This window comes from Lipophrys pholis (assembly GCF_963383615.2).
Source record: "Lipophrys pholis genome assembly, chromosome: 1".
In the NCBI taxonomy this organism is placed as follows: Eukaryota; Metazoa; Chordata; class Actinopteri; order Blenniiformes; family Blenniidae; genus Lipophrys; species Lipophrys pholis.
Genome location: NC_137635.1, coordinates 15616916 through 15756530, shown reverse-complemented (window position 1 = coordinate 15756530; position 139615 = coordinate 15616916). Strand labels below are relative to the sequence as shown.

At 43.6% G+C, this 139615-nt stretch overlaps 5 protein-coding genes across 12 annotated transcripts; 2 read left to right on the top strand and 3 right to left on the bottom strand.

Moving 5' to 3' along the window:
- Positions 1-243: 243 nt before the first annotated feature.
- On the bottom strand, positions 244-42750 carry LOC308113436 (myosin phosphatase Rho interacting protein). 5 transcript variants are annotated; one of them, XM_080469731.1, is made up of 25 exons: positions 41883-42750; positions 35005-35082; positions 33998-34063; positions 24562-24713; positions 24391-24475; positions 24137-24308; positions 23614-24061; positions 19842-19968; positions 19290-19388; positions 17059-17115; positions 16731-16799; positions 16567-16656; positions 16133-16242; positions 15061-15598; positions 14087-14224; positions 9703-12240; positions 5698-5845; positions 5500-5617; positions 4275-4434; positions 4075-4188; positions 3876-3962; positions 3141-3303; positions 2972-3057; positions 2487-2565; positions 244-1046 (listed from the first exon to the last, which is right to left on the bottom strand). In XM_080469731.1, the coding sequence occupies exons 1-24, from the start codon at positions 42018-42020 to the stop codon at positions 2533-2535; spliced, it is 5814 nt and encodes a 1937-aa protein (XP_080325857.1). In that variant the 5' UTR covers positions 42021-42750; the 3' UTR covers positions 244-1046; positions 2487-2532. The 5 variants fall into 5 exon arrangements, with proteins under 5 accessions (XP_080325857.1, XP_080325856.1, XP_080325858.1 ...); XM_080469730.1 differs by lacking the exon at positions 2487-2565; XM_080469732.1 differs by lacking the exon at positions 2487-2565 and having other exon boundaries at positions 12181-12240.
- A 1330-nt stretch (positions 42751-44080) lies between these two features.
- Positions 44081-54118, top strand: dhrs7cb (dehydrogenase/reductase (SDR family) member 7Cb). Of its 3 annotated transcripts, XM_080486694.1 has the most exons (8): positions 44269-44434; positions 46468-46624; positions 47205-47317; positions 47981-48191; positions 48283-48375; positions 49288-49458; positions 49554-49786; positions 53932-54118. In XM_080486694.1, the coding sequence occupies exons 2-7, from the start codon at positions 46471-46473 to the stop codon at positions 49760-49762; spliced, it is 951 nt and encodes a 316-aa protein (XP_080342820.1). In that variant the 5' UTR covers positions 44269-44434; positions 46468-46470; the 3' UTR covers positions 49763-49786; positions 53932-54118. The 3 variants fall into 3 exon arrangements, with proteins under 3 accessions (XP_080342818.1, XP_080342820.1, XP_080342819.1); XM_080486692.1 differs by lacking the exon at positions 53932-54118 and having other exon boundaries at positions 44081-44434; positions 49554-50480; XM_080486693.1 differs by lacking the exon at positions 53932-54118 and having other exon boundaries at positions 44291-44465; positions 49554-50480.
- On the bottom strand, positions 52261-55557 carry LOC308112997 (uncharacterized protein). 2 transcript variants are annotated; one of them, XM_080468859.1, is made up of 3 exons: positions 55383-55557; positions 53331-53526; positions 52261-53147 (listed from the first exon to the last, which is right to left on the bottom strand). In XM_080468859.1, the coding sequence occupies exon 3, from the start codon at positions 53105-53107 to the stop codon at positions 52280-52282; it is 828 nt and encodes a 275-aa protein (XP_080324985.1). In that variant the 5' UTR covers positions 53108-53147; positions 53331-53526; positions 55383-55557; the 3' UTR covers positions 52261-52279. The 2 variants fall into 2 exon arrangements, with proteins under 2 accessions (XP_080324985.1, XP_080324986.1); XM_080468860.1 differs by having other exon boundaries at positions 53331-53403.
- A 21568-nt stretch (positions 55558-77125) lies between these two features.
- hs3st3l (heparan sulfate (glucosamine) 3-O-sulfotransferase 3-like) lies at positions 77126-95094 on the top strand. Its single transcript, XM_080470784.1, has 3 exons — positions 77126-78039; positions 92619-92848; positions 93511-95094. Exons 1-3 carry the CDS (start codon positions 77549-77551, stop codon positions 93897-93899), a joined length of 1110 nt encoding a protein of 369 aa, XP_080326910.1. The 5' UTR covers positions 77126-77548; the 3' UTR covers positions 93900-95094.
- A 2136-nt stretch (positions 95095-97230) lies between these two features.
- On the bottom strand, positions 97231-119610 carry gsg1l2b (gsg1-like 2b). Its single transcript, XM_080470772.1, has 5 exons — positions 119149-119610; positions 117556-117603; positions 113475-113627; positions 102534-102645; positions 97231-99403 (listed from the first exon to the last, which is right to left on the bottom strand). Exons 1-5 carry the CDS (start codon positions 119447-119449, stop codon positions 99103-99105), a joined length of 915 nt encoding a protein of 304 aa, XP_080326898.1. The 5' UTR covers positions 119450-119610; the 3' UTR covers positions 97231-99102.
- Between the last annotated feature and the right edge of the window lie 20005 nt (positions 119611-139615).

The window sequence follows — 139615 nt, the reverse complement described above, 5'->3', positions numbered from 1 at the left end:
ATGCGACTGTCATACAGAGTCGTCATAGGCTCAACGACTCAATCTGGGCCGGACCAGTAGAACGTCGCCGGATTAGCTCAGGATCGTTCGGAGTTAAGCAGCGACGTGTGACGTCAATTGAACAGAAAGTTCCTCCAAATGTATTACTTTAACTTCCAACACACGAACACAAATCAATAAGACAACAATTTCAAACTATGGTGCAGCTTTCGTGACTCGGGAAGTGAGAAGAAAAACCATGCGAAGGGTGCAAAAATATTTATTGCTAATAAACCTGTAGTCAGATGGTGTATATTTGCTTTATATTTACAATAATAGAGTACAGATGAATGGGAATGTGAAAGAGAAAAAAAAACAGAACAAATCCCAGCCATTTTAATAAATACAAAGGGACTGAAAAGGAACGAGACTAGAAACAAAAAGCGAGTCCGGGGACTCGAGTGCAGCCGGACCGACGATGACGAGTTTCTATATTTATAATATATATTATAGTCAGTGAATCCCGTCCAGGTGCGTTCAGCCTTTCCACAGGTTGGTTTTCTTTTCTTTCTTCGATCTACGCGGTTTTTTTTTTGTGTTTTTTTTTTCCCAAGCTGCTTTTGATCGGTTCTGGAATGTTGCGGTTCCTATGGTAACGCAGACGAGTGGCAGGCGGCGGTCGCCGCGGCAACAGTCTGGAGAGTTAAAACAGTAGCTTACACAGTCAGAGTTTTAGTGTATGCGGGACATTTAAAAACAGTATTTACAGTAAGAACAAAACAAAAAACAAAAAAAGTCACAGTTAACTGAAGTGCACGGGAATGCAGAGTCTACACATCAAACTTCATACCAAGATTTTTTTTTTCTTCTTTTTTTTCTATTTTATTTTTTTTAAACTCTTAAATGATCCGTGTGTGGTGGCCAGTGTGTGGTGGAACTAAATAAGTCGAGCTAAAATATACGTGGGCTTCTACACATGCAGCCGGCGGCGGTCGTCAGAACTCCTTAGTGTCCTTGTTGTCGAAGAGGTGGAGCCTCTGCTCAGCCGTCAGACCTTCCTTCAGACTCTGCAGGGGACACACACACACACACACACACACACACACACACACACACACACACACACACACACACACACACACACACACACACACACACACACACACACACACACACACACACACACACACACACACACACACACACACACACACACACACTTATGAAAATAAAGTCTAATCTGTAAAAAAAAAAAAGCTTGTTTTTCTTGTTTATTTCCTGAATGTTTAAATCACAACACACAGTATTTATGTAAACAAAAAAACACCAAATATTTCTGAAGCTTATCGTTATTAAAAAAAAAAAAAAAAAAAACTGGAAAAAGAGATGAATAAAGACGAGTTTCGATTTATTTATTTAGTAATTAAATATATAAACTCAACATGTGACAAAGATTAACACAGCATTAGAAAAGCTTTATCTTTGTCTATAAACACATACTAGTATATGCAGTATAAATATATTTACATATCACTACAAATAACTAAAAAGATTTGTTTTGATTTGTATGTCTAGATTTTAAGACGAAAAAAAAATTCAACAAGTACATACTTATTTCAACTTAAAACAATGATATAGATGACATTTATTTCTAAATATAAATAAAGACTATATTTAATTTTGAAAGGTGTATGCACAGTTATTGTATAACAAATGACAAAGATTCACAATGTGTTAGTTAAAGTTTTTTTCTCACTTAATACACACGTGTGTCTGTGTGTGTGAGAATGTGTACACACACACACACACACAACAAAGTTTGACTTTATAATCACTCATTAAAGTGAAGATTTCTAGAACATCTTTTCATCTATTTCTATGCACGTGTGAAACATTAAGTGTAGTTATGTGTACAAGTGCATTTGTGTATAAATACACATACATAAAATCCTCAAAAAAAAAAACCCCGACTATAAGGAGATCATTAAGATTGATAAAGATTCCTGTGTGTCATGTGAGTCAGTCATTTAGAAAGTTTTCACTTACAGGCAACATGTTGATTTTTATTTTTATATAAACACAGAAGTAATAAAGATTTCCTAAAAAATGTGTCTGTGGGACAACAGTGATCTATATGTTTTTCCAATATGTACGTACACCGTCACAGTGAAAAGATCAGAACATTCAGATTTAGGTATGTATATTTATACGCACACACATTTGTATGAAGACTTTGTCTATTGATTCTCACTTAACTGCTCGACTTCATCAAATCACAGACGAACATTAGAAACAGTTTGATTTGACAGTGTTGAAAAGACGCTCCGGTTAGTAACAGACGAATGAATGAATCTCAGCTTCACACCACCGTGTGTGTGTGTGTGTGTGTGTGTGTGTGTGTGTGTGTGTGTGTGTGTGTGTGTGTGTGTGTGTGTGTGTGTGTGTGTGTGTGTGTGTGTGTGTGTGTGTGCTGCTCTTCACAGGAGGACTCGTGGTTTTTGCGTTACCTAAAGGAGAAGGGGGGGAGGGAGGCCTACGGGTCCTGAGTGGCCCCTAACTGTCCCAGGGCATGTCCCGACTCACAGACTGAGGACAGAAGGAGGGACAGAGAGAACAGCAACACACCAGCAGGAGTGTGTGTTAGACTCACTGCAGAACACACCACGCAGCTTCTCATTGGCTCACAACATGGATGTGGTGGGGCAGGCGGGCATGCTGCTGCATGCAATACTGCCAGTGACCAGTAGATGGCACCAAATCACTTGTGTGTGTGTGTGTGTGTGTGTGTGTGTGTGTGTGTGTGTGTGTGTGTGTGTGTGTGTGTGTGTGTGTGTGTGTGTGTGTGTGTGTGTGTGTGTGTGTGTGTGTGTTGGGGGGTAACTGATGTGACTTCCGCTTGTTATGTGACTGAACAGTTGAATGAGGATCCCTGAATTCACACCACAGTGGGATGAAGCGTCGTTTCAGCTCAGAGTCCACCCGAACAACCCACCTTCGACCTCATGGTGCGCTCCGAGCGTTTGGCTGCAGCGGCCGCCATCTTCAGGATGTCGGGGTTGCTTTTGGACTTCATGATATCTGTTTCGGGGAAGTAAAGGCGCCGGTCAAACCGGAAGGAGGGAGAGTGTGACCTTGACGCGAGCGTGCTCCTGCGTCAGTACCGTATCCTCCTCGCTCCACCTCCTCCAGCGACGGCTCGCCCAGCGCCTCGTGGGCCAGCTGCAGCTGGTCCCGGAGCCGGCCCAGGTCCCGCTCCGCTTTGGCCTTCACGATGCTCAGCTCCGTGTAGATGTCCTTGTACTTGTCTGTTGCATATTTCTTGTCCTGGAAACGCAGACAAAGAGTCACCGCTTGTGTTCAGCTGAACTCATCGAGTTCCCTCTCTCAAAAAAAAAAGAAAAAAAAGAAGAAGCTGAACAGACAATGAGGATGGTGTCAAATTACAAACATGCGTTACTTGTAGTGGAAACCTAATTTTTTCCACAAGTGATGACGCACAATACTTTGACTCCAATTCCAAGATTAAGCCACAAGAGCAGATTCTGCATGAGGACGAAAAGTCCAGCTTTTGGATTAAATATCTTCAAACAGCGGTGCATGTAATTTGACACCAGCCTCATCACCTTTCCAGTTACCTTGTATGCCTAAACTGTACTGTGTCTAAAACCCGATTAGTAGAAATCAACTGAATGTAACTGAAGACTCGTCTACACAACTAAGTTTCAAGTCAAAACAGGAAACCTTCGGCGCGTTTTGGCCGTTTGCTAAAAAGACGAGCATTTCAAAACGCAGTGTCTCAGTCTCTTCCGTCTGTAAGTGAAAATCGTCTGGAATAATAATGCAAAGACGACGCTGTTTCGTGTAAGCTAGGTCTAACAATGAGAATAGTAGGTTACTCTTTGGGCAGCCTGCAGCTCGTCTTTGAGGGAGTTGATCTCCTGTTTCAGGTACTGGACTTCAGACTCTTTCACTCGCAGCATCACCTGCAAACAAGAAGGAAGAATAGATGAGCCCACTAAATAACCTGCAGATCTCCCACACTGCAGCAAGAACAAATTCAAGACCTCAAGACTAAATAATGACTTTGAGCCTTACTTCTAACTCATAGAGCTCCTTCCCCTGTATCGTCGTGTTCGTGTCCAACATTCCGTCTTCGGACGTCATCGAGCGCATCTTAGTGATTTCGGCTGCCAGACGATTATTCAGCTCCTGAAAAACGTTGCACAGAAGATGGAGCTCAGCGTGTTTTCAGGCGTTTGACTTGTTGGAAGTGAGGGTAAGACGTGTGTGTGTACCTGGTTGTGTGCGTTGAGCTCCTGGTTCTCTCTCTGACACTGCCGGAGGGCCTGCCTCTCGGCCTCCAGCGCCTGGGCCAGGTGGGCGTTCTCCAGGCACTTCTGGGAATACTGCTCCGACAGCACCTCGATCTCCCGCTGGAAGGAACACAGCTCCTCCCTGAAACACAAACACGGCTCAGAGGAGAACTAAAACGGCTCCGGCGGCCGTGGGAGCGAAATCCGGAAGGTTCTGGACTGGCGACGGCTCGGTGCCAAGAACGCCGCCTCAAAACAACCCCGGAATCCATCACCCCGGGTTCAGCCTGAGAAACTGTTCATTAATTACTCCCGTCAGATGAAGACGCCCTTCGCTTTAATGAAACTCTGCTCGCTGTACTGTCCACACCTGCACTTCCGCACACGTCGGGTGACGTCTTGCAGACAGACAGGTGAGCACAGAACGAGCAGCGGCGGGAAGCAAGTCGCAGCCTGCCGGGAGAAACACCTGCGCTGCAAAATCTACCTCACCTGGTACCGTTTAATATGCCAATTCTGCTCTTTCACTGAAATCCATTGTTATAACCACATAAATAGAGTTTAAATTCTGCATTCGCCTATTCCAGACTGCACCATCGCAGTGGATTTTGACTCAGTGGAACTGGATGAAAAACTTTTTGAAAGTCTAGACTGGTAGTAAATGCTGCGTCACCAAAGGTTTCTTACGATAAAAATGAGAGATTTTGTTAAGTATTTCAGAAAAGGCCTGAAGAAAAGGTGTAAAAAGCTCAGGGAATAGTTTACCCGACAAGGATCCCTTTGTCTGAGCTTATCTCGATTTCCTCACGCCGAGGCCTTTGTTTGTGCAAACTATGAAGTGAGGCGATTCCCTCGGGAATTAGGCGGCGGAGTCGAGGGAGCTTTGTGGCGGGAAAAGACGAGCCACCTTGTTCCCTTGTGACAGGAATATTTTAGAGTGCTGGACTGAATTTTCCTGATCGGGATGAACAAAAATGAGCCGAGTCAAGTCACAGAAAAGGTGCGACCCTTCCAATCACTGTAAATTTTTCAAGTCGAAAACCGGTGAGCGTCTCACTCATTCACTATTCTGACCATCTTCTCATCTTTATTTGAACCCACGAAGTTGCATTTCTTGGAAAACTTAGGTGACCGTCGTTTCCCCACAACCGACTGCTTGGGAATTCTAGTCTTTAATAAAACCAGTAGTGTGGCGTTGAGGACTTACTCGTGCTGTCTGCGGATCTCCTCCACGTCTGCGTTCTCCACGCTGCTGTTGGCCTTGCGGGCCTTGTCCAGCTCCTTCTCCAGCTCCGACCGGTGAGCATTCTTCATCGCCTCGATCGCTGAGATAAACGAAGGAATCTTTCAGTCGTCCGTCCGTAAATGGGAATCAACCCGGGGTTTCCTCCGTCTCCGCGCTCACCTGCAATGGTGGCCGCCGTCTCCTCCGCCAGCAGCCTCTCCTTCTCCTCCTGCAGGTTCTCCAGCTCCCTCTGGTGTTTCCTCTGCAGCTCGTCGATCACCTTCTGGTGGGACTCCTCCATGGCGGCGAAGCCCCTCTCGCAGGTGGCCTTTGACAAAAGGACGAGGAAGGTTTGAGTGGACGGCGTCACCCCGAGCTCGGACCCAGAGGTCTCTCCTCAGTCGGGAGCTCCGGGCTCACAACTTTTATATAATGTAACACACAGCAGCGGTTTATCTCTAGCAAACGACTTGCAAGCGGTCAGCCACGAGCGACTCGAGCCTGTGTGAGTGCGACGAGGGTTATCAAGAGGGAAAGGCAGGACACGACACACTGGAGACGGCGAGGGACGGGTGGTAGGAACAGGAGCCAGGCCTTTCGTGCCCACAGCACAAACTTTAGGATTGTTTGATTTGCAAAATTAAGTTTTCGCCCCCCGGGGCTTTAATCCCACCAGAGTACCGAGCGGATTGCAGGTCAAATCTAAGATTATTGAACACACCGTGAGAGGGAAAGTATTTTTGGCATTTCTAAAGTCATTTCTATCGGAAGCAAACCGGACAGAAGCGCTTCATCCCTGCGAAGTTTTCACTGGAAGGGATTTCATATGGCTCTCCCCGACCCCCCCCCCCCCCCCCCCCCCTCCCTAAAACCCAACCCCGCTTCCGCCCTCTATTCACCGCCGCTAATCTGAGCTCTCGGCTGACGGCCGCGACCCGACTCCAGCCGCACATGGGAAAAAAAAACGGAGGCCCGGCGTGTTTTCACAAGGATGACAAACCACCTCCCCCATGAGAGAGAGAGCGAGAGCGCACAGACCCGGGAACCGAGTGCCGCGCCCCTCTAACCCCACCAGCCGTCCCTGCTGAGCAAATGTAAACTTCCTGCTCTGACATCAGAGCGATCAGCCGCTCCGTTAGGAAGCGTGTCAGGTTGGAGGCTTTTGTGCGGGTGGGGGGTTGGGGGGGGTATTCTAGGCCACGGCAAGAGAAACGACACCAAACAAGGTTGGCTGTGAGACAATTCCTCTTAAAAACAACTGCGATCGTGACTGAGCGCTGAACCAACAAAGCTACCAATCTTTTTCAACAATTATCCAGCTGTTCGTCAGTTAAGACTTTCAAATCCAAAACATTGTAGCCGACATGGTTGTATTTTATGTGCAACTGAGACGTGGAACAGGAACCGCATCAAACTGGGTCAGACTGGCACGAGATGGAAAGATTGGCTGAAGATCTTTCGGAGTGGCGTGTTGCTGTCAAAATCAGGCCAAAGCGTTCCAATGGTTCTGCCAAACGGTTTCTTCTTCATATCAGAAGTTATAAAAAGTTGTTCACCTTTAAGAAATCCTGACTTACATCTGATAAGCCACTCCTTTGTAAATAATGTACCGTATTTTCTAGACTATAAGTCACCTTTCAGTTCAAATTGTATTTTTTGCAAAATGCGTCTTTAGGAAGAAGAAAAAAAAAAAAAAAAGCTGTTGCTTGTCCAGAACCTGCTGTGGATTTGTTCCTCACACACTCTGAACTTTCTTCATGCTTAATAATTTGTCTAAATTATTGCCTCCTTTGAGGCGACATCGTGCTTCTGCTGGCAGTTAAATACGGTCGTATTGGAGGTTTTTCTATTGTACTGTAGCAGTATTTTGTTGTCATACAGTGACATCTAGTGGTCAAACATGTATATTTCAGAATGCAAGACACTTCTGATTATAGTTGGTCGGAACGCTTAAGTACAAAATGTGTGACGTGTAGTCTGGAAAATACAGTAAATTTCAGAGAGCACTCTTAAACGCACCCCTAAATTAGTTCATCAAGAAAAGAAGTAAAAACATCCAAACTACCTTGATGCTCTTCTCAGTTTAAATCCTTGTTGGCTTTTTAATGTCCTAAATCTTTAACTGATTTTGGTGGAAACTACATGATTAAACGCCACACTTTGCTGAGCGATCTCAGTTGGAAACACTTTGCTGCTTCTTGGAGGAGTTTCATGTGTATATTTGTACTGTGTGTCATTATGCTGTTCTTTATTGTGGTGACTGGATATATGTCTTGTGAATTGTAGCTTTGTACCTGGCCAGGTTTCCCTGCAGAAAACCCAGAACTCAACATCTCATGGTGTCGGTTCCCCAGATTTTCCATGAGAATATCACAGAATCTCATTTCGCCTGCAGTTCGTTGGACCATTACAATCAGAAAAAAAGGCTGCGAGATCCTGGAACGACTAACCAGACGACTCGACGTGTATTAATCTGCACAGCCCAGAGGAGTTGGTTTCTTCAAAACTACAAGTCTAACTTGTGTTTACATCATCGTCGAGAACAGAGGGGTTTTGGGTTCAATACCGCAAACTAAGGGGAGTAATGAAAGTACTGACCAGACTGGGCAACGTAAAGCTGGTTCTGACAAGATCAGCTAAAAATATCCACTTCTAATTTCAAAGTTCAATCAAACCACAAAGGGGCCGGCTGTTCCAAACAACCAGACACAATTTTCCACATCCCTCTTGTTTTGTTCTGCCTCGGAGATATTTACTTTGCCGAGGTTATGAGAAAATGTACGTCAAAGAGGAACTTTGGTTTAATTTGAAACTTTCAAAAAGTCCACAGCATTCATTAGTTGGTTTCGGTAAACGTCTTGCGCTCAATCATGATTGACATTCTTTTGTTGTGTCCTTTGAATTAAATTCCTCTCGCTCGCGTCGTTGGGGAGAAAACCGCTTAAAAATGATCTGCTTGGCTGAAACAAAAGAAAAATAAATGCAAAGGCATCAAGCTGGACAAAGAAACACTTCATCACGAGGGCTTCCCAAACTTTTCCCTGATTTCTTACCGACAGAAAAATCATAGTCAGCAGCTGTTGCTTTGGTCAACATGTTGAGGCCTTTACACAGCAGGGTTGTTCGACACACACAAATGGATATTTTCACGGTCCCATGTGATGTCTAAATAAATAGTACTGCACTAAAGCTTCAGACATGTATAATACGGTACTTGTCGTTCATGTAGTACCACCAAGAAAGCGTTAAGTGATTATCGGATTCCATGTCATTTTTAAAGTGAATAGTTACAACTGTGGACTGTGTGCCTCCTTGAAAACAGCCCGGTAAATAATTAGCCACACTCGGCACGCACATGCACGTATGTTCAGGTAACTATGGCAACATCCTGTCGCTCGCTCGACATTGACCAGTTGAAGTTTAACGGCGGGTGGAGCTTTGGGGTTTTCATGCGTTATACTTGTCAACTGTCCAATCTCTGCTGGGTAAAGGCTAACGAAGACGTATTGATTCATTTTGAGGACGGCGATGGCATGCAACTGAAAGTTCAAGAAAAGGTTGGCAAGTAGACCGAGTTAGGATTACTTTGTTTAGGATAACATTAAACGGTTAGTAGGAAACTGAATGAAATCACAGAAAATCAGAGTCGACTTGAATGTTTCGCGACCTATTTAAATGAAATAAAGACCGTTTCACTTCTCAAAGGAAATTCTAAAAAGTTTCCAAAAAGTTGCAAAGCGTCGGTTCCTTGCTTGACACTTTAGATGCGACACGTTGAGATTAGTAAGCACATTGATCTACCAACAGAGGAACTCATTTCACAGGATTGCAGGATGATGTAATCTTACAGGGGCCAAGAACTTTTCATGAGTTTCCATCGTCAGTAAATAAAAATGTTAGATTTACTGACGTCGCTCCAACAAAATGGGTTCCTCCTTTCACAGCTACAGCAGCGTCACTGATCACATCGACCAAAACAAGGTTAGTTTTCATGCAACAAAGAGGAGAAGGTGGTTTACGGAACGAGGAGCGAGAGAGGGAAGGGTGAGCTAGGTTAGGGAGGGGGGTAGACGCTGGGTGGCGGAAAAGGGAGGGGAGGGGTGGGGGTGGGGGGATACTGGGAATGCCACAAAGGAAAACAAGGCATCACAGATGGAGGACGACAAGGACAAGGAGCGCTTCCACCTTCAGGTTCTCCAGGTCTTTCTCGTATTTCAGCCGGAGCGTGGTTATGTTGCCCTGCCCTTCGCGCCGCCTCAGCTCTTCCGTCATAACGGAGACTTGGGTCAGCAGCTCTTGGATGCGTTCCTTCAGGGTTGACGTTTGGGCCGAGGCGCCGCGCGATGGCGAGTCGTCCTCCGCGGCGTTCTTACTGGGAGCTTCTGGACTCATCATGCTTCTCAACTCTCCCATTTCCCGATCGAATCTCTCCACGAGGTTTGCTCTGTCCGTCTCGTGGTTCCTCTTCAGGTTCTCCATGCAGCTGGTCAGCGAGTCGATTTCTTTCACAGTCTCTTCTGAGCAGCGGCGGAGTGTCTCGCCGGCTTTCGTGATTTCCTCTCTCAACTTTTCAACTTCCAGCTCGTGTCCGTCTTTCACATCTTGTAGCTCTTTTCGGTGCCTGGCTTCCATGTCATGGAGCTCAACAGTTTGATCCCCTTCATCTAAGGGATCACGTTTGATCTGGATTGAATTCAGTTGCTTTAGAAGTTCTGTCACTTTAGACTCAAGACTGCTGGCAACTTCTCTTAATTTAGGACAATTTGGACAATCCGAGCAACCTACTTGCTCTGGTGTCTGCTTCACTTCTTTTTCCTGCTGGACATTAAATCGTATGATCATATACAATGTGAAGGCTTCTTTCAGGGAATCAAGCAGATACTTTGAAGAATTTCTCTGTTTTCTCCCGAGATCAGAACTGGCGAGAGCCAAGGAGAGCAGTCTGTCATCATGGTCTTGCGACAACCTCGAGGCAATCAGTTTCCAACTGTGCATCTTTCTCTCCAAGCTCCCAATTAGCTGCTTAAGAATGACAGCGTCTGTTTCATCGTCAAGCCAGCTGTACAGCGAGGAGAAACCTGCCAGTTCCTCGTTCTCGGCTTCAGCCGGTGGGCAAATCTTGTTAATCAAGAACATTAAGCTTTTCTGTGCCATCATCTGCTCTGCCGCCTCCCTCTCACAGCTGTGCCTGCTTTCATGGTCGTTTGCTTCAGCGATGCCCAGAAGCCAAGTCCAGAACTCTCCCTCTGACAACAAACTCATTTCGTTGCCACTGATACCCAGGGGTTCTTCTGTCAAAGAACCAAATAAAGTGCTTCTTAAATCACCGAGCATTTTCTCCACGTTAACGTCTACCTTTGCTAACATATCTACAACCTGGCCGATCGCCTCAGACCTCATCTCAAACTCTTGCACTACTTGCTTCAAGTGTCCTTTCTCATCAACTTGCTTCTCTGTTGCCTCAACACACTTCTCAACGTCGTCTTCGTCTCTATTCGTCTTGAGTTCTAACTTCTCACGGAGCATCCTTATTTCATTTTCTGCCTCCGCTAGCTTCCCTCTACTGACTTTCTCAAGTTCCTGGTTTTGTGCGATGATTTCGCGGTTCCTTGCTTCCAGTTCCAGACAGCACTGCTCTGAAGACTGAAGCCTCGCCTCCGTCTCGGCTAACTTTGCTTGCGATGCCTGAAGGAGTTCATTGAATTCTGGCTGCTTTTCCTCATCTTCGTATTCGTGGAAGCCCAGGCCTTTGAGCGTTGCGTCTTTCAGCTGAAGCTTCTTCTCGGTGTCTTTCAGGGTACTGCCGAGCTCCTCCAAGGTAACCAGAGCTTCGTGGAGCCTCATGGACTTTTCATTCAGCTCCCTCTCGTAATACTCCCTGTCGATGGCGTTGGCTTGGTTTTCCGCTAGTTCAGCCTTCAGTCTTTTGAGCTCATCCACGACGAGATGATGCTGTTTGCCGCCTTGCTGCCCGACGAGTTCTGCTTTCAGCCGGTCGATTTCGCGGTCGGCCTCGGTCAGCTGGTTCACGATCTCCTGACAGCGTTGTTTCAGCGCTTCATTCTCGCTCAATAAAAGTTCGATCCTCTGAGAGAGTATCCCAACAGTCACGTCGTTCACCTCTGAATGATTCTCCAGTTTAGACAGAGGACCGTAAGGGCTTTTAAGACTTTGCTTCTGAACTTGATCCATCATGTGCTCCATGCTCGCGAGACGCGCTTCGTATTCACGGATGCTCTCTCCTGCTTTGGCTAAACATTTTCTTATCGTTTCATTTTCTATTTCCTGCTGGTACTTCCAGGTCTCCAAGAGCTTGTGAAGCTCAATCTTTTCCGGCGATTCTTGAATGCAACTATGGAATTTTAACACTTTTGTCAGCTCCTTCAGGGTGAGAGGTTTACCCGTTATCAGGTCTTCCAGCTCTTGAATCGCCAAGGCACTGTCCTCCAGTAAGAAAGTAACAGCTTTTTGGACAGGTTCAGGGGGGGGACCCTCCAGAGTGGCTGTTTTTTGGGGTTCAGAAAAGTAAGGATCCTTGTTGGCAAGGTGAGAAAGCGAGAGGCCAAGCTGTGCCTGCATATTGCGCTTTTTCAGCTCTTGCAGCTTCAGGAGCTCTTTGGTCTCCTGGTACTTCTTTGTTAAACTCTGCGCTTGAGAACTAACCAGTTCGGGCCTCTTCGTCTGGGGCGCCACATCGGCCTCCAGACCCAATGGGTGCTCCAGCTTGGAAAAGGGGACCAGACACGTTGGTTAACACACAGCAGGGGAGACATGAAGCTTGCTAATAATTCTCAGGGTTAACTACCAATCATTTCCCTCCCATTTATAGAAATAAGTGAAATTACTAGTAGCATTGCAACATGACATTGATTCAAAAACAAACTTTAAATGCTTCTTGAGTTTAATGGAGTGCAGCGAAAGAAGAGGAAAGATTAAATGGGCAAGGTTAGTTAATCACAACAGGGCATGCACATTAAATGGTTAAAGGTTATTTCATGTGGTCAGTAATGCATCATTAGTGTCAGCTCGATGGTTTACTCAGGGATAGAAGGCATACAAAGTCCTACAAACCCATTTCTTAAGCTCTTTACACAAAACCAAATCGTTTTGGTTTTCTGGGAGTCATCTATACGTATTGTCCAACCTTAGTGTAACTCTTCTGTTTTTGCTCATTTTCTCCAAAAAGCAAGACAAAAAGTGCAATAACACGGCCCTTCTTCTATCCTAATATCTAACTTCAACATTTTCACGTTGGTACATCTGTCCACACATCAACACACAAGCAGAGTTATTCATCTCACCTTTTGGTCACGCCACATTTACATACAGTATTCCAAAAATAAAATGAATGGTTTGTACAGCAGTTAATAGAAGATGAAGATCGGACGTCCATGCAGCTCATTAGAATTCAGGCCAAGAAGATTGTTATTATTATTACACGTCGAGCTAAAGAGTCGACTACAAGGGTTGGTTTCACTCCAAATTAAACGGTTAAAAATGATGATAAAACGTAAAAAAAAGTGACGGTTTAACATCTAAAATGGATATTATGGGAAGAAATGAACCTAAACACGGGAAAAAATAAAACTTTTCAAAGATGCGAAAAATGAATGTTTGGTAAAAGATGTGTTTATATGAGGATGATGGAATACTATCGTTTGTTTTTTCTTTTTCCAGATTATATTTTCATTCTTCATTTCTTTGATTGTGGGGAAAAAAAAGCCACATTCAACCAAGTATATGAATATTTATACACCTGAACACCACTTTTGAAAATTACATACATACACACACATATATATATATATGCAGATTCATACAAAAACAATATATAGATGCCAGTAATCTTTTTCCATTATTTCATTGGAACAGTGAAATATCCATATATTTAAGATTTAATATACAAATGGGAATATTTGAAGGCTTAAAAAAAATAACTAAATCATTTTCACTTCAAACATGAAAATCAAAAATAAATAAAAACATCTTAAAATACAATAAAAAAATTCAATAAAATTAGATATTTACATTTTTTTTAACTAAAGAGTGCAATGTTATAATTTAGAAAACCGTTCAAACTTTTTTATATGCAGGAATAGCTGACATAATTCACTTTTCATTGATTTTTCAAATTTTTTGGAAAATGCATCTTTATACAATTTAGTGGCTTTTCTCATGTTTTTGTGCTTATGTTTGTGCAGGTTCAGCGATAATAATGTCTAAGCCTATCAAATTCAAGTGGTTTAATAAAGCCAGAGCTCTTTGACGGATGCTTTGCGCCGTACTGCTGCGAGCACGAGTCCACATACAGATCTCGAACACAGACAGAGAGGATTAACTAGTAGAAGCCGATGTAAAGGATCTCAATGTTTCTTCACATGCAATGAACTCATGCAAAAGAATCTGTCGCCACTTTGTTGCTTTCCAGGTCAGTTTGGTTGGATGTTTTCGTCGCGGTACAAATACGACATGCAGCGAAAGGTGTTACGACATGAGAGAGAAGAAATGCGACTGGGCCGAGGGCCGGCGGCGGGACCGGTCCCGACGCCGCTGTGCCGCAGCGACTCACCGGAGAGATGTACCCGGTCCGGACATCATGCTCCCGCTCCAGAGCCGTCCTCAGCTGGAGCTCCAGCTCCTGCTTGTGCTTGTTGGAGTCGAGGAGCTGCTGGTGGCAGCTCTCCAACTGGGCCTTCAGGTCCTCGATCTGCAGGAGGGGAGTCGGTTCATTGTCCAGGTTTCATTGGGAAAATCACATTAAGACTCCTGATCGATAAGAATTAATATAGTTTTATATCCATTTATTTTTCTAGGAATGTTTAAAAGCATCTATAGGTTCTGGTCGCCTCGACGACAAAGCTTTGTTTTTGCGTTTGCATATGTGGAGACACGCTTCTTCAATATATCAAATACTGAGTGGATCTAAACAACACAGAAAGAAAAAATGACAGGGAATTAAATGTTGTGGATTTGATCAGAATGTTGACGTCTGTACGTGCAAGTCTTCCAGCAGGTCACTCTTTTGAACAGAGCCTCAGTTTGAAACATTTTCTAAAACCCTTTTCTTATCGTTTAACGTAAGAACGGACCACATTCGCCTTAAAATACCTCTTTGATTTTTCGCTCTTTAACAATTCGAGGAGCACATTTTGCCACAAACACTAGAAAAATAATTATCAATCAAAGTTTTCAATGTAAACTATGATGACAGAAGAAAAGGAGTCACTTTCTTTTACGCAACGATCATTTTCTTGGGACAAAATCCACGAGAATGAGTAAACATCCACATGCATAATTATACATACAAAACAGAAACAATATAGTTTAATATAACAACTGTTATCCGGGTAGAAGATTCACTCACACTTGATTAATTAAGTGTAAAGGATTTCTGTTAAATGAGAAAGAAATAAGCTGCTACTGTCAGGTTTCTGCTTAAACAAATACCAGTAAATTCAGTTAAAAGACAAATTAGCACCATCCTACATGATATGAAATGAGAATCAGAGAACATGGATGATATATGATCTCTGGTGAACGTACCCCTTGCTTGTAGTTCTCCAGTAGTTGCGTCAGCTCCGCGGTCTCTCTGGACTGAGCCGTGGTGGGCAGAGGGACCCTCCTCTCCTCCCGGATGGGTGTCGTCTCCACCTGTCGCCAGTGTTCTTCAATGACCTCCTCCACTCTCTGCTGCCTCTCCAAGCCGCCGAGGCCTAACGAGTCCGAGTCCCCGCCCCCGTCGCACTCCGTCCTGCCTCCATCTTTGTGGTCCGAGTTGGCGGAGGACTCGTACCTCTTGCGCCGCTCCTCCCTCCTCCGGCTGCGCTCCACCTCGCCCGCCTCCGACTGGAGGCTCTCGGCCTCCTGCGCCCGCTGCTGAGCCAGCGCCTGGGCGATGGGCCTGAACTCGGCCCAGTCGAACGTCTTGGAGCGGCCCTCTCGCCGGCGTTCCCGCGCCCGGCTCGGCTTGGGGCCCGATTCTCTCTCCACGGACGAAGCCTCGGAGGAGGGGGAGTCTTGAGTGACGTCCGGCCTGACCAGGCCCTCCAGGGCCGAGAAGGACCCGTGGTCCTCGATCGAGCTGGGGAGCAAGGAGAAGGTTAACAACTCATAGTGTTAATAAATAGCAAACAGTTACTTTATAAAGAAACTTGCCAAGCTGATCCATCAGTGTCTGATGACCGATTCATTAAATTCATCAGTTAGTGGGAGGAAGATGCTCTATAAATCAGGATTTTATTTGAACTAATGGCAAAGAGCAGAATCAGAATGAAAATAGTTGACATAAATGCAGCCAGCTGTGAGAAAGGAAACTCACTTTTATCTAAGGCTGCTAATGGATAAATGCTAATGCCACTGCTGCTAACAGACGCACGCCATCCATGTTGCCGTCAGGAGAGCAGAGACTTACTTTAGGGTTATACGTGCAAACCTCCAGGAAACAGCACTTTAGTGAAACGCCAACTGCTTAAATAGCTCATGCTAAATGCTAACGGTGAGCTCAGTGAACAGAGCAGAGAGAGACGGCAGCTTTACAACGGTTTTCTTTTCTTATTTATTTTTTTTATAATGAATCGGTGTAACACAATTCAAAATGTCGTGACTTGTAGCGTACCTTGCTACATCGGGCGCGGTGGAGGGTCTGACGTTCTTCATGACGGCCTGGATCCAGTTCCTGCGTATGCCGGCCGTCATGGCCGAGAGAGTGTGAACTCCTTCCTGGGTCTAAACACAAGTGGAAACATCCTGTTTAATGAGAATTCCCCTGCCAAGCCTGGAGTCAAGCCAACCAGTTAGAAAGAACAATGAAAGAAATAATTAATGAAAAAGATGGGATTTTTTTATGACTACGGAGACGACACAGAATTCCAATGCAACTTCTGGAAAACTGAACACTTGAGTTCCGTCAGTCCCTTCATTTGGTCACAAACCAATGAAGCATTTCCATCAACGAATTATCTTCCTTTTAATTTTTTAGGACATCAAGTAATTAAATTGCCCACTTCCCTCACTTTAGCAGCCTTATAAGGAGCACAAACAGAAACTCACATGGATCTGGAAGCCGTAGTTGCGTTGAGCCTGGTACTCGGTTACGTTGTAGCAGGTCGACAGGTCGATCTCCCCGTCCAGGTCCGAGGCCTGAGGTTACACAAGGTTTTAGAGACACGGCGCCGTCGCAGATAAAAGATTTCAGTGCAGATCAAGGAGTTTACCTCCTCTGCGATGGAATCCTTGTAGTATCTCAGGCTGTGGTCGGTCAACACAAACCAGTACTTCTTCCACTGCGGAAGCAAGGAGAGACAAAGTTCAAGCGATCGATCAACTTTCCCGACATGGCAGCAGCTGGAGTTTCTCTGCCAGTATTAAATACAGATACATGTCAAAGCCCTCAGGCCACAACAGCGTCTGTTTAGTCCATTGAACAATGAACATCCAAGGAACTGATGACGACGAGCACCTCTGCACAACTGCTCCACAAAGTGTTTGTGCATGCACATTGCTTTATGTCCTCATGGGCAGACTGGGACCTCGTAGAAGTACCTGGCCTTGCTCGTCCAGTTTCACCATCCAACCTTTCTTGAAGTTGAGTAAATCAGGCTGAAAGAAAGAGAGAGGACATCGAAAAGTCAAAACAAGAACAGAGAAGAAGGTGCAAAAGGACCTCAGAATGACGCATCGACGAGTCGTTCTGTGTCAAATCAACAGATTTTCTGATTGAATTTGTCGGTAAATGGCTAAACGTTAGGCTTGAATTCTCTTTGGTCCCGGAAAGAATGGAGGTTGTTGGGGGGAAAAGGGTGTGGGTTCAAAGGGGCCTCGTCGTCATTACAAGTCAAAACAGTTTTATTCAAAAGTTTTACATTATAATGCAACAGAAAAAGGTTTTTTTTGAGTCGCCAGGGAAGCAGGAAGAGTTCAAAAGTCTTTTTCTGTTTTTAATCCATATGTCTTCTGTCGCTCCTGCCGCCTCCGGTATGATGATAACTGAACCCAACATGATGCGCTGGACGTCTTCTGCTGATTTCACACCAAACAACCGAGCTCCCGGACAACATCAGTTCCAGCGTCGCTGCCGTTTGACGACACATGCTCGCTCGGGCCGAGGGGAGAAGTTGACCCGACCCATTTAAACTTCAGGATTGTGATCATGAGAAATGTGGGAAGAAAAAAAAAAAAAAAACGTTAAAAAAAAATTGCGGGGCCGGGGTCAACTTCTGCCACATGCGCTCAAGTACTGCCGTCGGAACCTGCTGTGAATCCAGGCGGTGGCAGAAACGCACACACACAAGTGAAGGGTGACCACAGGAAGCAGCGTGATTCTCTCAAACACACACCGTCGCTTATTTCCAACCGACACACACACAGTGCAGAAAAACACACACACACACAGAGGGACGACGATAACCTGGAGAGGAGAGGGAGCAGGGGGGGGCTGCAGGGCCCCCTGCAGGACGGAGGCTTGTTCTATCGCAACCACACCAACGCCAAAGAAATGTCGGAAATGAAAACATGAGTCAAAAAGAGAAAAGAAAAAAAGAACTCACTGAGAGGACACAATTTCTCGTCAGATAGTTGCATTATTTTAAAGACAAATGACTTTTTTTTCCTTCTAAGTATAACGGTATTAAAACCATCAGAAAGTACTAGAAGACGTCCACCCAAAACATTTCGATCCTGTGTTACCTAACCCAGCCACCTCCTTCCCCATCAGCCCCGGACCTGGCACTGCGGCTGACCCCGGGTCCCGCCGCTCAGAACAAGGACGGGCTTTGTCTGGCGGAGAGCGCCTCCAACGTGCCGACCTCTCAATATTTCACCGCCGAGGTCGGGATAATCTGAGCAAATCTGAACCCGCTCCGTTTGGTCCGGGCTCCTCTGAGCAGTTCTGATCGCGGCGCTGAGGAATGACTACAAACCTCAAGAGAAGCGTGCAAGTGTCCGGAGTAGCATTTCCCCTGATCGAGTTACGTTATTACATAACACGGAGTCAAAGGGTTCACTTGTGGCGTCTTTAAGCTGTTTTTGTCAACAACTGCGCAGCTCTTCTCGTGATAGTTGAAACTATCGATATTTTCCACAAAAACAGCAGAAAAGCTGAAAATGGTGTAGTTTGTATGTAGAGCCACGAGTTGGCACTTCCCTTTTTTTTTTTTTTTTTAAATTAAACCACACACACACACATGCGCACAGAGAACAATAAGCTATAAACAGTTACAATGGGAGTAAACGGTCATTCTAATAGACAGACCATGAAGTGGGATTGTTTTTCCGGTGACTGTCAACTAGAAAACTACCAGGTTCCAGGAGAATACGAACTGGGAGTCATGACTCTCTACAGGCAAACATTGTTCTTGTTGTCCAGCTACTGAGCATGTGCAGAAGATATAATTACTGCGGCCGTGGTACCGATGCGCTTTCAGAGGCTCCGAGCACCGTTGTCATGTCACGACACCCAAACTTAAAACTTTCCGTTTTCACTTGGGAACGCCATGTAAACAGGGCAGGAGTCAGCGACGACAACAACCGTTTCACTTTTCACAAAATTTCGTTCCTTTTGTCATTTTTTTACTTGATACGACGATGGCATGGTTTCTTTTTAAGCGACGTCAGATGACTCTCTGAGGAAGACGGTCGAAACATGTCAGCAAGATAAAAACCACCTTTCCCTCCTAAATGTCCCTTAAAAAGAAACGATATCATGATGTCGTACGTTTCACACCTGCTCTGACAGCATCTGAATCGTTGATGTGACTGTGTGCATTTCAACTCACCGTCATGACCGACTCGGTGGTCCGCCGGTCCAGCGACTTGGCTCTCCTCAGGGGGGGGCGAGTGGAGGGGAAGTCCAGCCCCTGTCCCAGGTCCTGCCCCTACGCGACACACACGGATCAAACACACAAGACATGGCAGGTGCTTTGTCATGAATCTGCTTGTGCTTGGGTAGGCGAGGACGAGGCGACCGCATCTCAAGACCGAATCGTTCAGCAGGAGGCTCAACGTGCGACGCTGGGTGTGTGCGTTATTACCTCAGCGTGTGTTTGAGACATTTTCATGAGTGTATGACTGACAATGATCTGGGGGTTTGTTGTCTTGCTGAGATCAGCTTTGAGTGGATGTGGCTGGGATATGAGGGGCGAGTCCCGCCGCAGGATGAAAACTGGAAACACATGATGCCGACCTCTGACCTCTGAGAGAGGGAGGACAGAGGGAAACGACTTCTGTTCTGCCGTGTCCCTCTGTGTTCCTCGCTCCGTCTGTCGTAAATGGACGCACGGGGTCGGCCCTGTTGGAGCAGATCCACACAAACACGCGGCGGCGTTTACCTCTCGGTGGAAGCGCCTGTGCTCGCTCCTCCCCAGTCTGGCCCCGCTCCGCCCAGACTCCTCCACCTCCATCTTCTCCTGGTTCTCCAGCTCCAAGGCCTCCAGCTTCTCGATAACACCGGAGCGACTGCAACGCACAGACGCCACGTGGCGTTCAGTGTTTTTACAGCCACTTTTTTCTCTTATAGAGAGATTGAAAGACAAGATTTGAGCTACAAGCAGATTTCATTTTATTGTGGATTCAAGCGTTAATCTGAGCAAAAACCTTTCAACTGGATGGCAATGAACCGTTTCTCAACACCACCAAACACCTCACTGATTGGCTGGTAGGTTTTTCTTATTAAAGGCTTCCTCTCTCGTTGGGATGTTTTGTTTTCTTTGAGATCAGCTAAACAGCTCAGATTCGCTTCACACTTTATAGTATCGGTTCACCTAAAGAACAGTCTGAACCACGAGGCTTTGGTTTTCGACACATGATTCAATTCAAACTTCAGTTTTTGAATCTCGGTTTGGTAACTTAAAGTCAAAGTTTGGAAGATATTTGTGAAAAATGTCCAGACAATTTTCAAAGAATGTTACATTACTTTACTGTAAAGACATTGTGAACACAACATCAGATGAGTTGTAGTAACATAATTGCAACAGTTCACCACTTCTGTTAATCTCTGAACTCTAAACAGATGCCTCAAGAACAGTTTAGCAAATTGCTTCAGAGTTTTGGCTTTTTATGACATTACACATCAATCTGATGTCTCTGAACTGATGCTTTGATAATAACTTGTTACCAAACAGACTGCGTCTCACTCCAACCTTCTTGGTAGTTACAGTAAGGAAGCCATGAAGGCTGCCGGTTGACCCGATCTTGCTGTGACGAGGTCAGATAGTTCTTTGTGCCAACAAGATTCTCCAGTTTCTGACCGTGATGGGTCTGCTTCTTTAAGTTTTGACTTTTTAATCAGATTGTATATTTTTTATTCTAAGTAGTTAATTTTACACAACAGATTTACTGGGTGTAAACAGAAGCAGCTAAATCACGGTTGGCCTCATCGGTAACAGCTTCGGTCCCTTCTACATTGACCTGCCTTCCTCATCTGTAACTCGTCATTATGAAACGTCCCTGTTATGAAGAACCACTTCCTGCGGCGATTCCTCCCCAGGGTACGCCGAGTGCCTGACCACAGATCTGAGAATGACCGAGGCTCACCAGTGTCCATTCGCAACCTCCCCGTGACACAGGATATGGCTGCTCTGACACATTCCCACACAGGCCTTTTGTTTGGTGACCGAGGAATCTGACATACAGAGGGAAAGGGGGCGAGAGGCAGTGGGAAATATTGTATTACACTTTAGCCTAAATGCTGCCCTTATTTGGGGACTCTTGCAGCTAAAAGTGGCCGTCCTTAAAAGGGAATGAAGGCGAGGGGAGGAGGACAGGGACAGTTTGAGGCTGGACGACAAATGTCAGGCATCTTTTTTTCTCTCTCTCTATTATTCAAAATCCTATCATTTCCGAAGCAACCAGAAGTAAAGATGTCAGGTGGGCAAGACGATCTCTGATTGGGATGAATTGATGACGATGGAATTTGTTTCTTAAGTTTCTCTCGCTTGTTACATAAACGTTCCTGCTGGATTTCTTCAGACGATTAGTCTGAACGACACTTGGCACTAGATGATGTGAAGGAGGAGGTTTTTGTCTACTGGCTGACAGTCTGTGTCAACAATCAGTTCAAACTGAATTTCCACTTAAGCAGCAAGAGTGACGATCTGGTTCCCCAGAGAAAATCTGACCATAATGTCCATTTTACAGCTTGATGACAATTCTTCAAGTGGCCCTCTGGGAAAATTTGTTGCCCATGTCTGATCCAGTGCATCTAAGAATGTATCTCTGCTGATCCAAATATTGTTTGAGTAAACATTAATAAATGTACACTTTCTATCAGAGCAGAACTGTTAATTCAAGAAGCGTGAGCATCAAAAACACTCTTTTGATTTTGTCAAGTCTACTTGTGTTTTTGCAGATTAACTGAATGCAACGTTTGTGCACATGTTTGAGAAAGGTTGTGTTCCCGAGGAGACAGTGGGTGTGTAAGAGAGACTCGTCAATGATCAGTTCCCACTAAAATGTGCTGCAAGGGAGGCAAAGTGGTTGTAAATGTAAAGTTAAATCGATACTGTAGTGCCTCAAGTCATAAACAGAGTCTTGTAATTTGTGACTGACGAGTTAATCTGACAAATGTTTTGTACTACTGAGGTGGATATCTGGGGCTCGTGTGGCGATCCCCGCTTCCTCAGGCTAACCCAAACCCTGAACTGGCTCAAGTGGAGCGGGAGAGCGGTGTGTTTATGGGGCACTCCTACTACTTTCCTCTCCTCCTTTTCCTCCCGGACCCGGTATACACAAAGAGATGTGAATAGAAGCAGGAAGCCAGTTCAGGGAGGAAAAAGATGACCCCCCCGCCCCCCCACCACAAATCCCACCCTCTCCCACCTCGCCCACTGGGCTTGTTTGAAACGCTGTGACCTGCTGGTGAACAGCAGCGCTGGCCAGGAGGCAGATTACTGAATGGAAATTATAGAGTGTGTTTGTACAGTCTGCGCTCACTATGATACTGTTGATTTAGAAAGATTGACAGGAAAGAGAGATTATCAAGTAAAACACAGGAGAGGATGAGCGGTAGGGATGTTTTCTACAAATCCAGTCTTATCTCTTCCGTCCCACTGATGTCTCACTCATGTATATATGAAGTAGACTGAAAGCCTCCTGCGTCACAGGACTTTGTGTGTGTGTGTGTATGTGTGCATGCCTTTAAAAGGATAAACCAGCGGCTCAAGTATTTCCAGACCAGTGTCTGTAGCACGGGAGGTGAAATTCCAAGAAAGCCCCGCGCTAACCAGGTGCGTCAGGTTAAACCACGGGGCTAATTGGACGCTCCAACCTGCCCGCGGGACGTTACCGCGGAAACTCAATCTCTGCGCCTACAGCCTGACCTGCTTTCATAAACTCGCCACGTGGATCAGGCGAATCGAGACGCCGAAAAAGTGTTTGTTTACAAACCGCTCTCAGGGTGCAACATGGAGGCTAGTTATAACAGCTTTGACTAAACACCGTCACGCACCGGTGAGTGGTTCGGGCTTCTTCGCCAGTGTTTTCACTTCAGCGTTCAAAAGGGGGTGGAACTAAACAACAGGCAGTCATGCAGGAGTTGAATTTTAAATATTTCTCTCTATATGTGGGGGGAAAAGCAGCTTTTGTCTTCAGATTCAGACTGATTGAAGACCTGTAGATCTTAACTAAACCTATTATCTCATACTGGCCTTTTATTAGGCCTGCAATGGGTATCTCAAATTTATAGTTATTGCAGGGTTTAATTCACTTTTTTGTGAAAATTGTTTTATCAACTAATTTAAAAACTCCAATCAACTGACAGAAAAAGAGCCTCTAATTATCAAGAACAAATCTCAGGACATAAACACACCAATATCTCCAATGTAAGTGTTTTTATTTATCATTTTGTCATTGTAATACTAATCATTATTGAATACTGTGTGTTCACTTTTTGTCTTCTATAAAAGCAAAAGCCGCTCATATAGGCACGGTGGCATCAACATGACAACACAAGCACAGCAGCTACTTCCAAACTGGGCTGAAAACCTTTGTTTGCATTGACAGATGTTTGGGAGCTTTCTGTTTGAAATCAAATCCTTTTATTTGGACATCTCATGATCCGATTCTTACTGAATCACTCTGCTTAGAAAGGAACAGTTTGCTCACCTCCTCTCGGGGCTGAGGACGGCCTCCCTCTCCTGTCTGTCGGGACTCCTGAACCGACTCCTCTTCTCCGCCTTCCTGGCCTCGGCCTCCAGCCGCCGGGATCGCGTCGTGTCGTGGTGGCTGTAGGAGTGGCCGCCGGCCCTCTGGTTGGTCGGGTGGCTGTCCGTGCTGGTTACTGTGCTGCCGCTGGCGTCCGAGTCCAGGGAGCTGACGGAGCCACTGATGTGGGAGCCGTTGGAGAGCAAGGAGCTTCCGGAGGGGAAGGGATCGCTGGGGGCCGGGGACAAGCATCGGGGGACTCCACCCAGGCTGGAGCAGGAGCCGGTCGGGGAGAGCAGGTCACTAGGGGGCTGAGGTGTGGAGCCATGCAGCACTAGGACGCCACGGTCCACCTCATCACCGTTGACTGAACCTGCGTCGGAGCCTTGTCCGACGGACATGCAATCACCTAGGGACAAGAAAGAAACCATTTGATTTGTTGTCTGAATCTCATTGAACTGACTGAAGGTGGCAGCCTCCATACCTGCAGAGGGCAGCGGTGACCCAGGAGGCAGGTCGGCAGCAGCCCACACTGCCGCCCCCTCAGCCTCCCTCTGGTTCAGTTCCTCCTGCCAGATGATGGAGCTGGAGTCTGGAACCTTCTCCGCTTCGGGGATACCCGAGCCCGTCACTGCAACCTTGGCTGGACCCGGCTCCTGGATGAGGAACAAATAAAGATGTAAACTAGAAGATCATGTGACATGAAGCAACTGCCCCTTCAGCATGCGAGAACAATACCTGGGATGTTGCAGGCTCTACTTTGCGTTTCTTCTTCTGGTTCTGTTTGTTGGTCCGGGGGTACACAATCAGTTGTTCGCTCCACCTGAAATCAGTCAAAACAAGTTTTAGATGTTCATTCACCTCAAAGCATTTATTTCTAAAGGAAAAAGACAGACAGAGAGAAATTACCCATTGATGATTTCTCTATTCTCTCCTCTAATGAAGTACTCCTGGTCGGGAGTGATGATGCAGAGAGAGTTCTTCTGGCCCGTCTTGGGCTCGGCGTCAATGACGTCCGAACAAAGGTTCATGTTCACCGTGCCCTGAGGCAGCGTGCTCGGCTAGAGGAGACACAACAAGGCAGATTAGTTTGTGTTCTGGCATGTAGAATGTTCCACTTCAATGAATTCCTTTAAGGAGTTTAGGCAAAACAGAACCACTTAAAATTATATAAAAAGCAGACAGACGACCCAAAAATCTCATTTGGTCGACTTGTGCCTGGGTAGATGCATGAAAACTGGACCATCATGAAGCCACTGGCACATTTGACATCCAGAACCAAACCAGTTAACACAGGAATCTCAACAAAAACCCAATGGATTGAAAAACTACAATGACTTTTAAATGTGCCCCAAGTCATCAAATCCGTTTTTTTCCCCAAAGTGCTTGGAAGTTATATAAATCAGATCATTTAAGAAAGCCTTTGACCTTTAACAATACAACCAGTTTATTTATGAGTTGGAATTGGAACCAAATCAGAAGGTGTTCTAAAGACCATCAAGTGATGCTGCATTCGTAACAAGTTCAAACATAACTTAGTACCGACAGTGACACAAATCGACCAATTCCTCCAGTTTACTTGGCTAACTTTACCATAACAAGAGAGGTAACCAGACATAATCGTTTCACATTTATGACCACACAAAACAAATGTGACTATTTGAGATTTGTCTGCTTCAAACGTTAAGAAAATCCCAACAGAAATATCACATTAACAAAAGTATGCAAGGTCACAATGATATTGACATTTAGCTTCCAACCTTAACCAGTTCATTGGCTTTAGCTAGAGAAATCCAATCACTTCCAGTCAGATGAAACATGTGAACCAAATTTAAACAATCTTCCTTAAGCGGTCCTGAGAATACCACAAATGTTCTTGATCTGTGGCCTTTGAAACTTTATCTGGTTTTTGGACAAAAATTCCTTCAAAGTCTGAGAATAAACGTGAAAAGAACCTTTGTACAAACTAGTAGATGTGAGTCGTGAGATGTGATTGGATGGATGGATGATCCACATTAGAGCCCACTCCTGTCACCGACATTAAGGCATGAGAAAAACACAGAACAGGGATGTTTGAAACACTGCTGCGTTTCCTCGTTGGGTGGCTGCCCCACCGACCAAACACTGATATCATGGATATCACATTTTAAACACTCCAGAACCCAAACAGGGGAAAGCAGGCCTCGGTGGACTGGGCTCGGCAGGTTTCAAACAAAGTCTCCACCAAGCTTTCTTCTTCGTCAAGCTATGCTGGGTCCCTACAGTACGAACCTGTTAACACCAGATCACCATGGCAACCGTGCACATCCCTTTGACTGTAGAGCGGGCCGATTGAATGGAGGAGATGACAGGAATGGGACGCCGAACTAAAGCAGCTTTGTGCGTGTTCCCGGTGAAGGACACGCGGCTGTATGAGCTTTGTGAAGCCAACTACAGTCTCGGTGAAAGAAATCATGATGTCACTTCCTTGGATGGTCTACTGGTGGTATTTTGGAGCTTCTTAACATCAGAGCGAAGACGTTCCCCTGCACTTCCTCTCCGGCCCTGCGCCGCTCTGTTATCAGGCTTCGCTGGGCTGCAGATGTAAAACAGGTGCTGGCTCTCCTTCCAGCTCCTTTTAAGGCCACTGAACACAGATCCAGCTTTATTAAGATCTGCCTGTAAAAATCCTCGGGGGCTGCCAAATATGGCAATTACGCGGCGTCGTACTTCAGACCTCAGACGCTGTGGAAGAATTTCCTCCACTCGAGAGAAAAGGACAGAGTGTGAGAAGAAGTGGCAGCGGCTGACAGATATGTGAAACCCCTCAGAGCGGTGAAACTAACGCCACTTTAATCGGCCTGCTGGATTTGCTACGGTGACAAAACCGATTGTGCTGAGAATTATGCTCTCTAGGCATCTGTTAACTAACAGGATCTCTTTGACTGCTCCAGGAACTACAAAGCGGCAGACACTTATCATGACTGCAACCAAAATGAATAGTCTTTGCTATTATGAAGGCTGGGAAATACTGAAATCACACAGATTATCAAACTCCACATTGAATCAATGACTTTTTAACATACAACAACTTCCTTTTAGTTCCCGACATACCGATCATGCCGATACAGCAGACGCAACAAACCTCATGTGTGAAAAGCATTTAAGAACGGTAGCAGGCGAATGGACGTGATGAGGAAACAGACGAAAACCCGTTGCTTGGATGGAAGGTTTTGGTTTAAAACAAACTGCGGGATTGAAGCGTTGATAAGAGCCAAGGCTGTGTGCAAAATATGCAACAAAGAATTTACATACCACAAAAGAGATTCAAGTCGTGGGTATGACATAAAATGCTAAACATGTAGCCGCGAGCAAGGTAAGGTAAAAAAAACAACAACCAAAAAACATTGTCAATAATTCAACCTATAATGAATGACTGATTAGAATTACCCAGTTCAAATAATTATCAGGTAATCAGTTCCCGTCACTAATACTATTTCAGTATTTATTGTCCATTGTTCCTCTCTTATAAGCTTGGGAAAAAAAGAATGTGTTGACTTCCTGTCAGTCTTTAAAACCAATGGTGTTCTCCAATATATTCCTCCACTGTTCCTTTATCCAGAAGCCAATCAGGAAGCGGTAACTGTCAACAAGTCAAGACGGTTAAATACAACGTGAACAAGAGTCACGGTAGTAGCTTGCCAGTTTCAGCCGTGAATTGGCGAAGCGGATTAAAAAAAAAAAAACCCAGCAAAGGCCAAGAGAAGATAAGATAGTCAGATTAAGCCTGTTCAATAACTAAGACCAATGAGAGTGATAAGGCCAGTTGTAAGGCAAAGTTTTCAAATGAAAACGAAAAACTTTCGTTGTGTTTTGGGGTCTCGCTGCTCTGAGTCACTGAAAACACCTTCCAATGTTGCACTCTTGGAAAAAATCCGACTCCGTCTCCACGTAAGCGCAACTTCCTGCAAACACCCGACTGTCTCCACAAAAGCGCAACTTTTCAAAAATGTCAACTCTGTCTCCACTTAAGTGTAACTTCTCAAAAATGCTCAGACTGCGCTTCCGTGTACCCAGATGAAAACGCAACTTTTCTGAATTGCTGCTAGTGCACACCACGGCTATAGTAAATAGTTCTGCACAAATACATGGACAAGAAGACCAATGGCAGCCTCCAGAGTGTCATGACTCCCCGTCCACATTCTCTTGGTAGTTTTACAGCAGAGTGTCAGTTGCAATATCATGGCGAATTGTTCTGTGCAAGCATGGTTTCATTACAAAAACAACCAACGGCACAACATAAGTAGGCAGAGGCACAAACAAGCCTACATATAAAGGAGAAAGACAAATCAATGCAATAGGCATGACTGCACAGAAATCCCAGGCAGATGGAAAAAAAAAGAAAACGTTTCATGGGGTAAATATACGCAATGCAATTACTCTGAGTGTTTTCAATGAGATTGGAGTTGACTTAATATAAGCAGTAACACCATATATGTAACGCTTTCTTTATTTTTCCAGCATAACCGCCACAGCTTTTCACATTTCCACAAAACTGAACTTGTCAGCACTTCCTGACATTGTCCCCCCCCACCCCCCCTTAAAGGGTCTGTACTACAAAAACAAAGGTTACCAGCCGTTCTATTCTTCAACAGAACCAATAACAAGACTGTAAAATGTCATACTGACCAAAGAGCTCAACAGCAGAACTCTTGTAAAGAGACTTCAACAAACGGAGGCTTATTAAAAGCGGATTTGCCGTAATAAAACATGCGGGGTTTGATCGGACGACTTTGAGGAAGCAGAAAGGAGCGCAACGCGGATTCTCCGTTACTCGCTGCTGTTGAGTGGAGCCTGGACGACTACGGTCCAGTTGCTCTCCGCGCCGACAGCACAAGAGCAACTTGTTGCTTAGAGACTTGCCCTCTGCTACTGGCACCAAAACAAAAGACATAGATCTTGCCAAGGCTACCATTCAAAGGCAAATGTATTATCCTGGGTTTGATTCCGACACGACTGCGCCAATTCTATATCCTCCAATTGTGTCTGGCCTTCCATGGGGGCGGACTAATTTTAACTTCGCTTGTGGGATATTATTAAAAGCAACAGCTTTTCTCACACACTCTTGAGATCTGTGGCTGAGGGGAAAAAGAGGGGGTGGGGGGCATGAAAAGACGGCTGGGCCAGCTTTTAGAATGAAGTGGGGTACACCCAGTCCATAAATGAAAAGTCCTCCAGGAGGTTTTTTTTTAACAGGCCTGAGCCAAAGGCAAGTCCGTCACAGCGGGCTCCGAGGAGGAGACCGCTGTTTAATAAGGTGCTTGTTCCTCGACACAGTCCGCGCCGGGTCGGCCGTGAAGGAAAAGCCTCCACACTGTGGATTTAAGTGGAAAACGTGCTACGACCACAAGCTCCAGCAACCAAGGGCTACAGTGCACAAGTTCAAACCTGGTATATTCGTTAATGTCGGCCATTTTCGTTGCGTTTTGAGGCGTCTATTTATACGACAGCGATGATGGGAGTGACTGAAATGATGACTTTTTGAAAGCGGCTCGCAAGGTGGAACTTTTTGAAAACGCACAGACTCGGTGTAAATGTAATGATTGATGGAACTTTTCAAAAAACTGACGACGACGACGACGTGGAATGAGCCCGAAGCAGAAGCAGCTCCAGGTTACAGCACTGCTGGTCACTGACCCCGTGACCTCAGAGCTTTCAGGGTGGTCTCGCTCCGTTTCCACTCCTCTGGGGGGGCGGGGGGGACTTTGCCTTTCTCATTCTCACTTTCGAGAGACGCTGCCCTCCGTCTGAGGCCTGAGCTGAGCCTGGTGCGTGCCGTGGCAGAACGTGTGCGAGGAATGTCTGGGGCATATCTTGATGTTTTCCTCAGAGGATTTTTTTTTTTTTTTTTAGGGCCTAGCGCTCCATTTTTCTCTGGCGCTCTGTGGTCTCAGGAGCTGGGAGTTTGCTGCAGTTCACCAAATAAGGGCATTGGAGGACTGGAAGAGGAATGCCGCTGGAGACGAGAGAGCATCTTTCCCCGTTTCTTTGTGGTGGAAATAGCTCGGCTTCGGGGGGCTACTGCTTCAGAGAGACCGCCGTCTGCTTGGCAGAAAATAACCAGTGACGTCGCGGCTCCTTGAATTGACCAAATGTTGAGAGGACCTTCTGTTTGTAGAAAATGCTTAAGTCATCCTGGTTATATCGAATGTAGATTTGTAAAAGCCAAGCGTCACAAGTGAAGACGAGTCACTCTGGTGCCAGTTTTGATGCTTTGTTATTGATTTGTAGTTGCCAAGAGCATTTCTTTATTTATCCCACAGTGGTGATAGTCCAGTGGATTAATCCAGTAATGGAAGATTAATATAAGCAGTAACACGAAGTAAAGATGAAATAATGTCCATGAGACGCAATAGATAAGGAACATTGTAGAATATACAAAATATCATGGTCAACCATATTTACTGTGAATAGATGTACTATAAGAATACATGAAAATTATAATTTTAATGTAATTTCCATAATTAAATTTATTTTAACAAACTATATGGTAAATTCTCCAGATTACGTTATCAGCTTTGCTTTTGAATTCAACTAATAGTCCTCTTCATCAAAAAAAAACCCAAAAACATTAACACTCTGGAGATATTGGCGGGCCAGATTGGAGCTCCTCGTGTCCCGGTTTTGGCCCACGGGCCTTATGTTTGACACCCGTTCTCTACAGTATCACAACGGGGAAGACGAGTTACACTCTTCTGCTCCTGTTATCTGTCGCTGTCATGTCACCGGCTCATATTTGTACAAGACACACCATCATTCCAAGACACAAACGTAAGAACCAAAACACAAATAATCCATCACTCGAATACTGGAAAACATCCTCAACGTGTGTCAGAATCAAACAGCGGGGGAGGATTCCCAGCCAGCACAGCGGGACGGACGGCAAACAACTGGATTGTTGTTCCACACCATCAATGGCGCATTCCTCAGATTTAGGTTTAAAGGTCTTAAAGGAGAACCGTGCTAATTCTGCTCCTCGAAATTGTGCAACGTCGTCTGTGGCGATGACACAAAGAGCACGCAGGCCCCCCTCCTGGTGAAACAAATCCGCTTTGTATCTGGTCAGAGTCCGTGGCTGAGCCGCCGGCATGCAAACCGATTCCTCGCATGCACTCGAGTGACCGTGTTAGATTTGGCTGTTTCCACTAAGCTCATTTCATAACGTCTACGCAGCGGGGTTCAGAGCCGCTTGTCTTTTCTTCTGGGCAATAGGGATTTCTCTTTCTATGGAAACAAAGCTGAAATTGTGAAAAATCCGCTTTTTTTTTTTTTTTTTAAACACGAACACGGTTTCAAGTGAAAATTTTGTTGCGCTTTGTCACGAAAACGGTACTCGGAGCCAGAACTTTTTGAAAACGGCTCCCAAGGTGGAACTTTTTGAAAACGCTTCGACATTGGTCTCCATTTTTGACTCGGACTCGTGTCCTCATGTAGACCGCGGACAAGCTGCGACTGTGCATTCGCACCACGACGTATATGTCTGACATTAATTCACTGTGAAGTTGTGCAAAAAAAAGTCTGAATCTTTGAAGATTTGGGCTTTGAGTTTTGAATGTGGCAGCCAAGTACCGATTGAACCTCGGTGCGGTAAGTTTCAACCCCTACGTTTAGACAGTCAAAGCACACGTCCTTTTTCATACTGTGTGTTTAATATTTGGAAACATTTTCAAGCAGATCCGCCATTTACGCTCCTGCTTCTACAAGAACAAAGAACTAGGAATAGATGCATTTTCTGTTCAGTTTTGATGATGGTCACAGTAATAATTACGTAATGGTAACGGTACGTTTGGAATCCACTTTCAGTGACTCCCAATGCCGTTGTGCTGGAAACTTAACAGCCAAAACACAATGAAAGTTTTCCGTTTTCACTTGAAAACCTTATGTAAACAAGTTTTCCTCTCCTCCTCTCTCAAAAAAGATTGCTGTACATTCCTTCGACCATGAATATTCCATCAATAGGTACTTCAAAAAGTCCAAAGGTTCAGAAGCTGAAAGCTGCAAACCGTCCATTACAGGTGGGTGTGTTGATCAGTGGAATTAAAGCAGATAGAATAAGCTGTAAATAGTAAGAAACCAAAACAAAAGCATGGATGGGTGTGGCTGGTGCAGAGCGCCATGATCTCAATGGGCCGACTGGAAACCTCCACCTGCCTCCGCACACGCCGGGGGAAACGACGAGATCGGGGGTCGTTATCGGCTCCGAGGTTTTCTGGAAAACGCCACTTCCCTGACCCACTTTTTCTGCCCGGCGGAGCAGATGAAACGGAGGCGGGAACAATGAGGCAGACAGTTTTGGAATCGCCACGACAATGAGAGGAAGAGAGCAGTGCGCAGGGGCTGGGGCGGGTGTCGCTGGAAACACATTACACAGTGGAAAGCCGCACAACGCAGCCTCGCCGCTTTCCTCCCATTGTCATCGCCGGCTGACGGATCCACCACATGTGACTTCAAACGGACTCATCCGGCCTCCGCGCACACAAACACACCTGCTGACAGGCCCCGCCCCTTTTGGAGGGAAACAGTGTGAGCTGCCTGGTGGTGTGGGGCCTTCGCTGTTTACACACAAGCAGAGTAATCTGCAGCCTGATCGGCTGGATGGGGTTGGTCACCCGTGTCTGTCTCTCTTGTGCGCGTGCACATCCGCGCGCGTGCACACACACACACACACACACACACACACACACACACACACACACGGGCAGAGGTGACTTCCCAGCCTTTTCCTCTTGGCAGGTCTCAAGGTTTTCAAGTGAAAACGGAAAGCTTGTGTTGCTCGAAGCCACTGAAGACACAACTTTTCAAAAACATCTCGCAAGGCGGAACCTTTTGAAAATGCTCCAAATCTGTCTCCATGGAAATGACAGCAAACACCTTTGGGAAGGTTTCCAACAAAGCTCTCAGTTGTAATTGCACTTGTCCAGTGAAATTGAAGGATTTGACTTCTAAATACAAACTTAATCGTTCCTGTTGCTTTAGGCCTGTGATAATATTGTTGATTGGCATGAATGATATGATTTGTGCTAAATACAAACACTTAACAAGACGATTCTATATCTTGGTGCTTAGGTGACAATTGTCACTCTTTTCTAGCTATGAATTAATCCTAAATTTATGCAGGAAAACAAATAGATCAGTTCAATCTTTTTTGATAAGTACAGCACATTGCACATGATGTCATCATATTAAGTTTGCAATATATTGAGTCGATATCCAAAGAGGTATAAGATATATATACAACAAAGTACGAGGTACGAGCAAATTCCCAAAACACTGAGCACTGAGGCAATGTTTATAAAACCACTATTTCTTTGTGTGTCATTGCTTCTCTACAAACTTAGTTCTCAGGTCACGAGACTTTTAGGTTTACGATTGATTGATTCATCTGGACACTACGAATTTGTTACGGAAGTATTTCCACGAGCAAAAACATAGCTTGCCTATTCTGCAGAAGTTTTGGTGTTTTCACTCGCCTGCTCGCAGTGAACAAATGATTAAAAAAGTCAAATCTATTTTGTATATCATCATCCTGTGGATCAGATTTCAGCCTCTCGCGGGCCCGTTCTTGTCCACTCCCAGTGTTTATGAACGGAACTGCAGCTCACTTGTCTCTCTGCAATTTGTTTTTGTCTAAATGGATACTGGCAAACTCAACTCCGATTTACTGCCAAGAATCCTGAATGTTCTGAATCAACATGTGAAATACAAATATCGGAAAAAAACTGCATGAACTTTGATGAACTGTTTTCACACCCTGCTGACTCAAAATGACAACTGTTTCACTACAACGAAAAAGTGTGATTCAACGCACAATTACAACTCATTTGAATGGAATCGACAACCCAAACTAGTTAATACTTGGTGGCCGCAGAAGTACAAAAATCTTTTCAAGCCAGAATCGAGTTATTTCCTCGGATAACTAGTCACACTTTATTCATGATCACTGGCCAATGAACTAACCTACTGACCGCAATGGAAAAGAAATTACTGGTGCTCTTCATATGTATCTTGCTGTTGATTCAAAGGCCGTACCAAGAGTGCTAGAAAGGATCCAGCAACACAAGACATATCCCGAGTAGGGTTCAGGATATCCAACAAAACATTCATCAAAGCAATATTTAGCTTTTTGGTCCCAGGGACATTCATAAGACAGGATGTATTCAACGATATAAGTGATTCAGCCTCCCTCAAACAGGCAATGATGAAACATTCGTGAAACTTAAAGACAAACAGTTTCTTCCATAAAGGGAGATCAAGAGATTCCCCCGCATTCAGCCACTGAGTGGCAGCGTTGTGAGGTACTACTCACCGATTCGTCCAGAGCGAAGCGTAGACAGCCGTGTTCGTACAGCACAAAGAACCGCCGCTGCCATTTCTGTCAGGAGAGAAAAGAGGTTTGTTTAAAAAAAATAAATAATAAAATACGATTTTCGGGATATAAATCATAAAGCTCTAGGGGGGGGGGGGGGGGGGGGGAGTGTATTGATCAAAATTTGCTCAAATGTGAAGGGGGAGGTTAAAAAAGTACTTTCATTCTATGTTAAAAGTCAAATCGCTTTACCTACTATGTGTCATAAGGGCACTATATGTAGTGAATAATATACATATATGTAACAGTCATCAGATCGCACTTAAACATTTGTTGCTGTTGGGCAACTCTTGTTACAGTAGACACAACAATTTGTTAGTTGTCTTTCACAAATTGTGCAGAAACGGCAAATGCTCCAACAAGTTGGATTCAAATGAGATTTTTTCCAATTCTGTTTGGTGCATTTAGTTATATATATTTCATAAATATGACCAAAACAGCTAAAATTGCCAATATGGTGAAAAGCATGACAAAAATACAAATATGGTTAAAGCCATTTAGAAAAACTGTTAAAAATGCTAATATGGCTAAAGGCACTAGAACAGCTAAAAAGGACAACAATCAAAAACAGATAAAATGCTAATGTGGCTAAAACCAAAACAAAAACTAAAAAGGAAATAAAACAGCTAAAAATGCCCATATGGCTAAAGCCACTCGAAAATGACAACATTTGAAAGTTTTTCTGAAACTTAACCTAAGTTACAGTTTTAGCATATATATAGCGGAAACTATAGAACTTTATGAACTGTGTAATCGTTATTTTAATGTCTGTTTTGCTTCTCCTGGTGAATTATGTCGAGTGAAAAGTGTTAAAAATAGCTCTTTTGGTCATAAAGGTTGCAGTTACAAGTAATTTACAGGTTTCTGACACCCGACTGGGCTCAGTTGTGGATGGTTTTTAACCGAACACGTTCGACCCGCCATCAGCGGGCCGCAGACACTCTTACCCGGGATCTCTGCATGGGATTGTCGAAGTCGGTTCCCTCGGGGGCCAGGCACAGCCATCCGCCATAAATAGGTTTAGCCTGTGGAAACAAACGTCCGTTTAGGTAAATCATTAAAACTGCAGAAGGTGAGCTGAGAGGAGGGAGGGGGAGGGGGTTGTGGAGATCCAGATGTGGAGGTTTGAGAGGGAAGTTACGGAGCGCGGAGCCACCGGCCGCTCTTTGCCCTCATTGAACGCCATGAACGTTAACCATCAGCTCCTTCCTCGAATGTAAACGGCGTGCGCTGGAAGCTGTAGGGATCCAATTATTCGAGCGGTGTCACTGCATGCCTGCCATACATCCACACATGCCTGGCTGAGCCTGTGGAGACGTGCCCAAGGAGACGCTTTCGATGTGATGATCCCGGGTTAAAAATGTTTTTTTTTTTTTTTTTAAAAAAAGGTGGACGAGATCAATCAAACTGGTATGACTCGCATCTGCAAACCATCTGAATTGTTCATGTAGTCACGCATGTGAAGAAGCAGCGTTTCAGAAAAGTTCGGTTTTCAGTAAACAGACACCCGAAATGCAGGGAAACTTTTTCCATTTTCACTTGAAACCGTGGGGCCTTAAAGAAAATCCGACTTCCAGGTTTTCACGAGTCACCAGGATGCTAAAGTGACGACTGACGCTGGCGTCAAATTACAAGCAGTCAAAGCTGCAAAGGGTTTCTCAAAACTCCTTTGGACATGTATCGCTCGTTAACAAGACAACAATGTCAAATTACAAGTTTCCAACTGTCACAAGATGTCACAGATTCAACCCAGGGACCAAAAAAAAAACATGAGAAAAGATGAAGAAGCTGGTGTCAAGTTACATGCACTCCATGGTATTCTTCAGGTTGCCCTAGGAACTCAGTTTGGACGGCTCAAACAGACTGAGAAAAAACCTCCTTCAAAAGGACATCTACTCAAAGCACATCAATTGATATCACAAAGAGGCTGGTGTCAAATTACAAATGTGTAACGCTGCAAACTTTCAATTAGTAGATTTAAACCTGCTAATTGGGCTTGAACTGGATGTAAACACTCAGAACTGAATCTCATTATAACTGCCTGAAAAGGCCGTCTGCTCAAAACCGTCCACAAGAATCAACAAGGCAAAGAGGCTGTTGTATTAGGACAAAATGGTCTTCCACTCAGGTTGGGCCTTAAAAGAACAGAAGTCACGGTTCACAGAGTTTTAGCTGAAAAGTAGAAAACAATGAAACCCATTTAAAAACGGGACAGTAATGTGTCTTGTCTTTTTTTAATCTCGATAAACATGTAGGCAAAAAAAAAATTCCCATATTCAGTGAGACCGCGTCGACTCCAAGTCATGCTAAAACTCCTTCCTGGGCACTTCTTCAGTCGGTACTTTAACTGTGCCTAAACACTTGGCAGTGTAAACATAATTACACCCGCGGCTGCACGGGGTTGTGTGACGGGTTTTCGCTGACATGTCAAGTAGATGCTGGCGTCTTCATGCTGCCGTTCCGTGGGGGATCTCGATCACGGGGAAAACCGTGTCGGTGTCCTCAAAAACCTGTCTTTCAAGACATTTTTCCCGGGCCAATACTTCCCAAGAACGGAGCTTTCCCAGGAGGCGAGGAAATAAAAGGTCATCTGGGTTGAACCCCAGAGGACCTGACGAATTCAACCCTCCGCATGTTATCATCTGTAACAAAGCCTGGCTTCTGTCAATGATGGAATGACTCGGAATGCTCCCTTCTCTAGGACGGTCAGCAATGAACTTTGACCTACAGTCATCTGCTGGGACAACTTCAGGGGAACCTGTGATCAAGTTTTTAAATATTGCGAGAAATACAAGTACTACTACTATATATATATATATATATATATATATATATATATATATAAGCTTAGTATCTTACTGTTATCTTTAATTGGTTAATCAGATCATTTGTGAACTAATGTCCATCTATTACACTTTTATTACATATTTTGTCAAAGAAAATCTAAATTATTGCAGTTCAGTCTTATTTTGATTTATATATCAGATGTTTATCTCAATAACAATAAAATTACTGTACATTATGCAATCTAGTTTGATGGCTTTAACAAATATGCGTCTCATTGCGATAGTGGTTAAAGACTTCAAATGGCTCCTAAGACACAATTTATAGTGTTTTAAACATGGTCCCATATTTTAAGTGTTTCTCCCATCTTAATTAAAAATTTGTTTAGCTGACAGAGAACTCAGCCGCCTGGAACACCCCCAGGTTTTATTGATTCACCGAGTCAAGCAGTGATCCGGTGGACACGATTCTCTCTGGTAAAGTACAAACGACGGGAGCTTCGGTGGTTAAAATCTCAGCTGTTCGCTCATGACCGACAGTTTGAGAAACGTAAACTCCTGCTGCCCCCTTGCCTCACCCCGTCCTCCCCCTCCTCTCACGTTCAAACCTTATCCTGTCTGAACCCCTCTCCCTGTCTCTCCCGGGACGGCCTGATGACTTTCCCGTAGCGTCGCGGTGCTGACCTGCGCTAAGCGACCGAGTTAAAGCAGCAGCAGCAGACGGTGGAATTTGTGGGGCTCTTGAAAAGACGGCAGTCCTCTTGGAGCACACCGACTGTAATAAAAGACTCCAGCAGCTGCCCCTCCCCCCACGAGCCCACCTTTTCTCCTCAACTGTTTGTATTGGACACCGTCTTTTAAATGCCTGGCTCTCTTCCCTCTCAACAACTTTTCAATAAGGGCTGTTATGAAGCCAAACTTCCAACCAGAAGCTCCCTTCTAGAAATATCTCAGACTTAATGTGAGACGACTTGAATCACCGATTTGTGGGCCCGACCGGGTGTTGAGGTGACCGAGTTCATGTCCTCTCAAAGCCATCGTCACCCTCACCCGGGACCTGCTGAATAAGGCTCAGACGTTTAACACTGTTTACGTGACGTTACGTAACGCAGCTTTTGGTCTCCGGTAATGGCAGCGGCGCGAACCAGGCCAACGGTAAATCCTTACAAAACCTCACTTGTGCAATCGAGCTCCCCGCGAGGTGTTTGGACGGCGGACAGCCCGAGGACGCATTTTTTCAAAAGCCCATGAGGCAACCAGGACGACGACGAGGCAGACTGGGGGGGGGGGTCTTTCTTTCAGGAAGTAAGCCCCTCTGGCTCCGAGTGTCGTCACACCAGGAGACCCGAGAGAGAGAGCGTGGGCCGGGTCAGAGGGAGGATTAGAGGAAGTGATGTAACCACTGACATCTGAAGGGTTAACTCAGCACAGAAAGCAATACACACTCCTGAACAGGACAGCCCCCCCCCCCCGCCAACCCTCCACACACACACACACACACACACACCAAGAGGAGGATGCTGACGTTGTCGTTTGGCTCCTGGGCTGCGTTCAAGGGCCCATCTGGGCCTCATCATCTGGGATCAATTACGGGATACAACAGAGACTAAACTAATGATCTAAGAGAGAGCGAGGGGGAGTAGAAAAAGACGTGTTCGATCCCACACAGCTGACTGCAGCTTCACTTTTTTTTTTTTAACCGATCTTCATTCAGGTCCTCATCAACGTAGTAGTTTAAAGTGTGTAAACCTCTTAAGCGCACACAAATCAATCCCAGAATCCTGGCTGACATTGAAACCAACGATTGTATTAAAAAGCAGATTTGAGACTCTTGTGACCCCAAATAATCGACGGTTACACTTTTTTTGGAATTCGACAGAAATAACCAGTTGCGTTCAAAGAAAAGGAAAAGGGCCTTTCTTGGCCACTAGGTGGAAGTGTTGTCATCCACCCCCAATCATTTCTACCAGCGAAGAAGTAGGACAGGAGATCAAGCCAAACCTTCTCATAAACTATAAACTACGGAGACAAATCAAACTGTCAATCTGGATATGTGAGAAGTATTTTTGAGAATCAACATAGAAAAGTCGCAAACATAATAATGTAGTATTGAACAGGAAATTTTAGTTAAATCGCTGCCCGCCTGGAAACAGTTAAAAAATTTATTTTAAACATACATTTTCTAAACCAGTTTTCACTACTATATAGAGCAATAAAAAAAATGTTGATTAAAATGTAAAAAATGAACATAAATACTGAACTAAATTCATAGAGATTGTGAAACTAACGGTTATATGAACAGGAACAGTACTATATATGCTTTAATAGTAATCATTATAAAATGTTGTACGGTAATTATTTCTAACTTGATAATACATGTGGTAGGGAGAGTTGTATGCATTTTTACGTTTGTTTATTGTACATTTTGTTGTAGGGACAATATGAACAAATTAAACATTTGAAAAATTTCAAAATATTAATAAAGGGATGATCATCGTTGTTTCTTTACGAAATATCTGCACATTTAGTTTGAGAATGACCAATTTATGGTAATACAACACACAGAAACGTGAACATTACATCGCTTGCATCCTATCTTGAGACTAAATACTCGATAATATTCATGGCTTGCAAACTTAACATAATAATGTTATAATAACATTGATACCATCTACAGACATGCTACTGAATTCTTTGATGCCATTTTCAGTTTTTTCTGTGATCACATTTGTATTAACTTAATCACAAACAAGATCAAAGACGTGTTTACGATCTTTTCAAGTGAAAACGGTGAACCATGGTTCCGTTTCGGCTCTTTGTTTACGCGACAAATGTGATTTGATCCCCAGAAAACTGCTTCAATGTTTTTGAAACGATTCAGTTAACCATTTTTGTCATGATTATGTGACAGAAAACACAACGATTCCGTCTCCAGCAGATTGTTCATGTAAACGGGACCGAAGTCAACGTGAAGCGCCACTACCAGAGCTTGACATATAAAACAATCCAAAACAAAAATGGAAGTACGACCGTGGTACCCTACATGTCTATGCAGTAGAAAGCGTTATCGGCCAATACTGATGACCTGCCAATGCTAATGGCACGCTGATCGTCAGTAAGGATGCTGATGATTCGTCCAATGAAAAATTAACTCAACTTCGTAGAAAGAGGCAGATCTTGTGACGTCATTGTGACAGCAGGGTCGGAGCGCCTCTGGGTAAACAATGGAAACGTGGCCCGAGCTTGGCTAGTTAACACTGCTAACAGAAGCAGTTTGACTATTTAGACGACAGTGTGCAGATATTTCCTGCATCCCTCCATCACTATACCGTAAACTAAAGCCTAATGTTTACTCCATACGTACCTTCAACACTTTCTAAACGCATACGTCGAGCATATCAACAGAATATTCCTGTTACACAAGCCTACTATAGGAAAACAATACTTCTGAGGGTTTTGAGATAAAAATAAATAGATAAATAAAAAAGACAGACAGAAGTGACCGAGGCTCCTGATGAGAGACGGAAGGTGTCTTGAGATCGAGCCAAAATAAACACCCAGATAATCTGGCACTGATTGCATCACTTTAATCACATCCGGCCGGTCACTACAACTCCCCAGAAGCTCTGCAATTATTTAAAGTACAGCAAGAGGATGTGGCTAAGTGTAAAAACCTCAAAGAAACTTGATTTTTTTTTTTTTCTAAGTAACCGATTCTTCTGCTTTATTCATTGATTATTTCCCTTTTTTTGTACGAGTAGTAGTAGTAGTATAGAATAGGAACATTTCTTTTTTCTGCAATTACCCATCCTAATTCCAGAATGCGGTGGGGCGGCCACATTGGGACACCGATAGTGGTCAAAGGTCGTGCTCAGGGACCTACAGTGATGACCTGTCGGCAGTGGGAATCCAACTTACAAACTTCCCATCCCAGATCCACTTCTCTAGCCTCGAGGCCTCCATCCTCCCAATCTGTTGCTTGTGAAGTAGCACAATGGGAGGGTGGATTTGTTTAAACACCCATTCTGGAAGCTTTAAAACGTCTGATGTGCCACCAAATTGAGAGAGAAGGTTAGAAAGTGTGAAAGTTCAAGTCTTCACACCAAAAAGCATTGTTAAAAAAATGGCATGTACTTGTGAAATATAATTGAGTTGTGGCTGTTCATAAATTATCATGCTGTTATTTTTACTGGCCTGTTGTTCTTGAATGCGTTTAGTTGGTTGGTTTAAAACAGGGGCGTCAAACACATTCAGGGGCCACAGAACAAACTGTTTTTTCTGTCTTTGCAAAACCAAACAAATGGTATTGAAAATACTGACAGCGTGGCTATCGTTCATGGTAGCATCACCAATGTCTCAGCTCCGGTCTCAGTGTTACAACACTTAAAATCTTCTTTGTTGTGGCACAGAGTTTAAGTAAAAAAAAGTCTGTTTTCCCAAAACAAAACCAATAGTACCAAAAATTGGTACAATTTCAACAGCTGAAAAAAGTGTCTCAGAATAACCACTGCATTTGGGAGGGATTTTTCATGGATTTATCACTGAGATTTCAGCTCTGGTTTCAGTGTTTTGTGTACACTAGCCTCAAGAAATGTTTTTTTTTTTTTCCTACAAATCAACATTATTGTTGACATTTATACAATTTGCCGGGTGGTTTGGGCAGATTGGAATCTCTTCGAGCCTTGTTGGACACCCTGATGTAAATTACTACAATCTCAACATAAAGTCCATTTTAATGAAACTTTCTATCGCAAAACGCAGTAAAATCGCCCAAAAACTTTGGCGGTAGCTCGTTTTCATGGCTGATGTCAGAGTTTAAAAGTAGATGAATTCTTTGCCTCTTGCCGGCCAGTTTTGGCCCACAAGCCTTATGTTTGACTCCCTTGATTAATATGCCTTCACTTTACATGCTCCTCATCCTCAGCAATGATTTTTTTTTTCTTCCCCTTTCTCTTTCTAGGGTTTGCCATCAGTTCCCAGGAGGATCCTCTCAGCTGACAGCCTGTAAGAACCTTTAAACACAGTGTGACGGTCCCCCTCACCTGGGTCAGGTCCTGATCCGTCAGGAGGTGCAGCTCCCGGGGCTTGAAGCAGTTCTGACATTTACTCTTGTTGAAGAAGTTCGCCTGGAATTTCCTACAGGGATTCTCTTTGGCGGTAGACATTATTTTATATTTCATGCACTTTGTGGACTCTCAGTGAGGAGGGGGGGAAGGTGGGCTGCAGTTTGGGGTTTTTTTTTTTCCCCCCTTCTTTCTCCTGTCTTATCCCAACTTGCACAAAGCTCCAGCACTCCGAGCCATCTTCGAGTGAAACACTTGATTAGAGTAGTGAGTCCGGCCCGGATCAGAGGCGGTGGTCCCGGATCGGGTGTTTCCAGGGGGGGGAGAGAGCCAGCCTGGCCATGGCTCGGTGGGTGATCAATGCTCTCTGCAGTCCGTGGCCTAGCCCAGGTGGCTAATATCCTGTTAGCACTCCCGTAGAAACGGTCCGTGGGAGGTACGACGCCCGGCTACACCCTCCCGGCTCCGGGACGTAAGGTGACCGCGGGGCTCCCGGTGCCCCCGGTCCGAAAGGAAGAGCTTGGCAGGCGGCTTATCCCCCAAGTAGCAGCCGCTCCATGCAAACTTCATCCAGGGTTAGGATAGCCGCCGTTAGCTGCCCGGGCTAGCTGGAGGAATCCTCCCACAAGCCTGCAACTTTTCTCTTAAAAAAATAAATAAATAAACAAAGATAGAAAACAAAAGAGTCGGGTGTGTGTGGAGAATCCTGGGAAGTGTTTTTCCTTCCAGGCACAGTCACGGTCCGCGGGGCTCCGGGCGTGGAGGACTCGGTCAGGAGGAGGATCCGGGACTCGGGTCCATAACTAGCCTGTTAGCAGCCCGACGTTTATTTTCTTCTTTCCCAGCGGAGCGGAGGGAGGGAGGGAGGGAGAGAGGGAGGGGGAACGGCGGGGGGCGGAGCCTATGGCGAAGGAGGAGGGAGGACCCGAGGGTAGAGGGAAGGGCAGAGGGCGGGGGAGGGCGGGGCGGAGGAGAAAAAGAGGAGGGAGGGCGGAACCGAGGAGGGAAGGCGGCGGCCAGAGCTGAGGGAAAAGCCTGGGAAAGAGTGGATGGTGGGAGGAGGGAGGAGCAGGGAGGAGGAGGAGGGAGGAGGAGGAGGGAATCACGCAGCTCAGGGAAGAGTCTTGGAAAGGGTGGATGGGGGAGGAGGAGGGAAGGGCGGAGGGGATGGAAGAGCCTCCAGAGGAGCAGATGGAAAGGAGGCATGAGCATGGGGCATTGCTGGAAGAAGAGGAGGGGAGGGCAGACCTGAGGGAAGAGCTGATGGGGATGTGGAATGAATGGGGGAGGAAGGAAAAGCAGGGGACGTTGCTGAGGGAAGAGTCACCAGAAGGGTGGATGGAGAGGAGGATGGAGAGGATGGAAAAGAGGGGGTTATTGGAGAGCGTTGGGGGGAGGGGGGTATTTGGGTGGAGTTTTCAACCTGAATCTCACCACTCTCACTGTCGCCCTCTACAGCAAGAACACACTCATTGCAGCTGGGTTGGTGGGTTAGCAGTTTACGCTTCCTCTCATATTGAAATAAATAAATCTGATTGCCTTTCCAAACTTTGAACATGTTTTGTTTTTTTAATATCCAACAGAAATCAACAACAACAAAAATCATAATTAGACCAATAATAAAGCTTTTTTTCCCCGCAAACTGCTACACCGTCTCTCTCTCTTATATCACGTATTTTAATTTTGAGAGAATTCAACATTTTTAGCTTTAAACGGAAAACCAGCCAAAAGTTTTCAATTGAAATCACTTTCATTGTTTTTAACATCACTACTTCACAGTTTTGTTACCTCAATCAATAAATACGCTGTAGAGTTGCATTTCAAATGGCTCCGACCTTCACACCTCTATGCAAGTTACCGTCACAGATTCACCTCAAATGCCTGTTTGGAGCCTTGATTAAAACCAACATACCTGCAGAAAACCTGTTCATGCACAGAGATAACATGCAAACTCCCGCAGGGCTAGTGTGCTAACCACTGCAGTGCGGCATGACGAAATTAACCTGCTCGATTAAAAAAAAAAAAAAAAAAAAACCAGCCGGATTGTGTGTCAGAAAGTGTTTAGTCTCTCTTTAACGAGGCTGTTCCCGAGTCCAGTTTTTATTAGCGACGGAGTACATGATCGGTCAGCCGGCATTCCTGAGTGGCTTTAAAACAGCAGCGCAACACAAACACTTCCCCTCCGACACAAAGCAGAGCCGACACTCTCACTTCGCTCAACAAGGGGAAGAGCCTGGGATACTATGCGCTGCATATGTGTTTATTAATGGCTGACTTGTGGGGGGGGGGGGGGGGGGGGGGGGGGGGGGGGGGGGGGGGGGGGGGGGGGGCTATTATAAGTATCGGGTTCCAGTGGACAGCAGCCGGGTGGACACACACACTCAAACACACACACAGAGAAGAGATCAGGGCTGTGTGAATGGACGAGGGACATAAAGGGAGGAGAAGGGCCTCTGTTACTTAACTAAACCTGGAAAAAAAAAAACCCTCAAGAGCCAGTCCTGCTGACGGATTAGCCCCTCATCCCTGCTGTAAGTGAACCAAGAATAACGCAGATTACAGGTGTGTGTGGTTGTGTGTGTATATCGTCGCTATAGATGTCCACTAACCCTAATCAGTCCAGGCTAAGCAGGCGGACCTGGATCCCAAGAGTCGCCACGACTTTTAATGTGGATTAGAGCCTATCTTAATGTGTTTGCACCTAAGTGAAGGAGGACAGCTAAGGTCAGCCGCCGCTTTTAAGTGTAAGCTTCCCCCGTTGCCCCACTCGGGGTGTCTTATGACAACATCCTGGAGATGACATAGCACAAGACATTCTGCGGCAGAATATATTTAGAAGCTCTATTCGTGCTTGCTTTACATGGTAAGTGTGTTAGCAAGAGCAACCGTCGCCAAATCTGACCTCAAATTCAGCTAAATACAGTCCGTGTACTAGAGTTCAAGGAAACTACCAATGCAAATGTTTTTTGGGGGTTTTTTTACATATAAATGCTACAAATGGCTTTCAAATGTATGAAAGTGACGTTTAAAAGCAGATGACTGAAGTGTTTTGCCCCAACACCCGTAGAGTCATATTAGCCTAGCGTAGCTTCGCTATAAAAAGTTGCACAATCCACCAATTACTTTACTCACACGTCAACTAATACAAAAATTTTGCGTTTTCAGTGATTTCCGAGCACAATTGTCGCGTAAACGGACACCCAAGACACAACGACAGTTTTCCTTTTTCACTTGAAAAAGTTGTTGTGTAAACAGAGTCTAAGGTTAGTGGCAGTGGAAAGCGTTTTAATGCGAAGCTAACTAATCTTTATCTTGGTTTGTCAGTTGTTTCTATTTGTATTGCGGGTTTTTTTGTGGTCTTTGGCTATATTTTTCCATATTTTAGTCACTATAAGACCTTGAGCCACCTGCACCTTTGCCACTTTATCAAACCCTGACACGGCTCTGAAAGGTGCTCACTTAAATCACTTCAATTCGTCGACTTTCAAAGGCCACGTCATGTCATTCCAGTGACTTCCACCACAAACATCCAAGTTTCCTCGTTCCCTCTGAGAGCATTCATCCTGCAAGAAACCACATCCCGAAGCATCTGCATTCATTGTTCCTGCAATCAATTATCATACTTCTTCTCATTTATCATCTATCCACAATCTTTCTTCTGAGTAAACTCTTGGCAGGAAGGCAATGAAAACGCGCCGTCCGATATATTGTTCAGCTGCTAATAAACACACATGCAGGTTGACCTATTTTATTTATTTTTTGCTCTGATTTCAGCCCTCCCAGTGAGGAAAACACTGACACATGATCCAGAGAGCTGTTTCGTAGCCCGAGGTGTCCGCCTCTGCTATTGTGCTCATTTAGTGAAGTCTTTAATGGGTGACTATGACAGATGATGCATATTGAACTGAGACAAAATTAGGGATTGTTACTGATCCATCCACACAAGACAAAATTATCTTGTTTTCTCCTTGTCATTCTTAAAAAGTCTCCCGTCTTGTCCACACACCATCTGTTCAGGGAATATTTGTGTCCAAGACACCATAAAAAAGACTCAGAATGATGTAGTGCCTGGCCCATAGGTGGCGCTGTGATTCATAGCGCCACAGAAATACAACAAAAACGTAAAAGAAGACAAGCAACGACATCATTGTTTTCAACAAATGTGCATCCAGCCCGTCCGCACGTCAAGGCGGCGTTTTCTAAGTTCTCCACTCTGGAACCCTTTCTGAAAACACCAGACTGTTTTAAAAAACTGTTTCATTTACACAAACACGTGCAAAAACCTTGTTAAGAGCTACTATGAGGATGGCAAACCTATAGGTGGCAGAGTCACAAGAAACATATTGCCAGTCAATCAGAATCTTGTTGATGAAAACTGTTGCCCAAACGCATTGCAACATCATAGTTTGTTCCAGGTGTAAACGGGCCCTCAATGTGACAGGGGTTCTGCGTCCTTCAATCAAATGACAGTTCTGGTAGAGTCCAGAATGTGATCTGAGTGGTCCAGGTCATTGGATCCACACACGTTCCCCAACACGTGACCACTCTTCTTTCTCCTCCGCAGAAGATGGGGCTCCCCTCGGTGATGGTGTTGCCTATGCTGATCGTCGTGGCAGCGGGGATCTACTACATCTACAACGAGGTCATGACGTTCATGTCCAAGTCTTTGGTGAAAAACAAGGTGGTGGTGATCACCGATGCCGTCTCCGGGGTGGGAACTGGTAAATGATCCCGCTTGTGTTTTGAATATTTAACCTCACACTGATAGCCGTGGAGGTTTGGTTTCTCTCCGTCTTTTGTTGGCCTCAGGACACAGTCACACAGAAGTTTCCACGATAAGGGACAACTTAAGTGGAGGTCTAATTACTTGATGTGAGGATTGATTTTTTTTTTAAAGCAATGATTGGCAGTCTTTTTACAATAGTTTGTATCCGAAGAGGAATGACACTTGAGCTCCTCAAATGTGAGGCCAAAACATCTGCTTTAACCCTTGCCAGCAACTTTTGGGTTTACGCGGTGCTAAATGCTAACATGCTAGCAGGGGGCTAACTAGAAACTCAAGGTGTGACTCAGAAATGGGTTTTCAAAAAACTGTTTTCTCACATTATTGTATAAATGATATTTCTTGTATTATTTTCATGTTTTGACTGTTTGGATTTGCTGCATTTCAAGTTAAGCTAAGCTAATTAGCGGCTCACTGTAGTGTTCATTTGTGGTCTGGTAACAATCTTCTGGAGTTTTTAGTAAAATAACACATGATTTCAACATAGTACTTAACGTTGTTTGATTCTTTATGTCCAGAGTGTGCCCAGCTCTTCCATAATGGTGGTGCCAGGCTGATTCTCTGTGGAAGCAGTTGGGATAAACTGGAGTCTTTGTATGATTCCCTGACTAAAGACGCGGACCCCAGAGAGGTGAGAACATCAAATGAGTGGTGCCTGCTGACATTTGTTTTAGTTTTTAAGCGTCACATTGCGTGCCAAATCCTGAGTAAACCCCTCCAAACTAATATCATTACTCTGTTTTTTTGTGGTGCTGAGTCACCTTTTTGGCAAACCGCGTTGCCGACCAGCAGATCCCTCTCCATGGCTGCTCCAGTAAACACTATCTCATGGCTATTAATATATGAGGGAAACTTTGAAAGTGTGCTGACAGTTCTTGAGAGAGCGCAAAGAAAAAAAAATCGCGAGAATCCCTCAGTTTGTGAACGGGATATAACATTTGGGAATATCATGTTCTGTCTTTGTTTTTTATCATAATCCTGTTCTGTCGCCACCTCCCTCATCACCGCTTCCTCTGGTCAACACAATAGCAGGACATCCTGTTCGACGACACACTGTCCCCCGGTGTCTTCTACACACAGGACACGTGTCAACTGAACACACAAAGCCGACCATTTCGGTGGTAAATTCTTTTAAGCTGAAGTCATTTACATTTCTTGACTTGCTTAAACTAAGCTAAATGTATTTATCTAATATTATAGTACTAATATTCTTGGCCATGGTAAAATTTGTGGTTGAACCAAACACACCAGTCGGATATTTGATGCTGACACAGTCCTCAATGGTGCCCTGCAGACTTTCGCCCCGAAGCTGGTGATCCTGGACTTCAGCGACATGGACAGCATGGAGGATGTGGTGTCCGAGGTGATGGACTGTTACGGCTGCGTGGACGTGCTGATCTGCAACAGCAGCATGAAGCTGAAGGCCCCGGTGCACAGCGTCTCCCTGGAAGTGGACAGAAACATCATGGACATCAACTACTTCGGGCCCAGCACCCTGGCTAAAGGTGGGCCGGACTCACCAGATAGACTAATAGTTCTCGGTAGAGTTTGTTCCAAAAGCATCCGATTGTTGACATATTTGAACCGATGTCTCAGGTGTACTTCCGTCCATGATGTCCAGAAGATGCGGTCACATCATACTGGTGAACAGCATCCAGGGACGACTGGCGGTCCCCTTCAGGAGCTCATGTGAGTATCCAGAAGGACTTTCAACGGAAGGTTTCATCTACCATGCTGAAGGCCATATGAGGGCCCCATTTACACAACAACGTTTTCAAGTGAAAACTCAAAACTGTCATATAACTTTGGGTGTCCGTTAACGCAACGATACTCAAAGCCACTGAAAATGCATCTTTTTGAAAACGGCTCCGCACATTTTGTGGCTTAAATAAAGATACTAAGTGGACCAAAACAATTTATTTATTTATTTATTCATTTCCGAACATGTAAAGAAAACAAAAAACAAACAAACAATAAAAAAAAGATGAACATCCAAATGAGTAGTCTAGTGTTCACATGGCACACGGCACACGCCCCAATTTTACAATATGTGTGTTACATGTTCAAAAAAGGGGTAGGAAGAAGTATAACAATGAAGAAAAACTGTTTAAATGAGCTAGAATGTTTACAACGTACTGTTCTCTCTGTGAACGCATAGGTGCTTTTATTATATAAAAACAGCTCCCACTAGTGGCCGTACAAGAAAATCATATCATTTTCAGTATTTCTGCCATTTCCGCCGTTTCTGAAACGAAGACGCAAAAATGAGGCATTTTTCACTTTAAACGTTGTTGTGTGAACGGGCCCTAATAAGGACTGCAGACCACCTCTCTGATCTCTGATTAGCTACAAAAGTTACAGTGAAGATAAACTCTGATGGACACGCCCACTTTCACCAACACAACAGAGCAGGAACCTTCAAAATAAAAGTGTCTTTACCAGGGGTGTCCCAGGTTCTATGTAACTGTAGGGTTGGTGTCAATGAAGGATTGGTGTGTGTGTGTGTGTGTGTGTGTGTGTGTGTGTGTGTGTGTGTGTGTGTGTGTGTGTGTGTGTGTGTGTGTGTGTGTGTGTGTGTGTGTGTGTGTGTGTGTCGGTCAGTCGCGGCCTCCAAGCACGCGGCCCAGGCCTTCTTCGACTGCCTGCGGGCCGAGGTGGAGGAGTACGGGATCTCCGTCAGCACCATCAGCCACACCTTTATCAACGCCTCGGAGCCGCCGCCCCCGCCCCATGTGACTGACCCCGCCCCCAAGACCAACGCCCTGGCTGAGTGTAAGAGGACCGGCTGATGTGAGCTCACACATCTCGGAAGTTCCTTGACCTTGAGTGAAGTCTCTCTCTCTCTCTCCCCCCCCCCCTCTCTGCAGTCATCGCCAGTCAGCTGACCCACGGCGTGCGGCCGTCCGTGCTGGCCAGTGAGATCGTGCAGACGGTGAACAGGAAGAGGAAGGAGGTGGTGCTGGCCCACCCAATTCCCCGGGTGGCCCTGTACCTCCGCACGCTCCTGCCTCCCATCCTCTTCGCCGTGCTGGCGGCGGGAGTGAAGGATTCGGCGCTGGCCGAGCAGCTGCTGTAGGAGGAAGAACGATAACCAGATCAGGTGGAAATGTAGCGCGTACGTGCGTCTTGTGAAGGCTAAAGGCTGGTGTGCAATAACAATAAAAGGAAAGGGATCCGACGTGTGCGAGGCAAAACAATACAGGATAACAGGATATGGCTAACTCAATAGCAATAGCAGCATTCACAATTAATATTCTAATGAATTCCTGTAACGTCTATTTGCTCTGTTGACTCATCGAGGTGCTATGTATGCTAGCAAGCTAGCAAAGTGTGCTTTAAACTAAAGTTTTTCCGATGGTGGACTCACAAAAACATTATTTTCAAGTATAAATGGATCATGTCCTTGAAGAACAAAACTGAGCCGTGAAAGTAAATAAAGTATATTCATCTGTTGAGAATTCAGTCATTTGTTTCATAAAATGCTAATTTGTGGTGTTTGTTGCAGAGACGTGAAACGTGACCAGTTTTCCCATTTTTCTCCATTTCTCATCTCTCCATTGTTTGTTTTTGGTCCGTCGGCTGTACAGAACTCAATTTTTAAGGAGCAGGATGAAACATTTCTGTCTGCTTCGTGAGTCAGTTTGTCCTCCAGCTCTGGAAATACTTAATCACCAAGTGTTTTTTTCCCCCCTTCATTAAGAATACATTTGCAGACCATTTGACGATATAAGTTTAATGTTGAATAAATATTGTTTGCAACATTCTGAATACAAATGTTCAAACTAATAATACTATAAAACTGGCATCACTTGAATTATTACTGTAGTGTTACAACAACAAAGTCATCAAAAATGTAATTATTTTATTTTATTTATATATCAAAGAAATAATTCTTAAAAAAAAACGGAACTCACCTTTCATTTGAATATTATTGTGTAAACATTTACAATTTAAATAATTTATGTTAAATGTTATTTACCATTTTATTTTTTGCCACTTGTGAAAAAGAAAAAAGTGTTTTTTATTTTATTTATTTATTTATTTTACTGGTGAAGAAATGTGAATGCAAAATGATAGATAGATAGATAGATAGATAGATAGATAGATAGATAGATAGATAGACAAACATGGTAATAATAATTAGGATAATTATTACTATTGATGTTGGTTATTCACATCATCATTGCTGTTGATTTTGACTGGTGGTAAAAACAAAAATCGTAAATAACATTTAGTTTGAATATTTTTAGATGTCACATAAAAATTGAATATAACGCACACACACACGCACAAATACACACACACACACACACACACACACACACACACACACACACACACGTAGTAAACACACATTAGGTTTACTATACTGTAAGGATTTCTAAATATCATTCCGGGTGTATGCTGTTGGGATATCGCATTGTTGTTTGTTTCTACCTTTTGTCATGCACGTTGCAAAGCAAAATTTAAATTAATGAATTACTTAATTAATTAATACTGATATAGTACAGTCAGAACATGTTTCTGATAGTTTTGATCTTTTATAAATGAACTACAAGTGTTCTGTGCATATACTGCTGTTGTTTTATGGTTTTCAATTATCTCAAGTACTTTTTCTAATATTGATATCAGTGACTGTTTAAAATAATATGGTTCATTATTTGAGATGAATATAGTGAAGAAATAGATTCATTTACACATTTCATATCTGTGAATTGTCCAAAAAAAGCATGTTTTGCACTGAAATATGGCCGTAAGTCATAGGAGGCTCAGGAATTCTGTATCCATTACTGCAATTGTATAAGACTCCTCTTTTACATTTATTCATTTATATTTAACCTTAAACAATAGAAAGAAATAATTTGACCTTCCTCTTATTAATGACATGGCCAGACTTTCTTCTGAAAATGTCAAGTTAAGGAGGCTTGCAGGGAAGTCCTGTAACCTGTCCCAGGTCGGATATGAGGCCCAGCGAACAATGATTCTTTTCATAGGATGTTTATATACACATAAATGTATATACAAATGCACAAAAAGTATTATTGAATTCCATGTCACTAAATGTTTTCTCATTTGAAAATATTAAAGCCAGACGTCTTCGTACAATGACGAAGCAACATTTCAAACTGAAGTTGTTAGAATGTGTGAAATAAGAGATTTATTCTAGGAAATATCAGCTCTAAGAGGATGTTTAACAAGCTAGATTAATTTAAAAGTTATCAAAGGTTGAGCACAATAAAAATGAACTGTGGCAGTTTCTCTGTCTGAATGTTGAGTAATGAAAGACTGTTTCGTCCCTAATTCTCCTGGAGGTTGAATTATTGCTGAACTTCTCTTTAAAAGTTGAGTGGATGTTGAATTCAGGCCACAACACCAAAGTGACTTCATGGTTCTCTACTAGTGTTGGTAAAATCTTAAAACACTGACATGCAGCTGCACTGAGCTGCAATGGAACCTTAAAGACAATAAACATCATACAGAGCAGACAGGATTTAAAATGATTGTCGAGTTAAATTAAGAGATTAGATTAATACATTGATGAATAAAGGAGAGACACAAGAGGGAGATTGTTTTGTCGTCCTCATCCTGGCTTTTATTGTCTGCTTTTCGGATCTGGATCTTCCTTCTCCTGCTTTTGAAGGCGACCTAATACAGACTGACGCCTCTGGATTGGAACCTTGATGTCTTGTGTGGTCTGCCTGGAGTCCTTGAGCAGCTGATGTCTCTCCCAGAAGCTCTCATCCTTCCGTCCTTCCAGCTGCTCTGCCAGTGGCTGGTTGTTCTGCCAGTCAGCCGTCTGTGGAGCCTCGTTCTTTTCTTGACAGATTGTGTGCTCCTCCAACACCGCCACCGACTTTCCGTTGTCTTCTGTTGTTATTTGCTCCCCCACAGATTTCAGGGTGTCAGTTTCCAAGATGAGCTTGTTGACGTCCTCCTCCTGTCTTTTGCAGAGAGACTGTTTTTCCGCAGCCATTGCCCTCTCTCTGCTCTCCCACCTCTGGCTCCAGCGGTCGTTACTGTCTGCAAGCATTTTGTCTGCCACGACCTTCATGGATTTGACTTGCTTAGCTTTCTTGGACAACTGAGCCTGACAGTCTTTGGACTCAGTCTCCTTGCTCTGCAGAGACTTTTTGAGCACGTTGATCTGCTCATCTTTCTCCTGCAGCTTGGACTCCATGAGCTCTTGTCTGGCCTCCAAAGTCCTCAGCCGGCTTTCCTTGTCTTCAAGCTGCTTTTGTGTTTCTTCTTGCAGCTTGAGGAAGCTCAGTGTCAGTGCCACGTACTCTTTAATCGGCATCATGCTGACATTGCAGTAATAACTGAGTGCCTTCCTCAGAGACCGAACCCTTAAGAAGTCACTCCCTTGGAGATCCTCTGCATTTTCTGGCAGCCCCTTTTTCGTTGATTGATTCTTCATCATTGCACAAGACAACAAATCTGTGGAGTAACTGGACTTGGACCTGAAATTCAACACGACAATCACAAATTAGCTTAGTGCCATCTGAAAAACATTGCAAGAAATATAGAATGTGTGAAAAATATTCATCTTTACAATTCATTCTTCTTTTTAATGCCTTTTAGTTTGAATGTATTTCCATTGTTTCCTTGTAAAGCACTGTGTCTGAATGGTGCAATATATTTACCTTGCCTTGCCTTTAATAGAAGTGGACGTGATAAAACTCTTGTCGAAATTTTCCTAGCTCGATCCGTGACTTTCTGGAACAGAGGTCAACAAACAATGCAATGTCTTTGACGGTCAGTTGAGTATACACCTTTTTCTCCTGGCAACACTTTGTGACATCATCATCTTCAGGAGGCCGATGCCGGAATAACTTCTATCTGTGATAAACCAGAACAGTTGAAAAAAATCATGTTTCTTCAAAGTATCACAGACTTTGAGGTCCAGGAAGCAATAAGTAATCATTTGAAATGATCAGCAGAATAAGACAGAACTTCAGTCCTGAATGCATCTCAGAGATAATTGTGTGATGTGCTGCTGCTGTATTTACCAGAATCAGCAAGTGTTACCAATTTGCTTCCACCCGCTTAGGTGGACACACACACACACACACACACACACACACACACACACACACACACACACACACACACACACACACACACACACACACACACACACACACACACACACACACACACACACACACACACACACACACACACACACACACACACACACACACACACACACACACAAATAAACTGAATGTATTTTCTTTGCAGGTCCTGTAGGTGGCAGCATCCTACAGTGGTTTATGAAGCCATCTGGCCTGTGAAGAGCCTGCAGACCTTCATTCACTGGGTTTTGTGGTTTTATGTTTCAGTATTTACTTTGCCTAAAGACTGAAATACATTCATTACCTGCCATGAAACTGAAGATAAAAACTATAAAGACTTCCCACTTTCAGACAGTTTTTTCCTAACATGTTCCTTCTTTGTCATTGTCTCACTTGTCTGGATTTTTCTCCATCATCTGTCAGATGTTTGTGCCATTAAGAAAAAGAAAAGAAATGAAAAAAATCCAAACAAGCAACAATAAAGAAATCAAAGTTTGTTTTCCTCCCAAACAAATAGTGAATCCCAAAGAGCGTCCTCAGGCTGCTGCCATGTTTACACAGATGCAATACGTCCAATTACATGTCACTCACAGATTTATTGCTCTCATCGTTTCAGGGCTGGAGGAGAGGAGCTGCTGCCAGACAGGTGGGATCAATGATCCTCCATGTGGTCCCAGCGTGATCTATACCCCCTGTCTGTGGCACTTTTGGCTTCTTGCAGCAGGAATAACATGTCACCGAGCGGGTCGAGCTCTTTTTACAATTCCTGGCATGAAAATGACGGCGAATCTCCCCCAATAGTGTGAATCCGTGCTTTTGTTTTAGCTGCTGTGTGGGGTTTGAAGGATGGGGATAGTCCACAACTGTGGGGTCCAAGGCCACAACATGTCACTGCTCTATTTCACTTTCAGTTGCTTATGTCCTATTCAAGTTAAAGTTAGGTGAATGTGGGAGTTAAACACTTTGTTGTGATGGTTGAAACCAGGGAGGGTGGGTCAGAAATTATGCCGTTTATACAAAAAGGAAATCATCAAAAATCAACGGAAAACAGAAAACTTTTCTTATGTTTTGAGTGTCCGGTTACACAACAATGGCGCTCGGAGCCACTTTTTGATAACAGCTCCTATAGCGGAACTTTTCAAAAACACACGGCCGTCATGTAAACGGACAAAACGCAACTTTGTGGAAATGTTCGGGCTCTACCTCCATGTAGAAGATGGAAACACTGCTACTGCACATGTGCACCGTGGCCGTAGTTAATAGTTCTGCACATGCGAGAGTCAACAGAGTTTGCCTCCAGAGTGTCATGACTCCCAGCTGGTAGTTTTATAGTTGACAGTCACCTGTAATAACAATCAAACATGGCCTCCTGTCCACACGAATGTCCGTGTACTCCCATTGTTATTGTTTGTAGCCTAAGGCAGTGGTCCCCAACCTTTTTATCACCACGGACCGGTCAACGCTTGATAATTTTACCGCGGCCCGGAGGGGGGGGGGGTTGCCAGTTTGAACCGTCAGCCGAACACTCGCTGACTCTGGTCGCTATGTTAACGTTTCCAAATCTGATACAGATACACCACAAAAACGAACATAGAGTGAAAGAAAATTTTAACTCACCATAACGCCAAATCTCGAACAGTGGATCATCGCACAAAGAACGAGTGGGAGAAGCGTTTCGACGGTCACCATTCGACTAAAAGCAATAACGCTAGCAGAAGAAATGAAAATTGAACATTTCCGCTGGACATCGGTGTGAACCGGCCGTTCAAAGTAAGGTTAAACTTTGGCGCTCAAGTGACTGAGACGTAACCGAGAGAATCCGGTCATTTTTCAAAATAAAAGATCGTTTAGACACAGATGATACGTAAAACGGAAGTACTTATTTATTTCTTGTGCGGCCCGGTACCAACTGATCCACGGACCGGTACCGGTCCGCGGCCCGGGGGTTGGGGACCACTGGCCTAAGGAATGGGTTACGTTAAAGTTAGGTAGCCTGGAAGCATGTGTGGTGAAAACAATAAGAGGCCCAACATAAAACCTTGTGGAACGCCACACAGTAATTTGTGGTTATTGGAAAAATGCGCAGCGATGGCCAAGTACTGACAAAATACAGTCTCTCTTTAAGATAGGAATATAGGAATCGAGTCTTTGTAAAACATTTGCAGACGACTTTTAAGGTAGTCTAAAAGAAACTCTATTGTCACCAACATGAACTCTTCCTACAGGGTTTCTGTGTGTGTGTGTGTGTGTGTGTGTGTGTGTGTGTGTGTGTGTGTGTGTGTGTGTGTGTGTGTGTGTGTGTGTGTGTGTGTGTGTGTGTGTGTGTGTGTGTGTCTCAGGTCCAGCTGGTATGCGTGAGCGTGTCCTCCAGGTCACTCTCCTCTGGGGAGTTCCAGGTCTTTTGTCTCCCTCCGGACAGGAATGCGCCTCGCAGTGCTTGCATGAATAAATGCAGCTCTGTGACATTTCCACATGTCAGACGGCATGGAAAGATTTCTCCAGAACACTCAGCTGGACTCCCCCCCCCCCAAATTGGCCCTGTGATCGGACCCATTTCCATACGTCACGCCCCCAATCGCGCTCGTTGAGCACCAGCTTAACGTCGCGGTGAGACTGTCAGGTCGGTTCCCGCTCGGTGGTGAATCAAACAGGAACGCAGCGAGGTGTGCAGCGATATCTGTTGAACGATCCCCGCCTAATAGTTTCCCTCAATAACGGGCGGGAGCTCTCTGGTGAGCGGTATGTTGATAAGGCCCAAACACGTCGGGGACGATTGCCCCCGGGGCGAAATCCGGCGCGATGCATCCCCGAAGTTGAAGCATGACTCCTAAATGAGAATCACCTCACGGCGACGTCGGCTGCTCGGAGATGGCCTTTCCATGAGCGAGGTGATCACCCTTATCAATTTTTAAAACCCGAGTTATTGACACTAACCTGACATATGGAGGTTATGCAGAGGCCATGGTAATGATTCCCTAAGCTTCCACACACTGCACCACAGGGGCTGGGCCCTTATTTTGAAATATTGGACGGTGGCGGACTTTACTGCTCCAGTGAGTATTACTGTAACGTCTTCTTCGTCCATCTGTTGGCGCTCGGGATGTATGCACACTTGCCCCGTGATGTATAGACTGACTTCTTGAAACGTATGTGAGTCGTATTCCTTCTAACAGGTCTCCAACTCCTCGAACAGATTTGATTTTAACACTTTGCTCACTATTTGTTTACATTCACAACTTTTTTTTTTAGAGAAAACGCAAAACTTGTCTTTTTCCGTTTCCGTGTAAATAGACATTGTTTTCAAAATGTTGAGGTGTAAATGCAAAACTAAAGGCGAAAATCCTGCATCTTCACTTGAAATGTTGTGTAAACAGCCTAAGTTTCTACCCCACAATTAAAATAAAAACTAAACAAAAGTGGCTTGGTTGACTAAGATCCTGCACATCCTGCAAGTGACATTCGTTTATTACATTTTGATGTAGTTATTATTAATAATCATAGCTGCATTTTGTTCATTTTGTCGATTCTCACTTTATAATGTTTTGGAACATCATTTCTTTTAGTTGCTTGAAAAGAAACAATATCCTGAAAAACGAATCTTAAATAATACCGTTTTACTACTTTTAAAAGTGTCCATTTTGAATCAAAGACTGCAGGAACAAAGAAGAATTTCATTCCAAACGTCAAGAGTAGCAATATGACGGAACAAAATTACATGATGTCATCAGCATAAAGACACACAATCACTCAGGTTTCTTTATTTTCATGATCATTATTGAGTTACTGATAATTACACTTTTTTTTAGGTTAGTTATTCCTTTCATTTAGTTTTTGACAGACATTACTATTCCAGCAACAATTTTTTTCTTTTCTCTATTAACTTAGTTTTGGTTTCCGTTTTTGTTTGATTGTTATACATGTTTAAAGTAAACATTCATTCATCCATCTGATAATAATTGATGACGTTTCTGATGAAGATAGCATTGGAACATGTCAGAGGTATGTCTTAAAAAAGTATTTTTTTATTATAGAGTCTTTATAATTGGTTTTAGATGTATTTATTGGTTTAGCTTGTTTTATATCGTTGTCCAGATTGTTCTAGTGTTGTATTTCTTTAACAGAAATGTAGCATTCCTTTGACTTTCTTCTCAAGTTTGAGATATTTTTGACCTTTTCTTTAATGGATTTATCAGCAATACCCATCAAATAGTGACTTGACCTCAAAACGGGTATGTATGATATAAACACTGGATTTCACCAAGCGGAGTCACCGTGTGAAGTTCAGTTCTCGGACTGATTTCACATCATCTGCTGCATCGCAGTCAGATCTAACTTTCAGACGCTGTTTCTGGACAAAAAAAAAAAAGCCAGATTTGGTTCTCAGCCGCTCCGGTCTGGGAACGTTTCTTAAAACTGCTGCCACTGCACACTGGAGTATGAGAATCAGCACTCCCAACTCTTCTCTCAAGGTATAATCTCAGCATGTCATCTTGAGAAGGGATTTTTTTATTTTATTTTATTTTTTCTTCGTCACGTCGTCCTTCATAATCCCTCGGTCCTGTTTGGTTTAAAGATTACACATGTTTAATCTTGAAGGGGAAAGTTTTGCCTTAATCCCTGATAAATCCCCGGCTCCAGAAACACTTTCTCACAGGCAAACAGCGGCGTCAGTTACAGATTAGAGACTTTTAATGTTTAATCCCTCAGTTCTCCTGCTTTTGGGAACGTGATAATGTTTCTCATGACTCTCAAATCAAGAGGCTGATAGAATTATGCGATGACAGAGATTTAAATTTGCATTACAGTTGACTGGGAAATCCTTACAGACGTAACAAAGAGCCAAATTGAAGCGCCGACCCTCGAGTGTGATGAAAATAGCATTGGATTAATTTAAGTAGAGAGATGAGAGCAAGTTTCTTCTTCAGAGTTGGATTGAGGACATAAGCGACACTCTCTGCTATCTGTATTTAGCGTTTTCTTGTTGTTTTGACCATTGAAGTCTCTCTTGTTGAGCAATTTTAGCTGTTTTAAAATTTTTTCACCACTCTTTGTTGTTTTCCCAACTAATTCAAATGAGTTTTTCCCTGTTTTAACTTTTTAAGTCATTTCTAAGCATTCTTAGCTCTTTAGTGATTTGAGCTATTTCACAGTTGAGGTTTTTGTTTTCTGTTTTTACAGTTTTAAAGTTTCAGATTTTAAAGTTGAGCAATATTAACCACTTTTTAGTGGCTCTTTGACTTTTCCTTCTTTATTTTTATTGATTTAACTGTTTTTAAATATTTTTTTTTAGCAACATTAGCTGCTATACCTCCTTTACAAATTTTTTTTTTAAGCAATTTTAGCTGTTGTGATTGTTTTTAACCATTTTTACCAACTCTTTTTTTTTTTTTTTAATTGCCTTACCTATTTCAGTGTTATACATATTTTTTTATCAAGAAGTTTTAGCTCTTCAACATTGTTTCATATTTTGTTTTATTTACTGTAAGTAAAGTTTGGCTGTTTTGACTCCTTTTATAACTTCTTTCATTGCTTTCTTTTTTACCAATTTAAAATAATTTTTCTACAGTTTTAACCAGTTCAGCAATTTCCTCTTTCTGTGTTTTTTTTTAAATCATGCTCAGTTAATGTTGGGGTTTTAGCTATTTTTATAATCACTCTTTTGCTAATTTGATGTTTTTTTTCTTTTTGCCTTTTCTTTTTAAGTAGTTACAGTTTGTTATCATTTTTTTAGCCACTGTTCTAAATGCTTGGAAATTTTTTCCATCTTTAGCTTTTTCACTGTTTTAGCTGTTTTAGCTTTTTCAGCCATTTTTAAGCAATTTAGTCTATTTAGCGTTCTTATTAGGTTCAATTTGTTTACAGTCTTGAGAAATTTCAGCAGTTTCATCTATTCTGTTGACCTTTTTCAGTCTTATTTTAGCCACTCTATTAATGGCTTTGACAGTTTTTCCTCAGACGAGCGGCCATTAGTAACGTCCCTCTGTTTGGATGTCAGATGCTCCATTGATTTAACTCAGTCCAACTGGAGACGTTAATAAAGTTTGAGTGTCTTTATTGACCGGCTGCCTATTATCAGCCGATGTATCGGGCGCTAACTCAATGTTCACTGTCAGGCTGCTGTGAGGACTTTATTTCAGTCGTTGTAAATAACCGAGTCTTCCTTTCGATCTTCTGGTGAGACAAACTTTATGTGCGACTTAACGATCAACCGTGAAAAACGCTTGCAGTAAGAGCATATGATTATTATTGCTGATGAAAATGGATGGATGGATGGAATATATGAAATATATCAGTGAAAGACAAATAAAAACAAAATATGTAAAAACCTTACGATTGCCGATCGCCCCTTTAAACCAGGTGACCGTCTTCATGTTAAACAATAACATGATATCTTTAAATTTGACGAAGTCAATAATGTAGTAATGTAGTTGTATTAACCTGTATTAAGCTTGTTTTGAGCATTTTTTTAAGCCAGATTTGAGCTTGTTTCGAGCTTGTTTTGAACCTGCTCGGAGCTGTTTTGAGGCTTTTTGGGAGCATCTTAAGACACTGTTTTGAATCTGTTCTGAGCATTCAATGTGAATAAATTCATAATTCACTGATTTATTTATTTATTTTTTGGTACTGAAACGAAGAAAAAGACATTCGGGTTTTTGGAATTCATGCTACTGCTAATCCCAAACGATGAGAGGGAAGCAGAGACATTCAGAGAAGCTACACTTCAAGAAAGCACTTTAATTTGATAGAGGCGCCGGACATTTTCATGGAAGCTGAATGAATCGAACGCAGTGACGTCTTGAAACGTGACACCGGGGTTGAGGCGCCTGCGCCAACGAGCCGAGCTGCGGTGGATTGAGTTCTGATGATCCATCCATCTCTGTGCATATTATATGAGAGCTATGGGAATCTAAATGCAACAATATTGACACTTTGCAATTAGAGCGGGGTCATTAGGTCTGCTGCCTTTTCGCTGGGAGAGAGTTTCATCACAGGAATGCGCGCGCACGCGCACACACACACACACACACACACACACACACACACACACACACACACACACACACACACACACACACACACACACACACACACACACACACACACACACGCACACATCATTCTTCTTAACACTATCCCCACCCCCACACATGCTCCCACCCTCTCGCCCCTCCTCGAAATTAGAGTGTGTGGCGATAATGGGAGGAGGGGGGGGGGGGGGGCGGCTAATGAAACAGAAGGGGCACCGGGCAGGCGGGGATTTCTCTGAAGCCGGGTGGAGCCGGGTGCCTGACCTCCCGACTCAGCTCGTCACCTCCTCGGCCTCCGTCCGCCGCCACACCGTGACCCCCGCAGAGCCTCAAGAAGCTCCTCAAAGGAGCTGATTGGATTTTTTTTTTTCTTTCTTCAAGAAAATCCACGCAGGCGACGACGCCTCTTAGGACCTCGAGTCACAATCCAGGAGAGGATAGCTGTGTGTGCCGCGGCATAACTTTCCTGTTCTGGTGGGTCGTATGTCGCTGCGAGGCTCAAATAATAACCTCTCAGAAGTCGTGTAACGACGGAAAACACACTTGTGCACACACATGCTCATTGAAATAAAGCCTGTATTGTTCACTCATACATCATAAATCTACTCTGATTCCATTCAATCACCATTTCTAGAAGTGATCCTTAATATGTCACGGTAATCACTGTAACACAACAATTACCGTATTTTTCAGAAGGCATACTTTTTAAAATATTGTTGGCCTGCTCATGCAATTTCAATTTACATCACAAAATACACCGCTGTGTAGGATCTGGGACCACTAGATGCCGATATATGACAACAGAAAGCTGCTCCATCACCTCAGGAAAAAGAATGTCCATTTCTACCGTATTTCATTGAGAGAGCGAGAAAAGTGTCACCAAAAAGAAAAGGGGTCAGAGTGTTTGAGAAAAAAGTTTGTTTAATTTCATTTTTGCAAAACGGAAACAAGGAAAGCAAACTGTGAATAAACATGTCTAAACGGCACCTTCCAGAGCCAGAAAACAGACCGCAGAGTTTGAGGACCTCTAGTGGTCAAGCTCATTTTGACGGTAGCAGCGTGCGGAGCGAGGAGATGAAGGGTGGTTTTGGGCGGAGTGAGACTTCTCCAAGTACGTGCTTAACATGGCACAACATCAATCTATTCAAATAGTTTGTGTGATATGTCATTTGGCATTTAGGACATCTACCCTGTTCCAGAGGCCTAACGATTGTTTGGCAACGAAGAGGCAACTAATGAGGAATCTGAACCACAGACACCCGTCAACTGCCCCATCTGGAGGAAGAACATAGGATTTATGAGGGCTTCCTATGGAGGTTCTCAGATGGAGTGAGGAGAATGAAAACCCAATGCTCGAGGGTTTCAGGGTCATAGAAAAAAAGTTAGAGACTTTGCTTCCTTTCTTACTCCTTTTCCTTCCTTCCTCGTAGTTAATATTTGTGTTTGACTGTGAATGTTTAACCTCTCGTTCACTCAAAAACACTGCACATTGACTGACTTTCTAGCTCTAGATCCGGCGCAATACATTCATAAAGTGGTTAAATATAATCACAATTACCTCTAGATAATGCTTTCCATATCATGACAGTTTCAGATAAGAAGTTTTATATTTTAATTGAGAATAACTATGATCGATATGTCGGTAGCTGTTTGTCTTCTGGTCACTTTCCAGCTTTTCTTCTTGTGATTTCTGAAGAAATAAATATGAATGAAAATAAATAATATGGAAAAGGTGAAACAAATGTAGATTAATAGTTTCATTAATAATCCATAGACGTAAAACCACAGAGTGTTGTAAATAATATATAAAATCTAATCGCTTCTGTCAAATATATCACCTCTCAATAGCGCATGTTGTTTTATGGATTTTAATAAACTGCTCTATAATTAAGTTCAGTAGACAATCAGTATTGTTTTCACCTTTTACAAATCATTCCCGCCGTCTTGTCTGATATACGCTTCGTGAAGACGTCACTTGTTCGCTTTCCCCGGTCTGTAGATTTCCAGGTTTTGCATTGCTTGGTAAAGCTTGGCAATGATGTTAACTGCACATCTGCAAAGGATTCAGCAGAAGAGGATTAAAAAAAACAAAAACAACCAACATTTGGGAACTTAAACACAACAATCATGATTCACAAACTAGATCCCCCCCCACAACAAAGAGTGATTCACATTTCCCTTTGCTTTAAATGCACACCAGACACACAAATATTAACCAGGAGACAAACTACACAAAACACACAATTTGTCGAGTCTGTCAGTAACAGACCCCCCCCCCCCCCCCCCCCCCCCCCCCCCCGCCCCCCTTCACACCGTTCCCTCCCCGATGAGCTCTGTGGAGTGAAACACAACAGCTTAGTGTTACCAGGGGAAGCATTAAGGCAAAATTGCATCTGTAAAACAAGTCTTCACCAGGACGCCTCGTCACAACAGAAGGTGAAACGGGCTTTATGGCGTAGCAGATTGCCTGTCATGCAGAATTTACACACTGTGGGGACGCTCCGATTCCGAGTTTAAGCGAAGCCCCGAGTGCCGCCCGCAGTCACGTCGCTCCACTTTGCTCAAACTGCTCCTGCTTCTCCCCTCCGTGGCTTTTCGGTGCTGGCAGGGGCTGACAGCCCTGAAAAAAACCCAGGCCCAAAGGAGGCTCAGTTTTTAAGAGGGGTGCAGTGGGAATACAGGGGAGGCGTGGATGTAGAGGAGAACAGAAGCAGGAATCCTAATTGTCTGCTGAGAAGACTTTTGTTCTCCTGACAGCATTTTTCTTTATGTACCCGCTAAAAGGTCCTGCATGTGTGTCTCTGAGTTTGTGTATGCGTCTTTGACACGGCCACTAACAGGTCTCGGATCACTGGTCATGAAAAGAGCGGCTGGTCGCCGTTGTGTCTCTGCCGGGGGAACTCCGGGGCTCCGATTGGCTGGACCGAGATGTGCTGCCGCTGCAGGCACGGACGGCTATTTTGGATTTGTGAATGGAAGCCATGTCGGCTGTTGGGTAATCTTTGAGTTGCAATGAGTTAGGGGGTACCGGTGTCTAACAGAGCAATAGGATGGCACTCAACCGGTGAGGATGTTTATGGCAACAGAAGACGTTTGAAAACAGTTTTAACAAACGTTTTCGAAACCCCACCAACATGTTGCCTGAACATCTTAAAAATAACACAATACCCCAAGAACACCGTCAGTTTTAAAAACTTCCTTGCCTGAAAAGATGAAAGTAACATACCCATGAAATAATTTCACCCCATGAGGAATAATAAAGTATCCTTTATTTTCTTGTACGTTTTCTAGCTGGCAAATGTAGAAGGTGGAAGACTTCGATGTCATACACACTTAAAATGGGGAAAACCCATTTCAATTAATGTCCCAGGTCTTATTAGGTCTTATAGGGCTTCCACGTCTTCCATGTTTCTGTCTAAACTACTAGGTACACCTCATCAGTACATCACGCTTTGAAACGGCCTTCATTCCCTAAGAGATTCTATTTGGTATAAAGACTCCAGATGGATCGAGTGCAGCCGGAGTTCGAGTTCAGTTCTTGTGTTACATAACAAAGGTGTAATTATCTTCGCCCACAACACGGCACATGCCTCAATCTAGCCAAAGAGTTACATATCATGAAGTTTAATGAAGGATTTTTTGGTGTTTAAACCATCCATCTTGGTACTCATGTAGATGTTTCGGTTTCTTGTAAGTTCATTCATCTTGTTCTGTTGAACCTGGATTTGCTCCAAGGCAAATCCAAGGGAATATTCTTCCCCAGCAGGCCTCTGGGTCGACCTCAGGGCCCTGCGCCAATTGGCCTGTGACCGGCCTGCCCCAATCAGGAGGCCACAAGGGGCAACTGATCGGGAGTCCGAATGCCCGGCTCAGTTCGGTGTAGATGGGTAACCGTTCGGGCGATCATATTTGTTCGGTCAATGACCCAAAGTTCACGAGTGAAGGGATGAAGAACAAACTTGAACAAAAACCAGGGCGAACCATCTCCCTCTTCACCAGAACTTTCAGTCCTGATCCAAAGTTCATGATCGGAGTCGAGGGTAGACATGTCGACTGACCACTGAACAAAAAGCTTTAGTGAGCCACTGACGCCTGAACCCGTTTGTCAGACTACCTTCTGTGTTGTTTTGGTTTAAGCACATGCTGGACCGACATAGGAAGCTTGATACACACTATATATTCTCTTGGGAGTCACTGTACACTACCCTATTTTGGTTTGACCATGTGCGGCTTGAGAAATTTGCAATTTTATATCCTCTAACAGGTCGAGAAGTCAGATCCAGCTCTTCCCTCCCCAGTGATTAAATGAGTAGTTACCGAGCCTGAGCCTTGTGAGGAAACACTGTGAGTGACACAGCAGCAGCATATTACTGTTTGATGAATCTGGGATTGTTATCAGTTCTGATGGAGGCTCTGTTGTTGTGGTCACCACAGGGACGCCGGTGGAAGCAGTGCTGGACTCCGGGGACTCGCAGATCGATGGAGGGACGGCTGGCTGTGATCTCCTCTGCTTGGCTGGAATAATGGCAAACGGCTCAGGTCTCTCAGGGAGTATTAGAGTATGTAGATAATGGCAGGGCTGTCTTTGAGCGGCTTAAATGTGCTTTATAAACGGCGAGGCCCATAGCATGGGACCACTCAGAAAAACAAGTCAACGTATTCACAGAGCCTCGATAGCATGTACTGTACTTGCACTATTACGTATGATTAGGAAAGATGAGGTAGTTTCGCACATTAACAATGGCGAGGACGGGGACATTTGTATGGACAGACAAGGACGTTGGATCGCTATTCCAGGTGATTCTGGACTATAAAACTATCAAGTCCCAGGAGAATATGGACAGGAAGTCATGACACTCTGGAGGAAACGTTGTTGTTATTGTCCATCTACTCGCACATGTGCGGAAGAACTATTTACTTTTCATCACACACACGCCGCACAGGGCCCCTTGTTTTGCACTGAGGGCCTCAGTTCATCACAGAGCAGTAACATTTGTTCATCATCATCCTCCTCCTCCTCTGTTTTAATTAGGATTCCACCACATTATTGACTTTTTTCCCTCAACATGAAACAAAGCAAACATTTCCAGATTTGGGGATTTTGGCTCTACAAACATTCCTCTGGGGCAGAATCTGCTTTACAGAAACAAATATTATCAGTTTCCTATATAACCGATGAAAAAAATAACAAAACTGACAGAGATGTGCAGATGATGGAAAACTGTCAATTCTGACTGCAGATATGTGAGGATGAAAAAAAAAGCAATTTCCAAGTTGACTAAATATCTGCAGGAGTCAAAATCACCAAACCTGAGATCAAGGCGTGTGTGTGTGTGTGTGTGTGTGTGTGTGTGTGTGTGTGTGTGTGTGTGTGTGTGTGTGTGTGTGTGTGTGTGTGTGTGTGTGTGTGTGTGTGTGTGTGTGTGTGTGAGCATTAGGTGAGAGCAGCATATGTCAGAGCTTAGTCAGATGGGCTTCAGTCTCAGCGGGAATAAAAACAATATAGATAATATGGCATTCACAGGGGAGGGACACACACACACACACACACACACACACACACACACACACACACACACACACACACACACACACACACACACACACATACGTTAATCTGTCCTTTATCCCTAACCTGGTTACATTATGGGATTATATTTACAGTATAATGAGCATATGTGGGGTTCGGGGTGAAATTAGGGCATTTTATCAACAAAATAAGAGTTCATGTGTCTCGACAATGTTCTTGTTCTGTACGAGACCTTGTTCTGCAACAGGAGTTTGGCTGATTTGTCTTTCTCTTATGTTGTTAAGCCTGTAAAATATAGTTGTGAAAAAGAGTTCTCGACAACAGTTACTCATCAATGGGCAACTTTTTAAATTACATTGAGAATACTCATTTAGAGTAAAATTTGATATTAATCAAATATTCTGAAAATATTCCCAAAACATGTGAGAGGCTTGTAACTGCAGCTAAAATAAATGAAAAGATATAACATTTATATAGTTGTTGTTTGTCTGTAAAGAAATGTGTCATACCTCCTTATCAATGATCCACGTGTATAAAATGAATCCCCATTATTGGTTACAGAGACGTGTAACAAGTGATAGTTCTGTAATTTTTTAAAAATATTCCAGTTACAAAAATATGTTTTACTTTCCGTTTTGATTGTTTATTTTTTCCTTCACATTTCTTTTAATTTTGTAACTTAAAATTTCTAACTCTTCTTGTTCATTAAAGTTTAAATTTTTTTTATTTTTATGTTTTGACCAATTGTAAGAAATTCAAAAAAGAAATTTCCTTATATCTCAGTTTATATTTGATGTGTTTTTGTATTTGAATGTGAGCATAGTATTAATCCAATATGTTTATTCAAAATAGAATTTAATATTAATATTGTATAAGTGATATTAATATTTTATAAGTAGTTTTAGAAAATAAAATAAGTTGTTTTAAATAACTGATCATAGTTTGATAGTATTTTTATATGTTATAATTGTATAGAATTATTGATCATAACTAATAGTTCTAATAATGAGATATTTTCTATGATACTTTGAGTTTAGAACCAGCTGGTGGTCGAGCAGAGTTTTAAAGACGTCAACATGAAGCTGAATTTAGAGAATTAAGGGAATTAAGGTAGAAGAAGCCTCCGGTAGCCAGTAAACTTAAAATGTTTCATTGACTTTACTCAGTTTGCAGTAAACTACGATCCATCATGTTAATAAAGGTTCAAATGTTTCCAATTTCAAACACTGTCCATTTTTTTTTTTTATCAATGTCAAAGTAGAGTCCCTAAAGCGATGTCCAGAAAGAAGCTTCTCAGTGTAAACCAACGTGCTGCTGCCAGTGTGATCACGCCTGTGTCTCCATATGTGTGTGTGCTATTAGGGGCTAATGAGACTCCGGCCCCTGGGGGTCTGATAAATGAACAGGGTGATCAGTCTCTGACTGCTTGGTGCTGTCAGCACCAGAGCCATGGGGGGGGGGGGGGGGATGTGAGCAATATTTGGGTTGAATTGTGGACATGGGGATGACATTGAAAAGCCACTATTGAGTATTGAACAGCGCCTGGAGCTGCAATAACATCTGAGTGTCTAGACAATAAACTCAGGAATCCCACATGAGGAAACAGTTGAGAAAATGAAGCGGAAACCCAATCCAGATTTAAAGATTTATTCAATTCAATTACATTTTATTTATATTGCGAGAAATACAATATCATCATTTCAAGGCACTTTGACAGAGAAAAATAAAGAAAAAATTCCACATGAAACGGAAAAATCTGCAGAACCAGACTGAGAATAGGAGACTTAAAAAAAACAAAAAACGATATGTGATTCCTCCTGCATCAACACTTGGATGATCAAAGGTGAGTAAATACGTTACAGATGTAATCCTGTTTGAGACCAGGGGTCAGCGGGAGGTCTGCTCATGATAGAAACTTAATCTCTAGTTTATCCATGCATGATTGTTTTCTACTTAATGCATCCCTCCTCTGTGATCATGAATGTGGCCTAGAATACAACATTCTCCACGCCAAAGAAAAAACATAGTCAGATGGACAGTTAGTGGGTCGCGTGACAGAATAATAAGGGTAAAAGATCCCTTTGTTAAAAATTGACAATCTGAACAGTCCTTGCACACAGATTAACTCTAATTGGGTCGTGGCTTCAATAGAGGGACTATAATGTTCCTGTTATTTTGCACCTAAATCCAGGAGATCTTGAGATGTAATCTCTCCACTGGGTTCAAGTTAACCTGGGGCAGGGGGGTCTCATCTGTCTGCTCAGTCCCAACTGTCCTCAGAGTAGGTTGCCTTCTATTCTCATCTAGGATGGATGGATGGATGGACCTGCAATGTCCCTCCTTCAGGCACTTGGAATGTAGGAGTCGGTTGTTGAAGGAGCTCTCCAGCGTTCTCCGGCTGTCTTTCATGGGGTAGGGAGTCGTTGTCCATGAGAGAAGGCAACTTATCCATCACTCTCCTCTCCCGCCATCTCCACTGGGTTGAGGGGACTATCATGATACTCAACTGTTATCCCGCTACTCAGCGTTATCGCAATACCCAACAATGCTTTCACAATACTCGGTGTGATCACAATACTCTACAATGTTGCTGTAATCACTTTGTGGAGTATTGTGACTGTTCTCTCCACACATGTCTGTGTGGTTTCATTGCAAAAAAATGACCAACAGTCAATTGAATATGTCTGAAGCTGATTATCCTGGCATGTGGGAATTCTTCACAAAACATCTCAAGTGGTCCATTATTCCTTAAAAGTAAGTCATGGAATGAGAAAACTGAAGTGGTCTGGTAACATTAAAGCACTCACGCATGTTGACTTGCAAAACACACTCTTATGTGGAGACGTCCATCTTTCTATGACAGCAGGTTTTTATAAAAGGTGAAACAGGAAGCTGGATGGGATTACGCCCATATTGCTATACTCTCCCTCTATCTTTAATCCTCTTGTGGATAGTATCCCAGCACAAACCCTGGATAACAGATTTATCTGGGATAAAATCCATGTCGTTACATAGTCTCTCTTCCTCTCAGAGGCCAAGGGGAGCAATAATCCGTCCCTCTTTACAACAGGGATGTTAAACAATGCTAGCAGATGTGTCTGGAAGCCAGCGGAAATGAGGACAGGCTTTCCAGCAGGTAATCTTAATCTCTTCTTTCTCCCCTGATTTGCCTCTCTCTCTCTCTCTCTTCCATGTACTTTTTATCTCTGTACTTTGTGAGTGCCAGGACATTAACCTGTTGTCTCCAGCGGTCCCGCGGTAAGGCCGATTCAACCTCGGACATGGCCGCTTCCTGTGACTGAATAGGATTTTTGCATCATAGAAATTGCCAAGAAAATGGCATCACGTTGCTGCTTTTTTTCCCCTCGTAAAAGTCAAATCAATACAGAATGCGAGGTGTTCATGCTTCAGCTAACTGCAGACGGGTCAATACCCCCCCCCCCCCAAAAAAAATGCACCGAAACCCGGAGAGAGGCTTTTTGCAATTACAATTCATTATTATTCCATTAGGATCCATAGAAGAACATGCTTGTCGATACAGGAGGGGGAGCTGCACGGCACCCGCGGGCTGGTTCCTGCTCCTGAACCAACTGTAAGAGTTGTCTATCCTTCCGTGTGGAAAAACACCTTCACTCCCCCTTTAACTGTGTTAATCTTGTGACTTAAAGGGAGTTAAAAGGTGTGGCTCTGCTGATTAGCTGGACTCTGCAACACTCTGTGGAGCAGACCAAGCAGCCATGCTGATAGTTGTTTTGGCACCTGCAGTAGGGCATTAGGGCATATTAGGGTCGGCTTAGCAGGCTCTTTGACCCCCCCTTTGGACAAACTGCTTTAGAGGAGGCAGAACACACCACAATCACTAACCAAGACGTTGGAGAGACAAGACACATAACACCACTTTAAAACTGTTATTAGCATGTGATCCCAATCCATCTAATCCCAAGCTGTTAACAGTTGTTTCAAGACAAGAAGTACCCTTTTAGCCATCTTAACACAGATAAAACTGTCAATCACTGTAAAGTAGTTGGACAAATACAAACATATTTCCACGATTCAGGCTTTCACATTCTTGCTGTTTCCCCGCCCAATTTTTTTTTTACATCAAGCTTTGAAGAACTAGAGACCGTTTTGGAAAGTTGCAATTTCATTTGTGGCCACAAATTTAGAGGGACCAAAAGTCAAACTAATAAAAAAAAAAAAATATCCAGATATAATCCAGCTGTAATCTATTTTAATCCATATCTTTATGTTGAAAGTTAACCAAGACAGAGCTAGCAACCATCGCTAGTTCCCATTCTCGAAAACATAGTGAGAGACTCACATTAGTACAACTTTCTAAACCTAAATAGTAGAACCTGTTAGATGTTTGCCAGCTCTGGTTAGCTAATAAATATTCAGCATATCAAAAACTTGAGTGAAGTCACCGTGAAAATACTTTATTATACAATATAGCATCTAGTTAGCGCCGACTGTTATCATCTATGCAAACCTCACATCATAAAAACGATTAGCATATGTTAGCTCGTGACAAATGATAACTTGACGGGTTTTTGTCACTTTTGAATATTTTGGTGAGTCAAGATAGCTCGGTGAATATAACATGATGATTTGTGATCAAATTGTGGCAAAAATCATTTGACGCATGCTTGCCAAAAAATTTTTTTTTTTCTTGTCACTCACACTAATTTATCTGAAGAAAAATAACTAACATGCGTTGTGATTAATTAATGTTTAAGAGCCAGTGTGAAAAGGAGTATTAAACCAACCCAGAACCGGTTTAAGAACCAGACCCAAACACCAGTTTCAGACCAGTTCAAAACTCAAGCGTAACCATCTTTAAACCAATTTAATTAAGTGAGAAACCAGTCATGAAGTGTCCAACCACTCCAGATCCGGTCTCAAAGACCAAGCTAAACCAGCTTTATACCAGTCTAAGTTAATATGTCTGGTAAGAGAACAGTTAACATGAGTCAAAGAGTTTGCAGTGTTAGTGGGGGATGTTGAGTGGCCCAACGTTATTACACGAACTTGCTAATCATCGGTCATAATTTCGTGTTATTTTTGTAATTTCACATCAGCCTCATTCTCCTGCCGGCCGCTGTAGGTTTAAGAAACTCAGAAGCCCACAGTTCCACGTCACGGTTTCAGACTTCATTCATTAGAACCATTCAAGCCTTTAAGGTTACAAATTGTAAAACATAAGCCCTGTTTATGGTCTGATTGGATTTGTGAGAAGTACCAGCTTCAGGCATTTCGTTGTGCCCTTTCATGTCGACCGGATTTCACCCTGACTTTGAACCGACTCCTTCCACATTGGAACTATGTGAAAAGGCCGGCATGAAACATTAAATTACAGTAGTTCAAAATGATCAAACTGAGTTAAAAGTGCTATCTCTGTCTCAAAAAAAGTAATTACAAGCGCCTTTCTTCCGATTTCGTTCCCGGAATGTTTTGACTAATCAGCCAGCTATTTTCAGATATTTAATACGACGCAGCGGTTTAGCCACATTCACATCGCATATTTCCGAGGGAGAAATTGAGGTAGTGATTCATCGAAGGTTTGAAAAGCTCATGAACACAACCTGGCCACAACCCAGCGACTTACTTAATTGAAAGAGCTCAGTGGATCGGTGGACCGTGACCTGTATTCTGTAACTGCACAATAACCTCGTCACCGCTACGACATGGAGGGGGTCAAAGAAGAACCGTCCTCATTAAAACCTAAACCATATACACATGAGGAGGCCGGGGTGGGGTGGGGTGGGGTGGGGTGGGGGGTGGGGGGGGGGGGGGGCATACACATGCACACAAAAGGCCCTCCCCAAAGCAGCATAAGTAGAGCTTATCCTTTCTTGGAAAGCTCTGATCAGATCTGGCACCTTCTTCTGATCCCCCATCACCCCGTGGGTCAGTCAGACCAACACTGACGCACAAACGCTCTCCGCCGGCTCGCCGAGTGGCTTGTTGGCCGGCGTGCAGATGAATGACAGGTGGACAGGGTGCTGGGTGAGCAGGAGGTGCAGGCCTCTGATCTGGGTGGGGCTCTGGCAGCACTCGATGACCCCGCAGGTTTTCCAATTCAGTGACACAGGCAGGATATCAGGGCTCTTCGAAGGAGCTCGAGACCTGCGTCTGGACATGACCAGATAGACTAAATCTTTTGTGAAGTCACCCATGAAAATATCTTGGAATCTGACCTTATTGTGGAATTTGGGTTATTGCATATATTGAAACCTGCAGCCTGGCATGGCTATTACTTTGACTGAGTGGCTCTCAAACTTTTTACAGTGAACCCTTAAAGTCTTTGTCTTGGTATGCTCTCGTCTTGGACCCTTAATGTCTTGGTATTGGACCCTCAGCTCTTAATCTTGACTCGATCTTGGATTAGGCAATTTGACTACAACACTAATGGAAGCTAACCTGATATAACCAGACACAGTTCAAATAGTTTCCTTCCAATCGGAGGATTATTCATCATCCGAACAAGGTTCAGCAGCTGTTTATCACTTAGAAACGACAGCAAGCCACAACGTGGAGAATAACAGCTGTTTTCCATCTGATAATGTGAATTTCATGTTCCAGTGGGGGCTCGTGTACCAGTGATGGTGCTTTGCTTTTATGACAGATCATCTTCCATATCGTATTTTAAATTTTTTTTGCCAAATTTAGTTTTATATACTGTAACAAGACGATATGTTTGATAACTTCTCCTCCAACACGTCGAGCTCCCTGGTGTCACATTTCTACCAGACCTAATGCACACAAAACCCTCATTTGAATAAACCAGTTTGTACATTAGGCCAATCATTGTGTTATTCTTTGCTGAATACGTGCTAAATATACTGAAGTGTAATATATTTTCATCTGTGATTCAGGCCCCGGTTACAAGTCTAAAACCTTATTAGAACGGCGCCCGTGGTGGAACTTGTTTACAGTGTATTGTTGTCTCCTTGCATGTGTGTGGTCTCATTACAAAAAAATAAATAAAAGAACAGCATCCACTTGTGGCTCAACATAAAAATGAATTCCTTTTCAGCGTAGACATAATTTGCAAAACATTGCCGTGTAAACTTTTCTGAAATGAAAAAGCAAAATCAATGTGTTTTCTCTTGAAACGCCACGTAAACGAGGCTTCAGTCCCACGAAGCTCAATAACGCCGCCATATTGTGGTAGTTCGGCTGTGTTGGTTATTAAATGTGTGAAGGATGTTAATGCGTTGGAAATGGATGGCGGGGTCAGCGGTCAGCGAGTTCGGTTCATTAGTTTGCGGCTGTGATAGACTCGTAGGTACAAGGCCCCTCATGGGTGACTTATGGCTGTAATTTAACCTTGATTACATATACCATTACTTTAACTCTGATTATATTGTCACTCAGGACAGACATGACAGATACCGTCAGACTAGCTGGGAAGGGATTAATGCAAGGTGAGCAGAGAAGCTCAGAAAAACGATGTCCACTAAACATAAAGTCACAGAAATCTGTTTTTTTTTCTCCAATAATGGCCTTTTAAGCCTCTGCATTTCATACATTGTGGCGCACAACCGTTTTAATCATTTCTCACCTTCCCCCGCGCCGGCTAATGAATGAGCGCCCGGACTGCGGCCCTGACCCCGGGGGGTCACGCTTTTATAGACGACCACTTCATCAGGGAACAATCTGCTGGGCGGCTGCAGACAAAAGACACACAGCCTCACCTGATGACCTTGCTTCATGATCCGTGGACGGAGGCCAGGAGGGAAAAAAAAACAAACAAACAGGAAATAACAGTTCGTCACCTCAGAGGCAGCGCGGAGTGTATTTGACTTCAAGGCCGTCCTGTAAATGTTCCCCAGGATGGAACAGAAGGAACTCTTTGGGATGACTTTGGTGATAAGTATTATGCAATTGGATAGCCAATGATTTTCTGATTTCAGGGTCAGTTGAGCAGTGTGGAACCATTTTACTGCCCTAATTCGTAAGAGCTGGATGGGTTCATACATTCATTAACATGGGCGTGAGTTTTATAGTCTCATGCGGAAGGAAAACAGAAAGTCTTTTTTGTCATTGACAAGAATAAAAAACTCATTCGACTTATTCATTGGATGTTTTTAAAGGGTATGTTGAGGATGTTTGCCAAGATTTCAAACAAGCTTTTTGAAAGATTTGAGGGCGGTTGCCTTTTTCCTACACCTGTTCTTAAAAATCTTTATTTAGGCACCATTTATGAGACAACATTTGAAGTGAAAAGACGTTTTTACATTTTCGTTCCAGAAAAGTTTCACAGCTGCTTTAAAAGTTGCATTTTCAGTGACTGAGCACCCTTGTTATCTAAACGGACGCCAAAAAAAAAAACCCTGAAGTTTTCCCTTTTCATTTGAAAACATTGTGTTGTTTCGAAACCTTGAGATTTATAATTTCATCAATCATTTCTAGACTGATCTGCTGTCCCACAGACGTTCTCTCACATTGACATATTAATTATTTATTCCCACACCCAATTACGGATGCAAACATTAATTAGCATGTCGTGAGACAGTGACAGAGAATACCTTCATGCCAAACAATCAACCAGGAAACAATCTGCTGTTGCATTGTGTCCAATCTGGTGAAAATAAGAAAAAAATACATGAAAATAATCTGCAAAAACATTGAAGAAACATCATCAATCACACTTATGTTACTTCTCAAGGGTCTAGACCTCCAGTACAAACGACTCCCAAAGAGATTCAAGTCACCAGACTTCAGTTTTATCTTAAACACCTCAACTTTACTTCCCTGTATCCCTCGACGTTCACAGGATTTTAAACAGCCTTGGAGGAATTAATTTGGCCCGCCTGATAGCAGCTGATCAATAGAGTGTAAATGAGACGGGGAACAGCGTAACGACAGCGGCTCTATTAGTGCCTCATAATATCAGACGACAATAGATCGCTTTCCTCTCGCATCGTCGCAAAACAACGTGAGAAAGCAACATGTCATATTGAGCTGCTGACGCGTGGACGCGGCAAATAACACAAAGTTTTATCTTTTTGAAAACGGAAAGAGGATCTTTTAAGTCATCGCGGGACAATGCAGTGGTTTTATGGCGCGGGTCACATCTGCTGCGGGATAATGACGGGGGTAAGCCAAATGGAACATGAGGTATGTGCGTATTTGTGTGCTAGTTAATGTGTGTGCGTGTGTGTTCGCGCACGGGCAGTTGGGAGGGGGAACTAATGAGTCTCCTATGAGCTATTATCCCGTACCTTAGCTTCGCACTCTGCAATAATAAAAGCCAACATTGCAGAGGTCCGCGGCGGGAGACTGCAACACAACACACACTCCTGCTAATGCAAAAGCCATAAAGCTTCCGCTCACGGTGTGGAAACCTCAACTTGGACCAAAGTCATTGATCTGAATGATTATCGCTTTAATAACGTTTATGTTTGAGATTTATTTGAAGGGGACCCATAATATGAGAATTTCTACCACACATAGAACGTTACAATGAGTTGATGTCCTTATTAGGCCATTGAATCCAAGCAAGGTGGTGAAGCTGATGTCAAATTACACGTGCAATCAATGCTACATGTCTAACTCCAACTTATATCAGATAGATGGTGACCTGAGAGGCTGACGAAAGGGCCAAACTGGTGAATCATGACAAAGTGCTCGAGTGGAGTTTTAGAACATCTTCTTGATTTGGATGGAAAACAAGTTATTTTGAACCAGTGATCACAACGAGGCAAGACACTTTAGCTGATCTCAGGGTTGTAAGATTTGATTTTTACTTTCCATTTTACATTGAGTTTTTGGCAAGACTGCAATGTTTTAGCAATTAAAAGTTTGGAAACAGGGTCAGAAGTCTTTCTTTAGAGGGTCATTTTTCGAAAAAAAGGTTGGAAAACTGAAAAAAGACCTGATAATCCCCCTGACATGCCTTTCAAATGAAAAAAATCTTGCAACAGTGTCTCTCACTCCACAGGAAGCCTGGAGATGTTTCTGAATGACTACTGACTATCCATGCAAGGTGTCATTCTAGGTCAGGATTAGCCGACTATTGGCAGATGCTCCAGATAGCCCAGTACTGTCTGACCACTAAGCCAATTATGCCGCAGGTATTTGAGTGCAAAGGGCCGGCTGAGCAGGATAAAGCCAAATCCGACTGGCACCAACACTTGTTTACCTCCAGTATTCGCACCAGCACAGGCTGGAACCAATGCGAATAAGGGGTCTGTTGACAATTTTCTTGGAAAAAAATTATAATTATACTCCTAATATATCTATAGCGAAACACTAGAATCTTTGAGGATTGATTCTCCTTAAGGTCTGTTGACGTGGCCACGATTTGAAGTAAAAAGGCAAATGTTTTGTTGCGTTTTGGTTGTCGGTTTGCATGGCACGAAGTGCTAGAAGTCATTGAAAATTTGGATTTGGGGCCCACATATGTTGCATTGCATACTGCATGTGTCAGGCCAGCTCTGGAAACAGACATCACTTTCAGAACATTGCTGTGTAAATGCAAAACTTGTCTGAAACGGCAAGCAAAAACTACACGTTTTCACTGGGTCTTATTGTCTCGCCCCCAATCCCACATATCTGCTATGGATTTCTGCCCTGGGCTTTGTTCAATAGGCACAAAGTTACAGAGCATTCAGCCAGAAATGAGGCGAGATCCAAATCAGAAGGTGATAAAGGCACATGTGTTCATTCAATCCCAGGTTCCCCCAGTAAATAAGAGTGGAATTAAATGTGCCTCAGGCCATGACCCTCCAATCAAAGGTATGCGTGTGTGGAGAGAGAGAGAGAGAGAGAGAGAGAGAGAGAGAGAGAGAGAGAGAGAGAGAGAGAGAGAGAGAGAGAGAGAGAGAGAGCGCGAGCGAGAGAGACGTGCTGTAGAGGCTTAGTAATCCCGCGGAGTGCACAGACAGACAGAGCGCACGAATTGGATATTATAGCTTTATTCTTCACCCCACGTTGCCAGGGTGGGCGTTAAGTGGGCGCACCCGCTGGATGTCACGCAAAAAAAAAAAAAAAAAAAAAACTAGTTCCTGCTGATTAATTGAGTCTCTCTCTGCTCTGTGGTTTCTCTCTGTGTGGGGGGGTTCGACGCGCTCCGGACGCGCATCATGAAGAAAGAGGATGAGAGAAGCGGCGCGCACTGATGAGAGACTCCGGCAAGAGTTGGCGGCATGTTCACGGCGTTAGGATGTGAGCGGAACTTGTGGTAGAATGGCCACTCATCTGGCAGGGATCTCTGAGGGATGGCAGTTCTTCACCACTACAATCACCACCACCACCATCATCACCACCACTATCCGAGCGCGGACCTGCGGCGCCTCTTCCACCGGCTCACCATCGCGTCCTCTCTGAGCATCCTCTGCTTCTCCTTAGTTTACCTCCTCACCGGATGCTGCGAGTCGGAGCTGACGGAAAACTCCGAGATCAAGTCCCCCCTGCGCGAATTCTTGGCAGCCAGATCGGGATGGCCCCGCGAGAGAAACGGAACCGGCGTCCCGAAGGAGGGCGAAGGAGTGGGCGCGCTCGGCGGCGGTCACTCCGGGCCGGAGGGCAACAGCTCGGGGAAGGAGTGGACAGCCACTCGCAGGCTGCCCCAGGCTCTGATCATAGGGGTTAAAAAGGGGGGCACCAGGGCTCTGCTGGAGTTTCTAAGGCTCCATCCGGACATCCGAGCCCTGGGTTCCGAGCCGCACTTCTTCGACCGGCATTACGCACGTGGACTGGACTGGTACAGGTACGCACACGTTACGCACGGGTTTCATCCCAACAGAGCCAGAGATTCTACATCTGAATGGCGTGGAAAGAGATGCCCTTTTCTTTTTCTAACAATTTCCTTAACTTTAATAACTTTATTCGACGCTGCAGGCGTCTTATTGACGCAGATTTGGGCTTGAAATCGTAAAAACTCCGCGTCTGAAACACGAACAAACAGGCTTCTTTTGAACAAACTTGTGCTCTAAGAAAGTTTTTTTGTTAATTTAAATTATTTAAATCACATCCGAGTGCCAATTAGGAGCCCCCAGCTTCCTCTCTGTGAAGCGCATTTCTTTGTGTTGTTTGCATACCCCAACATATCCACAGCTATTCCATAGAGGGTTAGGTGACAGTCAAAGAGACTTTGCCATCTGGCTATGCCAATCTGTGCATGCGTACATGTGTGTGTGTGTGTGTGTGTGTGTGTGTGTGTGTGTGTGTGTGTACAGTATGGGGAGAGAGGGGAGGAGAGGGAGGCCTCACAGGATGAGTTCTCACAGAGCAGCAGAGTAATCATCTCTGGAGCGGGAGCCAGATGTTACTGTTGTCATGTGGCTCTGTTCTCGGCCTGTTCCCTCAAAACTTGGAAATACTTCGAAGGCGCCACGAATGAAGGAGGCTGCAGGGGAAAGGAAGGCCTCTCTGATTCCAACTGGAGGGTTTTTTTCCCCCCAGTCTGTGTTCACCAGGGAGGGGCAACTTTGATCATTGTGAGGGCCACAAACATCTTATCCTCACCACCATCAGGAAACCTGTGACATCTAACGTTATTTTACAGAGACAATATCATGTAAAGGATGGATTGCATGCTTCTGATTTCAAAAAATAAGATATATTTATTTCTACCTTGAAATAAATGCAATAATACAGTAATTTAAGTCATTTCTGATACCTGCTGCAAATATATTTAAAATGAGCATCATCTTACCAGAACCCATGACTCCTGTAAATCATTAAATTGGATAAAATTGAAACGATGTACTATGAACTGCGTTTGGTCCACATGGTGAACTCACTGGGTGATTGTAGAGCAGAGATGTCAAACAAATTAAATTTCAGAGGCCACATGCAGTCCAGTTTCATTTTGAGTGGGCCGGACTGGTAAAATAGTGCCATAATAACCTTTAGATTTAAACTTTAAAGTTTCTCTTTTGCTGTGGCGTCGAGTATGATTATTGAAATTCAGAAACAGTCTATGTTATTGCTAAAGTTTTGGAATTAGTACCAAAAATGTACTGTAATCGCAACATACAGTAAAATGTCCATAAAACTTCTGTTATTGCTGTTGAGTTATGGTTTTATTTTTTTACGAACTCACCCTGACAGCATGGCTTTTAGGCTAATGCTTTGTTTTCTTTCCTGGCAGCATCACCGATATCTCAGCTTGGGTCTCCATGTTTTGTTGTGTCAGCTACTCTTAAAAAAAATGTGTTAAAAAGTTGATGATTTCTTTGAAATGTTTATCATTTTCTTGGCTGTTTAGTGGCCGGATTGGAGCCTCTTGTAGACCGGTTATGGCCCTCAGGCCTTATGTTTGACTCCCCGGTTGTAGAGGCTGAAAGATCTGGGTCCCAACGTCTGGGAGATTCATGGGAGGGGGTCGTGGTACCCCCAAATGACATGAAGAATAAACATGAGTGGAATACATTCTTTTTTATATTTAAAAGAATACTCCATTTCCCACGGTTCGTGTCAATATTACAGTTAATATTAACCCTCTTACATTGATGCCAATAGAATCTGAAGAGTTGAAAATCAAGAACAATAGTATTTCAACCTTGTGGTCACAAAGAGAAACACCTTGTTTCACCTCTGACAGTGAGCAGTGCGACTGGATTAGAGGGCCCATTCACATCTGGCGTTAACGCCTGTTTCAGGTGATCAGATCAAGAGTGGTGAGCCGTCAAGACGAGCGTGAACAGGCACCAGACTACTTCCTGAGGTGGTCAGGAACGCATCTGACCACATAGGCTTTGTAGTGTGAACAGTCATGCGTCGCGAAAGCGTCCCGGGTCAGTGGCATTCAAGGAAAGTACATTGCGCTGGTCTGAGTTATAAAGTCTTTCCAACGTTTCAAAAAAAACTGTGTAAAAGAACGAGGAGGTCCATGCCTGGGCGTGCCTTATAGCGGCCTGGACAGAGGACAATATCCATAACTCATAACTGGGAAAGCAAGGTTTTAGTTTCTCTGCTTGGAACACCCTCCAAATAGAAACCAAAGTGTCCCAATTGGTTTCTTTCAATCACTTTCATTCTATATTTTGCATCCAAGAGCGAGCGTCAATCAGTCAAACTGTTGCACTTTAATCTGTTTTACATAATCATCAGGTTTTCAATTTAACTTATATATTGTCAAATGTGTTAGAACTCTTGGCCAGATCACCCTCGTCAAAGAGATCTTGTTCTCAATGTGTTTTAAATAAAAAAAAAAACTGCGTGCCGTGACATTTGGTGATGTAGAGGTAGAAACACAATTCAAGCTGAATTGGTCACCCCAAAACACACGATGCACATAAGAGCCAACAGTCTGTGTCAGGACTCATCACATGTGCTCTGATCACGAGAAACACACGTTAACGTCAGGTGTGAACGGGCCCAGTGTGAAATGACCACCCCTCCGAGCAATAGTGAGACAACACAACTTCTTATTTTGCTCAGCAGCATCAGCACACAAATCAACAACTGGCAGCGTCTTGCGGGCTTCGCAAAGACAAAAGAAACTCCTTCCCAAACAGTTGCTCATTGTCCTTTTATTCCGTGGGCTTCTGATTGACTGGCCAATCAGAGGCAGAGCTCTGTGTTCATCTCGCAGGTGATCTCAATCTCAATTCAGTGGCGCTGATGAAGACTCACCTGGCAAACAGAAACAAGCAAAGACATTACCCAGCATGCAAAGCCCGAAGAGCATTTTGAGCGTCCGTTTACACGACAATGATGCTCGGAGCCACTGAAAATACGACTTTTCAAAAATGCTCTGACTTTGTCTCCACGGCAACCGGGAAAAAAACTACTTTTCTGAAACGCTGCTGCTGCTCCTACGCATCACTGCTGTTCTTCTGCACATGTGCAAGTCTGTCCATACGAATGTACTGGCCATTGTTAATGTGTATAGCATATTGTTGTCTGCATGCATACATTGCATTTTATTACTTAAAAACAGCCCCAACTAGTGGCCTGGCATGCTAACTGCATAGCTTTCAGTGTTTCTGTCATTTCTGTGTGAACTAAAATGCAAGAAAATCTACTTTCACTTGAAACGTCATGTAAAAGATGCTTCAGTTGATATTGGGCTGCACGTGGTACCTGAACTAAAATGAGTTTGACACCACTGATCTAAACTGACCCTGCTCTTCACCCGGTGTGAACTGGCTCTGCTCCGGCCCCCGTTTTAGCTCGTACGTAGATCCCTCCTCACACTGCTCCCAATAAAAGAGATTAAAAATGTATCCAGATCTGGATTGTGTGGCGCTGCTCTAACCAGCTTACTGTATATTACCGCGGATCAATGGTTGTATTAGCTGAGTTTTGGGATCCGGTTTGGCACAGCAATGATGGAGATCAAGTGAAAGGATCAGACTCTGATTATTTTTTCTTTCTTTTTTTTCTTTTTATTGACACGCTCAGATAGAAAATCCTAAACAGAGCCAGAATTCAGGAAATGTTCTGGGAAAACTGCCGCGTCGTCGTCTGTCTGCCAGCATGTCTGCTGTCTGTGTGTGTGTGTGTGTGTGTCTGTGTGTGGGTCGCACCAGGTGATGTGTGTGTGTGTGTGTGACACCAGATTGTCATTTCCCCCCCCCCAGGCCAGATGGGCCTCGCTGCACGTTGAGCCACTTGACATCACTGTCAGCTCTGTCAATTGACCTCTGACCCCAGGTCACTTTACGCTGGGAGTTAATGATGTGTTCACACCACTTCATAACAAACAGCGCACGCAAGCACACACACACAAGCGCGGGATGTTTTGTTCCATGACTTGAAAAAAAACAAAAAAACTTTGTCCGTCTGAGATTAAATCTGAATAAAAACAAGTAGGTGGACAGTTGTCACAACTAATAACATCATGCCTGCCAATAATGTAAGAACTTTGGCCTTTTTATACAGAATAAAACCAATAATGGAATAAATTTGGCCTTTTTAAATGTGATGAAGACAATAAAATAACAATTTTATCTATTGTAAACATAATAAAGCCAATTAATGCAATGATTTCAGCCATTTCAAATGTAATACAATCAGTAACAACTTATCTAAAAAGGTAGGGAGAAGTAGCGAGAGAGAGCAAAATGTTTGTGACATCTAATAGTGCAACATGTAGAGTGAGAAAGGGAAGAAGCTCAGTGCAGTGAAAGTCTCTCAGCAGTCTAAACCTACAGCAGCTTCACTAGAAAATGGTCCAAGGTCTCTTGAAGCAGCTCTAACTGTAAGTCTTGAGTCCAACCTTAAAAGTAAACACTGTGTCAGCCTCCCTGGCTGAAACTGGGTCTGGTCTAGGGGTGGTAAAAGGGTCCAGACACATCTGACCGACCTTCAGACATGAGGGGAACTTTAGGATTAGGCAAATGCTTGAGAATTATATCAACTATTGCAACAACAATTTAACTTGTAATCAATACAAACACTTATGTAAACAATGTGAATGTCGTAGTACTTTCATATTTGTTTCTTCCAAATAACAGTGCTCTTTCTCTTGCCCCTTGATTTGCACCAACTGTGACCGGGTTGTTGTTTTTGTTCAATTTATTTCCTTTTTTTGCTGTTGACAGACAGAAAATAACCAGAGCTGTCAATCCTTATTTTTCAAGCTTTTTTGGGGGGAAAGTAATCACGATTAATTTATTTTCTTCCATATTTAAAGGTAAAAATGACGTGAGCATGAATGCACCAGTGTAATTCAGTCTTCTGAGATCCATTTTTTTTTTTTTTTTGTGCGTCATCAGTTTTACGGTGCAATAAAACCACAGCTGGATCGAAATGTACTACAGACTCTAACCACTGATTAATTGTAAGACGACGAAAGAAAACAACGCCTAAATCGTAGTATCTAGACTCAGTTGTTATCAGACCACATCGGCTGTAGCTCTCACAGACCTCGTTATTCCTCTGCAGGTACTTTTTTATTCCGAACTCCATCAGATAAAGCGGATAAGCTACGGTGTATCTTCCTCATCTCTTATTCTATTTGAGAGAGGAGTAACATTTAGCTTCGACGGGGCAATTGAGATACACCCCCCCCACCCTGACAAAGATGCACTAATGGTGTCTGGAGCGGAGATTGGATCTGGAAAAGCTCAGCGATGAGCCCCGAGATGGACTGGAAGTTTCCTCCCGGCCGCGCTCGCCCGGGATCGATAGCGCTATCTCCTAGCGCTGACCTTGGGTTGACTCCAGCATTAGAGCGGTTAGCTCTGGTCAGCTCGGCTTCTGTTACAATTAGCAGGAAGCTTTATCCTACGCAAGGATAACACCACCCTCCCTCCTCCTCCTCACTCTTTCCTTCCTTCATCGCTCCCTCTCTTAGGCTCACTGGGGTCACGTTACACGCTGCTTTTTCTTTTTTCTGCCCTCTCTGGAGGAATCCATTAAAATTGCTCAGCTGGAAATTCACATCTCACTCGTGATGGTTTCAGAGTGTAAGGAAACGTGACAGAGACACGATGGAGGGGAGGAGGAAAGATGAAAACAGGCGGAGGAGAGATAAGGACGGAGGGTGAGCGGCGGGTTAAAGGTGAAGACGGTGTTACCGCAACCTCACACATCGCCGCTGACCTTTGCTTCAACCCGGGGGACGTCTGTCAGAGCTGTGTGTGTGTGTGTGTGTGTGTGTGTGTGTGTGTGTGTTTCATTCTCTGCCACAGTCCCCGACAACTCGACTGCCTCTGTTTTTTTTCTTCATGTCGTTTTTCTCTGTAAAGTGAGCTTTATCGATACGATATCGACTCTGATTTACCGGCACAGCTTTGACCTGTGAGGCTGCAATGTCACTTGTATTTCTGTCTGAGATGTCACATTTGAAAAGGAAAAGAAATGAGAGCAAGAAGAAGAAGAAGAAGAAGCAGTCAGGAGCTTTGTGTTTTCTGAGGTTAGCTCAAGGTTAGCATTGAGCTAACATGTAGCTTCATTCTTACTTGCTCTACAGATCGTTGTTTTATTTAAAATTTTCATGACATCGATGTGACTCTTTTGACTTTCTTTGGTCAAAAACACTTTTTGCTATAACTGATGGCATCCGCAAGCTAACATGCTAATATGCGCACCTCTGTTGTTTGGTTGGTAATGGGGAAGATTATATAAACGAGTTCTGTTTTACTTATTCGGCGCAAAACACATAATCAGTCCTTCGTAACATCTAGAGAACGAGCGACTGGCGTTTACACCCAATAAACAACAAAACAATTTACATTAGACCCAAAACCCCACCTTTTACAGATTCTTACAGTTCAATCCTGAAAATATTTTCCATGCCAATCAGAGGCATTTTGTTTTAAATATAATCTGTACAAACAAAACATAAAACGTACTTTAAGGGTGCTTACAATATATTTGATTAGATTTATAAATTGCTTCTTAATATAAGTCCCATGACCAGCCAAACAACAACAAAAAAATTATGATTTATAGTCTGGTAATATGATATCATTAAAAACTATTGTCATATATATTTTTCATGACATGGCCTCTGTTTGGACTGAAGCAAAACATTATTAGAGAAGTTTTACATTACTTTGGAAGAAGGCTAAACTGTCTGTAGGGAAGATACAGACTCATCTGCAGTGACTTTGAGGAGGATTTGCTTACATAGTAAAAACAAAAAGATTATGTCCTGAAGTGCAAGGTGTTATAAAAGCCTCAAATTGAGTGCCGGTGGTTTCAAAGTGTAATCCAGATTTAGGTTCAAAAGACTTTACAACTTTGCCGCACCTCTTTAATTTGGAAGCAGCTTTGGCCTCAGGACATGAGAAAGAAGGCCGAGATGATTCGGTCCTGTTGGAGTCATCTGCTCCAAGCATCATTTGCAATTCATATTGAACTCGTTAAGCAAGCCTTTTAAATTCATACCCATACATTGACGGCTTTGTCCCGCGATGACACAGCACATGGTGCTACTTGTGTTTCTGTGTCTGCACAATGGAATATAATTGCCATGCAAATCGTGGAAGAATGGCTGCCAAAACATTTGATGTTCAGCGGGATTCAGTGGGCGGGAATTAGCGTTGAACACGAAAGGCGGATTTTTTTTCTTCTTCTATGAACTGGGTTTTGGGGTTTTTTTGCAGGAGGGGCGCTGGATTAACGGTTTTATTTGTTTATTGGCATTTCCCACATGTTTGTGTGGATCAAAGTTGGAGGGAAAAAAAAGGTGTATGGGCTTTGACGTTATGGTTGTTTGTGTGTTTAAATGGGGTTCAGGTGGGGTCTGTCCTGTTCCTGTACTGTACCGGAGGTGATCACCATACGGCCCAGACGGGCGGGGCGATCTGGCCCTCATTAGGCTCCTCCCTTGGGGCCTACAGGCAAATGTGGGAGGGGGGTCCCAGGGCCCCCTGATGATGGATGTCTCCTGGAAGTGGACAGGGCACAACCACAATGGGCCGACCCTTTAATGGTTCCCCCATACCGAGGAAATGGATGAGTGGTCCCCCAATAACACACTCATGCATGCGTACATCACCACTCACGCACACACACCTCATATTTGACTCATAAATAAGCAGTCAGGTGTGTATAATGAACACGGTCAATATGCTGCCGCTGTGATTGGCGATTGTTTCTTCTCTGGATCAAACTTCAAACGATAAACACAAAAGATTTCAACATCTTTGATCCAACAAATCCTCACAATTCTCTGCTGCTAGACGTGTGAGGAACGTAACAACTGCTACACACACACACACACACACACACACACACACACACACACACACACACACACACACACACACACACACACACACACACACGACACAGCATGCTCCTGATGGGGCTCCAGAGGGTCCAGACTCCCCCTTTCCCGTGTCCACCTGCCACTCTCAGTCCCAGCTGAGGCTCAGTGCTGCATTACCATTCCCTCTTTACGTTTCCACCGCCACACACTCATCCCACACTGCATCCTTACTGTTCCACACCCACATACATGTATTTAGCCGGAGTCCCCTCAGGATCAATAGCCACTGGCCTTGGTTGTCCTGATCTCACCAGGGACGCGTGCAGAAATATTGGTAAAACGCACGACAAAGGCGAGCGTCGTCAAAGGCAAACAGAGGCTTATTATAAGCTGCCGGATAATCCCGGTGTTCATCGTGCTGGACGTTTGATCCCGCACTCAGTCGTAAATGAGCAGTGTAAGGATGGAGCTAAAACAGAGGGCTTAAACTGCCAATTAATTGGGCCGTCATTATTGGGGGGGATTTCCTCTGTGACACATGGTGCCTTCCAGCCGCTTCTATTCACCTGCCAGTGTTTGGCTGGAAGGCATCGGAGGTTAATACCTCCCACCCCCGCCCCCCTCCGCTGCACCGACAGGGCCAGACCTGGCACCGGCAGCACCTCACTCCAACATCTTCATGAGGAAAGGTGTGCAAAGCGTGACCGAGGAGGAATTTGGCTTTGATTTGAGGAGTCGTTTTTGCATCTTGCGTACAAGAACTGCACTTCAATTCTCATATTTTTAGAAATCAGGTAAAACCGACTCAGGCAGACAGTTTCCTTTGAGCTGCCCACACCAGGTGGTGTTTGATTTTCAATTCATATATCAAATGTTTGAAGGAGATAAAAACAAGAGGAATATTGTTAATAAGATCACATTATAATTTATTCATACTAGTCAACAAATCAAAGTTTCTGAAAGAGAAGTGTTAAAGTCCAAAGGACCAGATTCCATGTCCGTATTTCTCTATTAGTTTATTGTTTTTCAATGCAACATATGAAATGTTCATTTTGTTGAAATGATATCTTCCATTGGAAAGCTGCACATTTCTCTCAGGGACATTCTCTGCAGAGACGAAGAAGGAACTAAAGGGAGAGCCTTTGTGAAAAAGGACAAAACAAAAATCCATGGAGGACGTTTATCTTCTCTACCTTTCTGTAAAGCTTGTGTTGATGAGTGAATGGTGGTGTTGTGATGCCATACTGTGTGTTCTGAGATCTCAGTGTCCTTGAACTTTGACCTGCACAGTTATATCAGTTCGGTCTTGAGCACACATGGCCATATTGGGTAACGTAGACGATAACCAATGAGGACATTCAGGTGATGTTGCAGACATGAGACATAAATAAAGCGAATGGTCTCTCCTAAGCCTGTGACGATTTCCTTCAGTTACTCTAACTTTCGCACACGATTCGACGACCTGTCCATGTGGTAAAGTGACGACGCACAATTAGCCTTCAAAACGGTGTTTTTCTTCTGCACTGCGTCTCAAGGTCGTTCTCACCATTCTCACCAGGATATTCCCAGATGAGGCAGAATCAGAGGAATGTGGGGGTGGGGGGGGTTTCGGAATTTCATTACTACAGTCTCTATTGTTCTTCAAAGTCGCTTAAATACAAACACGACTCAAACATTTTTTTCAGACAGCTCCAATACAGCTCAGATGAGGTTGTATGGGACTGTAAGATTTTAGTAAATGCTTTTTGACTCTCGGGACGGCACTATGTATCTTGTACTCAAAATATGACAATATATCTCCGGCATTGACACACTTTTGGATTCTGAGTACACTTTGCGTATCTCGATCTCCTTAATTCATGAGTCAAATGTAGTTGGAAGTCATGGATGTCCTCTCAGGATCCCAAAGCTTCGCCGTGCCAAAAGCACCAATGGTCGGATTTACTTATCAGAGAAACTAACAGCCAGTTTGTCCATCAATTAGTGCGTCTGTGCAAACCTTGTGGCAGAAGCATATTTCTAATACATCTGTTCTTGTGATGGTGCTCTTACGGGTGGTAATTAGCTCTTTGTGTTTAGGTAATGGTATGGGACTCTTGGCTCGGAGGCTATTCACAGACAGATTGCTAATGGAGGCGCGTTTCTATCCACTCCCATCATTCCTTCATCGGTCACCCACCCCTTTCATTTGAGACACTCAAGCAAACGCTCCAAGACACACACACACACACACACACGCACACGCACACACACACACACACACACACACACGTCTTTAAAGAAAATCTGGTACGCCCACCCTTTGTGTCTTCAGAGTGTTTGTGTGCATTTGTGTGTAATTTTTGTCTTTAAATATGTCTTCCGTGTGTGTGTGTGTGTGTGTGTGTGTTAGAATGAAAAATTGGTCCACTGGGAGACCAGAAGCATCACAGCAAATGCTCGGCTAATGAGTGAATAATGAGTGTGTGTTTGTGTTTTTGCAGCAGTCTGTGTCATTGTGCACGAACCTTCGTGTGTGTAGGTGTGTGTGTGTGTCTGTAGCAGACTGAGCGGCTCCTCCTGCTCAGGGTATTGGAGTTAAAAGGGAAGTCTTCAGGCTAAGTGGTGGCAAGCGCTGCCTCACACTGATCAGATCAAATGAAATCACTCCGTGTGTGTGCGTGTGCGTGTGTATGTGTGTGTGTGTGTGTGTGTGAGGATGGCGGGGGTATTGACAGGGGGTCATGTTGCAGGAGCTTTGGAAACCCGAGCCGACACCAGAGGACAGTCAGAGCTTCCTGTCCTCACTTTCATCAGCTGTGTCGCCGCCACTGATTCTCTGTTGACTCTCTGTTCCTCCATCTTTCCTCATTTTTAACTTTAGACATCAGTTATTAGCTCAGTCAGTTCAGGGAGGAATTATTTAATACTGCTCACACAAAAAGGAATTATTTGTTGTTGTTACGAGAGTATAGGCAATTGTGTCAGTTTCAAGATCGAAGTAAAATTCCTTATGTTCGGCTCCCGATAGCTAATGTTGTTACATTTGTGACGTCGAACTTCTAAAAATAGCAACTGTTGGCAGTTGTTGGTTTTCCGAGTTCATTTTTATTCAGGAAAACACATGTTTTACTTTTGGTTATTTTTGTTCTTCTCTCTTCTTTGTATCACGTGTCCAATCTACTGAAGGGAGTCATAATTATTACAACCACTAGAGGTCTCCATAAATCTAAGGTGCAGGATATCATTTCAAGTAAAAAGTCATGGTTTTTGCATTTTCTTTTGAGAAATGTTTACACAGGAACGTTTTGAAAACAATGTTTGTTTACAGATCGGAAAAAGATGTATTTTCCATGTTGGGCCACAAGTGAGTGCTGTTGTTTACTGAAACCACACACACACACACACACACACACACACACACACACACACACACACACACACACACACACACACACACACACACACGCACACACACACGCACACGCACACGCACACGCACACGCACACGCACACGCACACACAGAAAACAACACGCTGTAAATTTGTATGGGCCGAAAACCAAGTTGGATAGTTATGATGGGTGACCAAAACTATCAAATCCAAGGAGAATATGAACTGGGAGTCATGACACAACAAACGTTTTACATTTTCACTTGAAAACACTGTCGTGTAAACGGGGCCGTCGTGAGCAATCTCTTGTTTTGCAATGACTTAAGCTGGAACTTGTCTTTACGGATGAATTTAAATTTTTCTCCTTAAATATGCAAACTATTATTTGTTTGCAAAAAGCTCCAAATGGGTAGCCGTTTTCTCCTACTAGCAACCTATTTTATCTCAATATATGATTGGTGAGAAATGAAAGAAGACCATTGATGCGACTCTATCACTGAAATCGTACAGATGAGATGCTGATTCAGAGCTGTGACCATGTTTTGGTCAGTCGGTCAGGTGCGTTGGCAGGTGTGTTGGCAGATGTCCCAGAGTCCCCAGCCGGTCCTGCGGGGCCTCTGGAGTCATTTATCTCTAAATGAGTCCCATCTGCTGGTCTTCTGGCGTGGAGGTGAACAGAGCGAGACACTGCCTGTGTTTGTGTTACCTGCCTGTTTGTGTGCATCGCTGGAGATCTACCAAGCAGACTCTTAACATGTCAGGGGTTGATGTGTGTGTCACAGTGACTGATGGGGTGTGGGCTCTCACTATGGAAAATGTGTGTCTGTGTGTGTTTGAGAGATGAGAGGTTATCCGGGCGTTTTGCAGTTGTTTTTTTTACAAGAGAGGTTTTTCACTTGCTGAACAGATTTAACTCTGAATCACCGATAATTAAATATACAAATCTGAAGCTCAGCTAATAGCGCATTCACATTCACGCCGGTAATAAGACGAGAAGATTGACACCACACTTGTATATGTTTGTTGAATATTAGCTTGTTAGCAGTGCAATAGCTAGGTTAGCTTAGCATATTGACTCAGAACAGCTAGTTCAGGGGTCGGCAACTCATTTTCCAAAAACACCATGTGAAAAATTAACACTAATCTTGAGAGTCAAGACATAAATTCACTTAAATTTTGCTTAAAAGCTTTTTTCAAATGCAATTTGTATGAGCTACTGTTTTTTTGTCTTCTCCAGTCCTTGTCTGAAATTGTGATTACAGTTTTAAAAATGGCAACTTCAGTCAATAAGTAAATTAAATTGATATTTTTTCATTAACATTGTTTTTCCCCCCTGTGAAATACCAATTTTGTGATTTATCGATTGCTGGTGCTGCGAGATTACCCTGAGGAAAATAAATCTGAGAACTTAATTTCACTTAAATGAATCTGTGAAATCCACAATAAGAATTGAAGTTGGTATCTTTACACAAATACATCTAGTGTTGGAGTCAAAAAACAAAGAATGATCCTTGTTCCATTCAGGATTTTAAAACACCCTATACTACAATACCCTTAAGCCATCAGCGTTTAAAGCGTCACAGACTGATAGAATGAAGATAAACAAAGACAAAATCAAGTTCACTTTACTTGAATTTTTTTTTTCATGTAAAAAAAAAAGTATGTATTTTAAACAAAGCACGATCTTGCTTGATCGACAAATATGTTCTGCAAAAAGTTGTTTTTTTTGTTAAGTAAAGCTTGTAGAATAATTCTTTACCAGTGAAGGTGCTGGACACAACAAATGATGTAATAATGGCAAATAATGTGAAATATTTTACCATTTTCTAGGTAAAAAAAAGAAATGCAACTTGCATCATATACAGTCATTTTCATTAGATAGCGACTCCCTGGGGGCAGCAGAGCTTATGATGCGCAGGTCTGAGCTCGGTCGAGGTTTTTTTTTTAAAAGTGTGAGGCATATTTTACCCTCGAAGGACCAGCAGCAGGAATAATGTTGGAGTCAGAGAAATGTCGATTTGATGATGATGGTGATGACAAATGATGACAAACGCTTCAAAACAAGACTTATTAAGAGTTATGGGGTGTGTTGCATTTCATCCGATAACTGTCACGGGTGGTGGAGGGACTCTAGATGCCGACAGGGCAGATTGTAAGTCAAGCGTTCATTTAGTCAGCGACACAAGGGAACAGAGGGAATCCAACATCCAAATAAGTGGAACACGGTGACCACTCGGAGAAAAACCAGAGAATCACTGAGAGCACAGGCAAAACAACCCAGAGACGCAGACGAACTGGCATCAGGACGCGGGAACTGAAGCCCAACTTATAGTGCAGCCACCAGGTGCAGATGATCACACACTCAGACACAGGTGTAACACATCAGGGCCGCAATCAGCCACCAGCAGGGGAAGACGGAAAATGTGAATTGTGACGCAAACATGAGAAACAACAGGAGAAAATGTATTTGACTTGATCGACCAGATAGAATATGTTAATCAATAAGTTTATGGGTTGCAGCTGCACATATTAAAGATAATTAACTTTTGCACCTGGTTCTTTAAAGATGTCATTCATATCGTCTGTGAAGATGTTAATCTTCCGTGGTTTGAATTATATTTTTTATGGAAATAAGTACATTTATATAACTATAATTAAACACAACTACACTATATGGAAATTGCCATTTTTACTTTACCAATATTTTATCTTCAACAGAGAAAATAACTTATTTATAATTGCATTCGATTACGAATACAAATAGCAGTGGTGTAAAGTTTTTGTAATATATATATATTTTTTTTATTTTGAGGGGGGGGGGGGGGGGGGGGGGGGGTTTGGACTTAAATATTCTTAGCAGGTAAAATACATTCGATGGCTGCTGCTGAGATAGAAAATAAAAGAAAAAAGTAACTCACACTTCGAGTAATTTTCAAGAAAAACACAGTAAAATTTTAGCAATGTAACAATAATTCATATCATTCATATCTTTAGTCCAAATATAAATGTTTTTATTGCTGATATAGAGTCTTCATGAGGAAAATGTCAAAAAAAAGCTTGTTAAAAACTCAGATATTGACCTGCTGTAAGAAGAACAGCATGTTTCTGAAAGGTTTTGCAATAGATCATGTGCAAAGAGAAGGTGTATAAGCTGTTTTATGATCAGCCTTTTACATCTATATTTAATGTTGCCGACCTTCTGTATCAGCTTTATAACTGATGAAGATTTAAGATGCCGGTGCGCTGCAGCCCATCTTCATAAAAATCGACAAACGAACGCGTTTATTTTAATGTACCTCCAGGAGTATGATGCCCAAAGCCCTGGACGGCCAGATCGTGATGGAGAAGACGCCTCGATACTTCGTCACCGTGGAGACGCCGGCGCGAGTCCACGCCATGTCGCAGGACGTGAAGCTGATCGTGGTCGTGCGGGATCCAGTGACCCGAGCCATATCTGACTACACGCAGATCATCTCCAAGACTCCCGACATTCCTTCCTTCGAGAGCCTGGCCTTCAAGAACCGAACCACAGGTACGGCTGACGGGTCTGGATATAGAATCTATGAAGGACTATTAGTCTGGAGCTCTTGTTGAATGTTCTTGCAACGGCCAGAATCTGTCAAAAGTTGTCCAAGGAAAGGAAAGCGAGGACAGTCATTGGTAGCCAGAACTCATTGTTCCATAGATACTTCCGGAATCTAAAGTCACTAACATCTTGGTGTCGGTTTCCTCAACACACCTTGTGAGGACAACCAGAGTCCTCACCCTGAAAGGTCTGGTTCTCTTTGTTGTACAAAATAGATACTCACACATCGTCAGGCAGATGGTCATAATGTAATGGCTGATTGACGTTTGGCTTCAAACTAAAGGGACAAGACTGGAGTATCAGTGCAGAACCTTTCCAGTCTTTTTTTTTTTTTGGAATGTTTTTTTAGAGGATTTTTTTTGGAACTCTTTAATGTCCAAGAAAACTGGAATGGAACAATTATCTGTCAAACCTGAAACAAACTCATTATAACAGACCCAAACTACCTAATCTAGACCAAAACCCATGGAAGCAGGGCCTGACTCACCCAGATCTGAAGATAAAGTTCCGTTTCAAGATAAATATTAAACATTAATCATGTTGTATTGACAGTCGTGATCATTCAAGAGGACGTCTAAATCACGAGCCTTCCCTGTCTTTGTCTCCAGGTCAGATCGACCCCGTGTGGAGCCCCCTGTGGATCGGTCTCTACGCCCAGCACATGGAGCGCTGGCTGGCCTGGTTCCCCAGGACTCAGATCCATCTGGTCAGCGGCGAGCGGCTCATTTCGGACCCGGCCGGAGAACTGGGCAAAGTCCAGGACTTTCTGGGCCTCCAGAGGATCGTCACGGACAAGCACTTCTACTTCAACAAAACGAAAGGCTTCCCCTGCCTGAAGAAGCCGGAGGGCAGCAGCAAACCTCACTGCCTGGGGAAGACGAAAGGGAGGACGCACGCGTCCATCGACCCCGACGTGATGCAGAAACTGAGAGATTTCTACAAGCCTCACAACCAGCGCTTCTATCAGATGGCGGGACAGGACTTTGGATGGCAGTGACCCTTTAACTGCGTGGATCGGGAGGCCGCTTCCCTGTCGGCTCTGCTTCGGGCAGAAGCCTGCGCAAATGCTCAGTCTGATTGAGACAGATGCAGCGGCTCGGCGTGCACAAATGAGAGCCGATCATCTGCTTTCGGACCGACCGAGCAGCATCCCAGAGACTTCGTAATGAAACTCCGGTGTCAATACATTCGACTCCAACCATCAATCAACTCGTTAAAAATGTCTGAAAGACAGTTGTGTCTTTTTGTGTGTCATAGATGTTCAGTCCAGGTGGGTGAATAAACCGTCTCTGTGCAAAAGGTGCTCTTAAGTACGTGGTTCGCTGTAGGTCGCAGCTGTGTAGCTTTTAGTGTGTGTGTGGTCCACAGTTTGATCCCGACACTCAGTAGTGGCACGAGGAACTCAAGAAACATATTTGTCCGGCGCTTTTTGGGCGATAGCGCCAATTGGCAATCGGCCAATTGCGCAAATCTTCCAAAAGCGCCGTACATATTCACGCCCTCAGATTTCCATGACTTCCCCTTCGCTCTCCTTACTAAGTGGTTAAGAATTTAAGGGCAATCAACGGCATACATATTGAGCGCCGTGCAGGAAGAGAACGGGCAGATGAATCTTTTATGCGGAGAGCAGCCGAGGGGCGAGCGGGCAAATCTTTGTACGAGCTCAGATTTGACTGAGTGGTTTTGTATTCCTGAATAATGAATGTGGATAAATGGATGTAGGGGGAACTGGCGTGGATCGCTGCCGAGCCGACCCGCTGCAGGGGAACCGCTGCAGGACGAGGTGAGATCAATGCGGAGGGGGGCGGCGGCGGCGGCGAGGTTTCCAACTATCAAAGGCCATTTCTGTGGATGAATGAAGCTTCTGCTGCTTCTGCTTACAGGGTCGTCTTATTTCAGTTTGCATGTATTTGCACTAGTTCATCAAAAAGCAATTCTTTCCTTCAGTTTCTTTTTGCTCGACGTTTGCTGTTGCTCAAAGCTCTCGCTGAGCCTCGATGAGAAAAGGCCGGCTTTATGTCGAATGTGAGCACATTAGTGCAATTGCTTTTGGCAAATCTGTTTACGTGAGAGCTGCAGGGGCGTGCCGATGCAAAGGACCTGTGATAATGTGAATATTGACTTTCACGTCATGGCATTCTTGCGTTTTGGTTATTTTGTTGAAAATGATGATCCAATAAAACATTCCCTGTATGTGTGTGTTGGATTAGTCATTCAAAAATATCTAGTCAAGACTGCCATCTGGTGGACAACAAGAGGAACTGCAAAAGGAAAACGCTTAACAGACAAGGTACAAAGAAAATTATTTATTATGGTATATTCCCTTTAAATGAAATATTCTCTTAGAAATGTTTCAATAATATACTATTTTACAAGTAATTTTTCACAAAAATGTAACTGAGGAACACTACGTTAAAAGTGCCACAGACATACAGACGTTACAATCCATGCTTCGGCGGATACTCCAACCCAGGGTCATTAAACTGAAATGAAACTAGGAAGATTAAAGCAGAAGGTTGTGAACATTACATGTCACCTTGAACTCAACATATAAATAAAATACACACAGATGTTTTGAAATGCACTTAAATAACGACAATCCTGGTCTCCGTTTGTCTCCCCTCAGACCCGGAAGAGCACAAAGAGGAGTTCTTTTCCCGGCCGATGGATTTGGGCAGTTTGCACAGACAGCTACGGGCGTTTGTTCCTAAAAGCAGTTATTATCAGGACAAAACACTGTTGCCCTGGTTTCAAATGTGGTGAGCATGCTGTGTGATCCGAGGCATGCCGCTGGTGGTAAAGGCACTCAGTGTGGCCGATCGGCTTCCTCCACCCGAGAAACAATCCTCTGAATCTGATCCGGGTGAAGGAGCAAAGTTCTCAGGTCCACCGCGTGTCGCTACAATCCTTCTATTCGGGGTCTGCTGACCACCTTCTCACTAAAGCATTCATTTCTGTTGTGGCACAACAAAAACAGCCGGTCGGTGAAGATGAGTCCGGCACAATTTTTCACATCGACTGACCATTATTTACGCTCAAGGCCCAGATATGTTCGGTTTATGCAGGTAATTCTGCATTTCAAACTTTGCCATGGTTGTTAATCAGTCCATCCAGTAGAGGGCAGTGCAGGTTGTTGGCGTCATCTGTAACATTTCTAATTGAGACATCAACGGAACGCGTTCAAACCAGCTATAATATAAATTTGCATCCCTATTGGAACTTTACGTTTATGAAGGACTGAGGTAACGTAGACATGTTCGTATAATCGAGTCTTTCTCGAAGGTATCGTCATTTCCATTGTCTTCTTTCTTTTTTCTAGTCCTACATGAGCTACACCACCCCCACAGGTCATCAATGGTATTACTCTTTTTGCTACACATCGGTTAGCTCCCTGCCAACGAAGCAAATGACAAATGTAATGGAGGCAGAAGACTTCATATCCGTCTGCATACAGGATGCAGCGTTGAGTATATCGACGCCTTCAGTCCAAAATGGTGTCATGGCGGCGATATAGAGCAAAGCAACCTGAACATCTCTGTTCCCCTAAATCAACACAGTTGGTCTGAAGGGCATGAAGATCAAGCGAACTTCTTGACTACCTGGCAAACTCTGTAGGTTTGGACAACCTTTAATGTTTGGCGACCGGATGGTTGAACCACCTCAACTGGCTCCTTTGACTCTCTTGTAGATGGATCAGCAACTCTTTGTCAATATTGACAGTATCGGTAGTATGCCACCATCAGTTTGTGGGATCATTTCTTTAGTTTGTCTCCAACGTTCAGCTTCAGCGTCCGTGTCCATCGTCATTACCGAGAAGAACATTTTCTCTTGTGTCTTGACGGAGGCGCCATCGTCTTCTTCCCTCCTCCTCTTCACAGTCTCTGGACACTTCAAATGGAACCCAGAGGCTCTCAGAGGTATACTGTATGTTTACGCCTGCGCCATGTGGTTCAACGGATGATTGCATTTACATGGATCCATACAGCCTTCGTGCAGGTGCACACGACTTATCATTTCATTAAATGTTCTAAACCAGACCAACCGAAACCTGGAGGAATCGCGTGCATGACACATCAACTGGATCAGGGGTCCCATACTCCCAGCCCGCAGGCCAACGTTTAAATAATCATTGATTTGGCAATTCAAACAAAGAAAAACAACTTAAGTATCATTTCCAAAAGTTGGGAAGGGGGTCTTACTTTCGTGAAAGGTTTCAATTACACTCATAAGAATGAAGAAATAAAATTGTGCCTACTGCTTGTGTATCATTACACAATATTTGCAATCGTAGTATTTTAAGAAATTATTCTGTCTTTTTTTTTTTTTTTGTCCTATAGAACCCTGAAGTGGCTCCTGCAGCTGAATTCAGTTTGAGACCCCTGGTCTAGATACTGCAAACAACCGAGACCACCGCTGGGAACGCTGTGGAACTTATACAACTAGAAGTTTTTTAAGTTCCCTCTTAATAAAACTATTTGCACAAGATCCTGTAAACACTTCCAAAACATCTGCAACTCATTGTTTGGACTCTAAAAGGTCAAAAACAGAAAGTCATAGAAATTGCGTGTCCTCTAAAAAGAAAGAAAGAAAGAAAGAAAAAAAAAAAAAAAGCTTCCTTGTTTTGGTTTCTTGGGAATTTGGAGGTTAAGTGAACACCTTGAACTCCTTGTCGTTTCCCTCAAAACATTGCTAAAGTTCCTACATTGTGTCCTGCTCAATGAGGCCATGACCATCAGGGGAAAACTGCGACCATGGAATAAATAGTCTGCAGACGCCAGATTTCCCAGCAGAGGGCTTCTGTCGCGCCGCCTGCAGGACTTGATGACTTTCTGTGGTGCGTCTGGAGTAAAACTCCATCCAGCCACTGGAATCCCCACAAACCCTGCACTTCAGTTTGATAACGCTAATGTCTCTACACATTTCAATTTCTCTTCTTCCGACACCTAAACTCAAAGAGCTGGTCATTTACTTACAGTCTGGTGTGTCTCCCTTTTTGATAGTTTCCAAGAAAAGGAAGCCACTTTGATTAAAAGGGGAAACTTTGATCGGACTAGTTCAAAATGGAAGAGAGTTAAAGCTACCAATTTAATGAAAAGGGAAACAAATTGAATCAAAATGCATGCTTTTGATAATTTCCACCTTAAAATGTATTTTAATAAATGAATGTGATGTCTGGCAGGCCACAAAGAAGGCAGACGGAGGCTACGTAAGGCCTGCAGGCCGCCAGTCGGCCGTCTGTGCTCAGTCATACGAGTGAAAAGCAGTTGAAATACTTAAGGTGTAAAAATAAATATAAAAAAAAACCCCTTTAATGGAATAAAACAAAAAGTCTAAAATGGAATCTCAAAACCAAGGGTTCTTTCAAAAAGAAAGAAAAAAAAAAAAAGAAAAGACTAAAAGGTTAAGGCCCCGTTACCACGACAACGTTCTTGAAATGAAAAGATAGAACTTCTGTTTCGTTTTGCGTCACAAGATGCAGTGACAGCAGTGCTCCGATTCACAAAAAACACAACTTTTTGAAAACGACACGACTCCATCGGGGTGAAAACGGCAGCGTCCAGAGTGTCATGACGCCCAGTCCATATTGTCCCGGGACTTGGTAGTTTCATAGTTGACAGTCGCCTGGAACGGCAATCCAACTTCTGTCCATACGAATGTCTGCGTTCTCGCCATTGTCGATGTTTACACTACAAACCAAAACAACAGCGCCGACCCTTGGCCTGGCACGCTAACTACATTTTCAGTGCTTCTGTCACAGGTTTTGCAGCGTTTTGAAAACGTTCTGAAAACTTATTGAAATAGCCAAAACAAGTATTCACATGAAGTGTTGTCGTGGCAACGGGGGCTAAAACAGGACCAGAATTCATGATCAGAAATTCTACCTATTGCGCGCAACTAAAGATGATAAGTTAAAAAATTTTTGTAGCACTCAATTTTCTTTAAGTATAAAGTAAAACCTTTCTGGATGCTTGGTAATGACCACAATAAAGAAAAAACAACAACTACGCCTTTCCTCTAAATCAACAGTAAGTTTGGTCTCGAGATCGTAAACGTTGATTTTGAGGCGAGTGTGTTGGCCAAATTAATTTGATGTTTGTGGGTTTTCATTGCCGGACGTCACAGCAGTGGTCTCACGTCGCTCAGTATTCGCACCACGTTGGCAGTGACGCCCGGACTCTCCGAAGCCCCGCCCTCCCCCCCTAACAGTACTCCTCCCCCTGCGGGTCGGGCAGGTCGTTGAGGTCCAGGAAGATGGAGGCGTTGGAGAGCTTGCGGCCATTGGACGACAGGTCCAGCAGCTCCTCGGCCGTGCTGGGCACCGAGCTGATGTACATGTCCCACACCTGCTCCGGAGAGTCCAGCTCCAGCAGCTTCTGCTTGATCTTCAGGTTCTTCTCAATGTTCCTGCGCTTGTGCTTAAACTCCAGGATGGTCTTGGTGTAGCGGTTGATGGTGGTGACCGACGACGCCATGCAGGCTGTGAAGGAGCTCCACGCCAAGCTGAAGGGCGGAGACACAAAGACTCTGTTACTCAAGCCAACATGGACTTTTGAAAACGGGGTTAGTTCCCATGGAAACGGAAAACATTGTTCTTATTGTCCACCGACTGAGCATGTGCAGAAGAACTATTTACTCCGGCCATGGTGAGCATGCGAAGTAGCACCGTTTCAGCAAAGTTACATTATCCCCCGTTTCCATGGAGACGGAGTTGAAGCATTTTTGAAAATTGGCACCTTGGGAGCAGTTTTCAAATAGATGTGTTTTCAGTGACTCCAAGCACCGTTGTGTAAACGGGGCCAAAACTTTGCATTTTTTTTGTCTGCAGATGTTCCAATGAGTCAATAATGTAACGTTTTGCCAATATTTATTAAAATTTTTTTAAAAGTTGCATCGTTATTGGCTGCTTGTTACATTATTGAAGTAGCTTTGGAATTTTTTTGGGGGGGGGGGAATGTAATAACGGCATTAAATAATTACAAATACATTTTGTGTAGTTTTGGTTAATTTCATTGGGAAAATGATGAGCACAGTGGATGGTGTAGAACCAGCGACCCTGCACAGGATAAAGTGGTGTAAAAGATAGATGGATGGAAATTTTAAAACTATTTTATTATTATTGTATTCAATGCATTTCAAATGACAAATATTTTATATTATTGGGGACTAAAATTCTGATAAAGATTGTAGAGTTTGTTTGCTTATTTATTGAGTTGTAAATACCATTTTTGGGGTCTTTTTAGGGGAAATTCATAATGTGCAAATCTTAAAATGTTCTTGTTTTTCTGCAGTTTTTTTCCCCTCAATATCGGTGCAAAGGTGAGCTGCTCTGAGACGGTTCAATCCTCCAATGCAAGATGAATAAAGTCTGATCTTGTTTCGCCTTCGTTTGATCCGACAGCTTCAGTCTTTGGACGACTTGCGCAACAAACGTCTCCATAAAAATATACGGGACGTCTAAATCTGAGGACCGACAAGGTTGTGATGAATTGTTTGGTATGAATCCCACAACTGAATGTGACCAATGTTACAGAACCAAATCAGAACCAGAGTGTTGAATGAAGCTGATGAGGTGAAGAAATCCGGCGGCACATTAACAGAGAAGTGTTAAAGGAGATAAAAGCCTTTGGTTTGGCTGCACAGACCTTTCATCTCGTGACAGCTCTGGTCGTTGGAAGTGTTTTACCAGACCTTCAAAGCCGTCCGTGTTTGTTAACAGAATCTTCTGAGCTCCGGTAGATCAAACGAACCCGGCAGGTTCTGGATCAGCTGACCAGGTCAGTGATAACAGCTGTGGGAGCCTGAGGCAGGATTACCTTCTTCATCTTCCACCGACATCTACTAATCACTCTCGTTATGTCAGGACCTTTCATTCTCATGCGTTCACCAATTTCATCATTCAGAAAATATTCAACGAGACGACAATCTTTTCTGTTATTGTCGACGGTAGAGTGAGAAGATGGTCGAGCTACGACTTGCCAAAAACTGATAAACACGTTCCATTAAAGCACTTGAAATGACGAGTGTTAAGCACTTTTACACCCAACGCAGCATGAAAGTCCCTGGTTTGAGTCTTTGTTTACATGTTCTTCCTGTGGCGGGGTTTCTCCAGCTCATTCAGTTACTTTTCTCTACTCAGAAAGATTCATTTAAAGTTGAGACGACAGTGAAATGGCGGCAGTGCAACTTTATGAATGCAAACTGCCATTAAGTCTTGAAGAAGAATAAGAGGGAGAGGAAGAGAAAGAAAGGCTGTGAATTGACTGACGATCTCAGTGTGTGTCGTCTTTCTGTCGCATGATATCCCGCAAATTTATAATTATCGCAATATCAACACTGCGTCGCAAAACGTCGACTGAACTGTGACAATTTATGGTCCCGCGCACTGTGCCACAGGTTTAAATATGAAAGAAAAGCACGATTGCTCATGATTAATTGGCCAAAAGTTGCAGCGACGCTACTATTTGAAAGGATAAATGTCACAACACAAAGACATTTGTACCATTTACTAATTATCATCAAGATACTCAACCGCATAATCGCACGTTGTACAGCCAAACCTACGACCCGTGATGGATGGATCACAAACAAACTACAATAAATATATATAATGACGACACCATGGGTAGAAAGGTGTCAAACAATTGTCCAGGTTGTACCTTGATCTTATCCACCAGTAGTTTTGAAGACAGACAGATGGATGGATTGATGAAACACCACAGTCAGGGCCGATTTGATTGGTAGAGAAAGTTTATGCGAACCTGAAGTTCACTTCTGAGGGAAAACACGGGAGACTTTGAACAGAATATTGCTGCACTGGGTCTTTTTGTGTTGCCAGGATGAAAGTGAGACTGAAGGGATTTTTTATTTATTTTTTGTACCAGACGATGGGAGCGCTTACATTTCTGACTTCACCCCGCTGTTCTGTCAATAAAAGACGGGCGAGTCAGCGGTTTCTGTTTCTACTCCTCATCCGTCCATAAAATAGTGATTTGGAGAGTTTCGGGGGCCTCGCCTTTGAGATTTGAGGAGAATTCAAACAGAGCCGATAACAGGTTTGAGTTGTGCTGTTTACATCTCTCTTCTATATCAACGCCTAGAGAGGAAAGTTACCTTGATTTTTTTTATTTTTTTATCATCTGAGCTTATGAAACAGGCCACGACGTGAAGTTTCCTGCAATGGATTTTGACCCAAGTCCTTCAGTCCTTTTGCCTCCCTCGCCAAGACAGGAAACCTCACCTTAAATAACCACAGTGCCACTCCGTGGTCAAACCCGCTTTCCCATATTTGGCTTCTACAATGCCATAAACATGAAACATAAGAATAAATAGACTAGATTAGAATAGACTAGACTACAATAGAATAGAACAGAAACATGAACTTGTGGCTCGGGAAAGCGCGGCCGACTTGGGATGGTCTTTTTGCAAAGGGAGCCCGAAATAAGTTCTGTTATGGTTTTTCATTTTCCAACACACTACATGTAAACGTAACAAACAGGTCGCAGCAGGGGTCCCCGTCACCGTCTGGATTTGATCGCACGTTGTCTTTGGTCACCATGACCGTCCTTGAACCGGTCGCCGTATTTATACTGCCACAATTCTCCCACGACTGCCGTCTTTAGGTGTGACTCACATGTAGGACCAGCTGTAGTCCCAGGTCTGAGGTTTCCAGTCCTCCGGGCCGAGGCTGACGGTCAGCTGGAAGGCTGTGGTGAACATCATGTGGGCCACCATGCCCAGCAGACCTGCAGGCACAGAGAAGAGAAAGCAGGCTACTCTCAGGTGCAGGTCCTGTCAGACACCACCGGGTGGCAGTGTGGCTTAAGGTGAAGCTGCGGGGAGTCAGCATCAGTGTGGAGCCTGAGACAGTGAAAGTGAAATCCATCATCTCCGTTCGGTGTCAGACTAAAGATGTTCACGAGTCGTTCCAGCCCGAGGTCATTTACAGCTCGTCTCGCTGCTTGACGGTCTCAAATCTCTGAAATGAATTAAATAAGATAACCAGTCCAAATAAAACCCTCCTCGCATATCAGCGACTCTGAATTTGATCTTGTTCCCCTTTGATGACTAAAGATTTATCTCTCAGTCCTCTGTGAAGGATTCTAACTCCAGGTTGGAGAAAAAGGTAAAGTTTTTATGATGTTGCTTTCATATTCAGCATATCTGACTGACCATAGTGAGGATACAATTAATTCCGTCTTTTTCAGGATGCTGAAGTCCTAATCCATGCTTTCATGGTATAGAGTACGTCATCTATCGATCACAAGGTTGCAGGTTTAACCCCGGAATTCCTCCGGTCGGTCCATATGTAGAAGTGAACTTGACCAAAAGCACTGACACCCCCATGGCAGCTGCCACCATTTGAAAGGATGAACGTGACAAACAATCAGTGGAAAAGCACATTTACTGCTGGTCAGGTTTGTTAAAAAGAAACCTGGATTTCTGCAGATGTAAACATGATCACAGTGACTTTGCTTCCCGACGAGACGCAAAACAGCATCGTCTTATCTGGATGATCTTTTAAAACCACCTGTGTCTTCTGGTATTATACATTCTGTGTGTTTGTTAAACGTCGTCTTCATTTTAACGACATGCCTGTGGACATCCGGCTGGAATTCTCAACAGATCTAGGGTTTAAGGCCCCGTTCACACGACAATGGTGCTCGGAGCCAACAGAAGAAATGTAACGGAAGAAGATTTCTAAGATATTGTACTACTTGTTGTAAACTGATGTGCATAGTTTATACATTTGGTTTAATATGAAGAAAATATGAGCCTTAAATGCTGCCGCGTGTTTTAAACCACATTCACAAGACAACGGTGGTCGGAGTCACTGAAAACGCAACATTTTGAAAACTGCTCCCAAGGTGGAACTTTTAGATAATGCCCGTCTCCGTCTACGAAACAGGGGCAAACACAACTTTTCTGAAACGCTGCTACTGCACACCGCTGTCCCAGTAAATACCTCTTCTGCATGTGTGAGAAGAGGACAACAACAACAATGGCGGCCTCCAGAGTGGCATGCCTCCCCGTCCATATTCTCCTGGGACTTGGTGGTTTTCTAGACAAGATTCACTTGTAAGAGCAATCCAACTTGGTCGTCTGTCTATAGAAATATCTGTTGTTTCTTTACAAAAGCAAACTGCAGAAAAGCTGAGAATGGTGTAGTTATCATGCCAGGCCACTAGTAGGTGCTGTTTTTTTGGGTTTTTTTTTATGTGTAAACGGACATCATTTTCAAAACATTTCCATGTAAACGTGAAACTTTTCCGAGGCTCAAAAATGATGCGATTTCTCTTGAAATGCCGTCTTGTAAACGGGACCTTAAACTATGAAGTGTGAAGCAGATTTCACTGCTGGACCGTCGGTACTAAAGCTAAATGAAGCTCTCTAATCACATTCATTGAAGGAGATAGTCACAGATAAACATGAAGCTTCACATATTTTGCAAATCCTTCTTGATATCCGAGGGGAAAACTGTGAAATCACAGACTATGTGTGTTTTCTGATCACTGTTGAACTGTTGGGGGAAATTTACTCGTTAACGAAGACATTCCCAACCAGCGTTTTCTTGAGGTGAGTCAGTAACACTGCGGAATCTAAAAGGAGCTGGAAAGCGTATCCCCATGCTCAAATTGTTTTGGCCACGTCCGACCCGACAACTCGGCTGCAAACGGCGCCATTAAAAATGTCTCCGATTCAAAGTGCGACGTAAAACAAGTGCAATCTGCCGGTTTGGAAGCAGACACAGTCCACACTCATCCGTGTCGACATCACTCAACCAGGACATTTACTGAAACTCTGGCCACGTGTAGTTTTTTTTTTTTTTTATTTATTTTGTATTTATTTATTTATTTATTTCCGGTTGATGAGATTGGAGGAATTAATCTTGCAGTGAAATTTCAGCTCGTGTAGGAGTCATTGAGAAGCACATGAATCACAGGCCTCTGCTCCGGACTCGCAAAATGGGATCAACTGGCACGCCGAACGACACATAAATATGGCAGACGCGTCCAATCTCAGAGTGTTGGCGTTTGGCAGGTGAAGACAAAAACAGTCAATGACAGAACGGGGGGTGGGGGGGAGAGAGAGAGAAAGTACTGCGCGTCCTTTTTAACCGCCGTCGCGTCTCGTAGCTAAATAATGGAAGCGGGGTTTTCGGTGCGTCACTTTGACGTCGCTAATGATGAAACCTTGGAGGAGCTTTACAGAAAATGTAAATGAAACTGGCTCGTTTCACTGGTTTAAATAAGGATGATGATGTTTGGTGACAGCATTGTATATATATGTGTGTGTGTGTTGTATGTGTGGATCGCTGAATGTTAAGAAATAGAATAGATTAGGCCTGCTGGGTAAAGCCAACTGACAAGTGCTGGGAGAAACAAAAAGACACATGAACCAATGCATAGCGGAGCAAAAAGAACAGATGTCTTGTGTGAACGGTGTGTGGAGGAAATGGATCCACCCATATTCACTTCTATAGACCCTCGATTCCTCATCGATAAGGACGCAAAAGATTCCAAAATACACGGTACAAAAGAGCGATTAAAACTTTATTGAAGTTCAATGAAATAACGTAGGGGAGTCAGAGTGTTTATTCATATAATTTTGGGGGTATTTTTGTTTCGATTTTTTTTGTTGGGTGAATATAACTGACGCAAGTGAGCTATGTAAGCCGCTCGAACTTCATGGCAATTCTGTTTAACATTTGCTGTTCATTTTCAAAGGGAAGAATGAATTGAGATGAAGGGGCAGAGTATACACTATAAGTTTTTTCTTTTTACAATGGATGAAGTAAGTAAACATCAATACAAAATTGATCATTTCATACCGACACAAGGCGATATTGACTGGTGGACAAATACACATTTAATATTAAGCCAGAGTTTGATTGCAATAATTCTTTAAAAAATTCAAAATTCAGCTATGATTGTGATGATGAGATTTTGTGAATTTTAAAGACGCTGTTTTGTTTATTTATTTTTTAATTGATCAGCTATCCCAGAGTTTTTTTTAAACGTAGCATAGAGGTTGAAATCGATATTTGCAGTGTTTCATTTACTGGCAAAACTGTCCAGTGTTTGATTACATTGGTTTTAACAACATAGCAGTATAACGAATCACTCGGCAGGTCAACTAGCGCAATAGGTTCCCTTAAATACATAGTAAAACCAGCGATTTCTCATCATTTCCTGATTGAACAAGTCGGTACAAGAAGAACGGAACGACTGGGCCTCGCAAAGCCAAGATCCTCCACAATCTTCTTCCACTCCTCTTCTCCTTCTGCACATCATCTATATTTTGTCTTGCGTTTTTAATCACTTACGTGTCTGACTTTTTCAGGTCAAGAATCCTCAGCTGCACCTCACATCGGACTCCTCATCGCTCACAAAATACAACAGGAATATGAAAGGGGAAAAAATATTTGGACACGAACCAATTGGATTACTACATAAGCCCCCCTCCGCCCCAAAACGCTTCAAATCCTCAGATTGAATATGACTGCACCGGATCCAGCAGGAAACACCTAAAAGTCCTATCTCATCCCTATCAATGCTCATGTTTATTCTTAAAAATGTCCCAGTGGGGCATTATCATAATGCTATGCAGATCAGAGGCGGCTTTGTGTCGGGACAAGCCGAACAAATCTCAGTTTCCCCGCACGTTCCGTCATGTGGAAACGCGGCGTGTTCTCCCCACACAAGGTTGGATTATTCCACACAAAGTCAATAAATGTCAATGCGACCCTTCGATTTCCTGCGCCGCAACACTCAGCAGGGACACGCAAGAAGCTGGAGTTAGCGTCAACACAGCAGTGGTGACCGCCGGCCACTAGGGGGCAGCAGGATTAACCAAACTCGATGGAATAGCATGTGATCGAGCCTCATTTCACAACAAACAATTACCGTACTGGAAGAACAAAGAACAGAGAAGCTTGGTCCCGAGGAGAGTAATTACACCACACATAGACCCTGTTTACAACATTTTTAAGCCTAAACACAAGAATTTTGATGCATTTTGGGTGTATATTTACATGACAATGGTGCAGGGAGTCACTGAAAATTTCGGAAAACTGCTCAAGGTGGAACTTTTTGAAAACGCTTCGACTCGCTCTCTGTGGAAACGCAACTTTTCTGAAACGCTGCTACGGCCATAGTAAATAGCTCTTCTGCACATGCGCGAGTCGATGGACAACAACAACGTTTGCCTCCAGAGTGTCACGTCTCCATATTCTCCTGGGACTTGGTAGTTTTGTAGTCGACAGTCACCATAATAACAAGGCAACTTCATAATCTGTCCATATGAATGTCCGTATACTCGCCATTGTTAATGTTTATAGCGTTTTGTTCTCTGCATGCGCGTGTGTGCGTGTGCGTCTTCATTACAGAAACAAACAGCAGCGACTCGTGGCCTCTAATACCAACGACATCGTTTTTCAGCATTTCTGAAATTTACATGTAAAGAGACATTGTTTTGAAAACGCTGCTGTGTAAACGCAAAATGAGAAAGCCAAAACGGGGCATTTTTAACTTGAAATGTTGTGTAAATGAGGCCTATGACTCATTGCAAAGCAAATAACAATTACAGACTGGAAGGAAAAACTAAGTTGGGTCCTGAGGAGAGTGACGACCAAAGTAAGGTTTGGGATCTTCCAAGGTATGGATGTCAAACACATGGCTCAAGAGGGTTCAATCCAATCTGGAAAAGATCATTAGTCTATCATTTCAGTCTAGATATTGTCGAAAGTTTGTTCAATATTAACGATGTGACAACGTACTCAAGGTTTTGCAGTGGAACTGAGGAAAAACTGCGAACAAGTTTCTGGTAAACTCTTGACAGGGTGTAGCGATTGTCTCGTGGTTATTTGGTTACGAAAGGTTGTTTTTTTTCCCCCAACAAAATTAGGAAATGTTAGTCACGACTTTTTAATTTCTTTCTGTAGACAGACCCACTGGACGACCTTTTCTATCACTCTTCATCTCTTTTAAATGGTGTGACTGTAGCTTCTCATTGCAAAGGATATTGATTATTCTGTTGACTTGATTTCTAAAAATGATTAAAAGTTTCATTCTGATTTTAGCTGGTTTAGATCCATCAATGGACTTTTTCCATAATTATATCTGCACCAACAACACTTTTCATTACAGCATGTACAAAGGTTGCTTATTTCAATAGGCATTGTAAAAACCATGGCCAGGGGGTTTGTTTGCCTATAAAAGCATCACTTTGTTTTCCTGAAGACATACGGTCCGTCCTGAAGTCTCCGTCTCTCCGACACGCACTCGTCTCGCTACGCACATCCTCTTCATAAATTCTCATCATCCGCCGCTTGATTGACAGCTGTAATAAAAGGTTAATCTGGTTCCTCATTGTTCCTCTGGACCTCATTACCGAGGCGGCTCTCAATCTGTTCACCCCATTAAAAAGAAGAAACAACTTTTAAACGCCTTTTGTCATTGGAACATTGACGCCGTGGTGATCTCGCAGGCGAGAAGGACAAAAAGAAAAGAGAAAACTGAGATCGAAGTGACATTTTTATGTGAACTCTGGAAGCTTCACCTCCTCCAGACAGACGAGCGGCGTATAAATAAACACGCAGGCGAGTTCAAGAGGTTCGAAAGTGAAGACCGTGTCGACGCGACTGAGGCGATGGTGGAGGAGGCTTCAGCGGCAGGAGGGTTCGACATCCGTCGGCTCGCAAAGGAAAGACGAGAACACTCCAGGCTGACAGATGATCAACGGATCCTTCAAAGGGCCTTCACAAAAATCCTGCACGTTAATGATTTATATGTTAAAAACAGCTGTAAAAATCCGACATGCTGATGTCAGCTCCGGATTGAAGCGGCATCCTTCATCTTCTATACCACTGATTCCAAACCTGAAACCCACGGGGCGATTCCGAAGATTAATGGGGGGGGGGGGTCAAAAAGCCCACTTGGTTTTAAAGGGTACAGAGGTAGAACCTCTGGCGAGGGAACCCCATAACATAAGACACCGTGTACCGAGTGGATGAATCGGCGTGCGACGGAGGGGTTGTTAACCAATTACACACCTAAATGAGCAGATGACAAGCCATGGTGGCAAATTTCAAGCCGAGCCGACACAAACAGCCAAAATACTACAAGTTTCAATGTCCGTCTTTCTGATGTCCGCCATCTTGGAAAAACGAAGATTAAAACTGGCTTCATGTCGAGATTGAAGTAATTTTCCGGAGCAATTATTACCTTCGCCAAAAAAACTTGGGGCTAAAGTAATGTTTTTGTCCATGTGTATTTATTTAATGGTTTGTATGTATGTATGTATGTATGTATAGATTTTTACCAACCTATTGCAAAAGCTACAGACCCAAATTGCATGAACTCTTCAGGGATGAATTTGTCTGTCATTCTTATTCTTTTCTCTCCTCTATCCCCTCAATCTAGCTGGAATAGCAGAAAGCCGCCTGGTTCTGTAAAGTTTTTTTCCTTTCCACATTTGTTTTCTCATGTGGATTTATTGGGTTTCTCTCTGTTAAAAGGACCAAGAAATGACTGTGTTGTATTTAGTGCTATATAGATAAACTTTGTCATCATTGAAGGGCCAATGGATTAGATTTTGGGATGGAACAGCTCCTGGAGAGGTGAGATATTTCCATTGTTGTGGAAGCTGCTGCTAGCTGCCTGCTAGCACACTGCTAACTCCGCTACGGAGCTCGCAGTTAACATCTCGGTACGGCATGTATCCAGAAACAGCGGTCTGAGTGCATTCTGGCAGTGGTTTATCCGTTCGCCCCCTCTCAGTGATGTTGCTGCCCGACAGGGTAGTTAGCTTCGATATGAGCTAACAGCTACCATGCTGGCGATGCTAACTCGGTTTCACAAAGAAATGTGGAGATAAATAAGGTATATGCTCAACTGAGTAGACGTTCTAGTTTGACTTTGGAAACATAGACATTTTAATCATGTATACGCTGCCACAAAGAAAACTTTAAGGTTAAAAGTTTAGGGCTATTATGGCACTATTTTACATGTCCACTCCACTAAAATGTGCTAAAGCCTGGATTTGAACCCATGACATTCCCAGTATAATTTACCAGTGCTGACCACTGCACCATACGCCGAGCGTTTTTCAGCTCTTGTCTCCCGTTTCCAGATGAACTCTTTTAATCCAGTGTGAGAACCAAGGGAGACTCTCCAGATCTCTCTCTGCAGAATCATCTGTTCGCTAAATCAAGGAAATTAGTTCTTTTAGAACCTGCTGATGCCTGCCAAAAGCCCGCAGCTTGTAAAACCAGCTAACATCTTTGTCTTTACGACATGCTTTTTAATGCCGCTGTAAACTAGAAGAACACAGTCTGGCCTCCAGCTCGCACTGCAAAGACGACATTCAGCGACTGTAACTGTAGAGAATCAGCGGAAGGATTTACACGGTCCGTGATATGTGCGAATTGAAAAGCCACCTGGCCGTTGCTGAGAAATTCCCAATAAAAGCAGGTGCAGCGCAACATGTAACTAACTTTCGACATCAAAGAAGTGTGGCTGAAGTGAGGCTGTGGCGACGGCACACAGGGGCTTCCATTCATCCTGCACACGCTTCCTCGAAAAATGCTCCGAGTCCCGAGCGTGTCGCCGCCGATTCACTGCAGCGAGCGGCGGTGGTCAAGATCACTTTCACGGAGTGGATTAGAGGGAAGGTCACCGTTAACTCCTCCGCCGAGAGAGGCGGGCAGACAGCAAACTGGCTGGGAAGCTTGTCGGGGGCCGAGAGGCTGCGACTGGCCCGGATTTGTTCCTGGATGGACGCCAGAGTGGGAGCACAGCAGAAGACTCAATTGTTTGAAAAATAATTAAATAAATCAGCACCCGCATAGTGTTGGTCAGTACTTAGCTGAGAGTAGAGTTGGGGGAAGTGGTGGCCTAGATCACGGGTCCCAAACCTTTTTCTTAAGGGACAAAAATATTTTCCATTGTAAACCGCAGAAACCCCCCCGACACAACTTCAAACATTAAAAAAAATAATAATAATGAAGGAACCTCATAACACACTATATGTGAAATAGAGTTTTTGTTATATTCCATAACGATGAATTCCTTCTCTCTGGGTTTACACAATGTGTCAGCCATTTTTTTTTTAACCAGAAAAGATGCATTCAGCTCTAATTCTGTCCATTGCTTCTACGAAGCAATAGTCTATGTAACTTATTGGTGCTTCAAGATTCATTGAGCTGCTGACTTCTGTTCCGATTAAAGCCTCCAGTCGATTAAATATACAGTATATACAATTGCCTTGTATATACTGTGTACTTGCATTATTGACACTGGTCTACTTATATTTATCCATTTATCTTTTGTGTGCCTTCATTTTCTTTATTCTTGTTAATATTGTCATATAGTGTGCTATTTTCATTATTGTGTGTTCTAAAGTTTTATTCTTCTATCATATAAAAGCTGTTGTTTCTGTGCGGAACATGTACTGTAAGCATTTCACTGCATATTATCCTGTGTATAATTGTTGTGTGTGATAAATTAGGAGTTCACTTGTTACATACCAACATAGGCCAAGACTTCAGGGTGTCACTGTGAGGCCTTTATCTAACGGGAAACGAGCACAATGAAAAAACTGCCAGTGACTCAGCGGAAGTTCAGAATACAGTAAAGTTAGCAAGTAAATTTAACTAGGGACAAAACTGAGTATCAACATCTTTATTTAGCTCGTTGTGACTCGTTTCTGCTTGAATTCTCCTGTACTGTAGAATAAAAGTCATTTGATGTGCAAACACTTTTCTTATATAAGTGTGTCTCTTTTAAGTAACGTCAAAATGAGAGAAATCAAACTTTTTTCTTCTTCTGATCCAATCTGAAGTAAAACAGAAGCTGGTATTACCAATACTGATGCAACACTGATTCAAAGTCTGACTCTGATTGCAGTCGGGGAAAGGGCTCCGAAAAGAATCACAACTTTTTTCTGGTTAGGATAATGACTGAAAGATACAGACGGCCAATGATTAGATCAAATGGAGTAAAATAGAACAAGATTTATCATTGTTTACACACAGCAAAGAGAAAAAAACCCTTATTTCAAGACACCTCGCAGCAGAGCGGCGCCTCGCTGTACAACGGCTTTGCAAAACATTGCACGTTGCTTTGCGGTGTTCTGAGCGTAAAATACGTCCAAACAGCGACATGTCATTGAAAGTTGGATAGCACAGTGCTGCTACGTTAGCCTGCTAGCTGGCCGCAAACTGTGGGATGGATTTCTCGACTCATTACTCCGCGTCTCATTGAGACCCGCCTCCCTTCAGGAAATCCAGTCCACAGTTTGCGGCCAGCACCCAGAGCAGCCAGCAGGGAAACGCTTGTGGAGTCATTTCAGCAGTAAAGCACAGACGAGGCTTCACGGATCAGAAATCTGCGCAGGTTAGATCGGAAATTTCCGATTCGGGAATTACATTGGTATCGGAACCCGATGCCGATACTGGATCGGATCCGCCCCATTGGTAGATCTTTTATACTAAAAAACTTTAACATATTAAAAGGAATGGTTTTGTTAGCCTCAGATCAATACACGGCTCTCTAGAATGCTCTTCACCTTAACTCTACCCGACGAGACATCCTCATCCAATATGGCGGCAATGGCCAATATGTTTACACAGAATTAGACAGTAAATTGTAAGATTTCAATTATAGCACTTTTCCACCAATTATCACCTCACAAAGCACTTAACATTGTTAATCACACTGACACAACAATAGAAGCGACTGCCGTGCAAGATGCTTGATCCATTCATTGGGAGTAGTTTGGGTTTTGCTCACGTGCACTTCAACACGTGGACACATGGGGGGGAATCCAACCTGCAACCTGCCAATATAGACAACCTCATGTGCTGAACAACCACCTCAGGTGGCAGCCATGATTTGAAAGAAAAGTTATGGCCAATTTAACAATTAAGAGCATGAATCTCCAATGTCTGACTGCATGGAACGCAGCACGAGATAACGCCAGGGCGGCAAGACTCCGATTTGTTTGGAACGTGTGATTATATTCCACACACACACACACACACACACACACACACACACACACACACACACACACACACACACACACACACACACACACACACACACACACACACACACACACACACACACACACACACACACACACACACACACACACACACACACACACACACACACACACACACACACACACACACACACACACACACACACACACGTCTGCCATATGTTGCCACCTCATAATTACTTTTCGTGATCTGCCCCTGGATGACATGCTCTACCGCCCGACCCATAGCCACCAGAATCTGAACGGTCATGTCAACATGGTTCCATCGCAGCGACCATTCAGCATTTTGGACTCATTTTCAAAGAAACTCTACTCACACCTTCTACTCGGCAAACCACGATCAGTCTGACACAAGAAGCTGCCTGTCAGCGTAGCTACGACCACGCGTTCATAAACTCGTCACACTAATCGTACATTTGGCTTCTTTGACATCATTTATCAGGAATCCTAAATAAGGCCACGGCACTGTGAAGTACAATGATTATAGAAAGACAACGAATCTGACCTGAGAGCACCGTGAATATGGCAGCGAAGGCATTGAGCTTGAGGCCGTCGATGACGTTGCCGATGTGACACACTTCCATGGACATGAGGATGCCCCCGGTGGACAGCAGGAGGATGTACAGGCACTCCGCAACAATGCACAGCCACAGGACTCCTGTGGGAGACAGTCTGGTTATGGTGGAGGAATAGCAAATAGGACGGAGGGGAGACAAGGCAGAGACTTATTCATGTTATGCAGAAGAGGACGGACATGGTCAAGTGCATGATGGAAGGCTGGCCGGTGGTTAGAGGGGGATGGGGAAGTGAAGGAGAGTCCGGGCAAGCAGAAATAAAGGCAGGAATGAGAAAGGGTACGACGGAGGAAGGGTACTTGATCCGTCAGGGGGACTCAACACCCCCGATCTCAGGTGGACGCACGTGGTCAGCCCAAATATCACCGGATTAAAAAATAAATAAAAAAAAGAAGCAGAATAATTCCCCGTACATCACCCAAGGGCACGCAGTTATTGTGTGGTTAATTAATCACAAGGTGTGTGCTAAAACTAATGCGCCGGTTACCCAAAATATCCCCCGTATGAATTATGAATAGAGTTACATCCATCAGCGAAGGAAAAAAAGCTCACTTAATTGAATTTTACACTTCAGTGCAGGTTTCTCCAATGAAATTAAGAGCAGACAGTTGGAAATGGATTAGAAAATGTTATCGGAGGGCATTTAAGGCCTTTAAAGTGTCTGCAATTAAGCTCATTTCATAGGGCTCATCGTTCTCACGAGTGGCTTGCAGCTGAAACTGGAGGCGAGGACGCTCTTGAAACTGATCGCGAAGCAGCATCGAAAGCGTCAGCAGTTTTGTTTTATCAGTGTTTTTTTCTTGTACCCTCTTTGACGAGAGGCAGACGTGGAGTTGACTCATCTCCAAATTGCTGCCCACATTTTGGATTAATTTACATATGCACATCATCAATTGTTTGGTTGGGGAAACAGTGGTGTGTAGGCAGGATTAACGGATAAGGATTTTTTTTTTTTTTCCTCCTCATTGCCTTTCCTTTCAGAGATAAATCCCATGGTAAAGGGTGAAATCAAGCAACGCGTTGTTTCGGCACTAAGTGCTGCCTGAGGCACTCAGCTCCAGGTAAACTGGCTCTAATCTTTAAAAGCAAATGTACAGGTACATTTACACACTTAAGAGTGACGAACAAGAAATGGTGCATTGGTTGAGGTCTATTTTGGGCTGCAGATTAAACCGTGTTTGAGGCTCAAGTAGGTATTTCTGACAGCTGGTGGGGGTCGGATTGGGTCAAAATTAACAGCACCACATGCGTTAGTGGTTAAACACCAAAAAAAAAAAAGAGAAAAGGTTTATAGCAAAAACAAAATTTAGGTTTTGAAAAATAACTTCTTTATTTGCTTTATTTTAGAAGCTAATTTATTCTCACTTAGACTGTTACTTTATAAACGGTGATACATTTTAATTTAAACCAGTAAAATTGATCAAAACAGTCAATCGAACTGCTATTGGTTCATAAGAATCCAATCCGCTACTTCATAGTGTGTTTAAGATTTTTTACAGCAAAATGTATAATTGTTTGAGTTTTATAGCCAATAAACTGTACCTTTGTTGTCATGGTAACCAACAATGACACCAAGCAGGAGTACAAAACGAGCCCTACTCGTATCCTACCACAGTGACGATAGGGAACATTGTCAAAGAGTTGTTGTTTGGTTATGTTTTGGCAAAACCAGTGGCGTTTCAATTCGTTGGACTCCGGGCCCGAATGACGTCGCAGTGCCGTGGTGACGTCTTTCACCGGCGCAGCCAGCAGGAAACATGGCGCCCAACACGACGCCAACAGGGCAACCTGCCATACTTGCAGAGTGGATATTTCTTCAAAGGGAGAAAATACGACCAATATGCAGAAACCGTCGCTCATTCGCCAATAAGCAGGACTTTTTCATTAGCAGGCTGCAGCGAGCGGCAGGTAGCCGGGCAGGACGAGGCCCGGGGGAGCGGATTAGGTGGGATGAGACTATATTGAGTGATTGATTCACAAGAACTCTACTTTACTTATTGCCTCGCGGTGCGGGTGATTAGTTCATCCGCCGCCCTGTAGCGTCACCAACCCGCCAACGATTTCTTGCTAAAATGTGTTAATTACACTACAAAGAGAAACATTTATTCGCCTGAGGGAGGGAACCTGAGCTTTCTATTGACTCTATTAACTTGAAGGCTGATTTGAACGCAGGGTCTGGTGGCTAAACGATGTTTTAATGTCTAACGAGAAACTGGGTGGAAAGAAGGGACTGGATTGGTGGTTTAGCTGAGTATGAGAGTACCCTGCTGACGGTTCATTTTGGTTGGAGGAGGTGGTGGATGAAGGGGGTAAAACAGGACATTTTCTCAAAATCCCTTTAAACCACACTGATACGCCATGAAAACGATGAGTTCAGGGTGTCAAACATTTAAATTCATTGTCCACTTACAGCCCAATTTCATCTTGAGCGGGCTGGTCCGGTAAAATGTCGACATAATAACCTTTAACTTTAAATCTTTTTGTGTATACATGATGAAAAGGTCTATATTTTCACAAAAACAAAACAATTCCGATGGAAAATGACAACAACCTCAACATAAAGCCAATTTTAATGACACATTCTGGTGTGGAATACAGTGAAATACTACAGCTGTTGTATTCTGATGACTTTGCATAACTTTGAGCCTAGTTTGGTAGCAACAAGGTCGCCCACTTAAAAAGGTCCCATTTTATGTGAAATTCAATTTATAATTGGTTTTCTAACAGCAATATGTGAAGAAAGTCCATTTCTCTCACTTGCTTGCTAACGAAGGTGTGCTCATAAGGGCCGATTTTGTCCCTTCATGATGTCATGAGGGGAAATAGCCACTCCCTCTGGCAGTGGATACTCACTTACCACAGGTAATTAGCTCTGCCCTCTAAAATTACAAGCAGACGCCATTTTTTTATCCTTGAAAATGCTGCCGGAAAACAGACACGGAGTAGGCGTGGACAGACACAGCTCATGAGCATTTAAAGGTACAGACACAGAAACAGAAACAGAAACAGCCTGTTCTCAGTAGAGCTCAGGAGAGGAACTTCTAGACTGGCTGAGATTCACGACCAAGGCTGGGTTTGGGGAAATACACTTTGAATATAATGTTGTTGGACCTGACAACTATGGGAAATTGTTGAAAAACTCTATGATATGAGACATTTAAAAAGGCTGCAAGGCTGGACAACACAAGTCAGTCAACAAGTCTGTATCTATCCCGATACCGCCTGCTGTATTTTTAATAGCTTCTCAAAGGTTTTCATTTATTTGTCCATGTGTTTTGTCAGGCATGTACACTCCGTCTTGTGTTTCATTGGCTGCGTAACCAATTGACCCCTGGGGTATTATTAACATTATTAACCGATTTTAATTAAAAGATTGACATTATAGAGACACAACACACATGTTTGATTAGTTATTTGGACCGAATTTACAATGTTTTCCTCAATCGAGTCAGACAATCTATGTCTATGATGAAACGTTTACATTTGTTACAGTTACCATGGTAACACAGGACCTGTGGTGGTTTAAATTTAAAAGGTTTAACATTCCACGTGTTTGAGTGAACATAATGCCAAGGAATTCTGGTCACGTCCCATTGATCATATGGTCGTATTTGAAGTGAGGAACAACTTAATCTTGTTGGTTTTCCTTCCAGATTGTAATCGGAGGGCAGACACGATTGACCTTGGGCGGCAAGAGTGTTGACGAGTATTTCGTCACACTGTGGGACGATCTTAATTTCCTTCTCTGAAATGTCACTTGAGGATAAGGAGATTATCTAGAGCAAACAACAGACAGTCCAAATGTTGAGTGAGGACGGAGGATATCCAGCTCTCGGACGAGAAAATAGCGGCATTTACGGGCCCCTGCAGTCCACCATGTTATATTTTAGTCTTGTGGATTCTTCTTTGTCTATATTAGTTTTGGAGATTAAATGTAAAAAATATCGGACTTCCTTAAGGTGAAATGGAAAAAACACAAACTTACTGTCTGGATTGCGTGCGGGAACTTACCTCTTTCATTCGACGGTGCAACGTAAATGAAGTTTCTGCATTTCTCACCTGCGAGAGAATATAAATGAGACATTTTAATTGACACTGGGTGACGGAAGCCGGCACTGCAACCTGCTGATAAAGGGTTTGTGTGCGTGTGTGTGTGTGTGTGTGTGTGTGTGTGTGTGTGTGTGTGTGTGTGTGTGTGTGTGTGCTCATCTGCATTCCATCATATTTCACAGGTAGACTTTGTGACCTGCGATAATGCTGTGATTTAAAAAAGAAAAAGATGATTTGATCCAATCTGTAAAGGGATTTCCTTTGCTGGGTTCAGTCAGTAGCGAGCTCTGCCCCCCTCCTCTTCCTCATCCTCCCTTCATCATATCATCATGTGAGCCCAGAAATCCCTGTCAACTGGAAAACGATGCCTTTCATGGGACCCAGACGAGTGTCTCCAGAGCCGGATCCATTCACTGTAGCAGGGTGACCGCTGCTGTTCTGGATCTGCCCCAGAAACCTGACCGTCGTTGAAGGACGCAGGTAGAAACAGCCACTTGGAAGCAGGTGCAACATGACTGTAATCCCTCTCATTTTTCCATATTTTATGGAGGCATTACAATTCTGCCAGAAAGGATTACGGTAATCCCCATAATATGTATAACACAGATTGTTTTCCAGGCTGGTGGGAATGAAAAAATAAATAAAAAATCACATATTTGAATAATTATTTAGACATTTTGCATCATTCTTTGTCAAAGTTTTTCATGTTTAAACAATCAAGGATCAAAAAGAAACATTTCTAATATAATATGAAAGATAAATCAGACGATAGCATGAATAATAGGATAAGTTTATCCCAAATAATGGCAGAACATTTTTTTATAGTAATTTTTTTTTTAATTAATGATAATATTCGACATTTAAATACTTTTTACATAAATCAAAATATAATGAATTGTACAATTCATTTACATATAGACCAAAATAATTGCAATGAAAATGGTGAGAATATTCACCATAGTCATTTTATATAATCTGAGATTTGCAGATTTAAAATTGTTGGTGAATAAAAATGTATTTGAATTGAGCGTAATAAAAAATATGAGTAATTAAATAAATATAGAGTTGAACCTGCAGTAAATCAATCTTTAGAAATTCTAAAAATAAAATTTTGAAAAAATTGAGTTGAAATAAATCAGTCATATAGATTCTGAAATTCTATTTGTAATGAGAAAAATATAACATTTCAAATAAAATCACAATTATATTGCAGTTTAAGGTCTTATAGTGAAAATATAAGTTAAACGAATCAAAACAAAGTCATTTACTATTTTACGCGTCATTTAATATGCGAGTCTACAAAAAAAGTGTGAAATCACTGATAAAACCGTGGAATTCTTACAAATCGTAATGATTCCATGAGATTAAAGACTAAATCCGTCATGTGTTGTGGTAAAGTTGGGTTGGGTTCCTCACGGCACGGTTGCGCGTCTTTCCGTGACGCACGTCTGTGCGCTCTGCTGCGCTCCAGTCCGGTCCGGTGCCACCGGCAGCAGCAGCCCGGTGCCTCCTCCGTCCAGGAGAAATGAGGGGAAAATAATGCCTCAAACTCACCGGTCATGTTGATGTTCTGCTCGCAGGAGAACCAGATCCCGGTGTGAAACTTCCTCATCACGTACTTGTCCTCGCCGGTCTCCCAGATGTACTGCACCAGGCGCGTGTCGTTGATGTTGGAGCTGTTGAACCTGATGCAGAACGACTGCCTGGTGGTCCCCGGGCCGGTGCAGAACGGCTTCACCACCTTCCGGGTGCCCTCGCACCAGTAGCTGGTGGTGAGCGCCGACACGGCCAGGAACAGGGCGAGGAAGTTCAAGGTGAGAGCCAGAGACGCTCTCCGCCGCCGGTCGATCCCCATGACGGCGGCACCGGAGGGAGGCGAGCTACGGCTCAACTTGCAGGGAATGATGATTTACCCCGTTTCAAATCCTCATGATCCGATAATTCCCCCCCTCCCCGTTAACGTATCCGCAGCTAATTAACGCTGCGCGTCCGGATCCCAGTGCGCGTCTCGCGTCTGTTGCTCCGGTGCAGCCCGCTCTTATTTTGTAGGTTCCCCCTCCCACCTGACCCACTCCTCCTCCTCCCACAAACGCACCTCCCCTTATGGAAGAGAGTGTGCGCGCACAACATCAGCATGTCTGTCTAAACATGCAGATCATCGCACACACAAAAAATAAAGATATCAGCTCCCATTGTTCTAATTAAAAACAACCTGTTGTTCCTTATGTTGGGTTCTGAATGATTTGAGTCAAAATAAAAGACATAACATGACTCCAGGTTCAAATACCATCCCAGTCTTGCTGTATGGAGTTTGCATGTTCTCCCTGTGTATGCAGGGGTTTCTTTCCACATTCCGAAAACATCCATGAGGCTCGTTGGTGACGAAGTCAATATCCACACTACAAGCCAGTTTCATTTAACAGTTGTTGCGGAATTTTTTATTAATTTTTTCCTGTAGAAGTGCCCTGAAATGTATTTGGCAATAAATGTACTGAATTGAAAATCTATAAAAGGCAGAAACTCCACCCACATGATGCCTTCATGACCAAACCCCATCATATCGTGGCTTTGTCCCCATCAGGAGAACCGTCACAGCGACTGAATAAGACTATTAGGGTTGTTACTTCTCACTCTGCCTGGAGGTTGTTTTCCTTCTCATGCACAACTGCTTTTCAGCTTCAAAAGCCAAAAGAACTGATTCAGCATTTACCTTTGTGTATTCTGAGGCTTTTGTTTGGGCTTGAAAACAAAATAAAAAAAAATAAAAATAAAAAAAGTCATCCGGCTTCTTTTGTTGGAAGTACTGAAAATCAGCACTTTGTCATCGCCTTGGCATTTGGTGTAATTTTGTTTAATTTGTGAACATTTAAAGTTTAATTTGTCAAATACCACTTTTTGTTGATACTGTTACCACATCATTTCTACACTCATCTGAATCTTTAAGGTCTGTTACTTTAACATGGGTGTTGATAAGATTTTATAGCCATTTCAGTTTTCTTCATGTCCTCTTGAATCAGTTTCAGAGGTCACACATTTCTGTATTCTGGTCTCAGGTCATTAGGGTTACAAAACACCCATTTAGAAAATGCACCACTTCAGTCCAATTAGCATCATCGCAGATTGCTTGGGTTTCCAAACCCAATTAAGATTCCATATTGTGAATTATGTATAAATACCAGTAACAGAGACACTGTCTGGCTTAGCTCAAACATTTCTTGGTTATATAAAAGCTTTTCATACAGCATCCTCCATTGCTCAGGTTCTGCCTCCCACAGTGAGTAATTAAGGACGACGGCAGCATTTTGAAACATTTCCAGCATGTTGACCAATTTGCCCCTTTTTGTTCACCTGCTCAGCCTGTTGCCGTTGTTTTGAACTCCATAGAAGATAATCAGGTTTTACAACTTGAATTTATATCTTTCCTACACTTCAATGTCACATTGCCAATTTCTGTCAGAGAAGCAACCTGTACCCCGACTTTAGTTTCGTATGTGAAGAAATACCCCCTCCATCAAGGGCATCTTACAACTTGACTTTAGGTTTATTAGGCCAGCCTTGTGCCGAGAAAGTCCTGAATAAAGCAACCAACCATCTTCAGTATTCACAATTAGTAAATTTCTTTTAATGTCAATTCTTCCAACTTCCTTTACAAAACATCCTACACATTCAGGGCGAACATTTTATTTAGTAGTTTAAGGGCGATCAAGTTCCTGGTTGTTTGACCAGATCTTCTCACCACCACCTGCAGGAGAAACAGAGTTAGTTGTAAGCAGTTGAGCGAAGCACCCCCCCCCCCCCCCCGTTAAAACTGCTCCTTACCTTTATACACCTATTGGCCTTTGATTGGGAATTCATCGTCATCTTCAGAAGGGACAGACAACACGTCCCAGTCATCAGGGGAGTACTTGGAGTGGGACAGAACCGATCGGGCGCGCTGGTAGCCGTTGCTGGTCTGGACGATGTGGGACGAAGGCGGCACAAGAGGCGCGTCCACCGATCCCAGCGGCTCGTCGTTGGTGTCCCAGGGGCTATCGAGGAACTCCGGCAGCGTCAGGCCGTTCAGGTTGAAGACCTGAGGGACCACCTGAAACTTGTGGCCCCATGGAAAGCCCTCGAATAGTGGGAAACCAGGGCCATCATCGTCTGAGTCAGATCCTGCACCTCCAGAACCCCTGGAAATGCCCGAGGCACCTTTACCGCCTCTTCCAGCAGAGCCATATCCAGCTCCACCTGTGCCATAGAAGACACTGGGGCCTCCACCATAGTAGGTACCCAATACAGAGTCTCCACCGCCAGTGGAGCCTCCACCCGTACCTGTTTGAACTGAAGCGAGACGAGGTCAGTTTGCGCGTCGAGTTAGAGGCTTGAAGTTGTTCGGACAGCCAGTTACTAAACGCTTGTGTAAGCTCACCATTTGTCGGGAAGGGGTAACCGAAGCCGGCGCTGCAGAGCAGCAGGCAAATCCAGGAAAGTCTGGGGAGGAAACTGGGCCCAGTTAACGGCACCTAATCCAGCAGAAGAGTGAAGATTCACAGAGGTAGACTCACCTGAGAAGCACCTTCGTCGCCATGTTGGACTCTCACACAGAGAAACAAAGCAGCACAATTCTGCTACGGGACGCTAAAGTGCAGCAGATTTGTTCGCAGCTGTAGATAGACAGTTGACACTGTGTGTGCTCTGGCTGCTCTGGTCTTCTTATACTGCAGCTGCAGCTCAGCCTGCTGCCTCCTCCGTCAGCCTCATTGAGCTCAGCTGCTGCAGCTTCGCCACAAACACCAGAGGAGGCACCGAAAGAAAAGAGGCACCTGGAAAAGTAACTTTGGCACAACTGAATGTAGTGTGCAATGTGCCAGAAGTTTAGTGTCCTTTATCAGCTTTCCTTTTCTTTTTAATTGTAACTTTAATAAGACGAGGCCACAACAATTATTCAATTCCAATGATAATTTAAAAGTAAGGAACACGGGAGAGAAAGCGGCTGTGCAGACCCCCGATCCATCATAAGGAGATAAAAAATGTTTTTATTACACTTCACTTCACCTGCAGATCTGACAAAACACACGACAAATGGATTTCACATTTAGGATTATGCTGTTTGTGTCCTCCTGTTGGAAGGTCACAGGTTTGAGTCCCAATCTCCACTGTCCACATGTTCAACTGTCCTTGAGCAAAACAATGAATGTCAAACTGCTCCCACTGGATGGAGCGAGCACCTCACTGGCAGTGGTGCAGTGGTGGTTTAGGGGTCGGAGCAGCGGCCTTGGGATTGGCTGTTTGGTGGTTCAAATCCCACAGCTGATGTGTCACCACTGTGGATCCCCGAGGAAGATTCTTGACCCCATCAGCTTCCTGACGCTGCACCTGGAGATAAGAAGGGTCAATGCAGAAAGGGTAGAATAAAGTATGACTAGTTTAGTTTCCTCCCACAGTCCAAAAACACACATGTGAAGGTGGTTTGGCTCTATGTGTGTTTTCTCTGTGATGGACTGGAGATCTGTTCAGGGTGTATCCTGCCCTCGGCTGTATAGATGATGGATGGATGCTCGTGATGGATTTTACTTTGAAAATGTAAGTAAGGCGGGTAAATTAATTTCACTTAGTAGCGCTTGTCCGCTGCTTGAGCAGCTCCTAAAATGTAAAGCACCATTTTACATGCAAGGCACCTAGTCCATCCATTGGGAGCAATTTGGGGTTCAGTTTTCTTGCTCAAGGACACTTGGACAGGCAGATATGGGAATTGAACTTGCAACTTTCCAATTGGGAGACCACCACTGTACTAACTGAGCCACAGCCACACAGTTGGTCTTTAAATCAAGGCCACTGTTACACTTCAAGTTTTGCACAACTTCAATTTGTCTTCCTTACATCTTCACAACATTCTTTACTGAAAAGTGTTTTTGTTTTTAATCCATTGCTCTTCTTTTCACAATTTCTTGGCAAAAACGAGACGATATAAATGTTTGGAATAGATGATAACCTTCACCATCCCCCTCTGCTTTCTTCACCCTGTGGATATACTATTATCTAAATCAATAACTATCTCTCTTCTCAGGGATTTTATTTTTTCGATTCTGCAATGTGAAGCCAAACTGCTGCAAAAAAAACTCCTGCATGAAAACGTGATGTGCGACCTCTGAAGCAGCTTCCTCCGTGAAGGCAGAGGAGAGACGTCACCGGTGACAGATAAACTTTATCAGGCCACAAACGGACAGATAATGCCGCCACGCAATCACCACCTGGGGGGGGGGGGGGGGGGGGGGATTTTAGTGCTGATGGTGGACTGAGGTGGACAGAACAGCTTCCAATCACCAAGGGGGGGGGCGGAGCCTGCAAGGCTGTGTGTGTGTGTGTGTGTGTGTGTGTGTGTGTGTGTGGGGGGGGGGGGGGGGGGGCATGAAGTACCGCCATCGAGACGAAAACGTTCCAACACGCAACACGCTGTATCTGTGATTGTGTTTTCTTGCTTGCAGGTAATCTTCTCGGCCGTTAGGCCTCGGATACCAGGGAGGAAAATTGGTACGTGTGAAGAAGGCCGTCAAAGAACTGCTACACGTTTGTCCTGCCAGATTAAAAGTCATCACTCTTCCCTCTGACCTACACCACCCCATCACGCGCGCCTGCGCGCACACACACACACACACACACAGAAAACGGTGCAGCAGTTTCTTGCCTCTGTCCCCTCGGACATGATACAATGTGGCCATTCGATTTCAGCCTGCTTCACTCCCACTGTGATCATCATAATTAATATGAATGATGTATGCGCTGCCTCGGCCTTCGATTGCAACCAACTGTGTGTGTGTGTGTGTGTGTGTGTGTGTGTGTGTGTGTGTGTGTGTGTGTGTGTGTGTGTGTGTGTGTGTGTGTGTGTGTGTGTGTGTGTGTGTGTGTGTGTGTGTGTGTCCCACTGGGGGCTGGACAGGATCAATAGTGAGCTGCTGTGTGCACAGTGCATGGATGTGACACACACTGTTTGATCTCTCCTCCGCAGGCCTGCTCTCCAGGCTGTAGCGCTCTGTCACCTTCAGGTTGATCTACACTGCCACAGTAGGAGATGGAGCTGGGGGGGGGGGGGGGGGGCACGTTTGGAGAGTTGGGGTCAGCCGCCGCCGCCGTAGCCCCTGCTCCTACCGACTGGTTAATTTTCTAAAAGAAACCTCAGCAAGGACGAGCGGAGTAGGCAAAGCTGCGTCACATCCAACGACCTTGTAAGGTCGCCCGATAAAAGATCTTGCTCAGCGTTGATAAATATGTTAAGATGGACACGCGGGGGCAGGGAGATAAACACTGGAGATGCTTCATCCATCAGATCGGTTGAGCGAGAGGGAAGAGTGAGGTGACATCAAATCGAACGGCGACATTCTATCGTTTTGTTTACGTTTGAACTGTCGCGTGTGAAGAAAGAAGCAAGAATGAGCCACGAACCGGGCAACGGAATTTATTGGCCAACTCAAATGTCATGATGCAAATTAACGACCCCGTAGGTGGAGGATATTACGGACAAAAGCATATATTATATATTATATTGTCCTTCAAGGCTGATGTGTTAGAAATGGAAGAAAAAAATGGACTGAGATGACATTTCTGAATGACTTTGACCTGATGGTCAGAACATCTCCATAACTGCATGACGGACGACAATCCAGCAGATGAGTGCTGGTTGTTTGGCTGAATAGCCATACATCAGTAATGGTGACTTCTGTTCACCACGAAAAACACTAACAACAATGAGCATCATAAGCGTGAATTGTTATACGCCAATATCTTTGTATGACGTATTTGATTGTTAGAAGTCGTGGATCACATTGGGATTTTTTAGAATACAATTATTAACAAAAGTGTCTCAGTCTTTTTAGTGAGCTGCCCAATAAAATAGACCACTGAACTCACCTGATAACACTCCTCCCAGCCTGCTTCACACTTTGCCACCCACAGCTGTACAGATGTAAGTCTGTGTATTCGGCACTTTCACCAAATCGACAAGCTGCTTCACTTCAATTGAAAATACGAGTGACGCGGCCTCTGTAGCGCTCCGCCTCATATCCTTCAGATCGCAGCTCGCAGGTCAGCTGGTTAATGGGGCGCGCAGGTAACCACGCCTCGCTCTAATTCAATTTCATCCACCTTCACATCTACCCCTCCCCCCCCGTTTCCCCGACGGCCTCCATCCTCGCCTCCGACCTTCGTTCCATCATTAAGCTTGTCCCCAGCTACAAACGACTCACTCTGTGAGAAAAATCGAATTCCAAAGGTTGTGAGACGACTAAAACCACTAATTAAAGATTTCCAATGCTGCGGACAGTGTGAATAAAACACTAAAGACGTGTTGAGTTTGAAACCTTTAAGCCACTTGGAGCTTTAAGTCACATTTTTCTCATTTTTCATATTTTATAAACCGTTTACCTAATTAAATTGATTTCTGTCTTGTATCATATCTAGAAATTACCATGTTCGTGGCACTTTTTCAGTGACAGCAAGAAACTAGGAACGTGTCATCCTTATGGAGCATTAATATGAAGAATGATTCAATGATTCAATATTTTTAAAGCCAGTATTATCTCTAGAAGTTGCCTCTGCATATAATGAAATATTCGTTTTTTTCTGTAGCAAGCCAGCTAACTAAGCTAACACCATCCCGTTTTCTCTACTGGAATTTCATTCGCAACGAGCATCTTTAGTGTTTCATCTGTTCATGTCTAATTAGAAAAACCTCCAGCTTACGCCTCGAATAAAACTGGAATAATCAAACTTTTTTTTTTTTAACCGGGTAAGTGTGTACTCACCATTTTGAATGATTACAGCACATTGTTCACTGTGTGGTTTCATTATAAAAACAAACAACAGCGCCCACTAGTGGTTCAACGTACTGACTACATTGTTTTCAAAATGTTTCTGGGTAAATGTAAACCTTTTCCGAAATAAAAACGCAAAAACGGTACGTGAGAAGTTGACAACGCTGCTGTGTAAAAAGGTTCCACTAAATTCACTTACAGTAACGGGCATTTCTCCCGTAGTGAAGTTAATCACAACAAAATGAGACACAGAAATAGTAACACGCCAAGAGAACTTGTTCATGTCTGCCGGCATCGGGCCCCCCGAGACGGAGCGGCGAATCGGGATTTGGAAGCACAAAGAGTCACATAATCATAATAACCTGATTTTATTTGGTGGCTAATTACAATTTTTATAGCCTGCTTTCACTGCGATACCAGATTCTGCCCCACGTCATAATTGAAGCAGCTCGATTTACATGATGGAGATAATAAGACGGAGAGTAATAAGGCTTTATGGTCGTGGGAATCGCAATATTCCGGGCACATTGTCACTCAATTATCCAACAGGCTCATTTGAATAAAGACGCAGAGTTTGTGGCAAACCTTTGAGTGCATTTAGCTGATTGGCTTTCACATTCATTGCTCATTTATCTGCATGCGGGATGGCACTTTGATCTCCTCTGGAAATAAAGAGAGGTCCGCTGCTTTTGTTTTTTTATTTTGATTAAAAAAGCCTGACGGTGAAATATGTCTCGGAGAGCGATGGTAAGCCACTTCCATTCCTCACTTCCTCCTTCCTCGCTTCCTCCTTCCTCACCTCCTCTTCACCGCCTCCCTCCATCACTCGTTGTCTCTGTTGATTCATGTCTGTGCTGTGACAAATGCAGGCGACGTCCCTCCTCGGCCATTTACATAATTACTCGCGTGTCGCGTGTGCAACGCCTCACGTGTGCGCACGGTTCACAAAGCAAACTGAGGGAGTTCATGTGGCTCACGCTGATGTGTGTGTCACACCTATGAAAATGTGTCGGACCTAACAATCTCGCAAAATGATGACGCCATCAACAGAATATTAAAATATAGATGGTTAATTGCAGTAAGCCAACTACCAACTTTCCTTCCAATAGGATAGATATAAAGGGGTCACATTATGCAAGATTCAGCAGTTTTCAGCAGTTTTCCTGCAGTAATATGCGTTCTCATACCTGAGAATGATGCCTCAGAGAAAATCTGTCATCTCTCTCTATGGCTTGTTTAAAAAAAAAAAAAAAGAGTGTGCTGCAACAAGCGAATCAGAAATCAAACCCTATATAGTATCATCTGGGGTTTAACCAATCCCAATCAAGATAGGCCCTCCCTCTGACCCTCCCACAATCTGGCACATGGCACCACGAGAGGAAGTACTTTCTCCACTTCCCAAGATATACATGTGTGGGCGGAGTCAGTCCAGCTCAAACAGACACAGCAGATTCTGAATGGCGCTCATATGATCCTATATTCAAATGGATGGAAATCGAAGAAAAGCTGGATTTGGGGCAATACATTTTTTATACAATGTTTTTTGGACCGATGAGACCCATGTGAAAGTGTTGAAAAGCAGGATAATATGATGCCTTCACAGATCGAGAATGTTTTGAAGTAAGAATGAGTTCAACCAGATTTTTGACAATGTCATCACAGGTTCACGTGAGTCTTTGCTTCTTTATAAGATTTAAATGAACTATTATCTAACGTTTAACTTCACATAGGTGTTGTATACTACTATATGCACCGTGTAGCAACAATTCAATTCAAGCATAAAAGTCCTTTCTTAAACAGACAAGTGAGTCATGTCTCGTAGCCTCCTCGCTCCTCTTTTCCTTTGTGAGAACAATTTTCTTACTTTACAGGGGACATATTATGTTACAAGTAGTTTTTGGAGGATTACACATGAATGTAGAAATTTTGCTTACCTCTGTGGTCCTAAGCTTTGACAATATATATCGCAACTAGTATTTGGGGAGCTGCCTTGAAAGAGTTCTTTGTATTTTTACACTTGTCAAGCATTTTCATGAAGGAGACATCCACTCAAAACCAGTTAAACTGATCCCTTTTGGTCCCAAACATTCAACGAACATTTCAAGAGGATCTCTGGGACACCAATGCCTGTTCATCTTTTAATGTTATTTCACGGTTTGAATGGTTCTAATATTTCTGCAGATTAAAAGAAGTCAATGAATGCCAATATCCACGACCTTGTAACAGCTATTACGTTCTATTCACTAGTTTTAAAGCTTGTCACAGCCAATTGTTCGATAATGAATGGCTGTACGTCTAAAGTGCCAACTGTAATATGGCTTGTCAAATCTGTCAATGTTGGAAAGTGTCGTGTGCAGGATTATTCAGGTACGTATGGAGAAAATGCTATGTAATTTTCAGAAATATGTTTCACCTCAAACTGACAGTCATCAGTGACCTTCATGTGGCGTATATGGAGCGGAGCGGTTCAAAGAATCCCACATCCAAGTATTGGCATGAAACTGACACTTTCTGTAGAACCAGACTCGAGGGATTCAAACCCTGGTTCAGGTAGGGGGGGGGGAGTAGAGATTCCCTATTCAATTCTAAAGCTTGAAATACTACAAAGCACCCAGCGATGTTCAGATTTTAAAGAAGTCATCACCGAGAAATCACATTTTTCCTTGTTAAAACATGTATACTGGTTTTGGACTTCAGTTGAAACTTGCCTGAAAATCTGACGCTTGTAAACGGTGGTGAGTTGTTTTCGTTTGGGCTCTTTGTTCAAGCCAGAACCACCCACAAGGGGGCGCACCCCAAAACTGGAAATTTTGATAGTGCTCCTGTGATGTTGTCAACACAGGAAGCTAATATCGCAAACCCATCTGTTAAATTTAGCCGCTAGTCATTAGCCACGAACCGCTAACGGGATGAGTATAAACTTTGAATCTCTTGTGATTTAGAAGTGACCCTGTATTTCAATTTAAATCTCAGGGGTGCGTTGCTCTGCTGCGTGTATGTTTGTAGACGGCTTCATGCTTGTTTTTCATTTTTCATTTTCCTGTGAGCAAAGGACTGTTATGCTATCGCTGTGCTATCGCTGTGCTATTGCTACGATTGACAGTTCCTGCGGCCAAGCAACGCGCGCCTAACATCTGTACCAGTCAAAATCTCTCATGAACACTCGTGAGAGGAAGTTCTGGTGTGGAAAAGGGTCAGAATCTTAGATTTGTTTTTTCCTAATACATTTTAAGAATTGATTTAAAGACAATTTATGTGATAATAACAGGTGATTACATCTTTAGGAATAGTTTTAGAGCATTACGAAGGCACACAAACAAATCCACAAATGCAAATCCACCCAACGACCCTCTGTTCCTGCTGTCCAGCTCATTGAAAATGAAACAGTTCATCACATCTTGTCCTGTTTCACCACTTCAGCTGCATCTATAACATCGGTTGACCGAGTTCTCGCCATCCCTACCGTCAAGACCCTCATTATCTCATCATCACCTCCCAGTTTTGGTCTCACCCCGACTGCCGATGATGTCTCCTCTCCCCGCCTGATTATCTGCACCTGTAATGACTCTCCATGTGTCTCATTTGCGGGGAAATGGACAATCGTTTTCAAGGTTGAGAGGATGCGTTTCTAGCGGAGGCTTGTTTGTCAGTATGCGATGGAATCAGTGCGTGTGTGTGTGTGTCTGTTCCCTTCATAAATGTCAACACGTTTGTACATGTTGTAACAGGGTAGCCTCCCTGGCTCTTCATGACAGCCTCTCCCTCCATCACTGCTCAATGTCACAGCTCCTCTCCCTAATAACCTAATCCCACCTGAGGTAGAAGCTCATCCTCTCCTAAATGTGATTTACCGCTGCCAATAAAGTCCAAAGTGCATCACTGACTCGTTACCTCGGCGGATAATGGGGACGCCTAATGCCGTCTTCCTCTGAGTCAGTTTGTGGGAATCATTACTCTGTTCACCCCGGCTCGGGCTCTTCAAGACTGTGGTTCAACACGTACCATTAATCAATCCTAAACGTGTTGTGTTTACCGCTCCAGCAGCCTGTCACTGCGACTGGTGGACGACTGCAGAAATCAACACCCATTTGATGAGTTTATTCACTCTGGAAATGGCCCTTGTATTGTTCCCCTGAGGCAAACTAATAACACACACACAACCTGCAATTCCCAACTTTGCATATAATTACTGCCGCGAGTAACAGACTCTTAGAAATGAAACTCTCACAGTGGCAAGAACAGACGGTTGAACCCTCTAGTATAATCTTAGACCCAGTTTACACGGCAACATGACAATGCATTGTGTTGTGGACGCTCACGCTCCAACCCTACACACATGTTTTCACGCCTCACACTTTAACCAACACTGACACATTTTTTGGCAAATTCATTTTAACACCATATCCAAAGTTTGTTCAAGAATTATTGGGATTGCACCACACAATTATGTTTTCTAAAGAATTGGAAGTAATAGTGTTTACCTCCTTAATTGCTAAATGCCACCTCCTTCAAACACATGTTGGATTAGTGAGGTTATGTACTTTTTAAGAGTTCAACAATGTAGAGATTCAAAAATGGGAAACGAGAACAAATTCGACAATAAAGGGCAACCATTTATGGATTTGTTTGTAACCACGTAACCTCTGTCTTTTTTGTTTATTATGTAGATGTATTTTTTTATTTATTTTTTAGGTATTTTATTTATTTATTTATTTATTTATTTATTTATTTATTTATTTATTTATTTATTTATTTCAATGTTTTGTCTATTCAGTTCGATTTTTTTTTGGTCATCATGATCTGTTCTTAAAGAATATACGATCTAAATCTGATGATGTTCACAAACATGTTTAATGCTGACATCAATGTGCCCTCTTCTCGTATATACTTCAATAAAAAACATGAAACAAAACGCATTTATTTTTACGTTTTTGTTACAGAAAGGTTTACGCTGCGCTTTCGCCCACTTCCACGGAGTCGTAGTGTTTTCAAAGAGGTACACTTTCAGGGGCATTTTCATGTTTACTTGAAAACGCCACATTAGAACACACCTGGGAAACGGTGGGGCATGGGGGTTTTGCTCCGGGACCCACAGTGGTAACCTCTCCAGTGTGGGAATCGAACCTACAAAAACTCCCAATCCAAAGTTTGCTTCTCTAGCCTCGAGAGCTCCACCGCCCACCTGTTGCAGCTCAGGATCGTCCTCACAGCTAAATTCACAACATGACTTCATTACATTCTTTACATTAATATCAACCTTATGGAGTTGATTGAAAAGAAGCTAAAACAAAAACAGACAAACGAACTTATTGGATTTCGGCCGCCGTCACGGCAGTGGCAGCCGGCTGCGTGGCCTACTTTTCAACAAGCTGATTTACCAGCCAAAGAATCTCATCCCTCTCCCTTCAGTGGCTTTGTCTTTTGGAGGGGAGGTTAAAGGGAGTCTCAGGTGGTGGGCCACACGCACCAATTACACAGCAGATAGAAGTGTAACATCGAGGCTGGGACAGTCGCACGACAGCGAGGGGGGAGAATCAAAGCCGGGCTGTTACAGGGAATAGAGGCCAAAGCCTGATGGAAGAGACGGAGATTACACCGGAGAGGTTTTACCAGCAATATACACCTCCACAATGATCCCGGCAGGTGGATCCCTCACATGATCGGAACACCTGCTCCGCTGCCTAATCAAAATAATCAGCCAGGTTGTCAGGAGTCAAACGACAGACAGCGGAATAAATGATTGTGTCGCAGTATATTAGAGACGAGCGGGTTTTGATTGTTTACTTGCAGGGCTTTCATTGTTCGAGCTGAAAACTCATTCCTTACGGGGATCAGAGCAGGAGGACTGGTTTCAGTGTTTTGTGCAGGGCCAGATATCTGGGCTCTGAGCAGGATGAGTTTCAAGGTCTCCACTTTTCAAATAGACTGTTGACAATACACTCAAACAGCTTGCAATAATAAACATTATGGCTTAACTCTATCAACACGACGGACCACAGTTTACTGCTCACTGAGCTCAAGCGCGACTGTTTTGGCCTGTCTTACCTTTAATATGTAGGAATTCGGTAAAAGGTATCTTGACAATTTGAGATCATATATTCCTAACCCATTTAAAATGTGGCAAGTGGGCTGCGTCGGCATCTTTCGGTGTATTCCATCAACATCTGATATGCTGACGGCCTCGCTTTCCAATTGAATTTACCGGTTTACACATTCATTAAGCAGCCGCTCATAATGGCGGCGATAAAACGTGATCGCCAATCTGAGTTGAATATTTTAATGAAATCCACTCGTGAATGTAATCATTCAGAAGTGTCAGCTCCATAAGCCTCATCAGGACCTGATGTACGATTCTGATGATTGAATTCGACGATGGGGTTTGAGCATCAATAAAAGGGAAGCGCATGTGAACACAGTCTGGCTGAGTGGTGGAGGTCGGGGTAGGAATGTTCTTCCCTATGTGTTATATTTACAGATGTTAGGAAAGAATTCTGGCTGTTTTGCATGATGATAACAACAATCCTCTCAATGTGGAGCAGTAACGGCTCGACTTCGAGTCGCTCCCGTGTTGCTGGACTTCTCACTCTATGATGTAGATGATCCAAAGTTCTTTGCTGTACAACTCTGGTCCCTCTTTACCACATCACCACGGGGCAGTGACTGCAGTACTGCAGCCGCCTGTCCCGATCTGTGGTCGATCTCACGATCCCGGGATGTCGGGAACCAAAAGGCCACATGTGGCCCGTGTGACTCCCCTATGACGAATAACTCATTTCTCTGTATGATCTACCTCCACATTCTGCTTTTATGCACTCCATCCTTCATGCTGCTCCATTTAGCCGCCGTCATGCAGCACATGAACTATTATCCAATATGGAAACTATACAGGGTCAATAAGCTCTTTAGTTTCGGTTCACTTAGACGCTGGCACAGTTTAAGATCTATGTCCAAGCAACAGGGGGATTCCGGCATCAATCTGAGCGCTGCTAGGTATTCGCCTGATTCAATTAAAGCTGCGTTTCCCTTTTGGGGAGGAGCTGATGAGAATAATGAATGCTTCCACTCCATTGGAATTGCTAATGGTGGTATTTGGCTGCGATTGTTTTGGGAGGAAATTTAACGAGATTCAATCAGCCCTGAAGGAGAGTTGATGAATATCAGTTGACATGTCGTTCAAGGTTAATCAGCTGATGGTTTATAACGTAAACAATCAGACAGAAATGATAGGACGTGTCACTGTGGATGCAGAGCGACACTTTATCCAAACAGGTTTTTGTTTCTGGACCAGACGCGTTCCGAACGTTAGACCACCGACTTAATGCTGTTCAATGTGCATCACATGCATTTCTAAAGGAACAAACACCTAAATTATTGGCATTTAGAATCCATCCATCCATCCATCCACCCATCCACCCATCCACCCATCCACCCATCCATCCATCCATCCATCCATCCATCCATCCATCCATCGATATACGCGTTAACCAATCCAATCAGTGAATGCAGGGAGTACAAGCCAATCAGAGGCAGACCAGGATGGATCATGACTTCTTCATCCTAGGAAAGAAAAGCTGCTCAATGGTGCAGAGTTGGAAGTGGTTGTGAACATTGTTGACTGAAAAACAACCGTATTTACCCTGAACTACACGTCTGATTGTTACACAATTAACTCAACACAGTTTTTTTTTCTGTTGTGTGAAGAAGCTAAATTAAAGTGATCCGTCCTTCCATTAGCACAAGTCATTGTGACACTATTTCACATCTGTGTCAATCCAAAAATAAAATACACTATTCAACTATTTTCAGACGGATCTCACGCAATAAATCCGCGATTTTTGATCGTGTGGTGTTGAAACCGTTTCCTTTAACATGGAAATCGTGACGGTACCCAGTGTGTGAACGAGCACGGATGATTAAACACGTTCATCGGAGAAGTGAAAGCGTGAACTGAAATTATGGGACGAGAGGAAAAGGTCAAAGGAAAATGTCACCTCGTCGAAATCAATAGCCCCCCCCTCAGGGAGCGTGTGTGTGCTGTGAAAAGATCATGCCAACGTGAACGCTGGCTAACTGCTGTGGAGAGATAACCAAACCAAGGCAGCCAGTCTTTTTCTAAGTTTCTTTCCCACACAGGTCATCACTTTCCCACTCCTCCACCTCCTCTGAGCTCCTTCGTACTCCAACCGAGTGCACGGTAAGCTACTCCACGCTGCTTTTATCCTGGAGCTTTTGACTTGTTCGCGTGACAGACGGATCGCCTCGTCTCAGTCAACGCCGTGCTTTTCCTACCAGCAGCAAAAAAAAAAAAAAAAAAAAAAAAATGCAAGCGTCAGCACATTAAATCACGGAGGCCCTCGAGTACGAGGAGCTTTTATACTCCTCCTCTTCCCTCCCGGAGCAGCGACTCAGCATAGACGACGTGCTGATCGCTCCCGCGTGTTTACTGCCAGTAAAATGGTTTGCACCGTGTTGACTTTATTCACCATGAAGGATCACGTAACGTTTAGAGAATCCAAATGTGAACTGCCTGAAAATATATTGAGTGAAGTTCATTAAGCTCCCGTCGTTTCCCCTATGGGACAAATCCAAACACAGACCGTCGTGTTTATGTGTTGACTGAGCCTGCATGTACAGATTGCTTACTGTGTGGAGAGTGTTTAGTTTGCATTATAAAAGGCTCACGCTGACAATGAAGTGGACAAATTTCAGGTTTCATGTAGTGGAAGATCTAAATCAAATAGCTTCTATGACATACCTGGATGACCTTCACTGCATATACCAACCATTATGAGTCCTGACAGGCAGTAACCTCAGCTACAGCTTCGTTCGTGGAACTGTGACTGCCATTAAATCCTCTCAAGGTGAGTACTCACCCTCCAGTTTGTAACAAGCTGAGAAAGCACAGGTGACTTATGGCACCATCACGTTTACTTTCTTTTTCAGATCTGCAAGGCTGCTCAACGAGCCAAAGAAGATACTCGACAGATGTTTGTGGAGAATCGTTGCAGGTGATGGGTTGCATGCTGGTTTAGAGAGCCAGTTGTGTTTCAGGCCCTGTTTACACGACAACGTTTCACGTGACAACACCTAATCCGCTAAAAAAAAGTGGGGGCGTTTACACTGCAGCAGCGGACACAGAGACAAAGATGTAGTTAGTATGCCGGGCCACTGGAGGGCGCAGTTGCTTGATTTTGTAATGAAACTACACAGGTGTGTGCAGAGAACAAAACACTATAAACGTGAAGAAAATGTAGAAAACCTGACATCCGCGTGGACTGATGACACATCGGATGATATCAGGGGTGAGTCTCAACTATTAAACTACTGATCTGGACGATAAAACTAGAATATGCACCCGCGGGTCGTACCACTACGCGGCCGCCATGTTTGTTTAAAAACTGAATGAGCAGGAGGGAGGGGCAGAGATGTGCATGCGCAGTAACAGGCTCTGTAGCTTCCTGCAGTCTCCGCAGGAGGAATTTGCGCCGTGAAAGAATCTTTCCACTCTGGGAGCCGGATTAAAACCTTTGCAGTGCATCCGCAAACTGGTGCCGTGTAAACGGACCCCCCAAAAGTGAAGAAAGTTTTGCGGATACACTCGAATTCGTTGTCGTGTAAACGGGGCCTCAGTCGCCATGTTGCAGGTTTGATCGCCCAATTCCCCCTGACTTTGAGCAAAGCACTGAACACCAAATTGCTCCCAATGGATGGGTTGAGCACCTTGCAAGGCGACTGCCACCATCAATGTGCAACTGCATGAACGTGACGACAATTTACAACAGGGCTCCTGCCACTGATAACGCAATGTTTTGAAAACCCTTGCACTTTATTGCCATGTAAGACAGGCAAAAACAACCAACCTCAGGATGATACCATAGATACGTATGAAACACAAGACTCTCATTTGGTGCACCTATCCATCTTGTACCAAACTTTAAGAAATCCACATTATAACTGTGAAAACCTAAACACATGCCTGACCAACGGCAGGGTCTCACCACCTCTTGGCATATGCTCAACAACCTTCCCCTTTATTTGCACATATATCTCATCGTCTATCCCTGACACTTCCTAATTACACCCACATTTCTGGATGCTGTCACACAAGGGCTGAGGAAAGTGTCTCACAGGGTCGTGTCCTTCACGAAGACTTCATGTCTCACCTGGAAATAAACAAAGTGGTGAGGCGGGGGCGAGAGGAACCGACGAGGATAAGAAAATCAAGACAGAGGTGTGGAAAGGCATGAGTGATTGGGAGCCAAGGAAAGTGATGGGGACTGGAGGAGACACTTGAGGGATGAAGGGTGAGCTCTCGACAGAGCTGGAAAAGGCGAAAAGAGCAGCTTGTGACAAGGGGAACACATCAGCGGTGAGCTCCTCTCCAGCTCTGAAAGAATAATGAAGACACGCTGATTTTTCTTTTGAGGACAGAACACGGTGCCGAGGTGCACGAGGGCTCAGGAAAACAAAAAGTACCTGGCATAGAAAAGTGCCATACTTGTCAAGTGAAGCTGCTAACCTGAAGAGAATAACTATAAAATAAGATGTTCCCCTAAACCATGCAAGCAGACACGCCATGTGGGCCACATGCGACACAAGCAACACAAGGGATTCTTCTCCTGCTGGTGGCTTTAATTATTTTCTATAATTAATTTCTGCTTGTTGTACATCTGGTTTGAAAGGCTTGTGATCCATTACCGATGAGTAGATAACAACAGCCTACAGAATAAATTAGAAAGTCCCCATCGCATTAACTGAAAAACTTTGTCTTTGATGTAAAAATGAGCCTTAGCATGAGTGTTTCCCAACCAGCGACCTCCTTGGAGGCTACGTCTTCTTGGAGCGTGGAGAAATGAGATGCTATAGAAATCTAAAACAAGACATTCTGAAATCAAAATGTTGAAAGAGTGTTAGGCAGGACCTAACATCCTTGGCATAGTTGTCATTATGCTCTATGTGTGCATGAAACCAGATAAATGTGCTTCATCCATCCAATCCCAGCTGCCTCACACCCTGGACAGGTCACCAGTCGTTCAGAGAACTGAGAACACACACTTAGGCCCTATGACGTTTTCAAGTGAATACGCAAAACGTGTTTCAAGGAGTCACTGAAAATGCACATTTTAGAAAACGGCTCCCAAGGTGGAACTTTTTGAAAATGCTCCGTCTCGGTGTAGAAAGTAAAAAACGCTGCAACAGCGCATGCACACCACGGTAGTAAATAATTCTTCTGCATGTGCGGGAGTAGATTGGACTATAACAAACATGGCCGCCTTCAGAGTGTCATGACTCCCAGTCCATATTGTCCTGGGACTTGGTAGTTTTAGAGTTGACAGTCACCCGTAGCAACAGTCCAACTTCATCATCCGTCCATAAAAAGGTTTTTCTCTGTGTGCATGTGTGTGTGGTTTCATTACAAAAACAAACAGCAGCACCCACTGGAGGCTATCCATGAAAACTACATCATTTCACAGTTTCTGCCATATCAGTGTGAATGGACATCGTTTTTAAAATGTTGCTGTGCAAACATCCAGCTTTTCTCAGACAAAAAGTCTGTGTTTTCACCTGAAACATTGTGGAAATGGGGCCTTCATTTAGGGTCATTAATTAACACCTTGCATGGTTTCTGACTGTGAGAAGAAAACTGCATTACCTGGAGAAAAACCCATATATACGGGGAAAACATGTAAACTTCACACATGAAGCACTAAAAAAGATGAGCTACTTTATCAGAATCAGATGAAGGACTTGATTTACCCACAAGGGGTAATTAGGAGCGGCACTTAAAAAAATAGTAAGAAAAAGAAACAAAAAAAGCTAATTTCCTGCGAACACGACCAGATAACACCGTCTGACACGTTAATGTTGTAGTTCCCAGACTGACTCTATAAAAGGCGACAGACGTCTTCTCTGGACTCACAAAAATATTCCAGTGAAGCCAAACATTAGTGAACAAAATCAAGAGCCTTATTAAAAGCACTTTCATATTTCCTGAGTCTGTTTGAGACTCTATAAAGTGTCCGAACATGGTTTTATTTGACTTAGAACAGCCAATGCAGTTCCAATGGATGGTTAATAAGCTAATGCAGCACGAAATCCGATCGAAGATGTGATCACTTGGTGTGTTTGATCACGCTGAGTGAAATCTTTCTCTCAGTCTGATCATCTCACAGATGCAACCGGCCTGCAAAGCTATTTTGGGTCCTAACAGGAATAAAAACGCCCCGAGGAAACTCAGCTGATGGAGCCTGGCAATGATGAAAAGCGGAGACTCTTATCTGACCTCGAAAACCCACATCAGTCGATCTTAATTTTGGCGCTACATAACTCGGCTGACACTTTGTCTGACGTCGGCCCGGCATCTCATCTCCGAGAGAGGCTGAGAGTTCGGTATCGGCTCTGAAATCTGTCGGGTTAATGAAGCGCAGCTGCGTATCGGTCGCCGAGCAGGGGCGTCCCGGGATGCGTTCTCGGCAGGACACGTTTCCCGATAAGAGTGATTCAGTAAAAAGAAAAAAGAGGAATTAGGAATGAGTGTGTCAGTCTGGGACACAACTGTGATTGGCCGGTTATAGAAATGAACTGATGACTTTTTGGGCAAACTTGTGGAGAAACTGTCTCAGTCACACGTCTGCTTCCAAAACTGTTTGTCGACCTGTTTCGCATTATTTGTACACCGGAATATGTTTTGAAGGACTCTCATCTCACAGCTAAGTACGCTAAAATAGCTTTGAATGGCCAAAAAGCTAAAAGATAAGTAAAACTGCTAAAATTGGTATAATGACTAAAAGGTCTCAAAAGATAAAACCACTAAAGTGGCTAAAACATATAAAATGGTTAACAAGAAATAACAGCCAAAATGGCTTAAAAAGATCAAATGTTAATCAGTCAATTATGGTAAAATAGCTTAAATAGCTGCAATGGCTGTCAAAATGGTAAAAAAGAAAAAGGTAAAACGACTCGACTGATCGAAAAAGATAAAATTGTTGGGGGGGGGGGGACATCGCTGGAAGTGCTAGAAAGGTTAAACAGCTAAAAAGGCTTAATTTACGAGTTTAGTGTTTTTTTGAAAATGACTGCTGTGGAAATAAACAAAAAATAAGTTAAAATGCTTTTTCAGGTATAATTTTCTGAAAGCTTCCAGGAGAAATCATCGAAGGGCTGAAGAGCAACATGTCGCTGCAGAGGCGTAGGCCGATGCTGAAGGCCACCACTGATGATGATGATGATGA

Coding starts and splice junctions, on each gene's coding strand:
- gsg1l2b (XM_080470772.1), bottom strand. CDS start 119,449: ATGGGGATCGACCGGCGGCGGAGAGCGTCTCTGGCTCTCACCTTGAAC. Junction 113,628..117,555: donor TGCACCGTCGAATGAAAGAG/GTAAGTTCCCGC, acceptor TGTCTCCCACAG/GAGTCCTGTGGCTGTGCATT. Junction 99,404..102,533: donor GACTACAGCTGGTCCTACAT/GTGAGTCACACC, acceptor TCCGCCCTTCAG/CTTGGCGTGGAGCTCCTTCA.
- hs3st3l (XM_080470784.1), top strand. CDS start 77,549: ATGGCAGTTCTTCACCACTACAATCACCACCACCACCATCATCACCAC. Junction 78,040..92,618: donor CGTGGACTGGACTGGTACAG/GTACGCACACGT, acceptor ATGTACCTCCAG/GAGTATGATGCCCAAAGCCC. Junction 92,849..93,510: donor CTTCAAGAACCGAACCACAG/GTACGGCTGACG, acceptor CTTTGTCTCCAG/GTCAGATCGACCCCGTGTGG.
- LOC308112997 (XM_080468859.1), bottom strand. CDS start 53,107: ATGATGAAGAATCAATCAACGAAAAAGGGGCTGCCAGAAAATGCAGAG.
- LOC308113436 (XM_080469730.1), bottom strand. CDS start 42,020: ATGAAATATAAAATAATGTCTACCGCCAAAGAGAATCCCTGTAGGAAA. Junction 24,714..33,997: donor GCTTCGCTCTGGACGAATCG/GTGAGTAGTACC, acceptor TGTCTCCTCTAG/CCGAGCACGCTGCCTCAGGG. Junction 4,435..5,499: donor GAGATCCGCAGACAGCACGA/GTAAGTCCTCAA, acceptor TTTGTGTTTCAG/GGAGGAGCTGTGTTCCTTCC.
- dhrs7cb (XM_080486694.1), top strand. CDS start 46,471: ATGGGGCTCCCCTCGGTGATGGTGTTGCCTATGCTGATCGTCGTGGCA. Junction 47,318..47,980: donor AAGACGCGGACCCCAGAGAG/GTGAGAACATCA, acceptor GGTGCCCTGCAG/ACTTTCGCCCCGAAGCTGGT. Junction 48,192..48,282: donor GCCCAGCACCCTGGCTAAAG/GTGGGCCGGACT, acceptor CCGATGTCTCAG/GTGTACTTCCGTCCATGATG.